At 50.5% G+C, this 142,305-nt stretch overlaps 2 protein-coding genes across 3 annotated transcripts; one reads left to right on the top strand and one right to left on the bottom strand.

Moving 5' to 3' along the window:
• Positions 1 to 8,568: 8,568 nt before the first annotated feature.
• Positions 8,569 to 9,684, top strand: KCNJ1 (potassium inwardly rectifying channel subfamily J member 1). The gene has a single exon (XM_036397528.1). It carries the CDS (start codon positions 8,569 to 8,571, stop codon positions 9,682 to 9,684), a length of 1,116 nt encoding a protein of 371 aa, XP_036253421.1.
• Positions 9,685 to 20,888: 11,204 nt separating this feature from the next.
• FLI1 (Fli-1 proto-oncogene, ETS transcription factor) lies at positions 20,889 to 112,151 on the bottom strand. Of its 2 annotated transcripts, XM_054517103.1 has the most exons (9): positions 111,751 to 112,151; positions 109,862 to 109,943; positions 63,041 to 63,249; positions 50,836 to 50,990; positions 47,253 to 47,456; positions 40,854 to 40,919; positions 26,016 to 26,078; positions 24,313 to 24,360; positions 20,889 to 23,321 (listed from the first exon to the last, which is right to left on the bottom strand). In XM_054517103.1, exons 2-9 carry the CDS (start codon positions 109,898 to 109,900, stop codon positions 22,792 to 22,794), a joined length of 1,314 nt encoding a protein of 437 aa, XP_054373078.1. In that variant the 5' UTR covers positions 109,901 to 109,943; positions 111,751 to 112,151; the 3' UTR covers positions 20,889 to 22,791. The 2 variants fall into 2 exon arrangements, with proteins under 2 accessions (XP_054373078.1, XP_036253507.1); XM_036397614.2 differs by lacking the exons at positions 109,862 to 109,943; positions 111,751 to 112,151 and adding an exon at positions 97,652 to 97,805.
• Positions 112,152 to 142,305: the final 30,154 nt, after the last annotated feature.

Raw genomic sequence — 142,305 nt, forward strand, 5'->3', positions numbered from 1 at the left:
AGTACTGTTATTTAAAGAAGGGGATGTGAGGTGCTAAGTCATGAGCACAGAACTCAGGCTGCAGTGCAGCCTTTAATCCCTGGCAGGTGAGACAGGCAGAGCTGGGAAATGCTTCACACACAGTGCAGTGCTGTAAATGATCCAAGGGAAGAGTTCCACACACACTTTGATCTTGAGAGAAAGCCTTCCTCACTTTGGTCTGTGTTTACATGAGGAAAGGGATAAAATGTGAAAGAACTGCCTTCTGTGGGAAACAAATCACAATCAATTCTATTTATAGCACAGCAGTGCTCCTGAAAGGTCCCAGAATCCCTGACAGCTTGCCCAGGGATCGCTGCAGTTACCACTGAAGCAGCTGTAGTACTCTAAAGGGCAGGCCTGAGGGTGCTGAGCACTAAAACAGCACCTGCTGAAACCCCAGCCTCAGCCCTAAAATAGCCTCACACTTGCATGTGAAGTAGAGAAATGATTCTGATTTCCTTTGCAGACAGGGACCAGGAGTTAGAGAGAGATGGAAACATCTGAGCACACAGAGTCAGGGCCCCAGCTCAGCAACTGCTGTTTCCAGGCCAGTGCATCCTCCCATGAACATCTCAGGGGCAGCTCCCACCCATCCCATCCTGCTGTACATCCCCAAGTCTTTCCTCTCCAACCCTGCTGTCTGGGAGGTGCTCGGGGGCTGTCAATCCCAATGGAAACCTGGCAAAGCAAGCTTTGAGTCTGGCTGATCCAGAGCAGTGTGACAGAGCTCTGTGCTCTGCTCGGGCTCATGGCACCCAGCCAGCCAGCACAGGGGGAGTTTGGAAACCAAAGTCACCTTGGTGAGCACCAAAGGCTGGAATTACAGCCTCAGGTGAGGACAGTGCTCTTCACATTCCATGGAAACATTCCCTGCCTGACTGGGGTTTTCCCTGGTGCTGTGAGCAGGGCAGAGATGGCAGCAGAGCAGTGACCCCAGGGTGGCACTCACACCACCAGGGCTACCAGCAGCTCTTTGTACCCCAAAACCCCAGAGCAGCCCTTCCTGCTGCAGTCCCACACAGGACTGGGCTTTCTTTGCATTTCTCTTGGCTTCCTCAGGCTCCCACACTAGGAGCCTCCCATCAAATCCTGCCCTGAGGATGCAGTGTGGTGTGGCAGGGCCAGCCAGGCCCTTGGGTGTGCTCTGAGTGCCCTTCCCATGTGCCTGCTCCAGAGCTGGAACTGCTCTCTGAGCTACCGTGGGGGGACTCTGTCACTCAGCATTTGCTGTCTGGTTTCTGTCTTTGTGCAGAGCCCAGACAGAGGGGCTGCAGTGCTCCCCTGGGGGAGCAGAACCCTTTCCCCACCCTCTGAGGTGACCCAGAGGGGCTGCAATGCTCCCCTGAGGGAGCAGAACCCTTTCCCCCCCCCTGAGGTGACCCAGAGGGGCTGCAATGCTCCCCTGGGGGAGCAGAACCCTTTCCCCACCCTCTGAGGTGATCCAGAGGGGCTGCAGTGCTCCCCTGAGGGAGCAGAACCCTTTCCCCACCCTCTGAGGTGACCAGTGCTGAGTTCTCTGCCCCCAGCCCAGAGCTGGGCCCTGGCTGGGGCAGCACCACAGCAGTATCTGATAAATCCACCAGCACTTTGGGAAGGAAGCCTGGATGGGGGCAGAGCTTTCATCTGCCAGGCAGTGCTGGTGCTGAGGGATCTGAGAGCAGAGCAGGGTTACACCTGTCCCTGTCCCTGCTCACAGGTGCTTCTGCCTTGGCAGAGTCTGTCCCTGCTGTGTCCCCAAGCCCAGCACCAGCTCCTCTGGGCTCTGCAGCAGCTGTGACTGACCCTTGACATTGCCAGCCTGGAGAAACACCACGGGAGTTAATGATTCAACCCTTAAATGCTCAGCAAAGAACACCAGCATGGGCAATGTGCAGAACTGGCTCACATGACTCTGCCCCTTTCCCCTGTGGCTTTTTGGGGGTGTTTATGCAGCATTTGCCTTCCAGCCTCGCTGCTGAGGGTTCACTGCATTCAGATCAATCCCACATGTCCAGGTGAGAACCCATTTCCATCTGCCCTTCTCACACATTCACAGGGCAGAGCCTTTGTCTGGCAACACAGAGCAGGAGCAGCCACACAAAACCTGACTTTCTCCATGAAACATTTCAGCTAAAAGCAAAAGCCTTTATGTTCAAGGCTCCTCAGCCCATCAAAATCAATTGTCCTTAAGTAGAACAGAAAGCTAGTGCAACACTGGGGGTGAGTTAAATCCCTTTTTTTTTTCTCATGCAACCACAACACGTCACATACAACTCTACTGCAATGAGAATTATTTGCGGGGATTTTTTGGCCAAATTAAAAATCCCAAAATGTAGAATTTGCTTGAGAAATTATTTCTCCTAGACAGCAACTTCCTACTAAAACCTGAATATTTTCAGTGGAAACCTATTTGTCTGAAAATAGAAATGAATTCTGAGAAATCCTGCTGGAAAGGCAGCTCAGCTTCCAGTTCTCTGTGTGCAGAGGCAACATCCCAGTGTGGCTGCACCTGAGCTGGTGCCTGGGAATTCCCTGTCCCAGCAGAAGGTGCAGCAGGAGGTTCAGGCCAGCCATGGAACTAACCTGGCACTGCAGAAATATCCAATTCTGATGTTTTCCCTGGTGAAGGGATTGTTGCTGAAAGCTGGCAGATGGTTTTGTGCAGCCAGAGATGTTTCCAAGGGCCAGGACAGGAGGAAATCCTGCTTCTGCTCCTCTCCCAAACCCTTCCCAGGTTTGTGTATGGGATGTGTCCTTTGCTCCCAGTCTGCTGGAGCCTTTAGCTCTCCCCCAGCAAATGCAGCCCTGGATTAATTTCTGTGCAGCACTAATTACAGAATTGTTAATTGCTAACAGTGACAGTAATGTCTTTATTGCTGTAAATCCTTTATTTATACATCTGAGGCAAATATTTTAACCTTTGAGGACCCCAAACACTCCTAAGCTTTCAGAAAACAAGATTTGCTTGAGTCCCCAGAGCTGCAGTGCCTGTTCTTTCATTTACTCACTGGCCTGTGTTCCCATGAGGGAATTATTTCTTCCCTTCAGATCTGGGGGGGAACTGCAGCCCCTCCTTTCAAACCATGTGTACAGGGCACAGCATGGGTGGAATTAATGACTGTTTGTTATCACAGAAATATGATGGAAGTGGCTCCAAGGGGCACCCAAGTCACACTGGGGCTGCTCAGCAGCAGCACATCAGCCCCAAACCCTACAGAACAGGTACCAGGCACAGTGAGAAGGTCTCATGTAAGGCAGAGGGGCAGAACCCCCCTGGCAGGGCAGGGCAGGGCAGGGCAGGGCAGCATTTCTGAGGTGGCTGAGTCCCTTGAGGAACCAACTGCTCCTGTGGATTCCCTGTGTCCCACAGATGTCAGAGCTGGCAGGGTTCTGCTCCACAAAGTCAGGACATGAGGAGAGGAAGGGCTGGGACAGTAGATGTCCTGGTGATGGCCCTGCTGGCCTGGCTGGGCCAGTCCTGCTTCCTGCAGCTCTGAGGCAGGAGGAGGAGACCTCTCCCTTCTCCCTGCTCTCACAGAGCTGTGTGCTCCCACAGAAATCTGGGCTGGGAGACGCCTCTTCCAAGGTTATTCCCTTTTCCCAGGGGATATTGTGGACTATGCCCCCAGGTCCCTCTGCCTGTCCTGATGGAAAAGGGCAGCCCAGAGAGCTCACAGTAATTCTGTTCAGCAGGAGAGAGGGCAAGGCAGGGGATAAGATCCTTTGGGGTATCCACTTGAAATTCCACTTGGGCTTTAGGCAAATGCAGTCACTTGGGCTGGAGCTGTGACAAGACTCCAGCTTAGCTCTGAGCCGGATGGAAGGATCACATTTCCCACATGGAGCTGGCATGTCAGGCGACACTCTGAGGCACAGCCACAGTGCTCAGAGCTCCAACTGCTGCCAAGGATAAATATTCCATGGTGGCATTGCCAGGGCCAAGAAGGAACCCTGCCAGTGCCAGCAGGTCTGGTCCCTTGGCAGATGTGTCCCTCAGGATGCTCAGAGGATGGTTCCAATCAGGTTCTCTACAGACAGACCCCAAGGCCAACTGGCTGCTGCAGGGACCTTAGATTTTCTTCCACTCCCAATTGATTCAGCTTTCTGTGGCAGTCCTTGATTCTGATTTTGATATAAGCAACAAGACAGAATGGTGAAACTGCTATCCCATCCCAACAGGCCCATTCCTTCTCTCCATCCCATCCCATCCCATCCCATCCCATCCCATCCCATCCCATCCCATCCCATCCCATCCCATCCCATCCCATCCCATCCCACCCTGTCCCATTCCTGCCCTGCCCAGGGCAGCTGGCAAAGGGCAGAGGAGCTCTCCTCCCCAAAGGGCTCAGCAGTGGAGCAGCCAGCAGATAATACACCATGAGAGTAAGTGTTAGAGTTTGCTATTCTAATAAAAACGGATTTGATAAGGTATTAGGAATTGGATATTTCACGTACTTTGTTTAGAGAAAGTTCAACAAAAAGAAAAACACAGAAAGGACTGAAAGAAGATCTGAGTTTTGCAAAGAACTGAACAGGACTGAAAAAAAAATAATCCTTTAACTCTGTATCCCCTTTCTTCTAGCTAAGCTGCTTAGAACTTCCCCTGAATCCCTAACACAGATGTGTTTCCAGGCAGGCTGCGGGCTTAGGAGCTGCTCTGTCTCCCCCTAATGATCCCTGGTGCCAGCCTGGCTCCCTCACCCTCTGCTGCCAGCAAGGGAAGGAGTCTGGAGCCACAGACACCAAACTGAGGGACAGAGCAGGAGATGGAACCTTGTTCTTATCAGGCCCCCATCAAACATTCAACACCTTTTCCTTCCTCCCCCCTCTGATCTCCTCAAGGGCTGCACGTGGCTGGGATTAAAGCCAATTCCCTGGACTAAAACTTACCCAAGGAACAACTGAATGTCATTATCCCCCACATCCAAACTTTTCAGAACAGACCAGCTGAAAGGAAGCAAGAGCAAAGAGAAGCACTCAGTAACATTCCTGGGGCAGCAGAGGAGCTCCAACTGCTCAGGACCTGCCAGGGTTGGTGTCACCCCCTTGCAGGGCTGCAGAGAGCAGGCAGAAATACAGGGAACAGCTCTCAGATATTTGGGGTGGAGGCACTGCTGGAGTCCTGGGAAAGCTGAGAATGGAAACATGGAACTTTTTCCTTCCTCTGGTGACCACTGGGAAACACAAGACTGGGCCAGGGAAGTGGAACCTGCTTGTTTCCACAGCTAACCTTGACAGGCTGTGTTTATTCATGGGGTTTTTATTGGTGAATGTGCCCTGTGCAGGAACTGAGCAGTGCACCCTCTGTAAACACTCCATGCCTGGGGACAGCAGCATTCCCCGAGTCCCACAACACAGAATTCCACACTCCACACAGACAGCAGTGCCCTGTTTACTTGGGCCCAACAGGAAACATATCCTGGTAAACATTAGCTAGGAGGTAGTCAGGCACCTTTGCTGATTTGAATTAACAGGCTTTTAATTGCTGTATTATATAACTTTATATAATCTTCTCCAGACAGTCAGTGATATGCTCACAGCATGCTTATCCAGGAGGGAATTTTTCTCCTGCTGAAGCAAATCAACACATTTCAGCTGTGTGTGGGGGCAAAGGATTTGTTGAAAGGAGAATTCCTTTGTCAACCTTCCTGAAGAGAGGTGTAATTCTTCTGCCTCTTTGATCTGCTCCAGGGTAGCTTAAGCAGGGCTTGTAAAGGAGCCTCAGAAGGGGCCATGGATAATTTAAAGAGGCAGGAGAAGAATGGTGGAGTTGGGGACTTGTTTTCAAGGATCCAGGCTGAGCATCTTGCTCTCAGCTCTTCTGTGGCTGTTATCTGTTCAGCTGCATGTCCAGATCCTCACCCAAGTTCCAGGAGGTTTCAGTGGAGGCTGGATCAGAACTGTGACAGTAATTTGTCATGAGCCCTGCTGTGAGGACATGGGCAGATCAGAAACCAGAATTTCTGCAGATTTCTCCCCTTCACACCCATTCCCTGAGGTCAGGAGCCCCTCTATGCCTGAGGAGTGCAAGTGCAGCTCACGATGTACAAGGTGAGACATCCCAAAATGTCACCCTGCCATTCTGGTAAAGCCAATGTTCACATTCCTGCAGAAAATGAGCACAAGGGCTAGCTGAAGTTGGGTGCTTTTGCACAGTAAGTCTAAACCCTGGAAAATTTGTTGGAATAATGTGTTGCACAGGAATATTTTATTTCTGTTCAAACTATGCATTAACATGGACATATTAAAAATGCATCAGGAAAATAAAACTTGAGAATTGCTCAGAAAAGTGTGACCTCATTCCCCTTTCCTTGAATACAGGCTTAAAGTTTAACCTCTGTCAGCTCCATATGCAACCAATAAATTCAACAGCAAAAGGGTGAAAAGGTACAGTACAAAGTGACCTTCATTTCTTTCTTTTATTGAGCAGGGGAGGAAGGTGATTCAGCCCAAGTGCAGAAAGAAGACAGCTGTAAGAGACATAGAAATGAGTTTATTCTTAGGGCTGCTGATACTAACAAGGACATTAAATAATAGAATTACTTCTGTCTGTACAAAATGCAATTATTTTGTACTTAGACTTTGTCCTTGATCATTTAATATTTTCTCTTTGCTCCTGATTGACCCCTGTGAAGGTGTTTTCTGGTGCCTGTAACTGGGTCCAGTGGGAGGATTTCTGCTTTAGCCAGCTGAGACATCAGGCAGCTTCTCTAAATTAATATTACAGGGTAAAGGGACCTTGCCAACCAGCAATTCTTGACTTCATAAAGCTGTTGTGGTGGCAAGGGGACCCTCAGAGGGGGCACTTGGTGCTCCCTGTGTCAGCTGTACAACTGGCACACAGTTTAAATGGCTGTAGTTAAATGAGAGAAATTTCACAAGAAACTCCCTCCAGTGTCTAACAGCTCACTTGGGATTATCCTCATTTGGGATATATGAAATTAGAGTTTAGGAGAGGTAAACAGCTCTTGCCACAAATACTTAAGCACGTGAAATCAAGCAAAATTTGGGCAGTCCACTTGCCACCAATTTGAGCCCAAGCATTTTGCTGCTGACCAAAAGGAAGCCTGGGTGGGCTGGTGATAGGAGGCAGGGTTTGAGATAAGGGTGTAGCATCTTTAGCTTGCTCTAAAAAAGTCATCCCTAAGGCTTGTTTTACTGTCCCTCCCTACTGGGAAGGTAAAGTAAGAACAGAAACACAAAACCCTCAACATCTCCTCGTTCCAGGTGCACTCACAGGTTCTCCCAAAGGAAGCATCCCCTGGCAGCTGCAGGAACCCAAACCCTCACTCTGTGTGGCTGGGGATTCTCCTCCTCAGACACCCAGCAGGCTCAGAACAACCCTGTGTGAGTCAGCGCTGGGAATATTTTCCCCTCAAGTTCTTTCTTTGTTTGGAAGCTGCAGCATTTTGCCCCAGGACACATGATCACAGCACACAGCTCATTCAGGCACTCAGAAGGATTTTGTTCAACAAAAGCAAGATAAAAAGGCACACATGGGTCCAGGGCAGGCTCACTGTGCACTAATCCAACATCCTCTCTGGCAACCAAACACATTTTATGCTTCAAGGGTGATAAACTCAGAAATCAATTATTTCTGAGAACACTCCTAAGTTTTGGGTCAAAATCAGGCTCCAGGATGGCCCAGGAACACCCCAGGCAGTGTCTGGCTCTGCAGTGCATCAGCCTCTCCCCACACCTGTGTGTCTGAGGACCTCCAAGACTGGAATTTTTCAGACGTAGGGTGATCCAAATTCCAGTCTGAACACATCTGTAGCATTTTCTCCATCAATGACTCTTATTCCCTGGGCCTCTTGTTAACATGGTTGGACATACAGGACAAAATAAGAGGGACAGAGAGATACAGTTTCCTTTAAAGGATGAGGTTCAGAAATGCATTCTTAGTCTTAGCATTACCTTTGTGATGATCAAACACCCAAATTCTCCTGCTGGAGTTTCATATTTTCTTTTGTTCTCACTTAATAATCCTATTTGAGATGCTTGTGTGATTCCAGGGTCTGAATTTCACACCTCCAAACCCATCTCTAACCATACTAAAAATAACTGTTTGTCTGCCTTAATTACGCCTTCTGCATCTGCTCCCCTTTGTGCCTAAATTTCCTATTCACATTTCATCCAGGGTCTCCTAATGTCAAGATACACAGAAAACTGCATCAACAGACCAGGATTCATCTCCTAAAAGGCAGAGAGGTCTCCAAACCCGTCAGTTTTCCCCACACATGCCCATGATGGAGTTATAGCTGCTCCAGGCTCCACTTACACAACTGAGCACGGGACAATATTAACACTTGACCGCTCAGAGTTTATTGAGCAAGCCTAAATGATTGGTTTTTGCTGGAATGCTCCTTAGGCAAGGAACTCTTGAGTTTCCTCCCCAGCTTACTGGAACTCTTCCCCACCAACTGCGGGAAAATATGCAAATTATATAACTTTGATCTAATCAAGCTCTTGGGCCTGTGTCAGAGTTTCCCCTGGCCTGCAGGCAGAGGTTAAACCCTCCTGGTGGTTGTTTCTCACCCTGCAGAGCCCTGTCAGCAGCTGTTGGGGATGTTCAGCTACCTCCGGGAGCGCTTCACCAGCCACCTCCGGGAGCGCAGCCGGCGCCGCGCCAGGCTCGTCTCCAAGGATGGCAGGTGCAACATCGAATTTGGCAACGTGGAGCAGTCCAGGTTTGTCTTCCTGATCGACATATGGACAACCATCCTGGACCTCAGGTGGAGGTACAAGATGACCATCTTCATCTCGGCCTTCCTGGGCAGCTGGTTCCTGTTTGGGCTGCTCTGGTACGTCGTGGCCTACATCCACAAAGACCTGCCCGAGTTCAACCCCTCCATCAACCACACCCCCTGCGTGGAGAACATCAACGGCCTCACCTCAGCCTTCCTCTTCTCCCTGGAGACCCAGGTGACCATTGGGTACGGCTTCAGGTGTGTCACGGAGCAGTGTGCCACTGCCATCTTCCTGCTCATCTTCCAGTCCATCCTGGGTGTCATCATCAACTCCTTCATGTGTGGGGCCATCCTGGCCAAGATCTCCAGGTCCAAAAACCGGGCCAAGACCATCACGTTCAGCAAGAACGCTGTCATCAGCAAGCGTGGGGGGAAGCTCTGCCTCCTGATCCGCGTGGCCAACCTCCGCAAGAGCCTGCTGATCGGGAGCCACATCTACGGGAAGCTGCTGAGGACCACCATCACCCCCGAGGGGGAGACCATCATCCTGGACCAGGTCAACATCGAATTCGTGGTGGATGCCGGCAACGAGAATCTCTTCTTCATCTCGCCCCTCACCATTTACCACATCATAGACAAGAACAGCCCTTTCTTCCACATGGCAGCAGAAACCCTCCTGCAGCAGGACTTTGAGCTGGTGGTGTTTTTGGATGGCACCGTGGAGGCCACCAGTGCCACCTGCCAGGTGAGGACGTCCTACATCCCCGAGGAGGTGCTCTGGGGGTACCGCTTCGCTCCCATCGTGTCCAAGACCAAAGAAGGGAAATACAGAGTGGACTTCCAGAACTTCAGCAAGACAGTGGCCATGGAGACCCCCCACTGTGCCTTCTGTCTCTACAATGAGAAGGAAGCCAAAGCCAAGGAGAAGAAAGGTTATGACAATCCTGGCTTTGTCTTGTCTGAAGTCAATGAAACCAGCGACACAAAAATGTAGTGCCAGGTATTCGTGGGGCAGAGTTTTCAGAGAGAATTCAGTCTTGAGAGAATTAATAAATAATCAGTAAAACAAAACAGAAAGACAGGTTTGGGTTTGCTCTAACCCAGCATTTGTTTTCTCAAAAGCCTCCAATCAAAGAGGAGCAGCATACCTGTGATCACTATTCAACTACACTATATATATTTCATAGAATTTATATTTTTATATCCATGGGACATTTAATGAAGCTGCTATGTTGGAATGTCCAACTCACTGAAGTTTTCAGGGGCATGCAAAGGTGTTAAAAAGCCTGAATAATGGAAAGAAATTTTAGGACATTAAAGATAAACAGCTGCTGGAAGGAGAACATGAAAAGATGAGACAGAAGGCAACCTAAAGGACTTAGGAGCCAAAATCTCAAAAAATGTTCTGGTTGCCAAAGTCCTCTATGAAAACAGAGTCTCTGGCCCTGGAACTTGAGCACCTTTGAATGTTCTGGAACAATTCCTTCCCTCTTTCTTTGGGACTGGTACAGCTGCAGGACAGAGCAGTAAGGGATGGGACAAGCCTAGGAAATAGAGAAGACAGAGCTTGGGCCAAGCTGCTGCATCTCCATCTCCAAAATGTGACTTCTCCCCTCTGAAAGCCTTTGACTCCTTTCCGGGAAAAAGAGCCAGATGGAAATGATAACTGAAAAACCAAGGAGAAGCAGAGACCCACTCTGGGACAAAAGGAATTTTGCAGCTTATTCCCAACTGTCCCAGCCTTCGGCTGCTCTTCACTGCCCCAAGAGCTGCCTGGATGGAGAATAGGGAACCATTTGAAGACAACTCTCCAGAACGGTGGGGAGATGGAGAACACATTCATTCCTTCACACCTGGCAGAAAGCACTCCACTGGGAGAAGAGAGGAAATTCCCAGCTCTGGATGTATCCTTCCAAAAAATCCCAAATACAAACAGAGATTATCTTCTCCTTTGAAGCACAAAGGTCTTGTTCAAACAAAAACAGAGCCCAGGAGCCTCCTGGGCTTCAGATTTGGTTCCAAACTGTTCATCTCCCCACAATCAAATGTGCATCCCTACAGGAAACAACTCCTGCTCAGTGGGAGCTGAGGAGTGCTGAACATTTTCTGGGGGTGATTTCTGACATAAATGCAACAAGAATCTTCAACACCTTTTTAGTGAATTTCTACTTCCTCACAGTCAGGCTTTTTTCCCTAATTCCTTCTGTTACTGAGAGTCCTAGTGGCAGACCAAAGAGTTTTTGGGAACTCTTCCCAGTGATGTAACTCAACTCATCAATTTTCAATGCTGTGGTAAAATGGAAATCCTGTTAAAAGCTGCTGGACTAAGTGGTTTTAAAAGAAGGGGAGAATTCAGCAGGTCAGATGATGACAAGATAAAGCTGTGCTGCAAATGAGCACAGTGTGAGTATGGAAATCAAACTCTGGGAACCAGGAGTGTTTGGGTCCCAGTCTCAGTGTGGTGTGAGCTCCTCTCTTGGGTCAGAACAAATCACTCTGCTCTGTATCTCCATTGCCATCTGTAACATGGGACATAAACACTGACATTGTACAGAGAGCAATGGTATGAACACTCACGTCACTAAAGCACTTTAAAAGCCAATTCTCATCTGTGTCAATCTTTCCTCTGTGCACCACTGTCACACCCTTCTCCACTCTGGATGGAAAGGTCAGCACACAAAGTTCTGCTCTCATCACACATCAGAGCTACCAACAGTGGCTGCACCAGGGCCAGAACTGACAATGGAGAACAGGAGTGAGACCTTTGAGGTAACTCACAGATATTGCCTGATATTTTAATTGTGCTGCATTGCAACTTTACAAATCAACAGTGTAAAAAATACTTTACAGTCCCAATCACCACAGCACCTCAGTGCCCCTCATATAATCAGCCTGGAAGGGCAGTTTTGATCCCCCAAAACAAACATCAAGAAATCAGTGGCCATGCACAGAAATCTCAGAGGGAGAAGGGAAGTGAAATGATGTGTCCAGAGTCCCAGAGTGGTCTGAACCAAAAGGCTGCTCCATCCTTCCAGAGCTGCTGCTGCATTTCCTCCCAGGGCTTCCTGTACAGTTCCCTGGGTGTAATGTCTCCAGAAAATGGGACTGTCAGGGCTCAAGGCTCACAAGCTGCCCCTCTTACCTCTGGGAGAGGAGATGCATCAAGATGCCTTTAATAGAAGCAGAAAAAGTGTCCCCACTGGACAAGAATAACAAATCCATTTGAAAGGTCAAACCCAGCTGTGCAATGAGGAGTCAGGGAAGGTTCCTGTTTAAGTACTGGTTTGGGTTGTTAGTGCTAGTGGGAAAAAGAAATCAGATGCTCTGCATGCCTGCCCAAGAGGTGGTGGACACCCTCCAAAGCCTGGAGGGTCCCTAAACAATGCACTTCCAGGTACTGCCCCTGGAAAGTCTCCTCAAAATCCTGAACCTCAATGTTCTTCTGACCCAGCGATGGATCCTTTTGCTCTGTCTCTGCAGTGTGAGCATGAGGAGGTGTTGCTCCATTTCTAGAAGCATGGAGTGCTCCCAGAGCTCAAAGAGAAAACACCTGATCTCCCTGTGGGGGTGGTTACCTGTGCTGAGATCTGATCCCCACCTGATCTCCCTGTGGGGGTGGCTGCCTCTGCTCCCTCGCTGGCAGCCCCACCGGCCCTGGAGCCTGCAGCAAAGGGAGCTGCCCCAGGGAAGGGGTGACTGTTCTTTTGTGCATTTAGGTGTTACTGGAAGGGATCCAGGAGCAGAGGAGATTCGAGGGGATGGATCCAAAGCTGACAGGGCCATGGCTGAGCTATCAGGCTCCCTTAGAGCGGGATCATGCTGGGCAATCCCAGAGCGAGCCTCCCGTGGTTGTCACCCCAGGAAGCCCTGGCAGCCCCACAGCAGCAGCAGGAGATAGAGCTGAGGCAGAGCCCAGCAGCAGCACAACAATGAGTGGAATTTCCTCTGGCTGTCCAGGGAGAGCAGTTTGTCACCCTGCAGATAAAGGCCCGGCCAGGAAGGAGGTTATCGGGGACAGGCCCCTTGGGACACGCTCCAGAGAAAAGCTATTTTGGGGGCTGTCACCCCTGCTGCCATTAAAAGAAAGTTCAGTTAAGAGGATGAAAATAAATTTAATCTTGCTGAGCAGAAGTGGCTGGAGGGAACAACAGAGCTGATACTGGAAGACAAAGGCCGGGCTCTTCACCCTGGCAGGGCTTCACTCCTCCAGCTCTGCTCAGGTCCCTGCTCCTTTGGGGTGCCCTCCTGCCTTTGGGGCTCCCCACTAACTGGGACACCCCATGGAGCTGCCAGCCTGCTCCATACCCTGCAAAGGCCTCAGGAGAAAGGCCTGCCCTTCAGGGGAACAAACCAGACCATTCCTGCTGGATTAAGGCCTAAAGGATTTCACTGGGAAAGCCAAGCAGCCAGGCTTGGGAATAATGTGTCTGCACTAAACTTAATTTATCTTCTCATTTCACAAACAACATGTTTCTTCTACTGTATTTATTTTAAACACTCATTCAAGCTGTGCATAATATTTCAATCATTTTGAAATAGATTTACCCTCCTGCTGGCAAATGAATAAGGCATCCTACTGACTGCTGGAGAAAGGGCCATGAATTAAAATTACTGCTTTTGGTAAACTGACATGTGCTGGTTTGCTGTCTGCACACATGCTCTGGGAGGAGCTGGTGAAAAGACACCCCTAAATAATAATAACAACAAAAATAATAACAAAAGCCCCTGGCACACTGTTCAGATGCTCCCACTGACTTGCACTGCTGGATTGTGGCAGACACTGCTCACAGACTGCCAGAGAATGCCTGGATAGCTCCTGCCTGGACACAATTCCCTGGAAACCCTGCTACTCACCACAAAGCAGTCAGCAGGGAGCAAAGACACCAGAGGTGGCAGCTGAGGTGTCCCTTCCCCTTCTCTCTCCCAGGCAAACCCTTGGGAATTCTGCTGGGAGCAGCCAGGATTTCCACCTCATTTCTTCCCCCTAAAATCACCCCTGCCTTGATCCATGGTTGTGGTGCTTGCCCAGCTCCTGCTCCCCACAGGAGCAGAGAGAAAACAGCACCAGGCCAGGAATGTGAGCAGAGAGAGGGAAGCAGAGAGGGAAAATGTGCAAGTTCCTAAATCCTCTGGTGAATTCTCCTGCTGCAGCCTGGGGAACCTCTGACAGCACCAGCAACAGCCCTAAATCACATTTAACCCTGTGACAGCATCACTGGAACAGGAGTGAGGAAGGCTGAAGCTCTCTCTATGGCTGCTCAAATAGACACAAAAGATAATTCCTGAGGCCAAGCTGACATTCCTGTGGTGGAAGCATCTGCCTGGGGACACTTTCACTTGAACAAACTCACTGCTGCACATAAATTCTGCCTGCTCAGGGGAGGTGGATGAGCGAGGGGAGGCTGGAGATGAGACAGACTCACTTGGTGTCTCCGTTTTTTACACTGCTGGCCAAATTTAAGCAAAAAAAGCATTAAGGCCTCGCTCTCCTGAGCAACCACATCACAACCAGCTGTGCAAAATCACCAGGTTCATTCATTGTGTCAGCCCAGCATGGAGACAGGTTGGGATGCTGGGGAGCACGGGGATGTTGGGGAGCACAGGGGATATTGGGGAGCAGAGGGATGCTGGGGAGCACAGGGATGATGGGAGCACAGGGGATGTCCCCCATGGGGACACTGGGGACCATCGAGGATCCTGGGGAACACAGGGATCCTGGGGAGCACAGGGGATATTGGGGAGCACAGGGGATATTGGGGAGCACAGGCATGTTGGGAGCACAGGGGTGCTGGGGAGCACAGGAGATGCTGGGGAACACGGGCATTCTGGGGAGCACAGGGATGATGGGGAGCACGGGGCGTTGGGGACCATGGGGGATGCCGGGACCACCGGGCATGCAGGGATGCAGCGATGGCCGCGGTGTTTTCTGTGCCGCCGCCACAGGATGGCAGCGCTCACCTGCGGATCGGCCGCTCCGCAGCCCCAAACTCCGCAGGGCGACAGCGGCAGCCTTGGAAAACACAGCAAGAATTTACTGGGACTGTTCCGTGTTTTATTACACGAAGTTCAGTGCATTAGTGGCTCGGTTTTGGCACGGGCCGTGCTAGCAGGATGTATTCAGCCCCTTCACAGAAGTGTTGGGAATTGTCGCCGGTGAATTCGGAGCTGGTGTCTGAGTGGAGGGCTGGGGGCTGTAAACATTGGCTGCTGCTGCACCCAACGCAGAGAGGGGGGATCAGGAATGGCAAGGTTGGGTCTGGAGAGACCCACACCCCATAGGGAACTGTGCTCTGGAACATTAGAGCAGACACGGCTCTCTGCTTTGTGCCTCATTTTCCCCAGCTGTTAAAACCCAACAGCACAGCGGTGCTGGGCTAATGCTTGGATTCCATGACCTCAGAGGGCTTTTCCAATCTCACTGATTCCATGATTCCACCACAGAGCACCCCGGGACAGCCCTGAGTCCTTGCTGGGTTAGTTTACAGCAGTGCCCAAGGCTCCTGCTCAGTTGAAGCTCCCCCTGCTCTGAAGTGCTCCTGGTGCATCAGGGAGCCACCCCCAAGGAGTCACTGTCACTGTGGCAGGGCCTGCAGAGCCATCACATCCCTTGGGGTGGTTCTGGAAGCCCAGGTCACATCCCTTCGTGCTGCTGTGCCTGGAGCTCCCCCAACTGCTATGCAACCAGCCCAGAGTCCCAGGAGGGTTTGGGCTGGAAGGGACCTTAAAGCTCATCTCCTTCCACCCTCCTGCCAGGCCCCCTGCTCCCCTCTATCCCTCATGGACAAGGATGCTGCTCCCCAAATTCCCACAGCAAGGTTGGGGTGCTGGTGCCCCTGGGTCTGCAGAGCTTGGAATGTGGTGCCTGAGGATTTTGGGGAGCTGCTCAGCTCCCTGTCAGTCTTGGGCCTCCAGAAATGGAGCATTAAGGGAAGTTTAAATCCTCCACAGAAACATCTGCCCCAAGCTGAATCCCCTTCTTAATTTTTTTTTACTGTAACACCACAGTAGACTCATATCAGATATGTGTATATACAAATGCAGACAAAATTATATCAAATATGTGTACACACACACACACAATTGTATCAAATGTGTCTATATATACACACAGACAATTGTATCAAATAGGTGTATACACACACACACAATTGTATCAAACATGTGTACATATACACACACAATTGTATCAAATAGGTGTACACACACACACACACACACACAATTGTATCAAATGTGTCTATATATACACACAGACAATTGTATCAAATAGGTGTATACACACACACACACAATTGTATGAAATATGTGTACATATACACACACAATTGTTGTGTACATATACACACAGACAATTGTATCAAATAGGTATATACACACTCACACAAAATTGTATCAAATGTGTCTATATATACACACAGACAATTGTATCATATGTGTATGTATATATATACTGTTCTATGAAATATACATAAATCTATATGGAATCACAGAGGGCTTTAGGTTGGAAGGGACATTAAAGCTCATCCCACCCCACCCCCTGCCATGGGCACTATTCCACATTGCTCCAAGCCCCATCCAGCCTGGCCTTGGACACTTCCAGGGGTGTGGTAAGTGTATATATATAGTAGATAGATAGATAGATAGATAGATAGATAGATAGATAGATAGATAGATAGATATAGATGAGAGAGTATGTATTATACATGGGTCCTGATGGAGACCCAGAGAAGGTGTTCAGGTTTCTACAGGTGCCCTCTGCCAGTGCTCCCAGCACAACCCCCTTCAGCCACTATTTGGGGACACCGGGAACGGACCCTGTGCCCCAGGGCTGGCCATGTCCCTGCCAGCCCGGGCTGGGGACACCGGGAACACCGGGAACACCGGGAATACCAGGAACACACACCCTGTGTCCCAGGGCTGGCCGGGCTGGCCATGCCCCTGCCAGCCCAGTAAGGGGACATTGGGGACACCGGTGTCCCAGGGCTGGCCATGCCCCTGCCAGCCCAGTATGGGGACATTGGGGACACCGGTGTCCCTGGGCTGGCCGTGTCCCAGCCAGCCCAGTATGGGGACATTGGGGACACTGGTGTCCCAGGGCTGGCCGTGTCCCTGCCAGCCCAGTATGGGGACACTGGGGACACTGGTGTCCCAGGGCTGGCCGTGCCCCTGCCAGCCCAGTAAGGGGGCATTGGGGACACTGGTGTCCCAGGGCTGGCCGTGTCCCTGCCAGCCCAGTATGGGGACACTGGGGACACTGGTGTCCCAGGGCTGGCCGTGCCCCTGCCAGCCCAGTACGGGGACATTGGGGACACCGGTGTCCCAGGGCTGGCCGTGTCCCTGCCAGCCCAGTATGGGGACATTGGGGACACTGGTGTCCCAGGGCTGGCCGTGCCCCTGCCAGCCGCGGGGGGACCGTGCCGGGCTGAGCGCGGCGCTCGCAGCAGCAGCAGCAGCCAGGGAGGTGCGCCCAGCCCTGGGCTCCACAGCTCGGGCAGACACAAACTCAGGCAGAAGCCAAAGCAAATAACGAGTTTGCAGCAGTTCCTGGAAAGGAAGGAGCCAGCTCTGGTGGTGAAATTGCCCTGAACTGCCAGAGCCCCAGGCTCCTCATCCTCCTCCACGGCTGTGGCTTCACATGAGAGCTCCAGGACGGAATCCTGTTGTGCTGGCCCGGGTTAGGAGCAGCACAGTCCCCTCACCTGGCACCTCCCCTGCCCAAAGCCCTTCCTGCTGCAGTCATTGTCCGGGTCGGGGTGGGTGCCCGGCTGCACACCCAGCCGTGCCCATCCCCTGCCCCACAGGGCAGACCCTGGGGCAGCTCTCCCCCCGTGTAGGGTGCAGGGCTGAGGGGCTCATTGCTGTCATGGCCTCAAAACTGCTCTTTCTCTGGTCTTCACATTCTGTGGGTTTGGTGTCGGGCTCTGTTTGCTGCTCCTGGAGCCTGAAGAGCTGATTTTTGCCAAGGATCTCTAATTCTATTCTGTTATAATAGAAGAATCTGAGCTCCATGTGCAGGGATTTCTACCTCTGTAGTGGAAAAAATCAGAACACACAAATTAAATTACATGTTGTCATTCTCCACACGACCTTAATCAGAGGTCTCTCAATTCTTTTCTGATTTGGCAGAAAGGTCTGAGCTTTATTTGCAGCAAGTTCTGATTTCACAGATGAAAATTGTCATGTGTGTGTTATGCTGGGTATTGTGCAAAAATATACAAATAAGGTCTTTGAAGTGAATTCATAAACGCCAGCCCCTGACGTGCCCCTGGACTGCAGCTCTAATTAACACCAAATGCAGCCACGCTCGGTTTGATGTGGAAGAACAGACTTGGGTAGGCAGCAGGCTGAAGTCTCACCAACTAATTTCACAGAAGTTATTAAAAATACTGGATCAGCACAGCAAAGCAGCCTGTAAAAACTCTATTATTGTAATAGGATAATGAAGTGAAGCTGGCTGTTTTCATGCAGCATTTACAGACTGATGGCTCTTTCCTTGTGACACAGAGGTGGGAAACAGCAGCTGGGTCCATCCCTCCTTTGAGCACAAAGCTTCAGGCCCAGGCATTCACTGCCATGGACATGGATGGAGCACTGCTGGGCAACTCCGGCCTCACATTAAATATTTACATCAACAGAAGTTATGGCAGATTTCCCTCATAATTAATGTCTCATTTGGACTGGAATGTACTTGTTGAGCATGAGTATGAGAAATCTGTCTTTGTCTTTACTAAGGGAAGGTCTTGGCACAGGGAAATCCCTCTCCCCTGTCCTGGCACAGGGAAATCCTTCTCCTTTGCTACAGTAATCTGTTAGAAATCTGTAGCTGTTTGGAAGTTCATCCTCAGGGCTAAAATACAATTTTTAGGTATATAAAGCAGGAAGGCACCAGTGTGCACAGGCCATGGGTTCTGGCATTCAGGGATTCTGGACAGGAGTGATCTCAGGGGTTCTGGACAGGAGTGATCTCAGGGGTTCTGGCTCTGGAAGGATTTCTTATCCCCTAGTTTAGAGCATCAAACAAGTGCTTAAGCTGGGAGCTCCTTCTTCCGGTGAGGTTTAAAAGCTTCAAAATCCAGTTCAAAGCAGGTTCTAAACCTGCTGGCTGTACTTAAGCAGAAGAATTCACACACACAGGGGCAGGACCAGCTCAAACAGAGAAAAGCAACACAGAGATCCAGCCAGGAGAGCCAGAGCTCTGAGCCTGTAAAGGCATTGCTGACTCTACTCCATGTACAGGCTGCACTCTCTATAGATGAGGAATGCAGAGTTAATTCCAGTTTGAAATGTCTGATTAGATCCCATTCAGGGTTTGAGGCTGGTGGAACAGAAATCCTGTAGAAATACCAGATCCCTGGAAATCAGCAGCAGAATTCACCCTGAGTGCAATGGGAGCTGGGTTTCCTGGGGAGCTCTGAGTCCTGAAGATCAATCCAGGGAAGGTTTTCTGCTGCCCCTCTGACTCCCAGCTCACAGCCAAGTGATCCCAACCATCTGCCTGGTAAACTTTCTGATTTAAGCCTGAAATACTTGAATTCAATCTGCCTTGTCCTCCTGGGAAAAGCAGAAAGTAGCTTTAGGGCTGTCAAATTCCTTGTTCACCTTGTCCCACTGTGCCCAGGAACTGGGGCTGGGAGGGCAGATCCCCCTTTCCCATCCCTGCAGCTTCCAACGTGGAAAAGCCAGGCTGATTCTGAGGGGTACAAATTACCAATCTCTGTCTTATTACTCTTTCTCTGGGTGAGGAATGTAAATTATTGAGATCCTGTGAAAATGCTCTAAAAGGTGCCTGGGAAGTGCCCCAGCAGTGTGAGGCTGTCTGGCACTCTGGGGGGAGATCTCCTTGCTCTAAGATCTCTGGATTCCTTGGGAATGTCCAGAGTAGGTGGCAATATCTGTCTAGAGCTAAATATTAGCAAATACTAGGAAAAAAATAATATCTAAAGGTAAATATTAGTGAATACTAATATTTAGAAAGGATTAATGCCAGCAATGCCCAAAGGGAAGGGCATTTCATTAATCCTCCTAATGAAAGGAGGCAGAGAAGACCTGAGCTGGGATGCTGCTGCTCACCTCCCATCTCAGGAGGGCTCCTTTAACACATGGGGCAGCCCAGAATCAGATGCTTCTTAAATCGTTGGTTATTTTCAAATTTCTTTTTTTTTCCCCCAAGGTTCATGCTGGCCAAATTTTGCTATGAGGGACATCTTTGCACTCTGATAACCTTCAGATTCTGCCTTTAGATGCCTTTGTGCAATCTCATCTTCTGATTTTCCTATTACTGGCAGGCGGGCAGGACATGGTATTCAAATAAAATACTTGATATTTCCACTGATGCTGCACAGCCAGAATTAATCTCGCTGGTGCTGCAGTGGAAAACAACGGAGATAAGCAACAAACCACTCGCTCTTGTGACTAAATTGAGCAACTCTGTTGGAATCCAGAGAGGGAGAAGCTCTGGGGTGCTGGAAGTGGCCCTTTTCCCGAGCCAATCAAGCTTTGTCCCGGTGCTCAGCAACAAAAGGTTGTGTGCAGGAAGGAAGTGCTGTGCTTGTGCAGCCCTGCCTTCCCAAGGCTTTATCAGGTCTGCAGGAGCTCCAGATATCTCCCAGGACCACCGTGCAAAAGTGCAGGAAGTGCCTCAGCCTGACCTTTATCCACAATCAGAAGATTCCTTGGCAGAGCTTGTTTTTGCAGCCTCCACCTCAGGAATGCTGTGGAGCACTGGCTCTCCCTGGGGTTTGGGGATAGGTGGGAAACAGGAGCAGGCTGGGCACACACTGACATTCCTGGGGGGCCCTGGGGCACCCCAAGAGCCACATTGACACCTCAGCTTCTGAGCTCTGGCTGCCCTCCCACTTTCTCTGTCTCTCCATGGACAAAAGCCAGAGCCTGGGTTCTAATCCCTTCAACAACCAAATCCAGTCTGACCATCTCTGGCAACAATTTTCTAGAATGAGCAGTCAATACTACAGGGATCAGGATGGGTTGCCACTACTGTGGAGCTGCTTTCTTTCCCTTTTTAGCTAAATTTAATTTCAAGTGCATGCAAGTGTGAGAGGGGAGGGAGAGAGTGGGACAATTTGATGCCTTAGAGAAGAAAACCACCATTTATTTTGTCACTTTTTTTTTACATCATCTTCTTCATACAACTGTTTCATTGTAACATTAATACATTTAAAAAAAAACAACCCACCAAGATAGCTTGCAAAATTATATATATTTTAATATCCAAAAAGTACATTGCATATATATAGTAGCAAAAGCCCCATTTCCATGGGTAGTTTCTTCATACTTAAATTTTGCGATTATTGCAGAAATGTTGCTTAAAAACACCCCAAAAGCACTAAGACCTAACTGAATTAGCTTGATCTTCTCTTCCCACTTTGTTAAATAATGGCATCAGTGCTTGTATTTAATGTTCTGAGCAGACTCCAATGCTCTGGTTTCAGACTCCCCTCCTGCAATGGGATGCACATGGACCAAATCCTGCCCCCACAGAGTCCCAGGGGTTGGTCTAGACTAGATAGTTGTGATCCTGTTAATTGGCTGCCACTTAATACAAGTCAGCTAATGGGTTGTACATGGAAATCTCACCCCCCAGACATCTGTTCCAAACCCCAAACGCTTGTGGTTTACCCTCTGTTTATGGCACCAAACCGCTGCTTGTGCAGTGTCACATTCACATCTGCAAAGCTGGGGATGGCTCAGAGTTCTGGAAGGGGTCGGATTTCCACAGAACCCCCCAGCAGAAGCCGTCAAAAAAAGGAATATTTGGTCGTTTTATCTATGAAGTGGTTAAGATCTTCCCAAAGTTCAGGATTTGGGTGAAAAGCGATCACAGAACATTGCAATGGTTGCCTTGAGATGTTGGGCCTGTTTTCAATCAGCCTCAATGCAAACATGGGAGTAAGTGGAGTTAATTTGCAGACAGCTACAACAGACTAATACAGAAAATCCTCTCCTCTAGACAAACCCAGGGCAATCTGGAGGGTTTCTGGCCACTTTGGGGGTCAGTCATGGATCCAATTGCAGGACTAAGCCTATCTCCAACAGATACATTACTCGTGTCTTATTTTTTATTTTTTTTTTAGCAAAAAGTACAAAGCTACAGCCCAAATGTACAGATTGAAAAGATGTACAAATTACATTAAAAAAATAAACAAAAAACAACTGAGCTGATAGTAAAAAACAAACCTGCATTTGTGACCGAGGTCAACTCGTTTTATTTACTCTTTCTTTTAAAACTGTGAGATATAGGGAAAAATAACTCTGCATAATTTATACAGTAATTTGCCTTCTGGTTTGTTGACCCATGGTTTGACGGTCTGACAAACGCACAGCGTTCGCGAATCGGTGCTTCCAGAGCCCGCGGCTCGGGCGGAGCCAGGGACCTGCTGTCGTTTATTCACTTCCCTTCTGTTCCCAGGAATGTCTGTGCTTGACTTTGCCTTATGCTTTGTTCAGGTTTCTGCTGCTTGCTGAGTTCACACACAGTCAAATGAAGTTGTACTTTAGAAAAGTTCCTTCAATGCCCTTTACTTCTTAAAATATACATGTACATATATATATATATGAATATATATATATATATATTTAATTTCCAGTTGGATGAAATTCCTCCTCTGCCTTAGAGCTAAGATTCCAGTTGTGGTCCCCTGCAGCCCAATGTCCTCCACTGAATGGTCAAATGGCCAGTGAGAAAAACCCCATTGTGGTCATCCTTTCCTACGACCCGCTGCTGGATCTATGCCTTGTCAAAAGCCTTTGAATCCTTAACAATTGCTCTCATCCAAAAGCTAGTAATCATTCCAGGGAATGGTGAACCATCTTCACTGTCACTTCCTACAGAGGACACAAGCCTTAAACCCCAAAGAAAATGCAGAGTACTGGCCCACAGGAGCTTCCATCTCTCAGTTCAAGACACAAGAGGCAAAGTTACAAAAGTAAAAGGTTTGGTCCAGGAATAACAGATATCCAGTTTTAATTCTTCCCCAGAAAGGCCACAATTATCCATTAAGGGTCCCCCCAAAAACCATACAAATCCCAGGAGTAAAGAAAAAGTCCGAACAGACTGCTCAAGGCCACTGGCAGATCAAAGCATTTAGTAATAGCTGCCCAAGTGCGGTGTGACGTGGGCGTTGGGGTGGCGGGGCACGTTGGGGTTGGGGTAAATGCTTCCTGCAGGGGAGGTCCAATAGGGGGAGGCCGCTCCAAAGAAACTGGATGATGTGACAGGCATGGAGGAGGGGTGTGGGGGAACAAAGTTCACCTTCTGCTGGTGGGCATGGTAGGACGGCATGTAGGACAGATCCGAGGGGTACTTGTACATGGAGGACTCGGTGGGGTGGGGCTGCAGGGCCTGGGCGATGCCGTGAAAGTCAAATTTGTAGGCGTAGCGCTTGCCGTGCACCTTGGTCATAATGTTCTTGTCGTAGTAGTAGCGCAGCGCCCGGCTCAGCTTGTCGTAATTCATGTTGGGTTTGCTCTTCCTCTCGCCCCAGCGCCGCGCCACCTCGTCGGGGTCCGTCATCTTGAACTCGCCGTTGGTGCCCTCCCAGGTGATGCAGCTGGCGTTGGAGCTGTCCGACAGCAGCTCCAGCAGGAACTGCCACAGCTGGATCTGCCCGCTCCCTGCAGACACAGCAGGGCAAAGGAAATGACTCGGGCCTTCCTGCTCAGGCACACACAAAGGCAGGAAACAGAAGGGCTATCTCGATCTCGACTGGGAACTGCTCCTCCGGGCCTTGGAAAGGCGGCCCTAGCAGGGGATATGCTGTTCCCAGCAAACAAGTTACTCAGCCCTTTGTTCTGGGCCTGGGCCTGAGGTCACACTACATTTCATAATGGTTGCCTTTGGCCTTAAAATCCTCAGGCTATTCATAAACAGTGCTTTCTGTGAGGACACTGCTCTGCAGAGTTTTCACTGACTGCCCAGCACAGCGTACTTCACCCCTGCACTGCTCCCTGTTTGCCATGGAGATTGTTTTGGATACCTCCAGCTCTCTTTCCAGGGGGTGATCTGAGTTACACGGGATGATTTGTTCCCCAGATGACTCCTGGTTTTACTCAGTGTAGTTGTACAAGTAGTTAAGGGTAAGTTAAGAGCCTAAGGAGGATGCTTCCTTACAGGCATCCCATGTGTACAAGTTTGGTTAGTTTGAGCAGGATTTGCTCCAGGCAAATTACTTACTCCCTAAAATCAGGGATTATTTACTGTAGATGATGTGCTAGGGACAGTTACACTGTCACTTTCAGAGATGTCTTCTGCCTTTCTTCCTGTAACCCACAGCAGGCAGTGAAAAAATTAATCTGTACTGCAAATCTGAGAGACCAGCACTTAACCCCCCTATAAAACTCTTCTCAGGAATTGCTGGGTTTGGATCAGAACATCCAGGATGGGGATTTTGTCCCAACAGAGATGTTGTTGCACCATTTTCCTCACTTTTCTGTAAGGATTTTGGCAAAAGCCCTTGTGAGGTCACAGCTGCTGAGTTCAGTGGCTCTCACAGGTCCCCCCAGGGGTGCAGGGGCAGCAGCTGCTCCCCCAGTGCAGGCTGGAGCAGCAGCTCCAAAGGAAAATTCCTCTTTGGTAAGGGGGGTCTGAAATGTAAAATGAACTCACCTGGATTGGCAAGACGGCTGCTGGTAGGCCCCAGGATTTGGTAGGGATCTAAAAAATAAAATAAAAAAAAATCACCCAAGAAAATTTAAAGTATGTTGAATCAAAAAGAAACTCCAGGTCATAATGTTTGTTCTAGAAACCAAACTTTCATTTTCTTTCTTTACTCCTTCTGTCCCTTCTCCCAGGGCCTGGAAGTGCTCCTTCTTTCTTTGTTAGCAAACAACCACCAGGTATTTCTGCCATCCAAAATGGCACAGCCACAGTTCCTGGCACTGCTCTCAGACCTGCCTGCTTTTGCAGTCTGGGATCATCTTGGACATACACTGCACTGTGCAGCAACCAGAGCACATCAAACGTGGAAAAAAACCTGTGTGACAGGAGAACAGCCACAAAGCAGAAGTAAAAGTATTTCTCCTAACAAAAAAAAAGCTCAATGAAAAAAGAGAGCAGATGAGATTTTCAGATTCACTGGTTAGCAGCTGAGCTTGCAGCCCTGGGAGGGCAGGAAATGTTCACCCAAGTCTCTCTTTGTGAAGCAAGCACAGCATTAGAGAGATGAGAGTAACAGGAGTTTGTGGCTGGCTCCACCAAGGCTGAGTGGTTCTTGAAAACCCCACAAAGCATTTATTAGGAATGAATTCCTTCCCTTTCTGTGGGGCCTCCTCAGCCCTAATCTCTACACTTGTGCTCTGCCTCTCTCTGGTTGTGGTGATTTGGATCTGCAGTTTGCTGGTGGATTGAACAGGTTCCAAGAGCACCAAGCCCGGAGCAGAGGAAGGGGATGGGGAGCAGCTGTGCCGGGCAGGGAGGGTGGGGAGGCAGCAGGAACACCCCTGCTCTGCCCAGGGGCTGCTCTGGGCAGGGAAAGCCCTGCTGGGATGGGACAGGCTGGGATGCTCCAAGGGGACCCTGCAGATCCTGGCCCAGGGTGGGCAGGGGCAGAGCGGGCACAGAGCCCTGCAGGAGTGACGGGGGTGGGACTGGAGGGACAGATGGACAGAGATGAGAGATCTCTGCAGCCAGGCCTTGGAACCTGGGGCTCATTGCAAAGGGCCTGGGTGCAGGGCCCTGCTGGGAGCTGCCAGGCACAGCTCAGAGCAGGCCCCAAACAGGGAGAGAGAGGGAAAGAGAGAGAAGGCAAGAGCGTGGTAAAGAGGATGGGAGAGTGAGAGAGAGTAAAAGAGAGAGTGGTTCCCATTACAATGCCATAAATCTTCTTCTGTGCTGAATACTCTGATTCTCACTAACCAATCTAGTACAAGATACAAATCCTATAGCATTTACATACAGCCTATAAGAATCATTACATTGCCATACTATGTTACATTTTAAACCCTAAAAACTCCTCTTTGGGCCCCTTCTGCCAAGCTGTAGTGTCTGCTCTGACCCTTGGAGCTGCCTGCAAGCAGAGGGTGTTGTTCCATCAAAAGGGGATCACCTTCAGCCAGCCACGCCATTGTTTTCCTGTTGTTCAGTAACTGAGGGATCTCAAAGCTTGCTTTCATTTCAATCTCACTTATAGTTCCTATATCCTCAAAATCTTTTGCCAGGCAATCATATTGATAAGGCTTTCCTGTTTCATCTTCCCCAACAGAGCCCCTTGGGGACAGCTGCTGGCACAGCCCAGCCCCTCCTGAGCCCTCCCCTGCCTGTCCCTGCCTGTCCCTGCTCCCCCAGCCCAAGGTCCCAGACCCCACTCTCACCTGGCTGGGGCCGCTGCTGCTCCGTTGTCTTATTCACATTTTGTGTCCCTGCGACAGGAGGGCCTGGAAAGAGAGAAGGGGTTTATAGGGACAGAGAACAGGTACAAAGTACAAACCACATCCCACAGGAATCACAGCAACTGCAAGGGAAAGGCTCAGACCAAGAGCTGATATTTTGGGGATTGCACTATAAAATAAAGAGATGTCCCTAGAAATTTAAAATTTCAGTATAAAATGAAGATGCACCAATAAGGAAAGCATTACATAGATATTTATAATTTGCCAAATAGTCAGTGAGACAAGGAAAATATGTAGATACTTCATTAATTTTCTGTCTTTTACTGCAACTGAACTTCCAATCTAGTTTGCATCCATGCTGTGAACAAAAAATTGGATTATTAAATGTACAAATGCCGACCTCCTTCCACACTGGAGCTTTTCTCACATTTTTTTAGACAAAAAAATATTAGGGTTTATCACACATTTAGTTGATAATATCATGGTGATTTGTACAAATCCCTTCAAGAGGAAGATTGCTCCTCCTCTTTGTATCATTTCTCACAACAGAAAATTGTGACTCGAAGAATTATTCTCACATTTGGGGTGAGCACAGCTCAGGAAGCTGCCGAGAGAGGGAGGGGACTCTGCCAGGTGCTGCCACATGGATTTAGAGCAGGAGAACCTTGCTGAGGGTCAGAAGCGCCCACCCTGCCCAGGTAGAAGCCCCAGCAGTGGCACAGGGGACAGGGGACAGTGGCCCAGAGCCAGCAGGGTGGGCCAGCTGCAGCACGGATTTTAGGGACAAAGAATTGGTCTGGGATGTCCAGAAATAAAAAATCAAAATTCAAATCAAATCAAACCAAAACCACTACACCTCCCTATTGGAATCCAAGGCACCCTAAACCCAGCAAGAACAAGAGCTGGGTGTGAGCAGGGCTGGAGCAGAGGGGCCCCACCTGCCTGCTGGACTTTGCCTTTCTGCAAAGTGGCCAGAAGCTCTCAGAATGTGCAGTTCTGTCCCTAAAACCATCACAGGCCCATGATTACCAGGGTGTCTATGCAGAGGATTTGCTCCTGGCCCCTTAACCAAACCCTACAATTTTAATCTGTCCATAACATCATTCTACTTCTTATCTGTCCCCAGTTCTACCTCTTATCTGTCCCTAAATCTTCTGCCCCTCTGACACAGGCCAGCTGTGCCCAAGTCTCATTTTAACCATCCATTGCACAGTTTGTGATTCCCACTGGGACAATTTACTTTTGGAGAGGCCAGAATTGCCATTACTGCCCCATCCTGCTCTCCTGACTGCATCTTAGGAAGGATCTAACAACAAAAGACAACAGGCACACAGGGCTTGAGAAGAACTTTTCCTAGCAAAAAAACTTGTAAGACTCTGGCTTTGCTTCATGGTCCCAGCTGGCTTGACTTCTGTAGGGCCGTGCTCTTTTCCTCTCCCACATCTCCAATGCTCCCCCAGCCCCTCACAGAAGTGTAAATAGGGCTGTAAATGCAGCAATGGGGCTCTTTGGGCAATTCCCAAGCCTGACACATTCTGATCATGAAGTGCTGTCCCTGCACTCAGTGGAATTCACTGTGACCCATCCCAGCCTATAGGAGACCCCTTTCTCTCATCCCAAGACCACAGGCAGAGGAGGAGGAGGAGGAGGAGAACCCTGTTCCTATTTCACAGAAATTAATTCAGATTTTAAACCTGGGGAGGCTGAGGATTTGAGGTGACAATAAGGAGTCTGTTTCAAGGAGATGCAAAAGGGGGAAAGCATCCCCCAGGGGCATCCTCCAGGGACATCCCAAGTGTCCCTCTGCCCAGCACCTCCTGCCTGTGGGGCTGTGCAGCTCCCTGAGGATCCATCCCAGGCACTGGCACATTCCTCCAGCACTGGGAAAGCCGCTGAGGCTTTGAAATTACAGCCTTGCAGTTATTGGCATGGAAAGGAAAACAGAGAGGGACGGGAGAGGGGAGGGGGGGTGCCAGAGGAGGAGGGAAGAGAGAGGAATGGGGAAAAACAGAGCTCATGTAATCTGCCTGTTTTTATTTTTATTTTACTTGTTTGTTTTTTTCCCTTTTTGCAGAAACCACAAACCCCACTGCAAATAGATCAGACTGGAAAACAAACCACTGTGGTTTCAGCTGGGACAAAGAGTGGGATGGGACAGCTCGGGAAGAGGGAGGTGACAGCTTCATCTACACTGTTCCAGCAGGGAGACCCAGTCCCAAAAAGGGATCCCTGTCCCCATTCCATATCCCTGTCCCCATTCAGGATCCCTGTCCCCATTCCATATCCCTGTCCCATTCTGGATCCCAGTCCCCATTCCTGATCCCTGCCCCATTCCAGATCCCAGTCCCCATTCAGAATCCCTGCCCCATTCCAGATCCCTGCCCCCTTCCAGATCCCTGTCCCCATTCAGGATCTCAGTCCCCATTAGGGATCCCTGTCCCATTAGGGATCCCTGTCCCCATTCAGGATCCCTGTCCCCATTCCAGATCCAAGTCCCCATTCCAGATCCCAGTCCCATCCCAGATGGCTGTCCCTGCTCCCATGGCCCCACAAGCAGCAGCAGGGCTGTCCCTGCCCTGGACAGTGCCCAGCAGCTGTCCCTGCTCCACACCAGGGGCTGTTTGCAGGGGGGGTTTCCTGGCTGCAATCCCAGTGGATCCCAGTGGGACAGAGCTCTCCCAGTGACCAAGGGCAAGGAGCAGGGAGGGCTCTGGGGCAGGTCCTGCCTTTCCCATCTCCTCCCTGCAGCCAGCTCTGACTCCCCTGCTCCCCTGGGACATCCCTCTGAGGTATTACAACACAGCTATCAGAGCCACGTTTGGGGAAATGCTTTGGAAAACCCAAGTTCTGCACTGAGAAAAGCAAAACCCTCAGCAATGTCCAGCAACTGAGATGTTAACAGACATTTTGGTTTGTTCAATCCATAAACAGTTCTATAATGTAACATTAATGGAAATGCCATATGATGATCTGTTAAAGGAAGGCAGAAATTCTTTTTCCAAAAGAAAAATCCTTTTCAAAATAGGGAAACATTTCCTTCCCAAAAAGTAGTGGAACTCACTGAAAATTTTCAGTTTTCTCTGATTTTTTGGGGGCCAGATCATTGACTCAAGGGAATCAACTGCTACAAGGGGTTGCTTGATCCAGAGCCATCAGCATGTTTTGGGTAAATAAATAGACCATGATTTGGAGAGATGATCTTCCTCCTTTTCCTTTTCCTCCTCCTCCTCAGGTTTAATTCAGGCTGACTGAGTCCCTCTGCCTCAGTTTTTCCTCTATAAATATGGATTATGGAGCAAAGTGTGGAGATGTATAGGGGCAGCCTTGTGTTGGAGGATGAGATTCAACCCTGAGTGTGACTTGGCCATAATAAGAAGGGTTAAATATGATAATTAACCCTGCTGTTGAAACACCGTGTGCACTCAGCTACTGTAAGTTTCCAACTCTTTCTATCCCCCACAAAAAAAAGAAAAAAAGAAAAAAAAGAAAAAAAGAAAAAAAGAAAAAAGAAAAAAAGAAAAAAAGAAAAAAAAAGAGAAAAAAGAAAAAAGAAAAACCCAAATGCAGGAAGCTATTTTTATTTCACAAAAATCTCTGCAACGTGAAAGAACCACAACAGCTCTCCTGGCTTCCAGGCCCAGGCTCGAAAGCTGAATGTGTTTAAAGCAAAATGGAAAAGGCAGAGCCAGGGAACCCCTCCAGACTTTTGCAGGTTCCTGCAAAAACAGGATCATTCCCAGGACCTGACGCCCAGTGGCTCGAAGAGATCCTACAGAACTGCAGCCAGCCAGTGACAGGAATAGTCTTATCTGTCATTTAAACCATTTGGATTTTACACCAAAACTTGCCATGGGATGGAAATTCAATTAAAAGACTTGGACTGGGGTTCTCTCCTGGTGTAAATCAGCAAATGGCTACAGTGAAGTGGGGCAAATTTATCCCAGAAAGGATCAGGTCCCTGAGTCTGGTTTAGACTTAAAAGGCCCTGTGGAACAAGAGCCCTATGACAAATGTGTGTTCAATACAAAATGGAATTAAAGAGCAGAAAATAAATCATAGATGCTTTCAAGAACTGTCATTCTGCAGCTGTCTGGTTTATGTCCAGAAATTCCCCAGCATGAATGCTCAGTCTATTAGGAGGAAGGTAAAGGATATTAATAATGCTTTGCACTTTCACAGCAGCTTTCAAGCGAGGATCTCACAGCTTTGCAAACATTCGCACTCACAGCGCGCCTGGCAAGAAGGTTAAATATCATTTTATTTATTCCCAGGCATAAATGCACTTTCTGCAGGCTTTAGCTGCCTTTTCCAGATGCACTGCCTTCCCCAGGATCAGGCTGTGGGGGGCAGGCTGCAGCCCTGCTCTCTGGGCCCTTTTAGCCTTGCTCTCTACTCTCTCACCCCAAATCTGCCTCGGCTGCTCCCCTGGCACTCTGTGCTCAGCTCTCCAGACAGCCCCTGTCTCCCCCGGAGCTGGGTCCCCTCCCAGCACCTCTGGGGCATATTTAGTCTGAACAGACTGATAGATATAGCTGGGGGCAGATGGACAGACACACAGACTCCCTTCCCAGGAAACCAGCCTGAAAACCCCCAGGTGGATTCCCACACCACCATCCCGAATCCCTGTCGGTGCTGTCAGCCTGAGTGCAGCCCAGTGAGCAAGGCCTCAGGGAGTCTGTGTTTGAGATATGATGTATTAGGGAGCAAACCTTCGCTGATAAACTTCAAAAAACCCCAAAAAACCCCAACCCTGGTGTTTTATAAATCTGAGAGTTTGGGACAGAGAGGAGGGGAGGGGGGTTCAGTGAACAATGGGCTCACAGTGCCTGAGCTTCCTGAGCTGCTGGGAAGTGCTGACAGCCCCTTCATCCTGCTCCCTCTGAGGAGCTTTCTCAGTCAGCCTGAGTCAGGCACCACTTTGTGCTACCAGCCTGATGAGGCTTTCCAGGAGAACAGCGAGCTTGGGGCCTGGAACAGCCACATTTCTTAGGCCTTTCTGTTTCTAGGATGGATTCAATGGGGCTGGGTCATTTATGGACTAAATGCTTTATGGGAACTACAGGGGAATCTTATTTGGAATGCCACCCATGCTGGCACTACAGGCAAGACTGGGAAGGGATGGAGAGCCCAGGAATCTCTGGAGCTGGCACCTCCAAGGAAATTCAGCAGCTGGAGGGTGGGAAGGGGCTTCTCCTAAGCCATGGAGACAGAGCCAGGAAGGGAGACAGGGGGAAGGCAGACCCAGGTGCCCTGGGGGATCCAGACTTGTGACGTGGCCAAGTGGTCACTTGGGGTCTATCTTGTGGCAACCACTTTATAGGGAGAGAGAGAAACGAGGCTCAGGTACCTGGAGAATTTTGTGGATCTCATGGCTCACTTCAGATTTGCAGCCTTCTCTTTCCCCTTCTCCTGATCTGCTTCACTGAAATCCCTAAGGCCAAGTCCTGCCTGGAAGTACCCATGCTCCAGTCCAGGTGAGTCAGGTCACCCCAGAACAGTTCCTGCTGCATGCCAGGTTTGGGCCATGGACTCTCCATGCACAACACAGGCTGGGTTTTGCAAGGAGTCCTCCTGCTTCAGGAGGAAGAAAGGTCCCTGGCCTGGTGGCTGGAATTTAAATTAGCTTCCCTAAATGGGGAAAGCAGAGCCAAGTGTCCTGGGGGTGCAGACCTGTCATTATTCCAAGTGGTCCCTTGGGGTCTATTTTGTGGCAGCCCCTTTATGGGGAGAGAGGGAGAGGAGGGCACAGAGCCCCAGGGCCTCTCCTGCCCAGGTGAGGCTGGGAGTGGTGGCACCTCCCTGGTGCCTTGGAAAGGTCCCAGCATGGGAACAAACCCTGCCCCCTCCCCTGCTGCCAGCCCAGCCTGCCAGCCAGGCCTGCCCAGGTGTGTGCCCAGCCCTCAGGTCGCCCCCGAGCCTCCTCCAGTGAGGAGCTGGGCTGGGTTCAAAGCCAGTGGAGAGCAGAAACCCAGGCTGCAGTTCCTGCAAGGACCAGGGGCCAAAACCACCCTCAGCTGCTCCTCGGAACAGCCAGGGCACTGCTGCACATGTGGTAGAAACACTGAACTGTGGGGCCCATACGGTCCCTCCCTGGCTCCAGGGACATGTTCTGAGTGCCCCACACACCCCCAGGGCACTTCTGACTGCCCCACACACAGAGAGGACATTTCTGACTGCCCCACACACAGAGAGGACATTTCTGACTGCCCCACACACACCCAGGACATTTCTGACTGCCCCACACACAGAGAGGACATTTCTGACTGCCCCACACACCCCCAGGGCACTTCTGACTGCCCCACACACAGAGAGGACATTTCTGACTGCCCCATACACACCCAGGACATTTCTGACTGCCCCATACACAGGGCACTTCTGACTGCCCCACACACAGGGCACTTCTGAATGCCTTACACACACCCCTAGGACATTTCTGAGTGCCCCTCACACCCAGGACATTTCTGACTGCTCCATACACACCCTCAGGACATTTCTGAGTGCCCCTCATACCCATGACATTTCTGAGGGCCCCTCACACCCTCAGGACATTTCTGAGTGCCCCTCACACCCAGGACATTTCTGAGGGCCCCTCACACCCAGGACATTTCTGAGTGCCCCTCACACCCTCAGGACATTTCTGAGGGCCCCTCACACCCAGGACATTTCTGAGTGCCCCTCACACCCTCAGGACATTTCTGAGGGCCCCTCACACCCTCAGGACATTTCTGAGGGCCCCTCACACCCTCAGGACATTTCTGAGTGCCCCTCACCCAGTGCAAACCTCCCAGGTCAGCAGAGGAGCTCCAGCTCCCCTCAGCACAAAGCTGGGCAGGCTCTGGGCTCTCACCTGTCTCCAGGTGTGGGCAGGGATGGTGGCACAGGGACTGGAGCAGGGCAGGGTCTGAGGACTCCTGTGGCCTTTTCCAAAGGCTCTCCCATGACATTTAGCCAGCTGCAGGGACATGTGTGTCACACTGAGCCTCAGAACCTCACAGCATCACTTGTCCTGCAAGGAACTGCTTGTCAACTTACTATCTCTGCTAATTAAAACAATTAATTAACACATGTGCTACATGTCTTTGTCATTCCTGGCCAGTGTTGCTGTGCCTGTTCCCATGGTTACATGAGACTTCCCAACCAAACTCTTTCTTTTCCCCTTCAAGACACAATGTGCTGTTCCTTGAGCAGAGGAACCACCACTCCCAGGGTCAGAGGAGGAAATCAATAATTCTAAATCTCTTCACTAAGAGGAAGCAACTCACTAAATGCAGAATGATTTCAAAATTACTTCTATTTTACATGATCAGGCAATTTGATTATTTCACAATTGAAAAATATTACCAAGCCATCTTTGGCATCCATCTGGGTGCACTGTTGGATGATCTCAGAGGCCTTTCAGCCTGAATGATTATGTGATTCTCTGATCTCTGCATTGCTGTTAACCTGTTTCACAGATCCCAAATCCAGGAACAACACTGGGTTTTGACCTGAAGTCAACTCAAACCAAGTGAGAGGGGACTGATTGCTGAATGTAGGTGAGAAATCTGCTGCAGAGATGGATGTGAAGGACAGATTTAGCTTGAGGAGTGTCTGAAAGTAGCTGAGAGCCTGGTTATGAATTGCTGCCTTTATAGAAACACAGATCAGAGAGATCAAACCTTTCTGATTGAACTGCTCCAAATCAGTGATGGATTAAAGCCCTGTGGCTGAAGGCCACTCATTTCCAGAGTCAGACAGGATCTGGATGGTGCAGGAATAGAGCTGGGATTCAGGATTGCTGTCCCTGGCAGTGTCCAAAGCCAGGCTGGACAGGGCTTGGAGCAATCTGGGACACTGGAAGGGGTGGGACAGTGGAAGGGCTGGCACTGGATGGGCTTTAAGGTCCTTCCAAGCCAACCCATCCCGGGACTGTGATTTCCAGAGGGGATTTCCAGAGGCAGGGTGTGCTCAGGACAGGTGGCTCTGTTTGAGCCCTGTGCCTGTCCCTGAGCAGGGGTGCAGGGAAGGAGCCCCCACAGGGCAGAGAGCCCAGCTCTGCTCCCCACTCAGCCCCAGAGTCTCTCCCTGCTGCCCCAGCCAGAGGTGACAGCCCCCAGTGGTGCCTGGGGCTGGAGAACATCCCCAGCCAGCAGCGCTGGCACTTCCTGAGCCACGTCTGCCTCAGCCCTGCTGGCCTCACAAAGACATTATGGAGAAAAGGAGGAAGTAATGAGAAGATTTTTTTTTTTCCTTGTTGTTGCGTTTTTAATATCAGCAGCAGAAATCCCAATGCACAGTGCACAGAGGCTGAAGAATGTGTCCTGAGAACCCTTCCCAGAGCCAGCCTGGAAAAGCAGATGCTCTCCAGCCAGCAGAGATGTTCCTGAGCCACGCAGGGCTGCAGGCACAGCCAAGGCACAGCTGCACATCTCCTGCACACCTACAGAACCGCCCAAACACAGCCAGGAGCAGGCAGCAATGTGCCCACAGCACTGTGTGGATGTTACCCCCAGCACAGGGTGTAAAACCAAACCATTGACAGGCTGCAGGTTGCTCTGGTTGAAAAACACACAAATGCAGAAGTAAAAAAGCCCCAAACCTCACACCCATGGAGAAAAAGGCCACGCACACATGAGAGAAAAGGGAAGACACACATGCATAGCCATGGCAGTTTTACAGCTTTTAAGTCATCATCAGGAAACAAATTAACTCTTGCTTTAGGAAACAGCCCAAGCACTTCCAAGGCTTTGGGAGGGAGAGCCTGGCACCCCAGCAAATGTGTGACCCCCCCAGCACAAAAACACTCCTTGCACTGCACTCCAGGCAAAATAATAATGGCTCTTTTGCTGGGGGAAAGGAAGGATAATGGTTACTTAGAAAGTGCTCCAGACAAGCTGTCAGGTTGAATTCAGAGAACTGGAGTCTACTCTGGGACAGCGCTGGCTCGGGGTGATCCCTTGTGAGTTGGGTTTCCTGCCTGCTACAGCTTAAAGACAACGATTCTTTGTTTCCAGTTTTTCTGGTGAAAAAACACACGCCTGCCTCCGAAGAGGGTCAGGGAGAAAGCAGACAAAACACTAACTCTGGAATTTCAAAGGAAAACAATTAAAAAAAAAAAAGAAAGTATAAAAAGCAAAATCCAAGCGCGCTGGCTACTGTCTCCCCTGAACTCATAAATCCCTGCTTGGCCACACAGCCAAAATGAAAGGAGACCTAAAAAAGCCTCCCCTTTTTCTGCTGCTGAGCTAAAAATGGGATATTTCATCACCAGGCACACAAATATCATAGAGAAATGTTTTAGCAAGTACAGACAATTAGGAGAGCACAAAGCTGCAGCTGCTTTTCCTCTGCCACAGCTGAACTGGGGAGTTTAAAACCTTTGCTGTGAAAAGGAACTGCACTGACACACTCAGAGGAGAGTTTATTTGACGTGGTCAATATTTTTCACTACAACCTTTTAGATCTGAAAAATCTTTCAGGAGAAGAGGTTTATGCAGGAATTTGAGAGGTTTTCCTGTGGGAACTGTGCTTATGCAACCACGTTCCCTGCAGTCTCTGCCCCCTTCTCCCCAGTCCCCCCAAATCTGAACCTGTTACCCCAAATTGTCACTCAGTTTGACAAGTTGGAGAGAAGAGTTTTGAGGAGTTCCTGCCAGTTTAAAGGGAACAGAGGCTGCAGCCCTGATGGGGAGAAAAGCAGCTGCACAGACCCATATTTTGTGAGGTACCAGGGAATTGGAGGGAAAGAGATTTTAATTGATGCTCCAACACCAGGAACTCTTTCTTAGGGCCTCACAACGAGCATTGGTACAAAGCCCCAGGAAATCACACTGGATTTCAGAGTTCACTGATTTATTTATCCTCTTAAATTTGCCAACAGCCCCACCAAACACACAAACACACACCTTGTACCCAAACATCCTCATTGTTCACACAACAACTTCTACAATCTGATCATAAATATGGGATAGTCACAGAATAAACCCTTAAAATTCCCCCCCTCCATCCCTGTTCATGTATTCACACAGAGATTTCTTCTCTCTTTGAAAGGTACCACATCCCTTTTCCCTGTGCTCTGCTGGAGTTTCGGTTGGATTGCTGAGACTTTGGGCTGGTTTGTCACTGTTCTCAGCCAAATCTGGAAGGCTCAAGAAGGATCAAATCCCTCTCTGCAGCTCCTTGCCAGGAGCCGGGGTGGGGGTTGGGGTTTCTCCCAGGAACAGCTACAGGACAGGAGGAATCGCCCTCAGGCTGTGGCTGTGCCAGGGGAGGCTCAGGCTGGAATTTCCTCATGGAAAGGGTTGTTAAACACTGGGAGGGGCTGCCCAGCAAGGTTTGGAGTCCCCATCCCTGGAGGTGTCCAAGGAACACCTGGAGGTGGCACTCAGTGCCCTGGGCTGGAGACAAGGTGGGGATTGTTCACAGGTTGGATTTGATGGTCTGGGAGGGCTTTTCCAATTTAAATGATTCTGGGATTCTGTTACCTTGGGCTGAGCACGGCGTGTGCAGAGCACAGACCTGTGTGAATGCACCTTTTGCACCAAGATCCTGAATGACCTGGAGACAAACAGCCCCAGGAACCTCTGTGGTTAATGTCACCTGTGATGCTGAGCCTCCCCTCAGCCCCTCTGCCACCTCCCTGCACAAACACCACTTCCCTGGGACCAGCAGTGTTGGAGCTGGGGGTGCTCAGCCTGGAGAAAAGGAGACTCAGGGGTCTCTCATCACTCTCTGCATGTCCCTCATCACTCTCTGCATCTCCTGAAAGGTGCCTGTGCTCAGCTGGGGCTGGGCTCTTTCTCCAGGAACTGACAGAACCAGAGCACACAGCCTCGAGCTGCACCAAGGGAAATACAGGTTGGATACCAGGAAAAAGTTTTTTACAGAAAGAGTGATAAAGTTCTGGAATGTTCTGCCCAGGGAGGTGGTGGAGTCCCCATCCCTGGGGGTGTTTAACAAAGCCTGGATGTGGCACTGGGTGCCAGGGTTGAGTTGAGCTGTTGGGGCTGGGTTCGACTCCATGATCTTGAAGCTCTCTTCCAACCCAGCGATTCTGTGAATTGGAAAGTACCACACATCCCAGCCCAGGCATTCCCACAGGCTGCATGGCCACAGGGAACTTCACACATCCACAGGGAACTTCACACATCCACACACCAGGATTCTGCCTTGCTGGGAGCCCCCAGCTCTGCCCTGGCCTCAGCTCCTGCACAGCATTCTGCTCGAGTCTTGAACACAAGAATTACACAGACCCCGACACACTAAAAACTTTAAAACTGTGCTGGAGCGAGGCCAGAGAGCTCAGAGCCCTTTGGGGACGTGGCCCTTTGGCCTCCCAATGTTGTTGTATGCGAATATTCTTTCCATTTCCCTGTGGAAAGCTGCTCAAATGACACCGTTCTGCAGGAGAGCAGTTTAAGGTCTCCCTGGACTGGGGCAGATCTGTGGGCTCAGATTCCTGTCCCTGTCTCCAGTACCCACAGCAGATCACTCATTTCTCCAAACAGTCCCAGAAAATGACCCAGACCATGTCTGCACTGGGAGGGGGACACAGCTCTTTCCATTCAGCCATGAGAGCAGCCTCATTTCATTTCCCAGAAAATTGCTCTCCAGCCAAAAACCACTGGTGATTTTCATTAGAGCCATTTACTCCTCTGAGGCAGCTGAAGACAATTTGTCCCAGTGACGCTCAGTCCCATCCTTTGGAGTGTTTATGAGGCTGGGAGGGAGAAGCTGAGGCAGCAGGAGCCTTGGAACAGGACAAGGATCTACCTGTCTGCTGTGAGAACACTCAGCTGCCCTGGGCCCCACCGTGGGACTTCAGGATCTGCTGTAAAGATTCCCAAAACTCCTGCTGCAGAGTTCTGCACTTGGGCTGCCCCAAAGCAGAGCTGCAGCTCCTGTTTGCAGAGCTGGCACTGCAGGGAGTGAGGGGGCAGAAAGCAGAAGGGAAAAAGGGAGTCAGATCTGCAGCTGCAGCCAGGGCACCAAAGCCAGCCCAGGGACAGCACTGGGACAGGGCCAGGCTCCCTGTGCTCCTGGGGACATCATCCTGGAGGAGGGAGCAGAGCCTGTGCTGCATCTGCAACATCTGCAGCTGTCTGTGCTGCAGCTGCACTTTTTTTTCTGACCTGTGGGTTCTTTTTTCCAGCCGTGGATGGAACATGTTGTGTAAAGCACAGTGTCAATGTATGCAAAGGGCTCCTGTCTCTCTCCCTGCAATCTGCACAAGCAGCTTATTTGCACTAGTTATGTAGAAAAGCTACAGGAGGAGTGAAGAAAATTGTATTTTTTTCCTATCTTTGTCATGGTTGGTACTATTTCATCACCTGCTTTTGAATCCTCAAGGGAAGGTGGTTAGAAAAACTCATCTGTTTTTATTCACAGACACAGAGAGGAGAAATGTTTACAGGATTGGTAGATTCCAGATGCACTGGCATGAAGAAAACTGTTTAATCTTTTGAGAAGTTAAAAAATCATTTAAAAAATAATAATTTTTAACATGAAATTCCTTTTCCAAAAGAATATCATCTTTTGGAGTGAGAATATCATCTTGAAGTGAGCCCATTAGAAAGGAAACAAGGAAAATCCTGTTTCCTAAAAAAAACAGCCTGAGGAATTCCAAGTCCAGTTTTATGAGTATCATGAGTCTCTGCTGTGCTATTGGATGAGCCACTTCACTCTGCTCTCCCAGTCCCTTATCTGCCAGCCTGTCCTGCTCTCCTGTCCCTTTTCCTTATCTCAGTAACCTCAGCCAGCTGCAGTGGCTTGGAGTGGGGCAGTTCGTGCTACACCCATACCCAGTGTGGAAGGAATGATGGAATTTATGCCCTATAGGGAGAAATGGGGGAGGAATAGATGGGATTTCAACATTTCTACGTAGTTCCTAACTTTTATTTGCCTCTCTTCTGGGCGTGCTTGGTCCTTTATTGACACATAATGAAAGTTCCATGTGAAGCTGAGGGCTCCACGCTGACAGCAGTGAACCCAGAGCTCTGTCAGCTGCACTACAGAGACACCCTTGAGGCCACTAAAAATGCAGGGGGAGGGACACTTTCCCCTCAAATTTCTTTCAGTCTGAGCGACTCAAGGCCCAAGTCACAAAGTGTTTAAAAATTCAGAGGAGTGCAGTCCTACACAGAGATTTTCTCTTGAAGAAAAAAAAAAAAAAATCAGACCTTTCTTGGCTTTATTTTTAGCAATTGCCTGGCCTGAGACAGAATGAGCAGAGGTTTGGGTGTAAGGGAAAATTGTGAAGGAGCACATGTCCCTCTTTTATTCCCTTTATTCCCACTATATCCCTACTACACAGTGCAAGCCCAGCTTGAATGAACTTTAAATAAATTATTATTAATGTCAAAGCAGCAGTCAGAGCACAGCCTGAGTGGCTCTGTCCCTATAATGACCCTGTTTTACCAACTGGTGCTGCCTCAGAGGGGAGAACAGTGCCAGGGAGCTGCAGTGGATTTACCTGCTGGACAGAGGGAGCTGCTGGAGGAGCAGCCCTGACCTCGTGCCCAGCTCCGAGGCAGATGTGAAATGCAGGGAGAGAGCAGGGCCCTGAGGGCAGCACAGAAAGGAGGCAGCCAGACCCTCCCTGCAGGAGCTGTTAAATGTGGGCTCTGTTTGCTGCAGCCCCTCAGTGCAATGGAGGTTTTGTCTCTCCTTCTGCCTTTCCCCACTGCTTTTAATCCAAACTTGTGGCTTGTCCATGCAGCCACGTTCTCCTCAAGAGCAGAGAAGCATTTGTGACAGTCAGGGAGCTGGCACAGGGACAGGCTGGCTCCAGGGGCTGGGCAGGAGTTTCACCCCTCCCCAGAAACTTCTCCAAGGAGGAGCTGAACAGAGCCCAGGGAACAAACCCAATGTTCCTGCAGCAGCACAATGGGAAAGGAAAACCCCATTAGAGCCTCCTGTCCCTACCCAGGAGTTACAGAGCACAGATTTTTGCTCCTTATCATCCTACTTGGGGGTGATAAATTCACCCAGATATTCACTATATCAATTCAACTTCTCTGTGTAGGTAAGGGATGTGCTTCATCCTGTCCCTGCCCATGGCCATGGACTGAACCAGATGATCCTTAAGGTCCCGTCCAACCATTCTGTAATTCTGTGATCACACCAATATTCACAACATTTTCCTGACTGAGAGTCCAGTTTGTCAATAAAAATAAGAACAAGGAACAGGGCTGGAGCTGCAGAGAAAAACCTAAAACACCTGACTGAAGGACCCACAAACAACTCCAAAGCCTGAAGGAGCCTCAAGAGGGCTATTAACGTTTAAACTCCAGGGTTTCTAAGTGATGGCTACATGTTCAGAATTTCGACTAGATTAAAAAAAAAAAAAAGGGTTATTTGAAACAAAACAGAAAATCAAACTATTCCAAAATGAAATTGTCAAAAAGATACATTTTGTCCTCCTTGCTGGTTGAAACAAGCTACAGATCTATGGATGGGTTTGGAATACCTGAGTGCCCTTTACAGTAGTGAAATTCATTGTGAGAAGATTTGATCCTTTCAACTGTGAACTTAGAGGAAAACAGAGTCTCAGGCCTTGCTGTGTGAGATTCCAAACTGTTCACATCAGGAACAGAAAATGTGCCAGCAGTTCACCAGCTCAGCAAAACACCCGTGTGACAGTGACACCTTTGAAGCCACGGTGCTGGCTGGACAAGCAGAGATGGCATTTCCAGCCTGGGTGGGGCTGCACAGTGAGAATTATTCCTTTTTAACTGTGCTGTGAATGCAGAGTGGAGCAGAACATTTTCTGCCAAGGATATTATTAACAAGGTCTAGTTTTAACCCAATCAAACCCAGGGCATTTATATGCAAGACACTGACCTTCTTTGGTGGCAAGACGTGAGGAGTCTGTGTGGGATGGAGTGTTGTAGACCAGCAGTGAGCTACCTGCAAGGCAAAGAAAGGGAGTTAGAGCCGTCTGGGCACAGGGAGCCATCAGGGCAGGTAGGAAATGCTGTTAAAGGCATGAAAAAAGAAGCTAATTTTGCTGTTAATTAGGCACACATTTTCTGTGAAACTCATCTAAAAGCTTGGTAGCTGCAGGGCACACGTGCTGCTGTTTCCTCACTTGACTCCTTCACTGAGTGCCTTGATGTCCCCCATTGAAAACTGTTCCTAAGGGGTGAGGTTGTACAGGTAGAGGATCTGTCCCAGAACAGCCTCCAGAAATGCCTGTGGCACAGTTTCTGTGACAGGATAAGGAAGAAACTTTTCTCTCTCTGGCTGTGATAGAGAAATTTTCTGTTTGAGGAACAGGCAGGAGAAAAGACACAAATTGCACTGTCAGGACCTTTTTGGCCATTTTTAGAGTGTCACATGCTTGGTTTGGGGTCAGCAGCTGCACAGCTCTCACTGGGATTCCAACATCTCCCTGCTCTGGGGAATTTGGGAGCAGCTCCCTTTCTTCAGAGAGGCCTTTCCATCCAGCCCCACGTGACACACAAGTGCAGCACAAAAGGAACCTGTTGGAAGGGTCTCTGTTTTGCACCGTCTGTGGGGGAAATGTTCCTTTCTAAGCATTTCCTTCTGGTTCTCCTGTAAACTCTCCTGGAAATGGAGGAGGAGATCCTGGGAGTCCAGGGAAGCCAGCATGAAATGCCCATTTCATGGCTGTCTGGTTAAGTGTGCTCACATCACCCCTGGGCTCACCCTCCTGCAGCTCTTGGAGCAGCAGCTGCTGGGGCAGTGACAGCCCTGACAGGGCACAGGGTCCTGTGTGTCCTGGGGCTGTGGCTGGAGCAGCACCAATGCTGCCCTGAGTGCTTTCACACTCTGAGATCCCCTCCATGAAGGGGATCCTGCCCTGAGCATCCCCAGCGCCCCAGCAGGGCAGGAACCCCTCTCAGCAGCTGAGCAGCCTTGGGGCTGAGCCCTGCACGTTCCTCTGGTGCACAGGGTCCCAGCTGCCCCTCAGTGCTCGCAGAGTGTCTGTCCTGTGAGAGCTGAGGTTTGGGCAGGTCCCTGACAGATTTGAGAGCCTTTGCAGGTGCTGGATGCTGCTGGCCTTGTGCTGCAGCGCATTTCTGTCCTGCCCAAGGCAAACAAAGCCGGAGGCTGCACAAGCCAGCAGCACACGCAGGCGGGAGGTGCTGGGAAACAAAGCTGCTCGCAGGGAGGGGAGGAGGGATGGTACCACATGCTGCAAGTCAGGGGATGCTTCCAGAGACCAGGATGGATGGTGAACGAGGAGGTAAAGAGTTCAGAGGGATCCCAAGGGCACCCTGGCTCTGAAAGCTGCCAGTGGCCAAAGGGATTGGCTGGAATATTTAGAGAGATTGGCTGCTGGAGGAATTGAAACAACTCTGTCCACGTAACTCATGTTTTCATCGGATGGTTTCTGGCTTTGGCATTTCTTTCTTGAATATCTGTGGGGAAACTCCTGTCCACCACTCTCTCCTTTTCAGGTTATTTAAAGCAATCCTGAGTGCAACGCCCAGCCCAGCTTCCCCCTGCCAGACAGGGAAGTGCTGGGGAATTCAGAAACGTGGTTTTCTATGACTAAATGGGCTGCAAATGAGTGGCTGGGGCGGTGGGGGTGGGGTGATGAATAGCACTGAGCGAGCAGGATCAACCTACAGCTACTTTAGGGTAAAAAATGCAGCCCAAGCCACTGGAAAGGACCGGCGCCTCCCCCGGTTTAATTGCTCAAAGTTCTCACCTTTGCCCGGCAGTCTGAGGTTTCTGGTGGGAACACCACAGAGAGGGAAATGTGTTTCCTATTAAGGGTTTCAATGGAGGAGGGAAAGGGAGAAAGGCAGAGACCCAGATCAGGACAGAGGGAAGCAGACAGACAGACAGACACAAGCCAGGCTGCTCCTCCCTCTCTCCTTCGAGGGCAGAGCTTTGGGTGATGAATTTTCATTTTTGTTCCATTCCCCTCCCTGGGTGAGGGACACGAAGGATGGATCAGGTCTCTGGTATGGTTAATGCAGTGAGGGCTGTTCTCCCATAATTAATGTTTAAACACGCTCTTATATGGCACCCCCCACTCTTCCCTTTCTTTTCTTTCCCTTGCATTCATTACAAAAAGATGGAGAAGGACTGAAAAGCAGGAGAGGTTTTTCCCATAAACCCTTCCCTCCCACGAGGCAGCTCATCCTTCAGAGGGACAGGAATATCTTGGTTCCACAGTCTCAGGTTTATTTAATTTGAGAGTCTTTTTTACCCTCGCCTTCCCCAGGCCCTGCATGGCTCCTGCTGGAATCCAGGTCCTGCTGCACTTGGCAGGATGGTTTTGCTGGGCATTAACACATGGCTCAAAAACCACTGAACAGTTTTCTACTTCTCACCACAGCCTCATTCTTTCCCTTTCAGGCTCTTCCCCTTTGTGCCACCAACAGGGAGGGAAAGGATGGAGGTGGCAGCTCAGCTTCTTTTGATCTTCACCCAAACACAGCATGGATGCATCCAAAACTCCCTTCCCCTGCCCAACAGCTGGCTGGAGAGGATTCACCAGGCAGAATGTGCTGCAGAAAGATCAGTCTGGAGCCCCAAAGTGTGTGGGGATGAGCAAAAGGAAGGCAAATCAAGGCATGGCTTGATTTTGGAGAGGGAACTAAAAGGAACATGCACAGAAAGATGATTGTTTGAGGGGGTGGGCAGGGAGTTCCCTGAAAGATCCACTGGGGTGTTTTGGGAAGCTCCAAAGGATGGAGAGTGCTGCAGGACTGGGCTCTGCACTCTGAAGTCTCCTGAGGATCACAGAGGCTCTGGAATGCCTGCCAGCTTCCATGGCTTGTGGCCACAGGAAACAACTGCACCATTCTGAGCCAGGCCTAAAGGTGCTGTGGGATGAGTTTGGGTTACTCTTGACTGCACTACACAGCTCACCTTGAACCTTCCACTGCTAAAACTGAGACTGAGCTTTTGTTGAGGTCATGCAGATGTTGCTGGTTTATTTTTTCAGTCTGGACTCAGATGTGCCAAAATAATGTATTTCATAGGCAGCTTTAAGGAAGGTTTCACCCTGATTAGGAGTGTAAAATGCTGAGAACCTTCTGGGAAAGCTCATTTTCAGGGGGTCTCCTTGTCGGGGGAGGAAACAACTCAGAAAGTTCAGATGATCTTTGTTTCTTGGAAAACAAACCCCAAAGCTGAGGTTTCATAAATCATCACATATCCAGCTTAACATCCCGAGACCACAAACACCTTTAGAGAGCCTGGGCAGAGGCAATCCAGCCTGTAGGTCTGCACTGCCCCCAAATCCTCCTGTGCTGGTGGCCATCACCTGTTCCCTACCCTAAGCAGGGAATGTCTGTGGGACAAACACCCTTCCAAAAGGAGAAAACTTGTGAAAATGAAAGCCCAAACCCCCATGGCACTGAGCTACAGGTTCAGCACTGAACATCCACTGGAAGCTGGTCTGGAAAAGCCATCAGCTCCTCTGGAAGGGGTTTCTGCATGAGGGAGACACTCAGCACTGCCCAGAGCAGCCTGTCCTCGGGCTGGGAGCAGCTGCAGGGAAGCAGGAATGCTCTGCCCAGCTCCAGCAGCCAGGAGCTGCTCTGAGGAGCACATCTGGGATCAGCACACACACATCCATCATCCTAAAGTGGCACGGACTGGCACTGAATTCCCTGTGAAACAGGAGTGAGCAGTCTGCCTGAGTCCAGCAAAGTTCCTCGAGTTTTGCAGTGGCTTAAAGCACAGAAATCACTGCAGGCACTGCCCTGGCAGGACAGGATGTTCTGATGATCATTATTGCAGCAGCACTTAAATATTGCAGCTGCAGCAGGGCTGCAGTGCTGGGCACAGCCAGCACTGTGAGGCACAACCCCTGCTCCACAGACACCATCCTGTGGTAGGTGAGGAATGCCATGGCTGACTCTCACAATTAAAAGGCAAATCTTAAGTAAGTATATGCTAAGAGAAGTTTTATAGATGTATAGTTATGTTTTACTCCCCTTGCCTTGTTACCAGGGGGTGGTCTGGGTTTGGGACATTTGGGAGGGTTGGCTTGTTAATATGGCAACAGCTGACCTCCAATGTGTAAGAAAGTGATCTCCTCAAGATGTCAGGAAGTGATCCCCACCACTGGACAGTGAAGAAGGAGTTGATGGACAAGATTTTGGGAGGGGCTAAAGGGTTAAAATGTGCACCATCCATTGTATGGATGAGCACATGGTGAAAAATCCTCTGCTCCTGGCACGGTAATATTTTCTCTATTCAGTCTTCTGTTGTATTTTTTATAAGATTTTAATAAACCTTCTAAACTTTTGGAAGTGAGTATCATTCCTCACAATCCCAATGGAGGGGCCCAGAGAGAAGGCAGGATGGCTGGTGCCACCTTACAGACAGCAAAACCTCCTCATTTCAGGTGTTTAAAGGCAAGGTGTGACCCAGGGACTGCTGTCCTGAATGTCAGCGTGCCCTGGTGCTGCCTTGCTGGCCATGAAGACCAGTGTGACCAGACCTCAGTGTCCAAGGGATCAAGCAGGAAGCTGCTCCTGAGCAAATGAGCAGCAGCAGATGGTAAAAGTGGCCACTGAACCCAGGCTTAGGGGCTCGTGCCATGAGATCAACCATGCAATTCCCCTGATGCTGCCTTTGGTCAGCCCAAACAACAGGACACAAGCACTGGGATGATCCTGGAGATGCCACCTGGAGAATTCCACTCCTCTGCCAAGCTTTCCAAATCCAGCCTGCTCGTATGCTTTGAACCCATCCAACTCCATCTCTCTGACAATTCTCAAACCTTATCAATAACACAACTCAAGTGTCCCACTTGGGTGTTTATCTTGTGGGAATTGAGAAGCGTTTTTGGTTCCAAAGTGCCCGATTTCCCCAGCCCCAGGCAGCAGGTTTGGCCTGCACAGAACTGCCTTCCCATTTCCCAGGAAACTGTCTAATTCCACAGGCAATCATTGAAAGCTTCCTGTGGACTGGCAGCTCTTTTCTGATGAAACAGAATTAAATTTGCCATTGATTTTGGATGGGAAATTATTTTATTGTCCAGTCACAAGGAACAACTGTTCAAATCCAACAGTTTGGTTTTTTTGTTGTGAATCATTTCCTTGGCTCGACTTCTCAAGAAAAATAAAGGTGGGGCTTCCAGAGGCACCCATCTGTGATCTAACTTCTGTGCCACTGGAATCTGTGAAACTCCCACTGATTTTGGGCAGGGAGAGATCAACTTTGAAGAAACATCCTAAATTCTGTATCTGCTTCACTGGCTAGAGGAGACATCTTCAGCTGCCTTTTCATCACGATTGGATTTTCTAGTGGAGAAAATATACTTTGGCCTTTCTCTCCCTTGCCCTTCCACCTTGATTTATGGCACCTTCTCCTGATTTTTGAGTGTTTGAATAATGATACCCCTATAAAAGCTGTTTCACTGGGAAAAACAGCAGAGCATGTGGGGCCCAGCTCCAGTTCTCTGCCTCATCAGAGCACCATTACCCTCAGCACAATTCTGTGAGGAAAGGAAATGCTTTTAGCTCCATTTACAAGTGAAGAGGAGACATCTGGAAGCTGTGGGTGTGATCATGATTGCACAGAAGTCTTGGAAAAGGTGAAATCTAAGACTCCCAGCATCAGGTGCATGTGCCATCCCTAAGGTGATCATTCCTGTTTGGGTGCTGGGATAACACTTCCAGACTGCTCACAGCTCCTGGGTTTGGGGCTTAATAGAGCAAAAAGGGGGATTGGATCCATCCCATACTCAAGTGTGGTGCAGAAAGGAGCAATAAAGAGCTTCCATAACCTTTTTCTCACAGTCCTGGGTCATTTGCACAACATCTGTGCCAGCACATTTACATATGGGAATCACTCTTGGGTTTTGAACTCTCTCCAACAAACCTGGGCCTGCAGGAGCACAGGAAAGCTCCAGCCCTGGCCAGTTGTGGGTCCTGTTCCTGGGGAGGGCAGGGCCCTCTGACTGCAGAGCTATGGAATTGTTTGCCTGAGACAAATCAGTTAATGTCAGGCTTAATCTCCATGGCAAATTTGTGCATTTTTATCACATAGCCACAGATGTTGTTATCGGTAAGACTTATCTAATCTCCTCCAGAGCCCTGCTCAGTTCTTCACCTCCCTGATAGCACCAGTAGCTCCATCTGTCTTCATCTTGTTCATCTGAACTTTCCAAGCCCATTTTACTCCCTGCTTCTCTGCTTGCTCTCTCTGCTTGCCTTGCTCTGCTCATCTCCCTGTCCCTTGCTGCAGGAGGAGCCCTGGAGTTCACGCCGGGGCAGGGGCTGGGATGGGCAGGGCAATACTCACTTTCCCTGAGGTAACTGAGGTGAGACAGCAGAACTTCTGTGTTGTAGGGGGAGGTGGTGCGCAGGAAGTCGTCCTTGTTCATTTTGCAGAGCTCCTTGCCGTCCATGTTCTGGAAGATGGTGGTGTCAATCTCCATCAAGCCGTACTCCTTGATTGCCCACTCCAGCCACTGGCGCACATGCTCCTGGGTCCAGAGGGTGGGATCTGCCAGGGGAGAACACAGGATGGGCACACACACACCTGCAGAGTCCCTGCAGCCCTGCCACAGCACCGGACACTGTTTCACAGGCAGAGATATTGAATTTACTGACCCCCTTTGCCAGGGTGAGCAGGCACCGTGCTGGAGCAGGGCTCAGCATGGACAGCCTGGCCTGGTCACTGCTGCCTTCCCCACCTGCCCAAAGCTCCCTCCTCTGCTTGGGAACAGCCCCAGTGACATTGGACTCTTCTCTGTCTGGAAAAAGCTTCCCGAAGGAAGCTGAGCTCTTTGAGAGGGAGTTCCTGTCCCAGTGTGTCTCTGCAAGGCTGGGCAGGGACATCAGGGCTGTGCGAGTCCCACCAGGGGTATTAGGGAGCCCACAGCTGGCAGGAGAAACCCTGAGCATGGGGTGTTCATGATCAGCAAAGGGACTCAGAAAGTAAAATAAAAATAAAAAGTTAAAATAAAATGAAATAAAATTTTAAAAAATAAAATGAAAACCAAAAATAAAATCAAATAATAAAAAACAAAAATAAAAAATAAAATGAAACCCAAAATAAATGAAATGAAATAAAATAAAATAAAAATAATAAAATAAAACCCAAAATTAAATTAAATAATTAAATTTTAAAAATAAAAAATGAAATAAAACCAAAATAAACTAAAATAATAAAATACAATAAAATAAAAAATAAAAAAATAAAATAAAATAAAACCTAAAATAAAATAAAATAAAATAAAATAAAATAAAATAAAATAAAATAAAATAGTGTGGCTAGAACAGAGCAGCTTGCCCTGGCTGTGAGTGGGAGTTGTTCACCCCAGGCAGGAGCACAGTCCTGCCTCCCTGTCCCTGTAAGGCAGCCAGCTGTGCGAGGGCCGGTGCATTTTGTGCTGTCTGGGCGGCCCCGAGTGCCAGCAGAGCTCCAGCTGTGGGATCCTTATTGCTGCTGCTGACGTAGGAGCTGCTCCAGCCCGGCTGGAGCTCAGCCCCGTGGAGATGAGTGGTTAAAAACAGCAATCGGCCTTTGAATTCTGCAAAGGGCATTAGATCAGAGGGCCCAGCAAGAGCTGGTGCCACAGTGCTTGACAGCCATTTTCAGAGCATATCAGCATTCTCAGATGTTTCCTGTGCTGCTGCTGCTCCCCACAGATCGGTTTCCAAGCTGGAGCTGCACACTCATGTTCTGCTGCAGCTGCACAGGATTGCAGAGGAGTTCAAACTCTGGAGATGTCTGATGTGTCATTAACAGCTGGCCCAGCTCTGGGACAGACCTCAGACACTCAGATCCCAGGGAGCTGAGAACATGGAACAGGAACATGCCCAGGGCTCTGGGGGTGCTCTGGGCAGAACAAGAAATGCCTGTGCCTGGATTTAGGGGGTGTGAAGCAACGCCTCAGCCCAGGGCTGGACACTGGGTGCCCAGAAAGGTCAGGAGGTGCCCACACCTGGCATTCCTGGGCACCTGAGCCCTGCAATAACAGCACCAAGCAGAGAACTGAGACCAAGGGAACTGAAATGTAACTGAGACCTTTCCCCACTGAATCCCCAGAAAACCTGGGCTGCTGAAAGTTGAATTCAGAACAAGGAATTTACAACCCCACACCTTTGCAAGTCTGCTCTAAGAGCGACAGATGGATTTCCTTCAGGTTTTGGCAATAGTTAATTGAAATTCTGCTTTCTAAGCACTGGCCAAATGCTACAAATTTTACAATGCAAGTATTCAAGGGAGCATTCTTTTTTTTTTTTTTTTTAATTGAAAGACTTATTTGTCTTGAGTTTTGAAAACAGCCTAACATCTAGAGGGCATAGTGAATTTGTGGCCTCCCTTTAAACACTGTAAAAGACATTGAATGGTGTCTGAAAATCTGCCTTCTTGAAACATGGCTTTGAGCTCATTATTACTACTATTGTAAGCCTAATGTGACATTATTCTTGCTTATCTTCGCCTTAATGCGCTATAAATCTCCATTCTGGATTAAATTAAAATATCCAAATGCCTTTCTTGGATGACTTGGCCTCCTCTCCTGCAGCCAGAGATCTGGGATGATGTTCATTATTGTCTTCCAAAGTCTGGTAAATCTCTGCTCTTTCACAAGGATCTCAAGGGTTTGATTTGTGAATGGTCATAAGGGGGGGGGGGAAAGTCCTTTTCTTCACTTTCCTTCAAAGAGGAGATTCCAAATTTTCTCTTCTACTGGGGGCACTGAAAGTAATTTCCCCTATTTCAACAATGCTAAACTTCAGCTCACCCTTGGTTTTTTTAAACATACAGGAAAAGTACTGCCCCTGGAACATCTTTAATTACACAGGGACTGGTTGTTGCCAGCTGCACCTTTCCAGGCAGGGTGACACTGGACACAACTGTGCTGATGTCCCCAAGCAGCTCAGCCAGTCCCTCAAACATCAGCCTGAATGGGATTTAGAGGTTTGCCATCAGTCTTTTATTGGCTTCTCCTCACTGCATTCAGTTCAAGCCTTTCCTTTTCATCCTAAATGGCAAACAAATGCTTGGGAACTGTCATCTGCTCGTGGTCAAGCCACGCTCAGAGAAAGGAGCTGAATTCCACGAGTGCATTTCCTCCTGCCAGCACTGTCTGCCTGCCCTCCTGCCCTGCTGAAAGCCTCAGAGCTGGGCCACTTCTGGGATGTCACTGGGCCAGCACTTGGCTCCTTTGCAGGAAAGTTCCTGGCCCTGGCTGTTTATAAACTTCACAGGGAAACTGCTCCTCACTCCAGGTTCAGGCTTCCCCCCACAGCAGCTCTCACCCCTGAGTGTCCAAATGCATCCAGAGCATCCTGCCAGCTCCAGGCAGCAGATGTGGATACCAAACACAAACAAAGCTGGACAGGAATGTTTCTGTGTGACAATTTTTGGAAGGATAACACAGTTCCTGCAAAATAGAATTTTTCTGGGTTTCTACATCTAACAAAAAAAAAATGGAAACAAAATAGCTCATTTTGAATCAATCAGTGTGACTTGAAAGTGCAGCTGGATCCTGAGAGCACCAGGGGAGTTATAACTTGGGCTCACTTCATTCCTCTTTGATCATCCCCTGTGTGTCCCAGGAAGCAGATTCTCCTCTAACACATGACAGGAGATGGATTTGGTTCAGCACACCAAAACAACACTTCATTCCGGGGAAAAAAAATTTTAAAAGAAAATAAAAAGAAAAGAAAAAGCACCAGAAAAGAAATGCTGCCTATCCTGATTCAGATCATGCACCAGGACATGGGAATTCTCTCTAGCCAGAAACTCTGATATTTTCCTTACTTTTTGCGTGGTTTGTAAGAGAGAAAATTCCTCAGGGAGCAGATAAACAAATCAAACAAAAATCTCCTGCAGGCAGAGCAGGGAGAGCTGCCCCAGTGGATGGCAGTACCTGCAGGGACGATGACCCTCCTCTCGTTGGTGGTCATGTTGGGGGGAGGCCCGTTCTTCTCATCCATGTAGGTGCTGTAGCTCATGGGGCTGGACTCGCTCCCTGCTCCCACCAGCTTGCCACACTTGCTCACGCTGCAGTCCACGGGGGACTCCCTGCAAGGCAAAGCAAAGCTGGGTCAGCATCAGAGCCCCTCCATCCCTGCACACAGGAGGGGCTGCCCACGGGGGGACACTCAGCTGTCCCTCTCCCTTATGGAGAGGCCATTCCTGACCTGTTACTGGGTGTCATAAGGGGGCTGTGGGGCACACAGGGATCTCTGATAATGCAGCTGGAGCCTCCAAGGGAATGACTCCAGGCAAGGCAATGTCTGCAGCGGCTCTGAAATACCAACACTCCCAAACCAGGTAAGGAGCCAGTGTCCAGGACAGCAGTCTGTGGGTTACACCCCACTCCCTCATGCCTGGATGCTCAGTGCACTCCAACAGTTCTCCAGGCAAGGCTGGCTGTTCCTGGGAGCCCTGTCGGGCTGTTCCGCCCTTTGTGGTGCTAAAACACCCTGGTGCTGCAGTGGAGCCTGGCAATGGCACACAGGTGCTCTGCCCACCTGCCCTGAGGTGTTTCTGCAGAGCCCACAGGGACACAGGAACAGCCCTTTCATTAACAAAGAACCCAGACCACCCACCCAAAGGGACAGGGCTGTCCCCAGAGAACACCCAATGGCAGCACAGTCTGATCGATCCAAGGACAGAGCTTGTCTGTTCTTGGAGCCTCCAGAGCTGCAGGAGCATTTGGATAACACTCAGGGACAGGGTGGGATTGCTGGGTGTCCTATGCAGGGACAGGAGTTGGACTCAGTGATCCTGTGGGTCCCTTCCAACACAGCCTGTTCAATTGTTCTATTGTTCAATTATTGTATTATTCTGTTATTCTATTATTCTCTGACTAATAGTGCCACAGTTCACTACCTGGTGAGGAAATCTGGGAATCTTGGATGCCCCAGGCATGAGTCAGGAACTTCAGGCCCCAGTATGGGTGTGAAAGGGCTCCAGTTTAACTCCTGAGGTCCTAGGGTGATGAAGAGGGGACATCCAGCAGCTCAGGTGGCACCGTGCCAAGGCCTGGCCTACTGCAGAGCCTTGGGAAGACTCTGGGAGAACTGACAGTCTCCAAAGCCCAAGAGGGAGCAGGGATTGTGCTTTTCTCCAGCTGCAGGAGCAGCTCCTGCCTTTCATCCCTTCAAAGCCCAGCCCCAAGCCTGCCAGGCACACACAGCACATCCCACCTCGAGGGGCTTCCAGGGAAGGGCACATTGTCCTCACCTTCCCAAGGGGGGAATTAGTGCACATCCTCTGCACAGAGCAAGCCCAGGCATTATCCCAGAGCCATTTCCAGGGCAGTTTAGGCCATGCTTTAATCCCAGAGCTGTCCTTCTCCTCTGGCAGAAGCCAAGAGCTTCTGGAGGGACCCATTCCCTGCAGGGTAAGCACGGTGACAATGCACAAATCCCACCCTCTGAGCTCAGCTGGCAAGAGGTCCAAGCAGGACACTAAACAAATTTGTCTCTTAACCTGAGCTGGGGGGGAGGGAGCAGTGCCTGAAATTCAGTTATCATGGCTGGGAGATAAATGCTCCACCGAGATATTCCAAGGCAGACGGTAATTTTTTCCTCATGTCCGATGAAGGGAATGTTGCTGGAAAATGGAAATAAGATGTATAACTTACACATGTTCGAATTTAGGGGTTTACTAGTTCGCCTACTGTTTTTCCAGGCAGGGAACCAAAATCCGCCTTCAGAGAGGCAACTGCTGAAGGCTCCATGTCCCCGGGGCAGCCAGGGAGGCTGAGGAGCTGCGAGGACATGAGGACACGAGGACACGGGGCTTTCACAGGGGAATCAGCAGCGCTGGTCCCTGGGCCACTGCCCCTGCCAGGTGGGCAAGTGGTGTCTGGCAGGGAACGGCCCCGGGGCCGCAGCGGGGAGCTGAGTGGGCACAGAGCTGAGTGGGCACAGAGCTGAGTGGGCACGGAGCTGAGTGGGCACAGAGCTGAGTGGGCACGGAGCTGAGTGGGCACAGAGCTGAGACCTGCTGGGCACAGAGCTGAGTGGGCACAGAGCTGAGTGGGCACGGAGCTGAGTGGGCACAGAGCTGAGTGGGCACAGAGCTGAGACCTGCTGGGCACAGAGCTGAGTGGGCACGGAGCTGAGTGGGCACAGAGCTGAGTGCTGAGTGCTGCTGGGCACAGAGCTGAGTGGGCACAGAGCTGAGTGGGCACAGAGCTGAGACCTGCTGGGCACAGAGCTGAGTGGGCACAGAGCTGAGTGCTGATGGGCACAGAGCTGAGTGGGCACAGAGCTGAGTGGGCACAGAGCTGAGTGCTGATGGGCACAGAGCTGAGTGCTTGGGCACAGAGCTGAGACCTGCTGGGTATGGAGCTGAGTCCTTGGGCACAAAGCTGAGTCCTTGGGCACAAAGCTGAGTCCTGCTGGGCACAGAGCTGAGACCTGCTGGGCACAGAGCTGAGTGCTTGGGCACAGAGCTGAGACCTGCTGGGCACAGAGCTGAGTGCTGAGTGCTGCTGGGCACAGAGCTGAGTGCTGCTGGGCATGGCCTGGGCTGGGGAGGCCCAGGGAGGTATCTGTGATCCAGGAGTGACAGCATGGTCTGGGTATGACAGAGTCATCCAGGTGTGACACTGCTCCAGGTGGGACACTGTGAGCCAGGTGTGACATGATGATCCAGGTGTGATGATCCAGGTGTGACACCATGCTCAGGGGTGTGACCCTGTGCTCCCGGGGCTCATACTGTCCTCCAGCGTGTCACATTGTCCTCCAGGGTGTGACAGCCTGATTCAGGAGTGACAGACTTATCTCGGAGTGACAGAGTTATCCAGGTGTGACAGAGTGGTCCAGGTGTGACAGAGTTATCCAGATGTGACAGAGTTATCCAGATGTGACAGAGTGATCCAGGAGTGACAGTGTGATCCGGGTGTGACAGTGTGATCCAGGTGTGACAGAGTGATCCAGGTGTGACAGAGTGATCCAGGAGTGACAGAGTTATCCAGGTGTGACAGTGTGATCCAGGAGTGACAGAGTGATCCAGGTGTGACAGAGTGATCCAGGAGTGACAGAGTTATCCAGGTGTGACAGTGTGATCCAGGTGTGACAGAGTTATCCAGGAGTGACAGTGATCCAGGTGTGACAGTGTGATCCAGGAGTGACAGTGATCCAGGAGTGACAGAGTCCTCCAGGTGTGACAGAGTTATCCAGGTGTGACAGTGTGATCCAGGTGTGACAGTGTGATCCGGGTGTGACAGTGTGATCCAGGAGTGACAGTGATCCAGGAGTGACAGAGTTATCCAGGTGTGACAGAGTTATCCAGGTGTGACAGTGTGATCCAGGTGTGACAGTGTGATCCGGGTGTGACAGTGTGATCCAGGTGTGACAGAGTGATCCAGGAGTGACAGTGATCCAGGAGTGACAGAGTTATCCAGGTGTGACAGTGTGATCCAGGAGTGACAGAGTGATCCAGGTGTGACAGAGTGATCCAGGAGTGACAGAGTTATCCAGGTGTGACAGTGTGATCCAGGAGTGACAGAGTGATCCAGGTGTGACAGAGTGATCCAGGAGTGACAGAGTTATCCAGGTGTGACAGTGTGATCCAGGTGTGACAGAGTTATCCAGGAGTGACAGTGATCCAGGTGTGACAGTGTGATCCAGGAGTGACAGTGATCCAGGAGTGACAGAGTGATCCAGGAGTGACAGTGTGATCCAGGAGTGACAGTGATCCAGGAGTGACAGTGTGATCCAGGAGTGACAGTGTGATCCAGGAGTGACAGTGATCCAGGTGTGACAGTGTCATCCAGGTGTGACAGAGTTATCCAGGTGTGACAGTGTGATCCGGGTGTGACAGTGTGATCCAGGAGTGACAGTGATCCAGGAGTGACAGTGTGATCCAGGTGTGACAGTGTGATCCAGGTGTGACAGAGTGATCCAGGAGTGACAGTGATCCAGGAGTGACAGTGATCCAGGAGTGACAGTGTGATCCAGGTGTGACAGTGTGATCCAGGAGTGACAGTGATCCAGGAGTGACAGTGATCCAGGAGTGACAGTGTGATCCAGATGTGACAGTGTGATCCGGGTGTGACAGAGTGATCCAGGAGTGACAGTGTGATCCAGATGTGACAGTGTGATCCAGGTGTGACAGAGTGATCCAGGAGTGAAAGTGATCCAGGTGTGACAGTGTGATCCAGGAGTGACAGTGTGATCCAGGAGTGACAGTGATCCAGGTGTGACCCTGTGCTCCAGCAGCTCCTACTGTCCTCCAGCATGTCACATTGTCCTCCAGGGTGTGACACTGTGCTCCAAGGAGTCATACCCTGCTCCAGGGTGTCAGACTGTGCTCAAGGGTGTCACATGATGCTCCAGGGTGTCACACAGTGTCCCAGGGTGTGACACTGTGCTCCAGAGTGTCAGATCCAGCTCCAGGCTGTCATACTGTACTCCAGGCTGTCACAGCATGCTCCAGAGTGTGACACTTGGAGTGCTCCATGGTCTCACACTCTGCTCCATGGTGTGACACTGTGCCCCAGAGTCACACATTGCTCTCCAGGGGCTCAGACTGTTGTGTTCATATGTCACTGTCCCTGGTGAGTGACCAACCTCCTCTCCTGCCCTGCCTGGGGTCCAGAGTTCTCTCTCCCATCCTGCTCTGGAGTAAAATTTCCCTGGAAAATGTCCCTGCAGATGGGACAGGCACTATTTATGATCAAATCATTCTGTGTATTTCAGTAATACAGCTCCATAGGGAACTGTTCCAGCACAGACCCCACCTGCAGTGCTGGGTCCAGCTGTGGGGCCCCCAACACAAGAAGGATGTGGAGCTGCTGGGGCAAATCCAGAGGAGAACATGGAGCTGCTGGAGCCCCTCTGCTCTGGAGCCAGGCTGGGAGAGCTGGGGGTGCTCACCTGGAGAGGAGAAGGCTCCAGGGAGAGCTCAGAGCCCCTGCCAGGGCCTGAAGGGGCTCCAGGAGAGCTGCAGAGGGACTGGGGACAAGGGATGGAGGGACAGGACACAGGGAATGGCTCCCAGTGCCAGAGGGCAGGGATGGATGGGATATTGGGAATTGGGAATTGTTCCCTGGCAGGGTGGGCAGGCCCTGGCACAGGGTGCCCAGAGCAGCTGGGGCTGCCCCTGGATCCCTGGCAGTGCCCAAGGCCAGGCTGGACATGGGGCTGGGAGCAGCCTGGGACAGGGGAAGGTGTCCCTGCCATGGCAGGGGTTTGGAATAGGATGGTGTCTAAGGTCCCTTCCAGCCCAAACCTCTCAGGTATTCTGTGACTCTGGGATATCCAGACTCTTGGATACCAACACCTTGTAAAGAGCCTCTCCATGTTTCTGCTGGCTTGAATGAGCACAGGGACAGAGCAGAGTCCTTGGCTGGCTGTGCTCCCTGCTCACACTGGGCACAGTGACCTCACAGTGAAGTAACCAAAATAACCCCAGGTCTGTGAGATCCCCTCAGGTTTTTGGGATAATTTTTCACATGACAGACTCTGCTCTCCAGTTCAGACCCTGCCCATCCTTGCTCCTCAGCAGCCCAACCTGGACAGCCAAGTCCCAGAAACCTCGGGCAGAAAGGTCTGAAGGGACTTTAAGGGACTGAGGTGCCCCTGCCGGGCACTGTGGGCAGAGGAGCCACTCCATGAATCCTGCAGGACACTGAATGTGCTCCAGGTGCCTGCAGGGTCCTGTCCCTGTGTCTGCAGAGCTGCCTCCCTTCCCTCTGGGGAAGTTTTGGGGATGGCTGCACCCAGAGCTGACCCTGTAGGACACACATAACTGGAAATAGCATCACCCAACTGAGCAGGACACTGAGCTGTCCCTGAGAAAGCACCATGGAATCTTCAGTGACAGCAAGGGAGAAGATCCTTAACTTTGTGTCCTCTGGAGCCCAGCATTTCCTACCAAACACAGCCTTTTCCTGGGAATTGAGAAGTTCTGCCAGCCTGAGCCCCCCTGCAGCCCCTGCCCTGCCCTGTCCCAGGTGAGGGATTTACCCCAGCAGGAGGAGGGTGTAGCTGTGGCCACACAGGGGAGGATTCACCTGGGGAACAATGACAGTGTCAGAGGAGGGCAGGGAGCTGTGAGCCATGGATGAATTCATGGACTATCACTCCTTCCTCAGCTCCTGCATCACACACGGGCAGGATGGGATTCATAGAAATAGTCCCTCATCATTGGAAAGGGTTTGTGGCAGGGCATTTCAGCTGCCAGATCAATCCCTGGCTTTTCCCAGAGGTTCCAGGGGCTGTCCATGCTGGATTTGCTCAGGCTGTGGATGCCCACAGGTAAAAGGCACAGGCTGGATTCACAAGTTCTCCAGAGCGCAGCCCCTGTGGCAGGGGCAGAGTCCAAGGCACAGCTCAACACAGCTCACTCCCACTGTCCAGAGGCTCCTGGTTCCAGCAGCTCTTTCTGGGGACGCCAAGAGTTTGCATCTTTTGTTTGGGACAGTTTTTCCTGGACTGGCCAAAATGGACAAGCAGCTCGACTGGCACTGACCAGTAAATCCTCTGTACAGCTCCAGCCTGGGCTCCAGAGGTGTGGAAATAAAACCATCACTGTCCCAGGTCTCTGTCTAGAGACTTTGACTTCTGCTTGAAAGAGCAAAATAATGGATTCCAGGAATTTCTGAACCTGACTCAGGGGAATATTTCTTCCTTTCTATCCCTCTTTTCCTATCCTTTCATTCCTCCTTTCTTCCACCCCTCTTTTCTTTTGAAATTTGCTGCTTTTTGGTGTAAAGCCCCATTTTAATTTGTTGTAGTTGAGTGAAGGAAGGAAGAACAGACACCAGGGTCCTGCCTGTGTGGTCCCCTCTTACAGAGAGAACAGCCAGCTCCTCCAAACTTGCATCTGCCTGTGCTTCAACCCTGCTCTCAGGGATGGCTCGGGAGGAGGGAAACTCCACTGAAAGAGGCTGCAGAACGGCCAGAAGGATGGCAAGGGTCGGGTGGTTTGTCCCAGCCAGGTAAAGGCAGACAGGAGGGAGATGCTGGCGCAGAAGGAGCCGGCAGATCCCACTAGAGGGCTCACACGGGGCTCCGCGGGGAGCTCCTCCCTGCAGGCACCAGAGCAGGTCCCTTGCCTTGGGCTGACACAGCAAACACCTGGGGGGCCACGAACCTTGGCGGTATTTTCATGTTCTGAGCAAAAGAAACATCAAATCACAGAACCCCAGAGGGGTTTGGACTAAAAGGACCCTTCAAGGCCATTCAATGCCAGCACTGCCATGGGCAGGAACACCTCCTGTTGTCCCAGGCTGCTCCAAGCCCCATCCAGCCTGGCCTTGACACTGCCAGGGATCCAGGGGCAGCCACAGCTGCTCTGGGATGTCTCTGCAGAACAGCTCCAAAGCATTCCCAAATTTCAATATTTCAGCTGGACAAAATCCGTGCCACAGCTGGGATTGCCCAGGGAAGTTTGCCCACATCCATCAGCACAGGAGAACTTTCTTTCACATTTGAAGATCAGACACATTTTGTAATATTTTTAAAAAATCACTCACTGAGTTTAGCTGCAAATGCACATTAGGGGAAACTCAGTAAATACAGTCAAGATCTGGAATTCATTTTGAATTTATGTAAAATATAAGGAAAATTTTATTAATAATATTGGTTGTAGATTGGGTTAAACTTTACCCAGCATTCATCTAAACAATCCTCCTCCCCCCTATTCAGTATAATTTCAAATGTGACTTTTGTTTATTTTGTTTTGTTTTTTAAATATGATTTTAACTGGGTTTTGCTCTGAGCAAGGTGCTGTCTGAGGGCAAGGGCAGATTTTGAGGCCATAACCTGCCTCAGGGTCTGATAACAGTAGAGGAGTTCATGACATTTCTACATATGAATGATGCAATAAAACAGAATTCCCATCTTCTCCCCTAAAATATTGATGCCTGCCTGGGCATCTCCTACAGGCAGTTAAGATGCACTTATCTGGAAAATTCTTTCTAGTTTGAGGCTAAACCAGGGGATCCTGGCATGAGTAGAGAGCTGGGTGGGCTTTCCATGTTGGTTAGCACTTGGAGAGGTCCTTCTGCCACCCTGCTGAGGACCAAACACCCCCAGATCACCCTCAGCCCTGCTCCTGGTCTGAGGAAAGACCAAAGCCAGGCAGTGTCCCTGCTGTCCCCTGGCACTGGCAGTCCCTGGAGCTGTCCCTGGCAGAGCACACAACCCAGCCCTGGTGACAGCACAGCCCAGGCTGGGCCTGCTGGGGGGCAGCTGCAGCTTGAGGAGAGGACACCTGAGAGCAAGGGAGCAGAGCCAGAGGGGCACTGGGTGCTGTACAGCCTGCAGCTGGAGTTAGGTGGGATTGGGGTCGGCATTGGCATTGGCATTGGCACAGGCATTGGGGTTGGGGTTGGCATTGGGGTTGGGATTGGGGTTGGGATTGTGCACTTGTACGTGTGTGGGGTTGGCCAGGCAGCTGATGGGCAGGGGAATGAGTGATTGGAGTGGCCCAGTCCATCCCCACAGACTGGGATGGACACGAAGGGCAGGGAGGAGGGGATGGAGGATGGAGGGAACGTTCTCCTGTCCTGGGTGCCCTGGAGCTCCCATGCTAAGGACTTATCCAGAGGCAGGCTGGGTGCCCTGGCAGTGCATGGCCCTGACATTCACAACAGCCTTTTCTTCTCTCCTGACAGGGGGTTACCTCTCTTTAGGGACACTGAGCACATATTTTATGTCCAAGAACCTTGGAGTCTTGAGCAAGTCGTTGATGAAGGATTTCCTGTTTGCCCAGAACCAACACACTCCAGGGGCCTTTTCCACAGCTCCCAGGGCTCCTAAGCTGTTCATGAATCAGTTTGTCCAGGCAGAGCTATTTCCCTTTTTTCTGAGCAGAGGAGGAAATGGCTACACAGGAATCACCACAGAAGGACAGCCAGGACGTTTCATTCCAGAGCAACACAGAGCACTCGAACAATTTGGGTGTACAAGTACAGGTACACTCAGGATGATACTGAGCCTGTGCTTACAGGACCTGCAGAGCCCTGACATGTGTGGCTTATGGCAGCTCAGGGGATGTGGAGGGCTCCTTTTCCCTGCCAGATTTCCCTGGGATAGAGGAGTGGAAAGGGAGGAACCCCTCTGTGTGCATGGGTCTGGCACTGGGGAGGTGAGCAACTGCAGCAACCACAGAATCCCAGGATGGTTTGGGTTGGGAGGGACCTTAAAGCTCATCCCATCCCATCCCATCCCATCCCATCCCATCCCATCCCATCCCATCCCATCCCATCCCATCCCATCCCATCCCCTGCCATGGGCAGGGACACCTCCACTGCCCCAGGCTGGTCCAAGCCCCAGCCTTAACTTGGGGAGCCTGGCAATGCTGCAAAGGATCCTTCCTCCTTTTCCTGAGAAAACCATCCTTGGTAGCCAAAGGTAAACCCCATGATTATCAAAACTCCAGGCACTTTCAAGATCCATCTTTCTCTCTGTGTTATGCTTTTTCAGGAATTAACTCCTTTTCCCACATTTCACCCCAGTTCTGAGATTGGGAACACAGTGCAAATGCCCACGAGGTTTTCATGGAGTCAAGAAATGCCACTGAGGTACAGGCAGGGTGAGATGGACTTCAGCCTGCAAAGGATCCCCACGAGAGAGCAACTGCCACAAAGGCTTTTATCTGAGGGCAAAATCAGCATCTACTGTACACTCATGAGGGAAAAACACCATGCTGCTGTTTGATGTCTTTAACATCATCATCTCTCTGTGAGGTGCAAGGCTGCTTTCTGTTTCCAACTCTGTGCTCTGCTGTGTTCTCAGAAACCAGGAAAATGTGCTGCTAAACTCACTCTAAAGTAGAAAAACCCTTGAGAGTTTCACCATGAAATACTACAAATGCAAAGATGTTTGTGACTTAAAAATTCAAATCACATTTAAAATTAACATGAACTCTAAAAGCTTTTGCTAAAAACCAAAAGTGTATCTATATTATACCTGTATTTAAAATTGAAAAATAAATGGAAATTTTTGCACTTAAAATTATGTTCAGGAAAGTGAAATTTGTTTCCAGGCTGTGGACTTGTAGTAATGTTTCAAAAGGGGCCACCTGGGCTGCTATAACAAAATGTTGGAACCCTGGATGCTGAGAACTTCAGACTTTCTGTGCTGACAGGCACTGACCCCCAGGAGAACACTGCATTGACCTGAGGCTGTGGAGAAGCTTCCAAAATGGAATGATAGCACTGGGATTGTGGGTGTGGGGTTTGGTTAGAAGTGTGTGATAGCACAGGGTGGAAAACTTAAGAGTTTAAGGTTTTAGAATATAGCAATATACATAAAGCAAGATGGAGGTTTTAGGACAGAAGCTGGTCCTTCTCCTTCTCCATGGGTTTGGGTGGTTTTGTGTAATTAGATAGAAAAGTCCACATTGCAGAGCACAGGTGATTAGTTATTGGGTTAAAAGTAAAAATAATTTAGGTGTCATTTCTTAATTGAACAGTTTATCCTTAAAAGACCTTGTAGAGAGGGATATGGGGCCATTTTTTACCTTGTTAGAGCGATGTGCTGTAGAACTCACAGTTTGTGAGACTGTAAGATAGATAAAAACTGATAAATATCTGAGTCCAAACAAGAAACACCATCTCGGATTTAATCCCAGCCTTAGCAGAAAAGAAGCAAAGAATCCATTAACAAAATGTTTTCAGGCCATTCCATTTCCCATTGACCAGGGAAAGGATTCACCTCTAGATACAAATGACAGGGGCTGGGCTGTGCTTTGGCTGTGAGCTGGGCAGGTTACAACATCCCCTGGCACCCTCTGGGGTTCACACAATGAACCTTCTCCAATGGCTCCTGAATTCCCTGTGTCACCCCTATCCACTCAGAAGGGGTGGGAACAATTCTTTTTATTTTTATTTTTATTTTTATTTTTATTTTTATTTTTATTTTTATTTTTATTTTTATTTTATTCTTTATTTTTATTATAAATAATTATTCAAACTCTGCAATGTGGACTTTTCTGTTTAATTATAAAATACTACTTAAACTTATGAAGAAGAAGGAAGAAGAAAGTGAGGAAGAATAACTTGTTTTTGTTTTAAAACTTTTATCTTGTTTTATATCTATTAGTATATTTTAAAACTAAGTTATTTACTTTGTGATATTATATACTTTTAATTAATGATACACTTGTAATTTTAGTGTTATCAATTAATTTTGGAAGGTTTTTTTATGGCTTCAGGTTAAATGCAGTGTTCTTCTGGGAGTCAGTCTGTTAGCACAGAAAGTCTAAAATTCTCAGCATCCAGAACTCCAACAGGCACAGGCCTTTGGTTTTGTTCCACTTCGCAGTCTCCCATAAAGGATCTCAGTCTCCTCCCTTCTCCACAGAATTCACAGAATCACAGAATGACCAGGTTGGAAGAGAGCTTCAAGATCATGGAGTCCAACCCAGCCCCAACACCTCAACTAAACCCTGGCACCCAGTGCCACATCCAGGCTTTGTTAAACACCCCCAGGGATGGGGATTCCACCACCTCCCTGGGCAGCAATTCCAGGACTTTATCACCCTTCTTGTAAAAAACTTTTTCCTGATATCCAACCTATATTTCCCTTGGTGCAGCTTGAGACATCAAAAAGCTTTCCATTTCCAGAAGTTTGCTTACGGCCTGGTAGAGCACAAATAAAAGGTGTCCTTCAGGGAAGCCCTGGCAGCCCAGCAGTGCAGCTTTCAGTGCTTCACTGGCAGAAACTCTGATTATTGCTGCATGTTCCCTCTGTGAGCCCCTGGAAACATGGCACATCCATGGGGTGCTGAAGTCAGAGGTGAAATGTGGGATTTGCAGCAGCATTTGCAGCACGAGCTCTGCCCTGGCAGTCTCATGCCCAGTCCGTGGGGTGTCCATGGAGACTGGGAGGGGCACATCCTGCAGGACTGCGCGAGCAGGGTGCTCAGGCTGTTAAAATGAGTCACAAAAGAAGGAATTGCAGGAGAGTGGGACATGGTCCTGCACAGAGATGTTGATGTGCAGGACAAAAGCACAAATGGACAGTGTGTGCTTTGCCTTCATTTGGGCTCAGGGTTTGGATTCAGGAGCTGGGTTCAATGATCCCTGTGGGTCCCTCCCAACCGGGACATTCTGGGACTCTGTGTTTAAGACTGTGAGTGTGGAAAGGGTCTGTCCTTACCTGGATCCGTTCATGTGGTCATACTCCCGTTTGACACTGACCCTCACAGGCTGGTTGATCCACTCCTGCTGGGGGGGCAGGGGGTTGATCTTGTGGGGCTGCCCGAAGTCGGGGCTGCCGGAGGCCGTCATGTCCTTGGGGAGCTGCGCGGCCGCGCCGTACGTGGGGTCAAACAGGGACTGGTCGTCGCTCACCACCGACAGAGCCTCCTGGGGAGAGACAGAACCAGCCCTCAGAGCTGTGACTAAAGCAGGAACTGCCCTCTGGTTCTCCCTCTGAGCTGGGAGCACCTGCAGGGCCCCACAGCTGCCCTGCACTGGCTGCCACCGCCACCTGCCCGAGGAGCAAGAGCCCGGGGTCCAGGAGCCCCTATGCAAACCAGGGCTTGCTCTGCTCTGCTTTGCTGCCATTTCCACCTGCCAGGGGCAATCAGAGCCTTTGGGGTCCAGGAGCCCCTATGCAAACCAGGTCTTGCTCTGCTCTGCTTTGCTGCCATTTCCACCTGCCAGGGGCAATCAGAGCCTTTGGGGTCCAGGAGCCCCTATGCAAACCAGGGCTTGCTCTGCTCTGCTTTGCTGGCTGCTGGCTTTGGGTGGGAGCAGCGTTCAGGTTCACTGGAGCTCTGCAAACAGCAGAGGAGCTGCTGGGGCTGTCACCTCACAGGGGCTGTGTCACCTCATAGGGGCTATGTCACCCCAATGCCCGCTGTGAGCAGTTCAGCCCCAGTCCCAGTGACCGACCTGCCCACCTGCTGCACTGCTGCTCCAAAGCCAACTGCTGTGTAGGGAAACACCTCTGGAGTGGCACGTGAAGTCTCTACGTCTCCTTTCAGAGGGTTTGTGTGCAGTTTGTGTTTTGAGGTTGCTGCTGAAGGAGAAGCAGCCAGAGCAGGTCACAGTTATGGGTGTTTGTGGCAGGGGAAAAAATGCATTACTTTACACTTTTTGTTTATTTGTGGGAAATGAAGGGCTGTGTGTTACCCAACTGTGCATTTCTAGAAATGCTTAAAAACAGGAAATTGTTATTCCTTTTTTTTTTTTTTTTAATTCCCCCCCCCCCTTGCTGAAACTCCAAATACTGACAAAAAGCTCTGGCTATCAATTTCCTTGTGTGGATGTGCTTGGGTTTTCCAAGCGAGGAGTGTCGGGCTCCTGATGGCTTTGGCACGGCCCTGCCTGACTCAAAGTGCATCTGGCAAGGGCTGCCTGCTCTGGAGGGAGCTCAGCTAACCACACACAACACAGCTGCCTTTATGAGTGGCAGGGCAGAAACCGAAGGAGGAACCTCCCGCACTGAAAGCAGCCCCCACTTTCATGTGAGCTGATGGAGCACACTCCAAAACAAAGCTACACTCACCTACTCTGGGCTCTTAGTGCTCAAAAGCCACCCAGCAGTGGTGTGTGGGCTGCAGAGGCTCACTGAACACACAGCTGAAACCTGGTGTGTGCTAACACCCATGCTCAACATTCACAGGGCACAGCCTCAACAGGGAGCTTCTAAAAATAAAAATTTATTGCTTTCTTCCCGCCCCCTTCCCCCAAGTAGTTGTTTCAGAGGTTTGTTTTGTAAATTCTTCCATAACCAAGGAGGGAAACAAATTTTGACAGCTTAGAGAAGTGCAGCTCCTGGAATGACACGAGAATCTAAGCACAAATCAGATACCACCAGGCTCACGATATTGTCACAAAAAATGTCAGTAATTCAGAGTTGCTGGGTAAACACAAAAATCTCCCTCAAGTTAGTCCACTTAAAGAGAGTCAGGCCTACAAAAACCAGCGCTTTTCTATCTCTGATCTCAGATCATGTAACAAACCCAAACAAGCCGAAGTGGCCTAGAATTGGAGTGGGCCTGGCTATGCTTGAATTCAGAGGAACCCTCAAACATCTGCATAAATCCTGCTGAAATTCCAGCACTTGCTGCACTTTGTGGCCAGTATCTCACACTGGTTAGAGCCACTAAACAGCAAAAAAGAATTTTACTCCACACTGCCCAGTGGTGGTTGGTGAAAGGAGCTCACGCTGTGTTCAACCTTTCCTGCAGCTTTTCCTTGGTGGATTCACAACCTTTCAAAAATACCCCTCCCTTTTTCAGCTTTAGAGTAAGGGAGGGAGTTTAAGGTGTCCCTGGGAAGGATTGGTGTGAATTGTGTCAGAAATCCCTCAAAGGGCAAGCTTTATCTCCAGGCTGCAAACTTTGCCTGTACAGGAAGGTACAAGAACAAGAGATGTTCAGTCTTAAAGGGGAGCAAAGCCTTCCCATCAGAGCTCAGGATTTGCTGCTCCTCTGAATCACTGAGGTCAGGATTCACTCCAGGCAGGGGTTCCCAAATGACACATTTTCTGCAGGCCTCTACTTCTCACAGTACAGAAAGTGTCAGGTTTCCCACCTGAGGTGGTGGGTGAACCCCACACTGGGCTGCAGAACTGGCTTAGGGACCCTCTAGACCCAGTCTCAGCTGGGCAGAGACAAGGGAAATGTGAGTACCACTGCAAAATCATCAGATAAATATTCTGCATGTTTGGGTTTGGAGATGTCCAAAATCATACTCTAAAGACATATAAAAATTGGTTTTTGTTTTAGGGAAACAATATCTGGGAAAATGACGATAATGAGAGTTATCCCACAAAATCAGTGTGAGAGGTCGCTCACAAGATTTTTACTGGCAATTCAGCAGGACCTATGCAGGGGTTGGAGGGTTCTTCTGAATTCAAGCTTAGTCAGGCACTCTTAATTCCAGGCTGCTTGCTCTGCAAGACATTTTCTTCTGAAGAAATTTTCTGGTGGTAAAAAAATTGGAAAGCAGGGATCTCTCTGGCTGTCCCCAAAACCCCCAAACTTATCAACACTCCACAGAATAACCCTGGACCAAGATCCTGGGGCTGCACAAAGTACAACTTTACGTATACAAGCAAGTACACACTGCTCTGTGGCACAGAGTATGTGGCAGAGAGCCTCCTCAGATAAGGATCTTCCTTGAAAGACAAAGTGGCTGCTCAGAGCTGCCTGCATGCAACTGGTGTTAACTGGGACAGCAATAACCTCACTGGGGCACTGGGACGGAGCTCTGCCTTGTGCTGCCTGAGCAGTTTCATCCTGAAAACAGGAGGAGAAATCCGAATGCTCCGCCTGCTCTTAGCAGCTCCTGGGCAGGAGTGGTTCGAGCTAAACCCGAGCTGGTGGCAGCACAAAGGCTCAGCCCCAGGGGAGCTGAGCCACCAGGCAGATGAGGAGAGATAGGGCTGGTGACACCTGCTCGGCTCCAGGGGCACAGCAGAGCAGTACTGGTGACATGCAAGGCAGGCCTGGTGGCACTGAGCCAGCCCCGCTGCCACCAGCTCAGCTCTGTGCCCACATCCAGCTCAGAAAAAACACAGGGGCAGGCAGCAGGCAGCAGGCAGCCTTGGCTGGTGGGGACCCTGGGCAGGGCCAGGGCTGCCTGGGGCTCGGGCCAGCGCTCCGGGAAGGGGCAGGGCCCGGCCCCAGCTGTGGGGATGTGCACCGCCCTCCCTGTGCTCGCTGAGGGCTCCGCGCCCCGGCAGAGCTGCCAGGCCCGGCCTGCTCAGGGGGGTCGCCTGAGGCACAGAGCAGGCAGCTCCCTGAAACACCGAGCTTCTCGTCCCTGGAATCGAGAGCTGCTCAGTGTTTGAGACTGGGAAAGCGCTCTGAGGTGTGCAGGTGCCAACACAGCCTGCCCAGACGGGCACAGCCTGCCAGGTCCCCCCACGGCGCTGCCTCGGCCTGTGGCCTTGGGCCGGCCAGCCTGAGGCCGAGACAGGGGCTGTGTGTGCTACTCTGGCATGTATGTTACCTTATAGTGCCTCTGGGAATAGGCTGGCCTCAGTTTTTCCAGGTTTTAATCACATTCCTGGCAAAAATGTTGCCGTGGCAGCTCGTCCAGCTCCCTGGGCAGCCCAGCCCCAGCCCCTGCAGGGCAGCCCACCAGTGGCTGCCCCAAAGGAGGAGCTGGCACACACTCCTGCATCCCTCAGGCGGGAATCTGTGGTGTGCCTCTTATTTATACAGCAGTTTCCAGTTATAAGAGAGATAATTATCAGGTTTGCCTTTATTTGGATGAGCCATCCTGACCCAGGTCCCAGGTGTGAGGGGGACACAGCAGGAGGCACAGTTTGGCCTTGGCTCTGAGGACAGGAACAGCTGGTCTGACATTCTGGGAGGGCTGGCAAGCCACCAGTGCTTCAACCAAGTTTTCCTGATCTCCTTGCAAAGGGAGATGACACACACTTTAGATAAGGTTTGATTTAATGAATTGAACAGGACATTTGAGACAGGAGAAAGCCCAGGGGAACAAGGGCTGGTGAGGAGAGTAGTCAGTGCTGTCACCCCAGGTGTCCCCAATAACTGATGTGTGCAATATGTGTGCAATGAGATTTCACTGAACATCAGCCTTTAGCTCTCTACAACACAATCATTTTTCTGGCCATAACCACATTTAAAAGGCATTACTAAAGATCAAAGCTTCATCCTCCTCCACAAAGGGTGCCTTAGAAGAGACAACAGTGCTGAGTACCTGAACCATTGTGCCATGGAGCGATGACTCCACTGCTAGAGAGGTGGCTATTTTCTTTCCTTTTTCCCCCTTCCCAAAATATCACCACTCCTTGTCCTGTGAGAAAATCACTCCTGAAACATTTTTGTAAAGAGAATGCTGCCAACACAGACCTGAAGAGCCCAGACCTAACGATGTAACCAAAATCCAAGGTCACCAGTGTCACACACGGCCCAGGGTTTGCTCCGAGGAGCAACCCTGGAGTAGAGATGACTTTGGCACTGCAGTGTTACAAGTCAGCATTTCTGCTGCCAACATCTCATACAAGCACAGAGATAACATCAGACTTACAAGAAAATGAGTCAAATAAGAAATTCAAAAGAGAGCAGGGTCTGTGCTGATTGTGGGGCAGCACATTAGGGAGGATCGGGCACTGGATTGGAAGACAGAGTGTTCTCATCCCTGCCCTTGATCTTTGGGAGCATTTCCCTCTCCCTGCCTTCCCCTCCTCTGTACTGTGCACACTGTGTGGCCCTGAGCCCTGGCCAGTGCTGTCTCTGGGACACACACAGGAATCCTTTGGGCACACTCTCAGATTTCCACTCTTCCCTTGCTCCCAATCAAACCAAGAATTCCCTCTGCAGCTTTTCCAGACCACTTTTCCTGAGGCTTGCTCCTGCTCTTCCACCTTCCTTAGAGGATGTGATTGGGGCAGAGACTCCCCAGAACTCCCCCTAGAGTACTGTAATCATGAACATTTGATTGCCAACAACCTCAATCCAATCTTGTACACTTCACAATCCACTGAAGTCCTGCTTGGGAGCATCTCCTGGCTGCAGCTGGAGATCCATCATCCCCCTGGTGAGTGCAGCAGGATGTCACTTGTCACTTCAAGGTGCCCTGTTCTTCCCTCTGGAACCCACCTGCAGCACTGCCCAGTGTCCCCCACTGTGCTGCTCACAGCATTTCCCCACTGCTGCTGCTGGGGCTGGGACATCCCAGTGGCTGGAATCCCTGCCCAGAGCTGGCCCTGTCCCAGGAGGGATGGGATGAGATGCAGGCTGCTGTCACAGAGTCATGGAATGGTTTGGCTTGGAAGGGACCTTAAAGCTCCTCCTGTTCCACCTCCTGCCAAGGGCAGGGACACCTTCCCCTATCCCATGCTGCTCCAAGCCGCCTTCCCTGCTGCAGCAGCACTCAGGGTTAAGATGGCAGTAAACCTTTAACACTGTGTCCAAGTCTCTGCAAATCTGAGGATTTCTGTGGTATAAAGGAGGGGTTTCATTCAATAATTTTAGGGCATCCCACACGGCAGGTTTTTGTCCCAGTCTGCACTGGAGACTTGCTCAGAGAGCAGGACAGTGACCTGCACAAAGAGCCACCCACTGGGCCCAGACTGCCTTTCCTTTTCCTTTTCCTTTTCCTTTTCCTTTTCCTTTTCCTTTTCCTTTTCCTTTTCCTTTTCCTTTTCCTTTTCCTTTTCCTTTTCCTTTTCCTTTTCCTTTCTCCTCCCCTTCCTTCTCTTTCCACCCAAGCTACTCCATCCAAGGGTAGCTTGGCAGCTTGGAACACACCATAATTCCTTCACAATTCAAATGAATGGGAAACCACAACATGGTAACTCATGTTAGGGGGAAACAACGCAGGAGTAAGAGCAGCAGAAACAGCAAAAACACTGAAAGCCACCAAAATCATGCTGAAATCAGCTCAAAATTGGGGCAAAATGATTTGGCAAAACTCCTCAGAAGGAAAAAACATCTTTATCTTTTGGGGGTTATTTTTATGCTCACTATTCCCATGAAATTTCGTATCAAGTAGGGTAAAAGAAGGCTGCTAAAATCAGTGCTCTATTATTTTCGTCTCAAGATCCCCAAAAGCAGACTCAAAAAGGACAAAAATATAAATCATTCTTCTGTACTTCACTTCTCAGAAAAGCACTTTACTTCAGGCACACTTTTATAGGATCTGGACCAAAGAACTTTTTTTCCTCTGTCTAGACTTCACATTAATGGTTTCAGGGCCTATTTTGGTTTGTTTCCAGCCAACTGGGAATAACCAGGTGACAGTTTCTCTTTCCCAGCAAGTTGCGGCATTAAGCATAACGATAAGGAGGCTTAAACCTGGCCTGGAACTGTGGGAAATCCCCAGGAAAAGGCTCTGTGAGGTCTCAGCACAGGCCCAGGAATGGAGGTAGAATTTAAAAAGAACCTGCCCAAATTATCTCTGTGGCCCCTTGACCTCTGGAAAGTAAATGTGGTGAAAAGCTGAGGCTGAAGGGACCATCCCATCACCCTGAAATCCTGGAGCGTGCTGCAGCTCTTCCCTTGGAACATGAGCAGCAGCAGCTGTGCCTGGAGCAGGAACAGCCCTGTCAGCCCCCAGCTGGCTCATCCCATCCCTGGGTGTGAACAGGGAGCTCCCCAAGCACTCTTGCCCTCCCCAGGGCTCCCCACCCTGCTGGGACTGACACTGAGATGAGGTGCGTGTCCACTGGGACAAAGCACAGCTTCTGGCTGCCCTTCCCAGAGAACTCCCTGGCTTCTGTTCCCTGCCTGGCTCTGCCAACCAGGACACACGAGACAATTCAGGATGAGGCCAGAGTGAAACCTGTCCTGAGTGCTGGAATCTTTACCTTTGGCATGGCTGGGGCCAGGCTTCTTATCTTGGCAGGTAATTTCACTGCATCACTGGAAATCTGGCATCTGATAAAAGCCAGGAAATGGCTCTAACTGGGATGGACAGTCCTAAACTGGAGATTTTCCCAGGAGCCTGAAGGGACACAGAACTCAAAGGGATTCACCTCTATGGATTAACCAGCCTGACCCTGCTCAGGCTGAGGACTGTTCATGATCTCACAAGATCTTTTCCAAGCCATGTCATGTTCCCAGAAAATCAATCAGCCTTTGCCAGGTGTTAACACTCCTCTCAGTCTTTCCTCTCACTTTCCTGTGCCTGTATCTCCACTCCTCCGTGCCCACAGCTTTTCTCCTCCAAAGCTGTATCCCCTTCTCACTGAGACTGATACTATTGGGTGATTACTTCCCAGGGCTGAGCACTCAAATCCACCCAGCTCTAGCTCACCTTCCTTTTCATTTCATTTCTCTGTCCCCTCACGCTTCTAAAATAATTGCCTTGCTCTGAGCAGATGTGTTTGTAAACAGAGACACATGGACCTAACTGGGAACATGCACCCTTCAGTAAATATTATTGTAGCATTTTTATGGTCTTCTCTGCTGAAGAAACAGGGAGGGAAACTGCAAGATGGTTTCAGAGTCTGGCTTGCTGACAAACCCCAAGAATCCCAGAGCACAAATGCAGAAATGCTGTGCTGACCTCAGCTCTGTCCTGGAGCACCCCGTGCCCAGCCTCTCGCCTTGATGTGCTGCCAGAGGCGCTTCCCAGGGGCCAGTATTCCATCAGGACTTTGCAGACTGACCCAGCACTGTGTCAGGAGAGCTGAGCTCACCCCGAGCTGCATCTGCCACTGCAGTGGTGTCACCTTGTCCCTCAAAGCTGAGCTTCTGGGGGGTATTTTTACCTGTGTCAGAAACTGAGACTGACAATCCTGCTGGTTTTGTTTCCAACATGCAGAGATAAATTGAAGCTTTTCAATATAAATTATTTGCCCTAGAAAGGAAAACAACAAATGGAAAAACCCCAAAATACTGGGGGTTTGTTATGAGAGAAGGTTTGTCCTATCTCTGGGCTTCCTCTCAGGCTGCCTTGGAAAAGGACAGAAAGCAGAGTCTTAAAAGCACGAAGGAATAGGTGCAAACCACAAAACCTCATCTTTTCTCTTTGGGTTCCTACTGCCAAAGCACTGGAAACTGTAAAAAGAGTGTTCTCCCAGGAATTCAAGAGGTGGGAGGGGGCAGCTTTTGGAGACACAAATATTTCAGGTTGTGACTCAAGGCTCCAGCAGTGCCCATTCATTATTTTTATTCCACTTTGATACCATTGTCCCCGGTACATTCACAAGCCCGTGCCGTATCCTGTTTTGTTCCCTGACACCGTTCCCTGCACAATCGCAGGAAGCCCATCAGGAAGCAGCCATCGGGGGCTGCTTTGTTTCCATCCACAGAGAACAAAACAAGCTCCTGCAGCCCGAGATGACTTATCCCAGACTGAGGAAAAACAACAGCATGAAAGGATCCCAGCAGCATCTCCAGGAGCGAGCACAGCCTGCACTGCTCCCTGGGCCAGGAGCCTGCAGCACCTCAGCAGCTCCCGAGGGAATGCTCAGCTAAAAGGAAGTATAAGGAATAATCCATCACTGACACCTACAGTGCATAGTGAAGGTCTGGACACTCTATGGGGGCAAACACAAGTCCAACACAATCCTGCAGCTGAATCCAAAAGGAGATGTGGCTTGGGTTTTCCAGTGTGAGGGCTTGAGTCTATTTGTGTCCTGAGCCCTGAGCCAGGTTTGGGTTAAATCTGAGCTCAGGCTCTGGGTGCCCAAGACATCCAGACCACAAACTTGGGGTTTGAGGCCAGAGCTGGGTTTGGGTTAAATATGAGCTCAGGCTCTGGGTGCCCAGGACATCCAGACCACAAACTTGGGGTTTGAGGCCAGAGCTGGGTTTGGGTTAAATATGAGCTCAGGCTCTGGGTGTCCAAGACATCCAGAGCACAAACTTGGAGTTTGAGCCCACAGCAGGTTCCTTGGGCTGGGTCAGGGCCTGCATCCCACAGAGCCCAGCGATAAGAGGAGAGGGGGAAGGAGGTCCAGGACTCACAGGAGCCTGTTTGTTCACAGGAGCACATGCATGCTCCTGATCCAGCACTGGGAGTCTGATCTCTGCCTCTGCAGCAGACAAATGGCTCTGACTGGGATGGACAGGTCCTGACAGAGAGATTCCCAAAGAGCCTGAAGTCACACAAATCACACTCCAGTTACAGGTGCTGGGAGCCACAGTGCCATAAATCCCTCTCAAATATCAGGTATAAATCTCCTGATTGGCCCAGATTTGCATTTCCCTGTCCCTGGGCACACTCGGGTGCCCCTGTGCAGCGCTGCAGCCTCTGCTTGCTCCTGACCCACACCCCAGCTGAGCCTGGCAGTGGAGCTGAGGGCTGCCACCCTGCTGGGATGGCAGGATCTGTGTTTTCCTTGTGCACTGAGCCCAGCCCCTGTGGCTCCAGTGAGGGGATTGTTTCTGCCTACGCCTATAGCAAAAGCAGAGATTTTGTGAACAAGCCTGCCCGTGGCATTCCAAGGAAAACAGCTCGGCAGCATTACACTGAGATATTTTCTTTGTCAATCTCCATCGAGATATTTGAACAGGAAAACCCAGTTTACACCAGTGGAAATTCCCAGGAGCTTTTGATTTCTTTACAAAGGAACACCAATGTTTTAACTTTGGTGCAAGAGGAAGGTCCTGGAAGGATTCAGGGATTGCCATCACACCCACCTCTTGGACAAAAAGGCTGAATCTCATCCTGGCATCTTAACTTTTGGCTGGAGCCCAAAGTTAACATTGCCATACAAAAAGGACTTGACAAGGTGCTGTTCCTCCTCCTGATATCAAACATGGCAGAGCAAAGACCACCCCACAACATGTCCAGGGAGCTGCAGCAGGGAAAGAGCCTCTGCTACATAAACATAGTGAGGCTCTTGCTGAGGACAAACATTCCTACTAAATAAACACATCCAAGGCCTTCTCTGGTGCTACAGCTACAAGAACCAGGCTTGAATCAGCAAGAATCTACAAGAACCAGGCAGTGAATACTGGCTCCTGGCTCACCCAACAGCAGATGTGAGAGTAAAACTGAAAAAAAGGGCTCTTTCACAGCTGTATTCATGTCCCCATGCCTCAGTTTCCCTGTCTGTGTGATGCTGCCCCCCAAAGAGCTCAGATTTTATAAATCCCTTGTCCTTGGAGAAGGAGGCCACAGAACAGCCAAGTGTTATCCCAGGGGCAGGATTGATAGACAAAGCAAAACTGACTTTCCTCTGAGACTGAGCAAAAAACCCTCTCCAAAATTTCTTATCGGTGACCATTAACAGAAAGGCTGTTGGCTTTATCAGTGTGGTACTGAGAAGGGCTTTGAGGCCTGGCTCAGATAAATGAGGTCCCTTGGCACCTCGAGAAGTCCAGAATCACAGAATGGTCCAAGTCTGTGCCCAGGGATAGTTTTCCACGCCTGGGAGATCCAATGTCTGGTGCAGCAGGATCCATGGGCGAGCCCCTGGCAGGGATTTTGGATGTTCTGCTGCAGGGGGGGCAGACAAGAGCTGCAGCAGAGGCTCCTGGTGGGTTTGGGAGGAGCTGGGAGCCAGGGCTGCCAGGAGGCAAATCCCAGCCTGGAGCCTGCTCAGTGCTGTGGCTTTGGCCAGGTCACTCAGCTCTGCATCCTTCTCCTCTTTCACCCTGTCCCCAAGGGCCAGTTTGGGGCTGATTCTGCAGGTTTCTGCCATCCCCAGGACCTCTGCTCAGACCTCTGTGGGATTCACATTATCCCTCAGCAGATCCCCACCTGTACAATCAATGTGATGGCTTTGTCCTGGTTTATTTTGCTGTATTTTAAATGAAAATCATTAGCTGTGAGTTGATAACTGTAGTAGGGGCTGTCAAGTTCTGTCACAGCAATGATCCCAAAAAACAAAGCCACCATCTCAGGGGTGCCCTGCAGACACAGATGAGGCTGTTCCAGTAATTCTGCAGCATGGGAACCAACACAAAGTACCCAAACACTGCTCCAGGTCATTGTGTCAGTGTAACTAAACCAAGACTAAACCCCATGTTGCCCCCAAAGTTCTCTCTCCTATAGAGCAGAGGATCTGCCTTTCCCCCTGCATTTTGGGGTGTTTTCTGAGCTGACTGCAGAGTGTCTTCCTTTTGCTGGAGAGTTTCTTATACTCAGCCTGGGCTCAGTAACACAAATAAGAAGCAGAACCCTCGGCACATCTCCATGTTCTCAGCAGAGCTGATAGTGCTGCTCTTATCTCCAGCAGGGCAAGTCCCCTGAGCTGTGTTGAAAAACCTTTTATCAGATGCAGTGTAAGGAGAGCTCTCTCTGAGATGTAGCTCTGCAGCTTTGGCAGCAAAGTGGGGCTTCTGAGTAAACCTCCTCTGGTTTTGTTTAGTGTTGGGGTGAGGGAGCAGGACAAGGTCCTGTTTGTGGGGCTGGCAAGAGAGGGCTGCTCCTTGGCCTTCCCGAAACAGCTCCCCACTCCCTGAGCCAGAGGAAAGCCCTGTCAGAAATGGCTTAACGATCTTCTAATATTTCCCTGCAATTAAAGGGCACATCTGTCTTGCAGACCCTGTCCTCCTCTGCTAAAGCACAGACATGAACTAAACAGTCTGTGGTGTCGGGCCAGGGTAACAAAGGGGCCCATTCATAACACAGCACTCGGCCACTTTGTGTGTGTGAAGTGAGGGAGAGTTTGCATTTGGAGAATAACCTGTGCTGGAGCACAGGAGACTTCTGCTCTCATAAATCAATCAGCTTTCCCTGCTAATAACCCAGGCTGCTCCCAGCCCTGCCTGCAGCAAGCAGCAGCCACCCTGCAGAGCCAGCTCTGTGGCAGGGCTCGGGCAGAGCTGCAGGCTGCCAAGGCTCCGACTGAACAGGGCTGGAACAATTGGCACCAACCGGGTTCCTCAAGGTGGGGGGACAAGGGGCCATCCCAGCCCAAGGAATTCAGGGGTGCCTCTGCAGCCTGAGCTGTGCCAGTCCTGGGCTGGCATTTCACACTGTCCCTGTGGCTGGGTCACTGCCAGGGGTGGCCCTGCTCTTGTCTTGGCAGGAGAATGGGAGCACTGCACAGCAAACCAAACCAAACCAGACCAGACCAGACCAGACCAAACCAAACCAAACCAAACCAAACCAAACCAAACCAAACCAAACCAAACCAAACCAGACCAGACCAAACCAAACCAAACCAAACCAGACCAAACCAAACCAGACCAGACCAAACCAAACCAAACCAAACCAGACCAGACCAAACCAAACCAGACCAAACCAAACCAAACCAAACCAAACCAAACCAGACCAAACCAGACCAAACCAAACCAAACCAAACCAAACCAGACCAGACCAAACCAAACCAGACCAGACCAAACCAAACCAAACCAGACCAGACCAAACCAAACCAGACCAAACCAAACCAAACCAAACCAAACCAAACCAAACCAAACCAGACCAAACCAATCCAAACCAAACCAAACCAGACCAGACCAAACCAAACCAAACCAGACCACACCAATCCAAACCAAACCAAACCAAACCAGACCAGACCAAACCAAACCAAACCAGACCAGACCAAACCAAACCAGACCAAACCAAACCAAACCAAACCAGATGAAACCAAACCAAATCAGATGAAACCAAACCAAACCAAATCAGATGAAACCAAACCAAACCAGACCAGACCAGACCAAACTGAACTGAACCGAACCAAACCAAACCAAACCAAACCAAACCAAACCAAACCAAACCAAACCAAATCAAACCAAACCAAACCAAACCAAACCAAACCAAACCAAACCAGACCAAACCAGACCAGACCAGACCAGACCAAACCAAACCAAACCAAACCAAATGAAACCAAACTGAACCAAACCAGACCAAACCAAACCAAACCAAATCAGACCAGATCAGACCAGACCGAACCAAACCAAACCAAACCAAACCAAACCAAACCAAACCAAACCAAACCAAACTGAACCAAACCAAACCAAACCAAATGAGACCAAACTGAACCAAACCAGACCAAACTGAGCCAAACCAAACCAGACTGAACCAAACTGAACCAGACCAAACCAAACCAGACCAAACTGAACTGAACCAAGCCAGACCGACCCAAACCAGACCAAACAAATAACCATCACCCCTCAAAGACCCATTCCTGATTTTAGTGAAACTGAGGGCTTAAACCCAAAGAAAATCAATTGGGGCACACCTTGGCAGAGTCCTAAGCCAAGGCCAGGTTCTGCCCTGGCTGGGAGTGTCAGGCAGTCCCTGCAGCCTAATCCAGGTGCAGTGTTTAACATTCATTTGTAAATGCTTTGGGAATGGACTCTTAGGGTTTTTTTCTCTTTTCTGAGCCCAGCACCTTGGTCATGGGTTGTATCTCTGTCTCTTAGAGCTCTCCCCATACAAACAAACATAGTTCACACCTCAGCATACCTCATTTCCTCAGCTTTCAAGCAAGCAGGAAATGGCCAGGAAGTGGCCACAAGATGGTCCTGTGGTTTCAGTACTACAGTGACATTTGGGAAATGGGGGCTCATTTACCATCTCGGCAGCAAAGTTGTTTGTTCAGCTCTAGCCAAAGATTTTGTGTAAAATGAGGGGTAAAAATGGTGTCAAGGCCATGGGGTAAGGGATAGAAAAGTCTGGAATGTGGTGGGAGATCCTTGTCATATCCTGAGAAAATTCTGGAGGCTGGGGGAAAATTTTCAGTCCTAATGTTGGACAGAAGGTCAAAACAATTATCCAGAGAATTCCACCTTAAATTAACCAAAGTTTGCTTTGGATGTTCTGAGTGTTCCATTGCAGTTTTAACCTTTTTAGTTTCCTTAAAATATTGCAATTGATTTCCAACTAAAGTGGAGTTTCAAAGGAAGCCTTGAAAAACCTGAGAAAGCACCAGGTAGGGCAGCCTGTCAGAACTCAGCCTTTCCAGGGAACAGGAGGGCTTGGATCCATTTGCATCTTTCTGAGGAAAAGACACCACATTGGAAAAAGTCAGACTGTATCTCACAGGACTCTCCTGTGTCTGTCCTTGGTACAAACACAGTGAATTCTGTCACAGCCTTTGGGGACAAGGCCAAATTAAGGCTCCCCATGCCAGCACAGCCACTGAGAGCTCTGTCTTTGCCGTTGGGGTGATGTGTGACCCAACCTTCCCTGCAACTCTTTGTGTATTTGTGTGCTTTGTGTGAATGCAAGAATGATTCCAACTCACACAGGATCTGTCCTGGACAACTTCCAATAGCCAAGCAGTTGGAATCTGTAGACTTTTAATTATATTTTTAATACTTTATACAAACACTAAAGAAGCAATTGGATGCTTAGAAATATTTTAAGAAAGTCTGTTTTGTTTTTGGCTCTGGTTGATGCCATTTGACTGCACAAGTACCTCAATATCACTAACATTTGGCATTTTGATATAATGGTGACTCAAACTACATCAGATTCTTATCCTGGCAGGACTCTGGAGGTCTCAGAGAGACCAAGGAAAAGTGGATCCTCCTGGGGTACCTGGCACAGAATGGTCTGAGCAGCTCTTGCAACCTGAGCTGAGTTTTCAGGGGGTCTGATTTTCCTCAGCACTCAGGGAGCTCAGTGGGGCCCCTTTGAAGACACAGGCTCTCCCTGGCTGGGAAGGTCCCACAGGAACATCCAAGGGAGGAAGCAGGAGTGCCTCATGGCAGGTCTTACAGTCACCTTCCTCATCAGCATCCTCTGGGAGTGAGATCTCAGCAATTCACAGTGCCTCCCTGCGGGCTGCCCTGCCTCTTCCTGGGGGTCTCAGGTGAGGGTAATGATGGAATTTCTCTTCCATGGGGGCAACAAAGAGATCCCAAACATTGCTTCAGATGATGTTTATAGGATTGTCAGTTAAAAAAAAAAAAATTAAAAAACAATCAGTCTCTCACAAAGAACAAAGGACCTGGGGCCTGGCTGGGGACTTGCTTACAAAAACCTGATGGAGCTACTACAAAATAGGGGGAAGAGGGAAAATGGGTAAAGCACTTCAAAATTAGAATTGCAGAGTCACAGCAGGGCTTGGGCTGGAATGTCCTTAAAGCCCATCCAGTCCCACCCCTGCCATGGGCAGGGACACATTCCACTGTCCCAGGGTGCCCCAGCCCTGCCCAACCTGGCCTTGGGCACTGCCAGGGATGTGGGGAGGAATAGGTTGGAAATAGGAGTCAGCTCCCAGGAGAAGCTGGAGGGACAAAACCTTCCATTGGCCACATCCTAAGGACACAGATAAATGCAGGTTTGGGGGAGCACAGGCTGTGGAGGTCATGGCCAGATCATTTTACCTATCTTACACTGGTGTAATCAATGCTGTTTTACTGTCCCCTCTGCCTCCATGGCACCCCAGACAGAACATGTTTGGGAATGCCAGGGGACCTCAGGGTTAACCAGGGAGACAACTTTTACAGTGTCATCAAGGAAAAATGTTGGTGGGGATTGTTAAACATGTCAAAATATTGCCTGCCTCTCTCTCACACACTCAAGGTCACCCTTAAGGGCAGATTTCATGCTGCTTTTCTCATCTCTGAACAACTTTTCTGTAACACAGTCACAGGAGGCCCAAGGACATCACTCTCTGGGGGTCACACAGCACAACTGCAGCGAAATTGGGCTGAGAGCACAAGGATTTGGGTTCCCAGGGCACTGCCTCAGGTGCTGAGCCACAGTGGGATGTACAAACAAGGGTTTTCCTCAGGGGCATCTTTGAAAGGGAAAATCTGAATCAGGCAAGCAAATACATTTTATCCTTCATTTAAACCTTCTCAGATCCTACTCTGTGCCTTCACTCAGCCCATATAAAATACACAGAGGTAAAGCCTCAACCAGCCAGAGCAGGGACAGAACATTCTGTCTCTGTTTCATTCATTAGGCCTTTTCTCCCCAGCCTTGCCTGCAATTCCCATTTCCTTGCTTGCCTCTCACAGCAAACAGCTCCATTGCACACACCCACTCTGCCTCACTGCCTTCCAGTCACAGGGAAACTGGTTTACAGTGAGCTTTTAAAAGAATATTCTGCTTCTGAGCATTCCTGCCTGATTTTGTGGGTAGGAGCAAAGGGATCAGTGAGGCCCTGGTTGCTTCCCTAGTGGGGCAGTTCCAGTCTGTCCATGATCTGAAAAATTCTCTTCCCGTTTTCTCATATACACTGAGGGAACAATTTCTAATTTCTGGAGTTTCATAAAGATGGGATTGACTCTCTGATTAGAACCAACCACAAAGACAGATCCAAGCTCAGTAAGTCTGGGCAATGTAAATCTGGGTTTGTTTTTCACTTTGGGAAGGAACTTTTAAAGACTCAAACAGCACAGTATCTTCCTTGGATATGCCCAAATTATATTTAATGTATGACCTGAAGTTTTTAGCTCTATTTGGGTAGAAATCCTAAGCCAAGTATTTATAACCCAGGCTTTCAGTTCATTCCGTTTAGCAAAAAGGACATTGCCAACACTATTAAAAAAAAAATTAAAAAATAAATTTTGGTTTGAATGAAACTGCTGAGCTAAAAATTCTGTAGTTGCAGGAACTTTCAGTCTGGTTCTCTAAAGACTTAATTCATACATGAGGATCCAGGGCCCTCCCCTCAATTTGTTTCCTTTCTCCTTGAGGTATTTCTGTGATTAACAAGCAGATGGGAGTGTGACTTTTGCTTCCATTTTCACTGAAATAACAAATCCACTTAAACCACAAAATTCAGTAAATATGAGGCATAAAACAAGCCAGGAGGAGTTTGCATTTCTGCTTCTCTCAGTTCAGGTTTTAATGAGCTTGATTTCCTTTGACGGTCAAAATTAAGAATGGGTATAAATTGAAATAGCCTGGGATAGAAATGTGGATGAATGTGACAAACCATGGCATAGGATCCCTGAATGTTTGAGTTTGGAGACCTTAAAAATCATCTTGTTCTGCCCCATGGGCAGGGACACCTTCCACTATCCCAGGTTACTCCAAGCCCCATCCAACCTGGCCTGGGACACTTCCAGGGATGGGGAGTGTATATTAAAGTGTAAATAAGTAATGAAGTGTCATTAATTTAACTGTAATTAAGTGCATGTGGACATTCAAGTCAACTCATCTGAATAGCAGGAGATTTTACCATTTTGCTGCCCTGAATTCCTTCCATAAAGAATATTCCTGGTTCATTGAGGATGAACGTTCAGCTCAGTGGCACAAACCCCAGAGTGGCTGATTTTAAGCAGAAGAAGCCATTTTCAGTGGAGCACAGAGCAGGGGACATGTGTGTGACTGTGTGGACTCAGTCACACCCTCAGCCAGACACAAACCCTATGCAAGCTGCAGAAAGAACAACAGGAAATGGCCGGGGGTATTTATAGCAGGATTGTGTTTATCCTGAAGTGATGTTTGCACAGATTATGATGAAGCTTTTCGTGGGAGAGGACGCAGCTTGTGTCAGCTGGAGGTTTGCATGCACTTCACCCCATGTGCTCCTGCCAGACTCCCTTATCCCCTCAGCTTTCCTTGGCCTTTTCCAGCTTTGCTGAGCACCAGGAGTCCCCCCCATCCCCCTCTCCCAGTGAGCCATGGTACCACCGGGGTTGCCCAAAACTTGGCTTCTGCAGGCTTCTGCAAATCCCCCCTGAGATGGCACGAGAGGAAAACAACCTCTCACACATCAGTGCCCTGAGTCACTGAGAAATGCAGGCCCTGCTGCAGCCACACAAAGTTCTTCTCACATTTTGGGTCCTATTAACAAAGAAACTGATGGCACAAAATGCCTTTTATCAGAGCTCAGGTCTGCAGCACAGACTCCTCCTTTCCTGCAATTCTCTTGGGGGATAACTTCTGTGTCCTTTATTTTCAGATGGGGTATTGAAACACCTCCCCATTTATCCCTTCTTCGAGGGAAGGCATCCAACAAGAAGTAATAATTTTCATGGATGGATCATCTCCATATCCCCAGCCTCACCTTTGCCATCTCTCTCTGATTTGAACATGTAAATAGACTTTTTCTAATTCATCTAAATTCCCCTGAAGAGGCAAAAAAACCCCCTCCAAATATGGGAGGTGAAGTAGATAGGGCAGCAACTTAATATCTCTGTGGGGTAAAGAGCCCTCCACCCTCCCACACAGCCTTGCAAGCACACGTCCATCCCTGCTGAGCAGTTTATCTCAGCCACAGATATGGAATGGGGAACGCTAAAATAATAGTGATAAAAAGTGGAACTCGAGCAGCAAAGAACCTGCTATTACTTCATTGTCAGAACAGTTCTTCCTTATCAGAGTCACATCTCCTGAGGTTTGTTCAACTCATGAGCGCTCAGCTCATTTCTCTGTTTACACCCTATGATATCTGAAAACCTTGATTAAAAGCAATCAGAAAAATCCATCATATGACACTGAGACCGTTTGCAGCCTGTGACAGTTATTAGCAAATGTTAACCTTTCCTTTGAGAAAACAGAAGGAAATCCTGCTTTAATTTAGGCTTTCAAAGATCACCCCCCTCTATCTCTGCAGTAAATCAGAGCATCTCCACGAGGCCATTGTTTGCAAATATAATGAGTCCCGAGTTTGTGTGTTTAAAACCAAACAGCGAGAGCAAAGCATCAGGAAGTGCCCGTGAATGGGAGCTGCGGCTCGGGACGGGCGTATTAATTACTGCAATTGAGCCAATGCCCCGTGAATGCCGTGCGAGGCATTATCAGTGCTATTAGAGCTTCATTAGGGCTGCAGGAGCGCGGGCAGCTCCCCGGGCTCATTTGCATCCTGTTCTGACAGGTGCTGGTCCAGGTGTCCTATTGTCATCCCGAATTAATAAACATGCTCCGAGCCCTGCTCCTTTCATCGTCTGTGGGAGAGAGGCAAGAATAGAGCCCGACACGGGCTGTCGGGGGGGCAGAACAACCTGACGTCATCTCCCAAAAAGCCTTTTGCTGGGGCTTTGCCAGGTTTAATTTGGAAGTGATGAGCTCGTACCTGTCAGAGCTCCCATCCTTGCCGCAGTGCCGGCTGAGGCAGGGCTGACACCGGCCGTGCTCTGCCCCAGGGCTTCTTCCTCCACCCTACACATCAGTGGGGCTTGAGGCTCCCCCAGGTGTGTCTGCTTTGGGTCCTCTCAGATCTCCTTTATAAACTCATCCTTGTCCATCCCTGACCCTCCAAGTTCTACCTGACCCTCCCTTGCCAGTTCATCACTCACAGACTAACACTGGACTCCTAAAGCCATCCTGCTGTAGGTTTTTACACTTTTATTCATGGCAGGTGCTGATGAGTCTTAGGAGGATGCACACAGCAAGCCATGAGGGGCTTTGATTTCCAGTCCCATGCTTTAATTGAACATAACCTTAATTGAACATGGAATTGTATTTAAAACTGGTTTTTCAAACTTTTTAGGATATAATTTCAAGCTGTTCCCTGCAATCTCAAGAAATTCAGTCCTATTAAATAAAAGGTGATATTCTTATGCAGTTGGAGCAGAATTCAGGCTTTCCAGATGAAAACCAAATCCCACAAGAGCTGGCAGCAGCAGTGCCATGTCACCCAGCATCCCTCTTTCCATCCTTCTGCAGCAGCCTGTTGGCCCCACACTGTCCCCTCTCTGGTTTTTCTGTGTTCCCTGATTTCCCAGAGCCTCTGTGGCCATGTGGTGTCCAGATCCCATCACACCTGGGCTTTGTGCTGGGCCAGCTGGGTGCCAGTGGAGCAGTGGCTGAAGGAGCCTTGGTGGCTGCTGTCACCTGCCTGATGGCTCCCACCAGCTCCTCATGCTCCTCAAGCTCTTCTGGCAAACAGGGAATGCACTCCAGCCTCATCCCAGGGCCCTCTGTGCCTTTGGGGGGTGCAGAAGCTTCATTGAATCTGCAATATTGCTGTCCATAAAAAACCACAAACTCCAGGCTGTCCTCATTGCCTTCACTAAGGTAACAATTGAAGTTCCTGCTGTTTATGTGCAAAGGATATTCCTGAATGTCCTAATATTCCAGAAACTCATCCCACCCTGCCTCACTGCACTGAGGTACAACCAGAGGGAGGAAGCCTGGGCTTCAGGGCACCTTTCTCAGCTCCTGCACTAACAAATGTGCTTGACCTAGTGAGATAATAAGCACTTTTCTAAACCACACTAATTCATGCCCAGAAGAGCAGGTGAGTGACCTTATCAGGGGACCAGGTCCTCCATGCTTCAGGTTGCCTTCCTGGCTCACTTTTTTATTTAACTTGGGCATTTTTTATACAACTTGGGCATCTTTTAATTCACCTTGTTCATCTTTTTATTTAGGGTCTGCATCTTTCTGTTTAGCTTATGCATCTTTTTGTATAACTTGTGTATCTTTTTATATAACTTCAGCACCTTTTCATTTGCCTTCTGCATCTTTTTGTTTAGCCTGTGCATCCTTTCTCTTTGAGTGATGAAGCAACAGCCTCCCCCACCTGCACTCATTCTTGCACTGCCCCCGTACCCAGCCAGGGCTCTGAGCTTGCTCAAAAACCAAAACTCATTTCAAGTGCCTCTTTTTCACCCCTTTGTCTTTTAAGAATCAGCTCGTCACAAATGGCACTTGCTAAATGACTGTCCAGGCAGACACAAAGGTGCAGCAGAGGAGGAAAGGCCCCGTCAGGTGCTGCAGAAGAGCCCCCGGTTCTATGGAGCATTGAGAGACAAGAGCTGTTCCTTGTTGTTGCAGCCTCTTGGGAACATTTGCCTGCCATGTACCCGGGTGTGATCTGGAAGCAGATTTGCACCTGTCCCAGCAGTCCAAAATCAAACAATGACAACACTGACAGAGCCAAGGCACGGCCAGGGGAGCTGTGCTCCTCTGCTGCTCTCGGGTTCTGGCACCACATCACCAGAGCACAGGTTTCTGTGCTCCCAGACACCCCCACACCTCTCTGCCCCAAAGAGCAGCCCCTGGCGATTGTGGCCTTGGCCTCTCTGATTGTCAGGGCTGGAAGGAGAGAAGTATCCTGGGAGGACAGAGCAGGCCATGCAGCTCCATCCCAGGGGCTCTGGGCTCTCTGGGGTGCATCCCCCATCCCTGCTGGGGCTGAGGGCTCGGGCTGCACAAACCCAGCACAAGGTGTCCCACGAGGCCCCTGTGAATGCATCGCTTTAGGCCGCAGGGCTGCAGAGCACAGACTGTTTCTCTCTGTGTTTCACAAGCACCAGAACACTTCATCTCCTATAAATAGTTCTTTCCTAGTTTCAAAAGCTGCAACTCTTGCATCCAGCTGCTTTGAACTGGATTTCAGAGAGATTTTCTGCTGACATTTCAGGCACCTGCACGTTCTTTATCTAGGGCTTACAAAACTCTTAGTGGAGATTTGTCACTTCTCAACTTTACCTCAGAAGAGCATTTCCCATTATTATTTTACAATTAGGAAAATCAAGGCACAGAAACCTCTGATGATTTTCTCTGGGTTTCTGGGTAAGGAGGAGGAATAAAGCCAAGGAGACTCCACTTGGTTTGATTCTGCCCAAAGTTGAGAGTTTCTAAAGAGGGCCATGTGAGCTGATTGTTATCTGCTGAGCAGAGCAGATACCAGCTGAGAGATCTCTCCTCCTTATCTTCTCACTAAATAATAGATGTTTGATTAGGATCTCATATGCTAAGAAAACTTTGTCACAGATAATGGCAGGTTTCTGAACATGTTTCTCTTCTAGAAGTACCCTTATCTCCATAACCCTTTAACTGAGTCAGAACAGAAGGTGAATATCCAAGGGCAGGTCTTGGATATAATTCCTGGGGAAATTCTCACCTCCCAGCCCAGGATGAGCAACCCTCAAGTTGTCCCTGTGCTTGTGCTGGGCAAATACACCTTGGGGTTGGCTCCTATTCCAAGCAGCTCAAGGATGGGCAGGCAGGGATAAACAGGGAATGACAGGCCTGCCTGAGAGTTCAGCGGCTTCTCCAGGCTGCACAAAAAGTGCCAGGGATGAATGTCAAGTGTCCTGGACCATAAATTTGTATTTTGAGACCTTGGCACAGATTGCCCAGAGAAGCTGTGGCTGCCCCATCCCTGGAAGGGTCCAAGGCCAGGACAACCTGGTCTAGGGGAAGGTGTCCCTGCTCATAGCAGGGGGTGGAACAAGGGGGTTTTTAAGGTCTCTCCCAACCCACCCCATGCAGTGATTCTGTGATATATGAAATCAGCATCAGCTGAGACTGAGCCATTTTACAGCTGTTTGCTTAACTCCACCACTTTACCCTGCTGTTTGTACAGGGTGAGAGCACATCCCTTTAATCCCTGAGCTGATGACACTCCAGAGCCCTTTGTTTACTCAGGGCATTGCCCATCCTTTGAGCCCTGTGTGCACAAACCCTGCACGTGCCCACCTGTCTCCCCCACTGCTGCACTTGTGGGCACCCCAAACACCCAGGCAGGGGGAGAGGAGCCTGGGATGAGGCACTGATGGAAATGTGAGGGGACCACAGAATGGTTCTTGTGTGCTATGAGAGGCTGTGAAAGCAGCACACACCTTGTGGAGGCTCAGATCAACCAGAATGGAGCCCTCAGGACCTGAAAACAGCTGAGGTCATGATCCGGGTGAGGAGAGACCTTGGTGGCACTGGGGACAATGGTCTGTCAGGACTTGGAGGGATTTCTCTGCACAGCCAGCTCCCTCTCTGCTCCTCTGCTCCCCTGTTCCATCCACATTTCCCCTCTCTGCTGAGTGCCCACACCTTCCACATCCCACATTTGCAAGGTTTGCCCGGCCAGCTGAGCTCCCCAGCCTGGCACAGAGCTGCACGTGGTGAGCACAGGGCTGCTCACAAGGTGGAGTTTCTGTGGCTTAGGGTTATGTTAATTCATTAATTCTTTTTTATTTTTGGAAGCCTGCAGCTGTTAGTTTTGAAACAACAGAACCTCACACTGCAATAGGGTAAGAAACGGATGGATGAAAGAGAGAAGCAGAGCCTGAGCCTGTGCTGGCTGCTGGCTTTTAAACACATCAAGTTTGGCTTATGCAAGGAGCCAGCTGGCATTTGGGCCCTGCTGAAACGCTGGCAGTGCTGTGTGTGTGGATCCATGGAGCAGCTCCACAGGCACACACATGGACTCTGCTGCCTCCTCCACTCCTCCAGGGCACTTGCTGCAAACCCCTGGAAAACCTGGAGGCCTTCACGCCCAGCCTCCTCTGGAGTGGCCTTTGGTCTGTGGGAAAGCATTCCTGCCATTCTCCAAAGCCATGTTGCAAATACATGCAGGACCCCAAAGGCTGGGAGCTACAAGCACCTCTCAGGACAGGCAGAGGGTTGTGGGATGTTAATGAAGGACAAGGATAGGAACAACCACTGATCTGTCTGTCCATGCCATGGCACTGCAGGACAGGCCTGCACTGAGATCTCTGCTGCTCCTGAGCAGAGCCAAAGTCATTCCCAACTTGGGACAGCATTGCTGCAGCTGGAGCAGAGGAGGCAGGGAGGGAACAGAGGATTTGCTGAGGTACAGAGAGGTGAAGTGCCTGAGATGCCACAGTGGCACCACAGCTGACTGAGCCAGGCTGAGCACTGCTGACACAAAGGCTGGAGTCAATTAACAGCACAGATTTTTCTGATTCACCAGAACCTAAAAAAGCCAAAGCATCCCAATCCCAGGATTGCATCAGGAGGGCATTTCCAGCCAACCCCTGGGAACAGCCTGTGCCGCTTTTTTGAGAAAAGGCAAATCCAGATGGGATCAGGTGCAGCTGCAGGCTAAGGAATAACAAGAGAAGGAAGGTGTGAAGGGATCATAAGGGCTTTGTTTGTCCCAGCAAATGCCAGAGGGACGTACAGCAGTGGTCTGTAAATGCCCCACAGAAGTCCTGGGAAGGGAAAGTGCTGCAGTGGTGCTGGCATGAGAAAGGCATGAATCAGACATGAGCAAATGCCAGCCCCAAGTCAGAAGAAAGTGTCCAAACCTCAGAAGGAAGAAGTTACGGAAGTCCTGCTCAATGGGGAGCAGTGGGGGTGGAAAGAAAATCCTTTACAGAAACCTTGGAGATTTTGGGAAAGGAATGACAGAACCTGGTCCTGTGGCAGCAGAGCAGAGCCCTAGAACTGCTCCCACTCTGGAGTTCAAATTAAGTGCCTTAACTTTTCTTCACTGTTCAGGAATTTTGAGGAGGACTCTCCTGTTACACACAGCAGAGACCACACTGGTCTCCAGGCACTGCTGCAGCACAAATAATTCCTCACACTAACGACCAACCATAATTACATCCTTCCTGCAGCAGACATGACATAGGAGAATACCAAAACTGAGGAGCAAGGAGCAAACTGCAAGTTTATTCCATCCATTACTGAGCAGGCTGTGTCCTGTGAGGATGAGAGCACGTCTGCTCTCACATGCCATGGTGCAAATCCAGAGGACTTATCACAAGCCAGCTTGAACTTGAGGGCATTGCTTTCCCTTTCTGCAGGGGATGAACTCTGTCCCTTTGTTGAAACCTTTGCCTGCTGCTCTGGGAAAGCCTTCCTGTAGCTGTGGAGCTGGGTTTGGGGTGCCCTGTGGAAAGCAGCAAAGGGAGAGACACAACTTCAACGCTGACAGACAGAAAATGTTGTCCCTGGCAGGAATGAGTTTGGGTTTGGAGTTAAGATTGGATTCACACTTTTCCTGCCACAAAAAGGATCCTTAGGGGCTGCATGTGAGTAAGGTTTTACCCAGCCTTGTATACTCTGCTCACACTCCAGAGGATCCAGTCTCACTGCCAAGAGCAGCACAGAGGAAAGGCCTGAGAGGTGCCAGGGCAAAGTCCTGTCCTGCATCTTCTCTGTCCAGTTCCTGTGTGGGTAAGAACACTTTCCATCCTGGACCTGGCCATGCTCCTGCTCCCCTTTCTGCAGCCCAGACTGCAGGACAAAACCATGTCCTGGGCTGGGCCCAGAGGCTGGATCAGGGTGGGCAGGGCAGGAGCTGGAGCCATCGTGTCCCTCCCTTTGCTTCTGGAGACACCTCGGATCTCCAGCACAATCCCAGTGTCCTGGGGGAATTCACCATCACTGGGGTAAAGTGTGACACACATTAACTTGCACACACACTTGGCTGGCAGAAAAAGAGATTCAGGAGAAATGTGTGCAAGGTCCCAGACCCTGATCAGGGACCTGTGCTCATCAGGGCTCATTCCTTCCCCTGTCACTGGAGCTGTTGAAGACAATTTTGGAAATATTTGCAGGATGATACTGAGACTTCTCGCCTAACAAATCACTCCAGCGAGTGCTTATTTTAAAGCTTGGTTGGTTCTAGGAAAGTCAGATGTATGAGTTTAGAAATATCTGCTAAATATAAATATTTGTGCTGTGCAAAGATATACATGGGCATATTAGATCTAATTAAGGAAGGCTGTTACAGCTTGTGTCATGTGAATTCTGCTTCGGGTTGGGAGTGTCATGGGCACAAAAATTGTCCCTGATGCAGCAAAGTGGCCCCAAAGGATCTCTGGTCTGGATCCTCAGTGGCCTTGGAGACACCCCCAGCAGCTGCTCAAAACAGGTCTCAGGCTTTTGGGACCAGTGTTGAAGGGATCTGTCCCCTTTTCAGCCTGTACTGTATCAATCATTGCTGCCTCTGGTGATTTTTCTCTTGTAAAACCATGGAAGGTGTTTAAAATTCACCAGTCCCTGGGCAATTTTGACGCCAGGAACTTGTGAACAGAATCTTTGCATCTCTGCTGGTGCCTTGCTGAGTGACCAGATGCTTCCTCCATTTCATCTCCTGGTTGTTTTTCCTTTCTCCCTTTGCCTGCTTGGATTTTGGGCTCTTATTCCTTCTATGTGCCAGGGTTCTCCTTGATGGGAACCTCTGGGAACAACTCCCATAATACAGGGAATTAATCATAGAGCCACAACTTCTGGTTCTAATCAGGAGCCAGTCCTAAAGGCTGAGCTGCAGCACAACCCTCACAGACAAATCCTCAGAATTTAATAGGGATTAAATCAATGGAGTTTTTATGAAAATTGAATTATACTGTATAGAAATTGTTCCATAAACAGAACATAGCAGAAAAGACAAAGCTTCCTTGATTTTCCCCTGGATTAGGCTATAATTTTCTGATGCCTTTAGCTGGGCAGTCCAAAGTGATTTGATTAAAAGTGACATTTCTGACTGTAAAGGTGCATGAGAACACCTCAAAGCAGTGCACAGAAATGTACAGAAAGGCAGTTCTGTAGGGGGGAAAATGATGTTAATTCTTTTCCTGGATCAAAGTAATGCAGCTCTTACTGCTTCCTCAGTCTTGGGTGAGCAGGGTTCCCTGGAAACTCTGCCTGAATCCTCTGCTGCCTCAGCCTGGTGTAACCAGGGCCCTGCTCTGGCCACCCTTCCACACCACAGACACGTTCAGGCATACCAGGAAACAGCCAAGTCCAGAATCTCCAATCCTGTTCCATCTTCTGCCATTCCTGAGTGCTGATGGTTTGAATAAATGAGCCTTGGATTTCAGCTGCCTGCTCTGGGCAGGCTGAGTTGGCAAATTCCCTTTGCTCCACACCCACCTGGGTGGCCAAGGGGCTGCACAGCCCAATTTGCCTTCTCCTTTCTAATCAGAATTCACAGAAATCCTGCTGAGCTCCTGGGTCTGGATGAAGGCATAAAACCTCAGCACGAACTCCTTACACTGATTTCAGTAGGAATTTGCAGCTATCCCATGTCTATTCCTCAGAATCAGGCCCAGCTTTGCTCTGAACTCTGCACTAACATCAACTCTGCACTTGTCCAGTGGATTCTGGTTGTGTTTCAAGGATTTTTTTTGGCATCTACTCAGTCCTGCTCTGAGCTTGTGTTCTTCTGTATGAACAGGAAAAGAAGGGATCCTTGTCAGTTGAGCAAGAACTTGGGATTTTTGTGCAGAAGAAGCCTCAGCTCTGAGATATGGGGTTATAAAGGATGGAGCATCTCAGCAGAACAGCTGGGTAAAAAGGGCTTTCCCAAGGAAAAGATCCTCCCTGCAGAGCAGGATTTGAATTTTGCAGCCATAGGCTGTTCCTTGTGTGAATGGCAGGACTGAGGGAAGCTGCAGCCCCTCACAGCTGAGGGAAAACCAGAGGGTAATTGCCCTTCAGGGGGTGGTTTGAAAATAATCCAAATTAAAATACAACATACAGGGCTGCCAGTTCCCTATGTGCCAGGGCAGTGACTGTGCATGTGTGACCTTTTTGGGAGCATTTCCACCAGTGGCCCACACATTTCAGGACATAAATTCCCAGGTTCAAGTATCAAAGTTCACAACATCAGCCTGAGCACATCACTGAGACCTCAACACCTGATACTTGCCTCAGCAGGACATTAAAAATCCCATATCTGCAGTGTCACACTGAGCCTTTGGGTGAAGAGTTTCCCTTTCTGCTTTACTGCATTTTGGCTACTAAAAGCTGCTAGTGGCACTGGTTTCTTTTCAATAGCATCGAGTTCTTGCCCCCCTGCAGCTGGCAGAGATGAAGAGGGCACTGGAGCTCCAGGCAGAGAAAAGACAAGGCAGAGAGGTTGGATGGTGAGAGTGTGTGCAGTCCCATGGAGATTGGGAACAGGAGCAGCAGAGGAGTTACAGTTTCCTTTGTTCTGTTAAAAGGAAAAAGGAAACACATCAGGAAACCAGACTGCGGAGCACAGGAAGTCTCACTCTGGCTGATAAAAAGGAACTGATGTGAGGTTGGTTCAATGCAGTTATAAGTCAATCAAGCTTGGAACAACAAGAAGAGATATTCAGAAGAAACCAGAGAACCAAATTCTGCATTTAGCTGTAAAAAGAGTATTTTAACCGCTTCTAATCTTTTCCTTATCTTCTTTTTTTTTTTTTTTTTTTTTTTTTTTAAGAAAGCTGCTATAAAAGCCATTCAAATGAGTATTTTCTCATCATACAGAAGTCGGTTTCCTGAACTCACCACACCTTCCCCTGACCCTACCATACCTTACTCCAGTTTCTTTCTTTCACTCATCAACCAACTTAAAAAACTGTATTCTTGCTGATTTATCTCTTCCCCTCAGATCAAAACCAGCAGTATTAAGAAGGGCAGTTTTTGCTGAATGAGGAATCAGCAGATGAGTAATGAGAAGCTCTGCTGCCCGCTGGGTTATTTTTCACTGCCTCTGGATGACTGACAGGGATTGTAACGTTCAGTTCCTGGGTGTGCAGCTTTGGCAGGCTGGGCTTAAGGCTTTCTAATTTATTTTAATTGTTTCTGACTCCTTCACAGCCCTGGTGGAGTCCTAGGTTGGTCTATGCTGGAAGAACAAGAAGGAAATAAATACAAATAGAGCAGCAAGCTTATCCATAACACTTCCTCTCCTGGGCTGTGCTTCTTACTGGATTTTAGTCAAAAATCAGGAAAAGAAAGAATACTGAACACACATGAAGAGTTATTTTCTGTACAGCATCCTGGAGAGAAGCAGAGGCTGGAATTTTGCACAACCCCTGGGTGACTGAAGCTTCTTCCTCTATTTCCCCTGGTCCTTGCCAGGGTATTTTTCCCAAATTTTGCCTTTGGTGCTGTTTGGAGAAGCAAGAGGTTTGTCAGGAGAGCCTGAACCTCCTGCTGCACATCCCTTTGCTTTGGGGCTCTGCCTCGGGCTGGAGGAGAGCTTCAGGAGGGGGAGGAGGCAGGAGGGAGGCACCGTTTGTGGTAAGCTCAGAGCCAGGCTTCCAGGTGGGTGTTACCGGCGGGGGAGATACACATCAGTAATTATGTGGCCTGGTAATGAGAGGGAGGAAGAAAACAAGCAGAAAATGCATCAACATCTTAAAGGCTTTGATACCTGGAACTCAGCAGAGCAGGCACTGTCCTGGCACACACATTGTTGTGCATACAGCTTGAAGGGTGGTAATGGCACCCCCTGCCTGCCCAGGGCACCCCTGCCTGCCCAGGGCACCCCCTCACTGCCTGCCAGGGCACCCCCTCACTGCCTGCCCACGTGTCTGAGGTGACAACAGCACCCACGACTCAGCTCCACCTCAGACAAATGATTCCCAAGGGAGGCAAAAAGCCCCATTTGGGGGGGATATTTTAGGCTGTATTTCAAACCCAGCTATAAATATGTAGGCACACTCTTCTCTGAAAATACATACTGGCTCAGAAAGTGTCCTTGGCCCTTGCCCAGGGCTGTGTGACAGGCCCCTGTCACTGAGGTGCCCTCAGGCAGCTCCTTTAGATGCCAGAGCTTCATGGGGCACCCGTGTTCAGGTGTGCACCAGGGCACAGGGGAGGCACAGGCAGGGAAACAGACCTGCTGTCCAATTCAGGTGAGAGATCTGAAGAGAATTTCACATTTCTGGTGCAAATTGGCTTCAAACCAAGTTGTAGAACTCAACTGGATGTGTTAGACCTGCTTTTTCCAGGGGCGCATCCATGTACACCAGGCTTCTGCAGCTTTAGGGGTTCAGTAAACCCACAAATACCTGAAACCCTGAAGTTTAATGCTGTCTTGGCTCCTTTAATGCTCCTGCTGGTGCATGTTTGCTCTGAGGTGGGACACAGGGACTCTCTGTAAGTGCTCAGGTCAACTCGGGCACAAGGAGACATTTCTGTTTTCAAGGGCAGCTGATGAGGGGCTGTAAAGGACCCTCAAACACTGATGGGCTGTGAGGGAAAAAGGCAGGGAGGTGCTCTCTGCTGAGGCTGTACATTCATGTGTTCCAGACCTGACCCTTCAGAGCAGATGGGAGCTGAACTCAAGAGGAAAATGCTCCTGTAAGTCCAGGAAGGGCAGACCTGAAGGAAATAAACTCTGCTGCCTGCAAACCTTGCTCCAAGTGCCCTTCCCCCAGCACATCTCACCTCTCAGGGTGAGATCTGAGAGCTCACTCTGAGCTGCAGCCTCCCCTGTGCTGCTCCTGAGGGTGACCCTGCAAGGAACAGCATCCTGCACCCCACAGAGCGCCAGGGCAAGAAATGCTGTGAGCAGGGACACAGGCTGTTCCTTTCCCCATCTCACAGAAGGAATAGCCCAGAATTAAAATCAATAACTCAAATAAAAGCATGAAATCCTCAAGACACGCATTGCTACTCCTTTGAGTGACCACATCCTGTGGAGGTGAAGAGAAACTACACCAGGCTCTCAGCACCTCCTCAAAGCCTCACAGCAAAACCCCGAGGGCTTCAAATCCAAGCACTTGCGTTGTTTTGTTGGGTAAAGGTTTTCTTCAGAGAAATCGTCCTTTTTTTGAGGAGGAAAAAGTACACTACAGGCTCAGAAAAGGCTTTCCCAGTGTTTGCAGCCAACTGGGAGTCAGCACTGAACGCTCTGAGCTGGCAGCACCCAGCAGGACACCAAGGCTGGAGGTTCATGCTAAGGCAGGAGATGTCCTTTGCACACAGATCTCGAGGGGAAAATTCAAAATATCCCCACCAAAAAATATCCCCATCATAAAATCTTTCTAAATGGTTTTGATGTTAGAAAGTTATTATGCAATATAAGTATCTTTGAATGAGGATTAGGGAAGGAGGGAACATTGCTGTTCATGCCCTGGAAATTCCAGATGGTTTTGTTCCAAATTGCTTTTGAGGGACAGCAACATGGAAAGTTGTTGTCCCTCAAATCTTTGCGATTTATTTATTATTTTTCCAGTGTGGAGATTAGGAGCCTTGCCCCAGGAGTCAACACCCTCTAGCCAGGAAAGGCCATCCCTCTGGGGCCAAAGCTGGGGTGATTAAAAAGAGCCAAACAGACACGAAAATTGCTCAAAAAGGAAACATTTTCTTAGTCTGCGATCCCCACGGCCAAGTTTGAGAGCGAGAGCAAACGCCTCCGGCTCACAAACGACAGTGATTGCTCCAAAACCCGGCCCCACCCTTTGCTATGGCAACGCCAACACACCCGTCCTGCATTCAAGGACCCTGCAGTCCTCCACTTCAATAATGCAAAATCCTCGCTGAATGTCCCTCAGAGGGACTCTCTGATGGCCACAACATCAGGGTAATTTTGTTTTCCTGGAATGAAGGCAAGAGCCACACAAAATGTGCTTTTTCATGAACAGGCAGGCTCTGGCCAGTCTATTTGCTTTAATTATTCTCCACACATAAAGTGGAACTGAAACAATTAAAGCAGCTCGAAACCACACCAGTTGTTATTGTGAGGAAGGCCATGCATGAGCATCTTGCTGGTGTTGAAATGTGCCCTCTTCTGATTTATTGTGAGGCCATGAAACCCAAGTCCCCCAAACACAATGCAAGTCAGTCAAAGTGGGGTGTTAACCCAAAGAAGATGGGATTTGAATGTCTAGGGGCACAATAAAAATGTTGGTGACTATTTACAGTTAGTGCAAACACAAGAGTCAGGAGTTTCACTGGCTCCAATCATCATCTGCCAGTGCTATTGGCAGAATATGAACAGAAGGTGGAAATAACTCAGATTTTCTGCACTTCTTCCTCCACAGAGCTCTTTGAGCAAGGGACACTTCCCAAGCCAGTTCTGCTCACAGCAGGTATTACATGGATTATTTAGAGAATGAAGCAAAAACCACCACCAACCTCCTCAGCAGGTGATCTGATTCTCCTCAAGATAAATAATCCTTTGAGAATAAATACAAATGTGTTCATTTTTATGGGGCATTGGCTCAGCACTGTCACATGTGATGTCGGTCAGTGCATGGGGGGGAATGGTGACTTAAAATCCTGAGCTGATCCTGTGATTTATGTTTATATCCATGGAATTCCCTGCTTGAGGACAACTCAATTCACACTTGCACTCAATGTCTACATGGGATCCATATCCACAAGGATCATCCCAACCACATTTATTCTCTGCCCATGCCTTGTTTCCCAGCATGGTTCTGAGCCCTTGGGACAGCTCAAGGCTCCATTGGATTCATCCGTTCACCTGCAGCTGGGCAGGTGTGCAGGTAAATTACTCTAGGGAGGTAAAACAGCAGTCAGAGAGTCATCAAGACCCTTTCCAATAAAAAGATGAAGAGTAAAAGTACAAGCCTGTCTTGGTAATGCAACCTGAGACAAAGCCAAATGCTGGAGATTGCAGGCAAGGGAGAGATTTGCAAAGTAGGCTGGACCCAAACCCCTGCATCTGCCAGTCTGCAGTAAAAGGCTTCAGCTCAATTAAAACAATTAGTCTGTGCAATAGCAATGCATAGGCTTAAAAAAACAGCCACTTGTCAAATTTAAATTGCTCAAGAAGAAAATCATCTGGAGGGCACAGCCCTGTCCCAAATCCAGCAGTAGTCCTCTCCAAGGACAGGAATATTTCTGAGTTTGGGGTGGGAAGTGCCTTTCCCCACGCCGGAACTCAGATTTCATCTGGGACCGCCCCGTGTTCTTGCTGTAGATGATGAAAGAACCTTTCTCAGTGTTTTTCTTGCTCTCCAGTCACTCATGTGCATCTTTCTGCCATATTTCTCCCAACACAAATGCAGAGCTCTGAGATAAATCAATGCCTGCATTGGGCACCATTGCTGTTAACTTGCTTTGCTCTGGATGTGCCCTCAGAGTCACACCCACCCTGCAGCACGGGTTAAAGACAGAGCTCAGCACACCAAAAGCATTGCAGCATCTCCAGCCACATCCTCTCATGCTGTCCTGCACCTGGGAGAAGCCAGGCAAGGAGATCTCACCCTTCCCTGCAGCCACTCTCTCCGTGGGGAGGCTGGCACTGCCTCCAACCCACAGTGTTCTGCCCAGCATGAGAATTTACAAGAAGTCTCAGCTAATCCTTTGGGCAGGACAGGAGCACAGGAAGAGGGTACATTGGCAGAGGGGACAAACAGGGCACAGGGACCGGCTGAGCCTGGAACAGCTTGGTAAAGGAGCCCAGGAGGAGATCCTGTGTCTCGATCTCATCTCTGGATCCTGCCTCTGGATCCTGGGTCCTGGTTCTGGATCCTGGTTCTCCCAGCCCCAGGAGTGCCAGATGGGCAGCAGGGTGGCAGGGCAGTGGCAGAGGCTGCAGAGCAGCCCCAGGGCAGGCCCAGCCCCAGGCAGTGACCCGGGCTGTGGCCGAGTTCCTCCTTTGGCCGCAGCCTCAGCGTGACTGAGCCCAGCTCGGAGCGCTGCAGTTCCTCATCCCCAAACCACAGCTGGGGGAGCTCAGGGCAGCGGGGACAGGAGCAGCTCCCGGGGGCTCCAGGGGAGAGGGGGAAAGGGGCACAGCCCAGCTCTGCTCAGGGATGGGGCAGGGGCTCCTGGCCTCTGCAGAAAAGCGAGTCCACGTGTCCACCACAGCAAAGGCACAGATGGGGAATTTCTGCACTTTCACTGCACAATATTTAGGGCTCCACAAATCAAAGAAAGTTGTGGTGCATTAAATGTATCCTGAATGAGGCCCAGGTTACTTTTGCTACAGATCTGAAGAGGTGGAGGGGAAAACCTGTCTTATTCCAACCATACCTCCCAAATATTGTGCTTTCAACACTCCTGCTTTCTCCCTTCCTTTCTGACATTCACCCTTTCATTCCCTCTTTCTTTCCTCTTTCCATTTTCTCTTCCTGTCCATCTCCTTCCCTCCCCCTTCTCTTGAGACCTTTCCAAACCGTGCACTTGTCACAAGCTGCAATCTAAGGGAGACAGTTTCAGTTCCTGCCCGTTTGCAGCTTTGTTCTACCCAGGTCAGCAAAATAAAATTAAAAAAAAAAAAAAAAGGAAAAAAAAAATTAAAAAAAGAAAAAAAAGAAAAAAAAAAAGGCACTTTTAAGCGAGCTCGACACCCCACCCAGGCAGGCGATAGGCATCTTTCGAAATCCTCCAACCCAAACACACCCACAGCGTCTCTCGCTTCAAGGCTCCTCTGTTCGAGCGGCTTCTGTTCCGCAGCGCTCCCCAGGAAGAGCCCGTCACAATCACACAAGGGTCCCCCAAAGGCAGCCCGGTGCTGCCTCGGCTTGGAGAAGCACTCGGGGAGCTCGGAAGGGCTCGGTTCATCCCTGCAGGGGCTGAAGGAGCGGCCGGGGGGCAGGAGGGGGAACTGCTCACAGCCCCAGCAGCGTCCCTGGTTGCTCAAGGCCACCAGAGGTTGGTTAGGTTGGTGGTTTATTTGCCTCACTCTGCTTCCCTTTCCCCCAAGCCAGGGCGATGTTTCTCCTCCAGCCCGGGGCTTTTTCCCCGCCAAAAAACCCGAAAAAGCTGCCGGAGGAACACGGGCGACCACCAGAGCCAGAGCGCCTGGGCCAGGGCCGGGCGAGGGAGCCGGGCCAGGGACAGACGGACAGCGGGGGCAGCTCCGAGGCGCGCCGGGAACAGGAGCTGCCGCTGGCACTGCCCCGAGCCGGGCACTGCCCAGCCCTCCTCGGGCCCTGGCCCAGGGTACGAACCGGCTGCGAACCCCCGAGCACCGGGGAGGCCACGGGAGAGCCCCGGGACGCGGCGGCGGCCAAAGAGGAGGAGGAGAAGGAGGAGGAGGAGGAGGAGGAGGAGGAGGAGGAGGGAGCCCGGCCGGAGCCGGCCCCCAGCCCCGCGCCCCTTCCCAGAGCCCCCCAGCCCGAGGGGACCCCCAGCCCCTCCTGCCCCTTACCTTAATAGTGCCGTCCATCGGGAATAACTTCCAGCCGGGACCAGCAATATTCCACACATTGACCCGGTTTAGCCTGCGACTGACGCCTCCTGAAGTTTTTTATCCTTCTCTCTCTTTTCGCTCTTCTCGCTGCCCTTCCAGCGGTTTTGTTGCTCTCTCCGTACCCCCTCTCCCCCTCTCTCTCCCTCCCTCCCTCTCTCTCGGTCTCTCTCTTTTTTTAACTTTCCTTCTTGCAGCAGAGCGAAAAAGAGACAGTTAACCGGATGAAACGTTTTTTTCTGCTAATTTTGGGAAGTGAAGTCACTCGAGGAGGAAACCTTCGTCTCTACGCTGGTCCTGCCTTCTTGGTGAAAATATATATATTTTACATACAGGATATTTGCTCCATTTAGATAAGAAGGGGCAGAACAATAGCCACCTCTGTCACAGCTCCTGTTTGTCGCTGGGACAGCCCGGCCAGCGCAGAGCCTGCCTCGCACCCCAGCCCGTGTTAGGCAGCCTGTGTCATCTCACGGCTTCGTTTAACGTGGGGTTTTGCCTTTTTTTTTTTTTTTTTCTTTTGGCTGGAGCAGCTTTAGCCTGACTCACTGAATTTCCGTCTCTTCCCACAGATTTTTTTATTAATGCGTTTTCCAGTCAACGGGAAAAATTAAGGGGAGAAAACCGTAAATGCAATTCGGTGACGGCAGGCGGAGGGAGAAGAGAAAAAGTCTGGCGATTAAAACGTATTTAAAACATATTTCGAGCCCTCTTCTTCACGCCTCCCAGCACGGAGCGTGAGCCGGGGGTGCAGCCGCTGCCAGGAGCGAGCGCTGAGTGCAATAATGCAGGACAGACAGACGGATTCAACACAGAGTGCAATAATGCAGGACAGACAGACGGATTCAACACGGGCTGCAGGCAAGCCGAGGCTCTCGGCCACTCTCGCCCCTTCCCTCAGTCCCGCTCGTCTGGCGGGTGGGATGTGGGGCTGGGAAGGGAAGGCACTGCCATGGATGGTTTCTGTCCTTCCTTTCAGGTGCCGGGAGCCCTTTCCCAGCCTCCTGTCCCAGTGCGAGCTCCTCGCGGAGATGTGAAACCCCCTCAGAGCGGGGGGGACACCCCCACTTGATAAACATGTCAGAACCTCACAATCAGTACCGGAACAGCCGAATGTGCCGCTCGGGTGCCGTGTCCTGACGGGCACAGCAAACAAACCCCTCAGCCTCTAAACCTCGCTCCAGAGCTGGCGAGCCCCCGACAAATCAACAAATCCTCCCTCACTCAAACCGCAGCGAGCGGCACAGCAGAACGCGCGTTTTCCTCTTTCCGGGAAAAGCCGAACCTTTCCAAAGGGCCGGGGAAATGAGACAATACCCGCCTGTGCTGCTGCCCCGCTCCCCGCCCGGGCCAGAAGAACCACGGCGGACACATCATGCAACAGCCGGGCCGCCCTCCTGCCCCACTTCCACAAACCGGAGCCAGACAGCGAGGGAAGGAGGGTGAAGGCAAGAGAGGAGAGTGCCAGGGCAGCAGGACTCCCTGCCCGTCGGTGGAGAGCGTTACCTTGTCCAGTGCCAGTCGCGTCCAGGCTTTTTGTTCCCCCCTGTCTTTAGTCCAGCCACGGGGAAGGGGATGAAGGGAAGCAAAATTATATCCAAAGTTATCCTGCCCCTGCTCCTTCCAAAAGGGAAATGCAATAATGCCACCAGTGTTTCTCCCCGGCTGCGGCAGGGATGCTTTATTAATACTTTATTTCTCCGAGACCGAAGCTGGCAGGAGAGCCGCAGATCCCCCTTGCCCCTCCCTCCCCTCCCTCCCCCTCCTCTGAAATTAGCCTCATCAATTCAGCTACAATTTTTCAGTTCGGATGCAGACACGGGGCTGAACGTGACCAGACCTGGAGTTTTTTGGCTCGCTGCTCGCCAGCGATTGAGGCCGCCTGCAGCGGGAGGTGCGGGGGGAGCGCAGGGCCAGCCCGACCCCCGGCCCCTCCTGTCTGCCCCGCGCTCCGGGGCTGCGCCGGGGTCCCCCGAGAGCAGCACATCTGGATGCTGCTAGCGGGGTCAGGTCCCCCCTTGCCTAGGGCCACAAAACTGGAGTTCAATTAAAAGAAATCACCGTTAACCCTTTGCTTTCCTCATTCCTCTTGCTTTTCCGTGCCCACTGTCCTGCCCCTGCCCCCCCCGGCAGCGCTCCGGTCCCGGGTCCCCCCTGGGCGCTCCCACATGGCAGGAGGCTGCAGCGACCAGAAAAGCGAGAGGTTAAAGGGAAGAGTGAAACGCATCCTTTCAAAACCCGAATGGTTTCCTCTCCAGACAACGCTCCCCACCAGCCCCGACAAACAACGCGGGTGGGGGGTGAGGGAGAGGACAGGTTGAGGATCTCAACTGCGAAAGGAAAGGGAAAAATCCCCTGGAAGGAGCCTCTGTCACCCACCGACCTCATAGGGCACTTCGAGTCGGGGCTGCGGGACCGACAGCGGGGGAGCTGAGGATCCGGGAGAGGCGGGGGGAACCACCTGAAAACAGGCCCGGCTCCCGGGAGAGGAGCGCGACCCCCTCAAAGCCCTGAGCCCGACTCCTCAAACCCCTGAGCCCGACCCCTCAAAGCCCTGAGCCCGACCCCTCAAAGCCCTGAGCCCGACCCCTCAAACCCCTGAGCCCGACCCTCTCAAAGCCCTGAGCGCGACTCCTCAAAGCCCTGAGCCCGACCCTTCAAACCCCTGTACCCGACTCCTCAAAGCCCTGAGCCCGACCCCTCAAAGCCCTGAGCCCGACCCCCTCAAAGCCCTGAGCCCGACCCCTCAAACCCCTGAGCCCGACCCCTCAAAGCCCTGAGCGCGACTCCTCAAAGCCCTGAGCCCGACCCCTCAAACCCCTGAGCCCGACCCCTCAAAGCCCTGAGCGCGACTCCTCAAAGCCCTGAGCCCGACCCCTCAAAGCCCTGAGCGCGACTCCTCAAAGCCCTGAGCCCGACCCCTCAAACCCCTGTACCCGACACCTCAAACCCCTGAGCCCGACCCCTCAAACCCCTGAGCCCGACCCCTCAAAGCCCTGAGCCCGACCCTCTCAAAGCCCTGAGCCCGATCCCCTCAAAGCCCTGAGCGCGACTCCTCAAACCCCTGTACCCGACCCCTCAAAGCCCTGAGCGCGACTCCTCAAACCCCTGTACCCGACACCTCAAACCCCTGTACCCGACACCTCAAACCCCTGAGCCCGACCCCCTCAAAGCCCTGAGCCCGACCCCTCAAAGCCCTGAGCCCGACCCCTCAAAGCCCCTTTGCCCAGCTCCGGGCTGAAGGGACAAACAAATCCGGCCCCGCCGCGCATCCCCGGCGCTCCCCAAGACGGGCGGTTGCCAAACAGACCCCCCGCCATCCCACCGGGAGATATTTTTGGAACCCAGCTCTGCATTTTATGGCCAGACGGGCACCGTGACCCGCAGGGGTTTATTTTGCATGTCCGGGGATGACCGGAGCGGAGCCTGCTCAGGTCACCCGTGATACCGGCTCTGGCAGGGATGCTCCGCTCTTCTCCTCCTGGGTTTGGTCTAAAGCAACATTTGTGAGAATCCAAGAGATAAGGGAATGAGCGGAGGTGTTACAGACTCCAAAGAGAAGCCGAACAATCTGCTCTTTTCCGCCCAAATAACGAAAAATAGAAGCTTTGCATTATTTTTTCTTTCTGTTTTTGTTTTAATCCCCCACCTTCCATCCCACTCCCCCCCAAAAAAAATTTAAAAACAACCCAAAAAACAAATACCCCCTAAAAACCTCAAAACCAAACCCAAAGCCACCTTTGAAGTTATGCCATGCTTTTTGGAAAAGGCTAAAATATTCATAACCTCCGGACGCCAAGCTCTGAATCATCCTAGGTGGTTGTGCCGTGACTCTGGGTATTTAATTGTTATTTAACTGAGTATTTGACTGAGCTTTTAACTGGTATTTCACTATTTAACTGTTACCTAACTGGATTTTTAACTGTTATTGCATTTAACCGAGAAGGAGAGAGCCGAGACAGGCGGGGGAAAGGCGGGCACGGGGCTGAGCAGGATCTGTTGCCACTCTGGATCTGTCGCTCGCCCTTCGGATGCTCATGTACGTACAGCAAAGGAATTGGGATCCGTTTCATGTGGTCACCGCCAGACAGCTGGAAAATCATTTGATCTTGGCAACCACGGAAGATTTCAAATGCTTACATCGGGACGGGCTGGTAGAAATCAGTTACTCCTCCTCTATTATTATTATTATTATTATTATTATTATTATTATTATTATTATTATTATTATTATTATTATTATTATTATTCTATTTCACTCCGTTAACGAATGGAACGGAATTGTCGAGCGGCGTTGTTAATTAGCTCAATATCGATCTCGGGCGCCTGGCACGTCCCCACCTCCTGTCCCCGTCCTTGGGGCTGCTCCCAGCCCCACACGGAGAAGGTGAAAACGCCGCGCTCGGGGCGATCCGAAAGGAATGAGGAGCCACTGGGGGGATGTGGCCTGGAGCTGTTTCGTGTCCAGACCCAAAGGAGTTAACCCTCGGTGTAGTTCGGTGCCAATCCCTCGCAGAACCCCAAAGATTTGGATTTTCTGTCTGTTACCCACGCGGGATTAGCGGGCATCACTTCATAATTAAAACCGTCCGGTTATTCCCTAGAACAAACACAATGAAAACCTTCCCCAGCCCCATTGCAGGTTGGGAATCTGATTTTCCGAGGAGGGGAGAGGGGATTGGCTTCTGTCACCTTCTCTGACCCCAACAGCATCAGATGAGCTCTCGTTGAGCGCAGCCCGGAGCTGTGGCTGTGAACTAACGCGGGGATAGAGGAGGGGAGCTCAAAAAACCCCGACATCCACGCCCTGGCTTTGTGGCTAGAAAGAGCCTCATTTCCCACTAAACGTGACAAAGTGGCCCCTTTGTAAAACGAGCTTTCCACACTCGTGTACTTCCACAGCCCGCGCGGGTGCACTGGGGGTGTTATACATCTAATAATGCCGCTTTTCAGATAACCTGCCACAGGTTCTATTCCCTCTGAACGTGTGCACAATTCCGTCATTCTGGACTTGCAGGGGGCCGGAGTTTATCCCGCTCCAGCCTTCCCTGGAGGGAAACTCTCCCCCTGCTCCAGGGAAGGTTTAAATCGCCGGCTCTGACTTTCCTCTGGCACTGAAAGAAAAACGCGACGTGTTTGTTTCTTTTCTAACCCCACATTCTTACAAGCAAAAAGCCCAAACTGCAGCCCTGGGATTTGATCCTCCGAAACGAATCCCAATTTTAGACCCAATGAATTGGGCAAACCTCCGCTTTTCAGCTGCAGCAATAAAAGGGAATCGGGAGAGGAAATCAGACCTGGAGGATCGGGTCCCTCCTCCCGACAGGAACAGCCCAGGAGATCTGGGAGCTGAAAGTGGGAAGTTATTCCCCGCTAATCGCTACTAAGTAAAACATAATGTCTGAAAAGCGGGGTGGAGAAGATGCGGGAGCTTTGAAGCTGCATCGCAATGAGGGGCGAGCGGGGCGAGCCAGGGGTGTCCTGGATGCTTTTATTTGAGTTCCATGTCCCAATAAAACTGCCCCCGCCCGCCCTCCCTCCCCCATCCCGCAGTTATTGAAAAGCTGAGGCACAAAACCCAAAAATACTGAAGGCCAAAAAAACAGACTGCAGTGCACTAGCTCCGAACGTCTGGCCCCTCGCTTGAGGCCATAATTAATTTGAGATTTATTTTTATTGGAGAACCCAGTCTCGTCTGACCTTAGCCAAACAAGACTTCAGCGAGACCCTTGATGCGCTTGAATGGAACAGAATATTTCTCTCTAACTTCTCTTCAGGCGGCCGTGCCTGCTTTGAATTTGTTCCTCAGACTTCATATATTTGGAGATTTACAGGAAAGATTTAAAGCATTTTTCCCCTTAGCATTCACTCTCTCTTTTCTTCCCTTTTCGCTCCCCTTTCCCTCCACACCTCCTCTCCTTCTAACCACGGGGCTAGGAGAGCATAGGGAGGGCTGGAATACAAAATTCCCCGGATCCAGCATATTGGGAGGGGGCGGTTTTCCTGTAAATTGGGAAAGAATGGAGCCATTAAAAGGTTGCAGAGCTGGGGACAGGGTTGGTTGCTGCTGCCTGAAGACGGAGGTCACTGGAAAAGCTCGTCCCCTGTGCCCGATTTATTTTAGAAAGTTCCAACGTGCCACAATTCCAGGAGAAAAACAACTTTTCTCCCACCTCGACTTAAATTCAAGGCGTGTCTTGAAGGGAGAGCGGGAAGGAGCAATGCCAGCCCTTCCCGATGCTCAGCTTCCAATGCTCAGCGCGGGGCTGAGCACGGGAAAGAGGCACGGGGACAAGGAGAGGGATTTTTCTCTTTAAAGCAGAGAGATCGGTGCAAACAAGACCTAAATCCTTAAGCTCCAAGTTGTCATAAGGCGTTAATCAACGACTTGCTAAAAGTCCGACAATTTAGCAGCGTTTGTACCCCGAGAAATGGGTGTCGAAAATGGGAAGAAAGAGAAAGAATTGGGTATAAACGTAATTAGTGACGGCGAAAGGTGAGTGAGAAGGAGTTCAAGCAGCTCCTGTCCCCGAGGCTACCGCAGTGCCCACCCTGGAGGTGCCTGTCCCCTCCTCCGAGCCCGGGGGAGCAGGACTGGAACCCTCCGGGGTGCCAGGAATGGGGAAAATGGGGAATAAAAAAAAAGAAATAGAAAAAGCAGAAAAGGACAAAGCGCTGGAGGATGCACTCAGTGGGAACATCAGCACCCGGAGCGGGGAAAAGCCAGCCCAGGGAGGCTTTGGTTCTTGGGTTTTGCCTTTCCTGCCGGGCTCAGGCTCTCAGCAGCTCCTGGAGCACGGGCGGGTTTGTGCCCGCTCCAGCCGCATCCCTGAGCACCTGCGGGCTGACCCCGCACGGCTCTCCTGGCACCAATCCCGCTGCAAAGCAAACGAAATCCCGGGATATTCTCTCCTGGCCACCTGTCCTCTGCTCCTGTCCGCCGGGACAGGGACGTGTCCGTGCCAGGCTTTGGCAGCGCCCGCTCCAAAGAAACCTCCACTGTTTTGTCCTTAAAATAAGAGTTTACTCCCTCTCTCTTTAGGGCTTCTGTAAACTTTCCAGCGCAGGCAGAGCAAGAACAAACCCAATATTGTTCCCAGCCACGCAGCCCCTTTTCCCTGCATGAATATCCTTCTTTGTGCTGCACCACAAACCTTGGGGCTGCCTTAAACCCGGGCTTAAAGCGGGAACCCCGCGCTTGCCCTGAGGTTCCTTCCCGAGCAGAATCCATCTCCGTGCCCTGCGCAGGGCTGGGGCAGCAGGACCGCGGGGGTCCCTGCAGGGGGACAGGAAACGCGGGGGTGACACCGGGACAGCCGCTCCTCTGCCCCCGGGGCTCCCCTCCTGCTCCAGGGGACCTCCCGGAGGGGTCTGGCCTCGAGGAGCAGGAAAGGAGCTCCAGGAAAAGCAAAGTGGCTCCAGGAGCAGGGAAGGGGCTCCAGATAAAGAAAAGGAACTCCAGGAGAAGGAAAAGGGCTCCAGGAGCTGGAAAGGAGCTCCAGGAGATGGAAAGGGGCTCCAGGAGAAGGAAAAGAGTTCCAGAAGCAAGAAAAGGAGCTCCAGGAGGAGGAAAGTGGCTCCAGGTGTAGGAAAAGAGTTCCAGGAGCAGGAAAGTGGCTCCAGGAGTAGGGAAGGAGCTCCAGGAGGAGTAAGGGGCTCCAGGAGCAGGATAAAGGGCTCCAGGAACAAGAAGGAGCTCCAGGAGCAGGAAAGGAGCTCCAGGAACAAGAAGGAGCTCCAGGAGCAGGAAAGGAGCTCCAGGAACAAGAAGGAGCTCCAGGAGCAGGAAAGGAGCTCCAGGAGCAGGAAAAGGGCTCCAGGAGCAGGAAAAGAGCTCCAGGAGCAGGAAAAGGGCTCCAGGGGCTGGGAAGGGAGAGAGGCTCAGCCGGCCCCGGGCTGTCTCGGGGAGGGCAGGGCACGGGAAGCGAAAGCAGAAGCGCTGAGTGTGCGAGGAGGAGGCGATAAAGGGGAATGAAGCGTTTGGATGTTGCCCAAGGGCAGAGAAAAGCGCAGGGTAACAATGAAGCCCCAAATGATCCTTGTGCCTTTACACACATGTGAAAGCTCAGGGTAGGAGGGGAGTGAGGGCTGCTGTGACCTGGAGGTGCTGTCACAATGGTAATAATTAAAAAAATCAGAATTCAGAGGTCATGTTGCTTTGCTTCTGGCTCTAATTCTTTCCATATCCCTCCAGTCAGGATTCCAGTGCTGTCTTCTTTTAAAATTTAATTTCCCAATTACATTCTGTGTTTCATTCTCTAAAGTCAAGTCCTCGTGTTTGGATGAGATTAGCACCCTCTGATCCACTGTGAATTATTAAATATTCGCAGATCAGCCAGTCCCTAATGGTCTGAGGAATAGAAATTCTTCAACAGTTATGCAGAATAAGCCATGAAGGATCAAAAATTTTTTTTTTCTAAAAATTCCCAGCCCTCCATTGAATTAAGGCCCTTACAAGAAGTGAGTGTGAGAGAAAAGCTTGGGTTCCCTGTCAGGAGTTCTGTGGGATTGGGTTCCTCTGTCAACAGTTCCATGGGATTTGGTTCCTCTGTCAGGAGCTCTGTGGGATTGGAGTTCCTTGGGATTGTGTTCCTCTGTCAGGAGTTCCATGGGATTGGGTTCCTGTGTCAGTTTTATGGGATCGGGTTTCCCTGTCAGTTCTGTGGGATTGGGATCCCCTGTCAGGAGTTCCATGGGATTGGAGTTCTGTGGGATCAGGTTCCCCTGTCAGGAGTTCTGTGGGATTGGGTTCCTGTGTCAGGAGCTCTGTGGGATTGGAGTTCCATGGGATTGGGATCCCCTGTCAGTTCTCTGGGATTGGGTTCCTGTGTCAGTTTTATGGGATTGGGTTCCCCTGTCAGGAGTTCCATGGGATTGTGTTCGCTGTTGTGTGGGATCTGTTTTGAATGCTCTCAATGACCCCTCTGTGCTGAGATGGAAATCGAGGTTCCAGCTCTGAGCTCCAATCCGAGTGACTCCACACAAAAATCTTTGTTAGAACGAAGCATTTTCAATGAAATCCTCCTCTGCCTCCTGCAGCTCCCTCACCTCAGCCTCAGCCTGCTTTTGGAGAGCCATGACAAGAACCCCGCGGCCTGAAGGTGTCCCAGGATATTTGGTGAATTTGTTCCTCCTGGGATTCCTGTGGGACACCCTGTAGGGTGTGGGAGACACCCTGCAGCTGCCCCCTTTGGGCCCCAGCCTGGTGGGAGGAGGCATTTTCTGTCCAAGGCACAGAGGAAACCTGAAGTGAATGCACACTGTCCATCTGTTGGGGAGGATTCGTAGAAAAGATCAATCCCCATCTCTCTTTTTCTGGTGGGGGTGGTGTACACATCCCACAAAAATAATAAAGAAAATACTTCTCCCTTCCATAAGGCAGCAAATAAGGCTTGGTAGAGAAAGAATGACATTAATAATAAGAAGGAAGAAGGAGACGCAAGAAGGAGACGCAAGAAGGAGACGCAAGAAGGAAAATGGACACACAAAGAGAGAAGGATTGGGACTCAATCATCTCTCAATCTTTTCCTTTTCCATCTCTGTGCTCCCCAGAGCTTGGGAAGCCCTCCCAGGTGAGGGTGGGGCAGCAGGGAGGGAAGGAAGGCAGGGGGGTCTCAGTGGGACCTGGTTCAGCTGCACCCACCCTCAAGGATGGGGAGAGGCAGCAGCAGAGGCTGGGGGTGCCCTGCCCAGGAGCACAGAGCTCCCTGCACCAGGGAGGGGATCCACATCCACATTTCCACTGCCTGGAACATTCATCATCCCAGCAATTCTGTGAGCAGGCACTGGCAGAGCCTCTCTGCTGCCTCTGGGTGCATTTGGGTCACTGGGAGTGCCACCAAACCCAGAGGAGCAGGGACTGACCTCACCCATGTGCTGAGGGTTCAAACTTCCCTGAATTCCACCACACTCCCACCTTTATGAACAGCTCTGGATGAGCTGCCCAGGCACCTTTTGGTCCCTCTGGGACAGAGCTGCCCAACTCAAACCACCCAGAGCCAGTGGCAGACCTTTCCTTTGTCTCCAGAGGATTTCGGGTCAGACTCGATGGAAATCCTGTTAATTTTTTAAGCACAGCTACAAATAATTTACCCTGTGCCATTAGTGTGTGAGAAGCTCTGCAGACAAACAAGCAGAGACAGAATCCTTGCCCAAAATACCCTCAGCTGAGCAGGAAGGGCTGTGTCAGAGGCAGAGTCCAGCAGCCACAGCTCAGGCCTCCCTCCACACTGTGAGTCCCGCCTGGGGAGCTCTCCCTGCTGGATACAGCACAAACTCCTGGGAGGAGAACCCTGGCCCAGCCTTTTCCTGCAGCCCTGCCCTGCCTGAGGCTGGCACAGCCAGGGACAGGCTCCCCAGTCCTGCTGCCATGGTCACTTTTTCAGGCCTGGGGCTCACTTCCACCATTCCAAAGGAATTTTGCTCCCAGCAGGAGCAGCCCTGGATCTGCTCCCAGCCCGAGGCAGTGACACCACTGCAGAGGATGGCACAGGGCCTTCCTCTCCTCATTGCAGCCAGAGCATCCCAGGGCATTCCCTGCATCCCCACAGCCAGGCACACACTGGGGAACCTTTCTGTGCTTGAGCTCCAAGGAATTTACCTTTCCCAGACTGGAATTCCAGCTGTTTTCCACAATTTCTGTTCCAGAATCTGATCCAGAGCTATGCAAACTTACTGAGCAAAATTACCCCAAGATTCCCTGCAACACCAAGGTGGGAGTGGGATTTGGGGGATATCAGCCCATGAGGAACCCTGCCCATTCCTGGCTGGATTTGTTGCAGTGATGTGGAGCAGCTGCACAAGCTCAGCCAGTGCCACACGACCTGGGATCATCCCAAACTTGCATTCCCACTGCTGATTGTCCCACAAGTGCCCAAACTGAGCCATGACCTCGGGATTATTCACAGGAATTATTCAGTGGATCATCCCCAGGAATCCTGGGGCTCAGATCATTGAGAGAGGGAAAGGGGGGAAAAAAAGAGAGACCAAATTCCTGTAATAAATTATTCATTACAAATTATCCACCCAGCTGTAGTTAACACCCTCCTGTGTTTCTTCAGGGACAGGAGAGGCTTGTGGTTTAGATTTTCCCTAAGTGCTGCTGCATGCAGGGCTTGCCTCAAACGTGTAACCCAGATGTCCCAGGCTTGGTTTATTTACATTCTTGGGAGCTGTTGTGAAAAAAACCCTATATGATGTCAAATATAATAGAGAGCTCAACTGAGGTATAAAGGGACAAGGCTGTGCCAACCCTGCTTGGGTTTTTGTTTTAATCTTTAGAAAAGAAAGAAGCAGAAGTGGTTTATCGGAATATATTGTAAGATCCTTTTTTTTAACTATAAATAAATAAATATATAAATGCAAACAAGTATTTAAAGTGCAAGATCTGGTAATATTGGTTAAAACCAAAACAAGGTAATACCAGTTAAAAACCAAAACAAGGTAATATCAGTTAAAAACCAAAACAAGGTAATTTTCCCACTAAATTACATGGAAACATTCGAGCACAGAAACTTCAGGAGCAGAGAAAGTAATCCCAGTGTCACACAGCACTGCCTGGTGTGACAATCCACTGCTCCAGCAGCTGAGGGAGATGTTTGCCTTTAACTCATTCAATATTTCCCCCTCTAAGTCCATTCTGAAATGGACCTTGCAGGAACCACCCAACTGCACAGATCATCTTGCACAGGGAGCTCAGGAGCTGGCACGGCAGAGAAGAGAAAGGAAATTCAGCCCTGGCTGAGGACTAAGGGGGGCTGGGGCAGCAGAAAGCTGGGAGGAAATGGAAGAAGCACGGTGACAGCTCTGGGATAGAGCCCGGGAGCACAGCCCCATGTGTGAGCTGGTTCCAGAGCAGCAGAGCAGGAGCACACGGGAGCTTAACACAGCCTGAGCACAAATAACCCAGCAGCAACGAGGGGTAAAAGACAAACCCACTTGAATTCATTGTCTGTCCCCGATGATACAACTTCTGCCTCAGCCCTGCACGTTTCCAAAACAATAAATTTGATATTTCAGTCTCTGACCCCTCTTCCACTGAAGATCAAGGGATTTTTTTTCCTGCTAAATTCAGTAAGAAAGGGAATGAGATTTTCAACCAATACAAACGACTGAATTTGGGAGGATTGTAACTTTTGACATTACCTGTTTAAAGATGCTGTCATGTCTTACCTTGACGTAAGACGAAGTGTCTGGTACAGTCTGAAACATCCTTACTTGTTTATTAGATATATTTAAAGGTCCTAAATTTGACCTGAAATAAATCACAAAAATACTCCCAGTCATATATTTGCATATAGAAAAATAAAGGAATAAAGCCTGATCTGAATAATAAGATTGGTAATAAAATATAGAGGGGAATGATCAAGCATTTAAATGTTACTTTTAAAGGACAGAGAACCACATCAACACAGTAACTAAAATCAAGTAAGATGCTCACAAAGCAGGGGTTTATTTCTCTTTTTTAACACCAGTTTGGTTTTTCCTTTGGATTCTCCCTCCTCCTCAGGAAAGGAGCCTTCTCCACGTTAGACCAGAGCAGAGGGAAATGTTTGACATTTGATTAACTGAATTTCTTAGCCAACAATTAAAAGCCAGCTGAAATACTCATGTTTTCATGTCGAGCCTAGTTAACCCCATTGACTCGTACCCCGAGGTTTCCCCGGGCTGAGTGAGGGGCAGTTGCCTCTCCTGGCTCATTGAAACCATCCCGAGCCATTGACCCACCGGCCCCGACTGATTTAAGGAACCTTCCCCACCAACAATAATTAAACCATAAATTAAAAAATACTCCAAAAGGAAGCATCGCTGCAAATATTAAAAGAACTCTCGGGGTTGTCAATCCCGTTTTCATCTGGGGTCCTGCTCAGGCTCCGTCTCAGACTCAGGGCACCCCATCTGTTTTCCTGCACTCCCCAGATTTGATGAGCCCCTGGTGAACCGGGAGTTTTCTGCCTCCAACCCCAAATCGTCCCTGCAGAGATTGACAGCGATGGTGCAGAACGCGATGCTGTGCGGGGAAACAAACCCGCAGCCACCAAAACATCCCACAAACCGATTTCATTTGTCCTCCCTGATCCTCTCGGGGTCCTCAGCCCTTGTGGAACGCGCCAGAAACAATTAGCAAAGTGTCATTAGCGAAGCGTAAGTGGTGAATCATTAAGGATCACCCTCACACACATCCCCGCCTGCCGCTCTGTGCTGGAGGGAAGAGTCCGAGATGGAGCCGGGAATTACCGCAGGGAAGGGACCCGGCGGGACGGGAGGGATGCGCAGGAGCCGCGCAGGAGCCGCGCAGGAGCCGCGCAGGAGCCGCGCAGCCCCGGGGGCTGGGCTGGGATTTTCTCCAAGCTCCTGAGGAAAAGCTGTGGGGTCCTGACGGCTTGTCCCGGTCTGATCCGAGCCAGCCCCGGGTTAATTACAGCCCCGCGCTAATGAAGCTGAGACCCCGCAGACACCCCTGGAGCCGCGGAACCTTCCGCGGAGTTCAGGGAAAGGAAAAAAGAAATAAAAAACAAGAAAAAACCCCACAGCTCAACAACTGCAAAATAAAATCTCGCTATCTGCACGTAACCCCCCTTTAATTGATTTTTAAAGTATTTATTGCCCGTCCAGCTGGCACGGGAGGGCAAGCGGCTCTAAGGCGGACAATGTGTTTCTGATAAGTACAATTCCTTTTTTTCCTGTCGTCCTCCCTCCTAACACATTCCAGTTTCTTTTGCTTCTGAACTTGCGACGGGGGGTGGGGGCAGGCAGAGCGGAGGGACAAGGTAATTTTGCCTCGCCAGTAAATTTTCTGGGGTCAAGGATTCCCATATTGGTTTTCCCCGCTCTCCTCTTTACCCCTGATTAGCGTCCCCCTCCCGCCTCCTCTACCTCCCTGTTGTAATTACGCCTGTGCATGTAAATAAATACATCTGCATATGTTGGAGCGGCTCTCAGGAGCCTGCAGCGCATTATTTATCAATCGGCTCTCCCTGCCAGCGTCAGCCGCGGTGGAAAAAGGCCTCTTAAACTACTTTTAGAATCCTTATTCTTATTGCTATGGTTGAAGGACTCACCTTTTAGAGCCTTTCCCCTCAGCCAGTGGCAGAGCAGTTTGTAAAGATCCAGGTTGAGACCAAGCCCAGCTCCCCCCCGGCTGTGGAGCGCTGCCCTCGCCGCTGCAGTTGTGCGGGGAGAAGAGAGAATTCAACTTGTTGGATCCAAAGCAGCGCCGAAGTTAAAATTCCCAGCCCATCCAGACAGGCTGCATCAAGCAGGCATTTCCTCAGGGGGCTTCTGTGCTGCTCGCAGCTCCAGGACGTGCTTTGCTTTCCTTTCCCTTGCTTCTCTGCCCTCTACTTTTCATTTGATTTCCGTTTTCCCCCCTTATCAATATTCCAGCTGTTCCCTCAGATTATTCGTGGCCATGGGACATCCTCGCCCCGTGAGCCCTCCTGGTGCTATGAGCGACTTTAAACAACACTCCAAAAACAGAAAAAGAGAAAAAAGGAAAAAAAAGGAAAAAAAATTCCCAACTTTAAAAAAAATATATTGCTGAGGAGTCAAGCCGAAAAGAGACGCTGAGTGGAGCTCAAGTGCTACTTTAAATCCCCTTTTTAAAATAAGGAAGTTTCAAATATCCGTTTTTAAATCATCGGTCCTTATTTTGAGGTTTTCTTTCCTGACTCTTACCTAGAAAAGAGTTAACCCGAAGCATGACGGAGCACGCTGCAGATGCACAGGCTGGGAGAGCGCGATGGAATCGGCTCCAAACGATTCTTTTGGTTAAAGAATTCCGCATTTCTCCCCGCAAGCCGAAACCTCCAGCTCTTTTTAGCTATTTCACAAGAGCCTATCAAACAGTAACGTGTTCAGGAGGGAAAGGAAACACATCTTCAATCCAGGGATGGTTTTTCCCCACCGGAGTCAAGTTCCTGGTGCATTTTGTCATCTCAGAAACCTTCACAGACAATATTTTGTTCTAACCTGGGCAAAAACTTCCAGGGATTTTAGTACAACATCAATTTTAAATGCAACCCTCAGAAGGGTTACCAAAACTATTTGGAAAATGTTCTTCCATTCTCTATTCTCTTTCTCTCCTTCCCGGCTTTGCCCCAAATTCCAACATATTGAAACATTTTTCTCCTTAATAAGAGGAACATATAAAGTGAAGGGGTGAAAGGGCAACCTGGGAGCCGTGCCTTGAGCTCCGCACACAATTTACTCCCTGGTAGACGAGGCGTTTAGCATTCCTCCCAATTTCCAAGGAAAACAGACTCAGACCCGGACCCGGCAACCAGGGACCTCGCCACTTTTTAATATAGAAATTCTTCGGATTCTTTGTTGTTATTGTAATTGTTGTTGTTTGTGGTGAGAGAAAGCCTTTCCCAAGGTGAGGGGACGGGGTTTTAGGGAGAAGCTTCCTTGGGATGGAAGGGAAAGCAAAGCGACAGGAGGAACACGCAGGAGGGAAGGGATCGGGGCAACAATCAGGACAGAAAGGGAACAGGGGAAAAAAACCCTCTAAAATAAAAGCAGGGTTGTCATCATTAAAGGCTTTTTTAAAATCGCGTGCAGGGGTTAAAAATGCTCTTTGCAAGCCTTAATCTCATTATTCTGCGAGGATGGGAACAACGCTGTGCCCAGCCGGGACCGCACGGGCTCACGTTTCAAAGCCATCGCTCATTCTTTTCTCACGTTTCCACGTGTGAATTACACAGAACACGGCTCGGGAGAACCCGGGCTCCGCTCTCGTGGCCACCGACGCCTCCTCCCTTTCCCTGGCAGGGCAGGGAACCCGCGGGTGCATCCCTGCCCCGATCTCATTTTCCTCTCGTTTTCCTGCACTTTAAAGCAATCCCAGCCTGGCCCCGGCTGGGAGCCCTGAGCACACCACAACCTGCCATGAAAAATCCTTTAAAGGTTGGCGTTAACGGGAGTTTGGGATGTAAAGCACTCCCAAGTCCAGGGGAAACGCCAGCCCCGAATCCCGAGCTGGGTTTGCTCCCCTTGTAACCAAACCCCAGAGCCGAGGGAGAGCCCATGTGGCCAGTTCCAGCCATCCTGGGAGCTTTACTAGCCCAAAAGAAAATTGCTGGCAAATTGGAAACAGCTGTAGCGTCGGAGACTGAAAACCCCCAAGCACCATCCCCCTGCTCCTGGGCAGGGAAAGGCGCAGGAGTTTTGTTTCCTCGAACATCTCGGGGGCACAGCCCCATTGCAGCTGCTCCTGCCCAACCCGTGGGTGAGATGCTCACAGGCGACACTGCAGCCTCCGTGGGCTTTTAAAGATGCCAATGAAATCTTCCCTGGCCTCCTGTCCCTGTCCCTTTAACGGGGTGTGAGCGGCACAAACCCAGCGGGTTCCACCCCACAAAGGGATTTATCCGGGCACTGCCAAGTGCAGACAATTGCTGCCGCCAACGGAACGGTGCAAAAGCTCCGAGCCCTGCAAAATGTGCTCTTTTCATGTTTTCTATTTATTAGCTACGCTAAGAGAAAACAGACTCATATGAGTCCCAAATGGAGGCAGGGTATTAAAAGAGGCATGTGAATGCTCCAGCAATTACAGCTGAATTTGATTAAAAACGTCATGAGGGCTGCAAAAGCAGGAGTTACCTGATACACTCACCCCGAGGTTGCTTTAGGATGAATTATAACACAATTCATTTTATTTTAATAGGTCACTATAAGATTAACTGTTTAAGGATGGAGCTGTGCTATAAATGTTTACATCAAACCGGAGAGAAGCAAGCTTTCCTTTCGGGTTGTTTAGAAATAATGTTTATTACATTTTAAAATTCCTCAACATGTTAATTAGGAATAAGGGGAAAGTCTGGGAAGGCAGATGGAGCTCCAGTGCTTGACATGGAACCACACACATGCTGCTGTGCTTCAGTTTCTCCTTCCTGGCAGGGAAATGTGGGGTTTTCAACTGTTCACAGTTCAAATAATGACAATTTGTTGGCCTCTGCTCCTCTGCCAGGCTTGGCCCACAATTTAATGGCGCCTCAAAAGCTGCCGAGGAGAGCAGCCACAGGGGAGGTGCCACTGCCTCATTGGCCACCACAGCACCCAGATCTGGGTGTTTGGGGGGAAATGGGAGGGTCCAGCAGTGACCAAGGGCAGAACCTCCCCGGGGTTCTGAAGGATCCCAAACACCTTCCACCCCCTGCCCCCACTGCAGGCACCTCCACTTTGTGCTTTAGGGGCACAGGGGTCACATCCCACAGGTGAGTCCAGGAGCTGGGGTAAAACCAGGCTCCTGAATCCCTGGATTTGGGAAGAAATGGTGACATAACATCCAGGGAGAGATGTCCAGCTGGGTTTGCATCTGCTGTGCTGCTGGGGGGCTTGGGGACAAGATAAAAACCCTCTGTGGCTGCAGTTTGTGCTATCTTAAAGCAGCATCTGATATAAAGGTACTTTTGCATAGCTGGAGCTGCAAGGAGCAGTTAAATTGAATTAAAATGAGCCATATTCCTGAAATTAAGTTATTAGTCTGAGAGAAAAATCCTCTCCGTTAAAGTTTATTTTCATTTTCCATCGTTAAAAAGGACAAATTTAGAATTTTAGCATGAAAGATATTTTCTGTCATAAATTACCAATGCAAAAAGGTTTAATTCAGAAAGCCCAGAAAGCTCTGAAATCCCCATTTCAGCATGGATCTGCTCCTTCATTTCCACTAATTAATTTAATCATTAAAGGCACTTTGATGAAGTCCACTGAAAATCTGCAAAGCCACTGTAAGGGTATATCTGTAATAAAATGTGTATCTGTAAATATTTTTGGGACAAATATTTCAGCTTTGCTAAATCACTGTCCAACGGGAAAACCACCTTTGAAATAGAATATGCTTCACCCTAATATTAGTGATGGATGTGATCAGTGTATTCAAATAAATAATCATAAATTAGTGATAAAATCATTATCACAACACAGGGAAAGCTTTAGTTCCAGAGATAAAATGAGGGCATAGAAAAAAGGGATTGCTGTCATTGTTGGATGTTATATTATTCCTGAAAAAGGAATGTTAGGTGAAGGTTCATGAGTGCCCCAGGAATTTTAATTTCCTTGTTCCCTGTCTGTTGGATGGGAATGAGAACCTTTCTCTTTTCACTGTCTGGATTTGAGGACATGTTTGGAGTATTTATTTCGAGGAGTGTTTATTGTGGAGTTACAAAAAGTGAGAGTTTGGTGTTGGTAAAGTCCTGATCATTTACAGAACATGGGAGTTTCCACTCCTTTTGTTTATAAACATCCAAGGAAATGATTTAGTGTCTGTGGGATGTCATAGAACTGCCCTTAAACCAGTTTGGGTCGGGGACTGGTGTGAGCCTCAGTTCCTGTGGGTTTTTACCAGCCCCTGGAGAGATCCCCCTGAGGCTGTGGGGGGTGGGACAGGAGGGTGACATTTCCTGGACAAAGAAAGCCTCAGGGACCAAAGGCAGGAAGGAAAGTTCAGGGATGGGGTGATAAGAACTCAGACCCCAAGGCAGTGGGGTGGGCAGAGGTGGGACAGGAATCCTGGGGCAGAGGGGGGACAGGAATTCCTGTGGGAGAGGGAATTAATCCTGTAGTGGCTGAGGTGGAACAGGAATTTCATCCCTGTAGCAGAGGGATCTAATCCCTGTGGCAGAGGCAAGACAGGAATTCCTGTGCCAGAGGAATCTAATCTAATAGTGGGATCTATTAGATCTAATATGGGATCAATATGGGATCTAATCCCATAGTGGCAAAGTGGGACAGGAAACCCTTTGGCAAAGGAATTTAATCCCTATGGCAGGGGAGAAACAGGAATTTCAGTGGCAGAGGGATCTAATCCCATAGTGGCAAAGGTGGAACAGGAATTTCATCTCTGTGGCAGAGGGATTTAATCCCTGAGTGACAGAGGTGGGGCAGGATTCCTGTGGCAGAGGGATTTAATCCTGTAGTGGCAAAGGTGGAACAGGAATTTCATCCCTGTAGAGAGGGATTTAATCCCTGAGTGGCAGAGGCAAAACAGGAATTTCTGTGGCAGAGGGATCTAATCCTGTAGTGACAAAGGTGGAACAGGAATTTCATCCCTGTGCCAAAGGGGTTTAATCCCTGTAGCAGAGGGATTTAATCCTGTAGTGGTAAAGGTGGAACAGGAATTTCATCCCTGTAGAGAGGGGTTTAATCCCTGAGTGGCAGAGGTGGGACAGAAAACCCTTTGGCAAAGGGATCTAATCCCTGTGGCAGAGGCAGGACAGGAATTCCTATGGCAGAGAGAGGAGAGGAATCCTTGTGGCAGAGGGATCTAATCCCATAGTGGCAAAGGTGGAACAGGAATTTCATCCCTGCAGCAGAGGGATTTAATCCTGTAGTGGTAAAGGTGGAACGGGAATTTCATCCCTGTGCCAAAGGGGTTTAATCCCTGTAGCAGAGGGATCTAATCCCATAGTGGCAAAGATGGGACAGGAATTCCTGTGGCAGAGGGATTTAATCCTGTAGTGGTAAAGGTGGAACAGGAATTTCATCTCTCTGGCAGAGGGATTTACTCCCTGTGGCAGAGGCAGGACAGGAATCCCACACAGCCTCAGCCCACACCAGCTGTGCCCCTCCTGAGCAGTCCCCAGCAGGAGCCCCCACTCTCCTCTCCCTGCTGGACACGTGGCCCTGGACACTCCTCCTTTAGCCCAGGATTTTGGTGTTCAGCCCCTTCAGCATCCCTTCAGTGACAGGACACCCCTGGGCCATGATGTCACCTCGCAGTGGCACCTGCAGAGGCTCACCTGGTGGCCCTGGTGACAGCACTGCCACCCCTCCGAGGTCCCTGCCCCACAGAGATCCCTGGCCAGATGATGCTGACTAGAAAAATAGAAGAAAAGAAGGAAAATAAATGAAAAAGAAACCTCTTCCTCCAGAGGAGTTTTGCCTCTTCAGAAAAGAGAAGTGGCCCCAGTGAGCCCAGGCTCCCTGCAGGATTTGCTGTTGCTTTGCTTTTCAGTAAATTTTACATGAAGCACCTCTTCTAGAAGAGATAAAAATCTTCGTTTTTGGGATATAAAATTTGAGGTTGCCTTTGCCTTTGGCAAAGCTTCCCCTCCTTGTACAGCGTAGCTCCACAGTTTGAGGTCTTTATTCACTCTGGGATTGCTTCTTTCCTCTTTCTTTTTTTTTAATGCAAAACCCTAAATGCTTGTCCTGATTCTCCCTTGGAGCTTTCCTGGCCAACCTGGACTTGAGCTCTCCAGCTCAAGAGAGACCAGGCAGCCCCTGAGGACCTTTCTGGAGCTCCAAAGGGGCTCCACCTGCTCTGATCTCCACAGAAAAACAACCAGCCAAGCAAACACATCCATTATTTCTTCCCAGGGATCAATTCCTTGAAGATATCTCACCTTGTGAGAGCCACTGTGGATGGTGCAGGAGAGCAGGAGGGAAGGGAGGGAGAAGAAAGGCAGCCAAAACAAAAACAGCCATCAAAACCATAAACAGGCAGAGGAATGAAAAGGATTAAAACAACCCCAACCCCAAGGTGAATGAACGGAAAATAAATGAGTAAAGCAGCAGCTTGATGCCATTCCAAGGCTTTGACATGGAAGTGTGTTTCCCATTCCACTCTTTCACAGAGAAGGTTTCTCTCTGAATCAGATGAACCATAAAATAAAGAGGAAATTTAGAACAACCCAGAAGAAAGTGTTTTAGCTCTTCCCACTCAGGGCTTTCTCTTGAGGAGCTCTGGTACCTCACCCTTGTCTCCACAGTGTCCCAGCAGCTCAGGGCTCCAGGCAGGTTAAAGGGCTCCTGGAGCAGCCTCTCCGTGGGAAGGTTTGGGGGAATCACTGCTCCCAGCTGGAGGAGCCAGTCTGGGAAATGCCAATTGGCCAATGCTGTGAGTGAGAGTTTGCTGCAGCACGAGATGGCTCTGCCAGGGCTCTGCCATGCACTGCCAGGGCATCCCGGGCATCCTGAGCAGGACAGGGACAGCAGGAGCGGCTGAGCCCAGCCCTGACCAACTCTGGGCCAAAGAATCTGCCTGGGACAAGGGAGAGCTGCTCCCTGTTGGAGCTCTGAATGCTGAGAATTTCAGACTTTCTGTGCTGCCAGGCACTGACCCCCAGGAGAACACTGCATTGACCTGAGGCCGTGGAGAAGCTTCCAAAATGGAATGATAGCACTGGGATTGTGGGTGTGGGGTTTGGATAGAAGTGTGTGATAGCACAGGGTGGGAAACTTAGAGTTTAAGGGTTTAGAATACAGTGATATATGTAGAGCAAGAAGGAGGTTACGGGGTGGAGGCTGGTCCTTCTCCTTCTTCTCCCTCTTCTCCTTCTCCCTCTTCTCCTTCTCCTTCTCCCTCTTCTCCTTCTCCTTCTCCTTCTCCTTCTCCTTCTCCTTCTCCTTCTCCTTCTCCTTCTCCTTCTCCTTCTCCTTCTCCTTCTCCTTCTCCTTCTCCTCCTCCTCCTTCACCTTCTTCTTCTCCTCCTTCACCTTCTTCTCCATGGATTTGGGTGGTTTTGTGTAATTGGACAGAAAAGTCGACATTAGGGGCCAGAAAAGTCCACATTAGGGGCCTTGTTAAAAGTGAAAATAATTTAGGTGTCATTTCTTAATTGGACAGTTTAGCCTTAAAAGGCCTTGTAGAGAAAGATAGTGAGCCATTGTGTGCCTTGTTAGTGAAGAACTGCAGAGCTCACTGCTGTGAGACTGTGACATTGGTGAGAAATAACAACACCTGAGTCTGAACAGGAAATATTTTCTTGAGCACTTTCAATCTCAACCTTGACAGAAAAAAGAAGCCAGGATGCAGCAGTTCCCTGTGCAAGGAGAGGAGATGGCAGAAATGCAGATTTCACAGAAAGGTTTGGGTTGGAAGGGAACTTGAAGATCACCTCATTCCAAGCCCTGCTGTGGGCAGGGAATCTTCCACCAGCCTCAGACAGCAAAATCTGGAAGAGACGAAACCTGGATTCAAACCATTCACAGGGAAAGGTGTGGGGTGAAAGAGGAATCTGTAGGAAGGGGGAGGGAAGGCCTGGTTTCCTCTGTGCCAGCACTGGAAAGCACCTGAGGAATATCCTGGCATCCACAGCAGGGAAGGAACTGGGTGAGCTTTGGTCCCTCCAACCCAAACCAATCTGGGGTTCTGTGAATGCCCTCAGAGGTGCCTGGAGCAGGGACAGTGCCTGGGGCAGGGACGGTGCCAGGGACAGGGACAGTGCCTGGGGCAGGGACAGTGTCTGGGGCAGGGACGGTGCTAAGGACAGAGACAGAGCCTGGGACAGGGACAGTGTCTGGGGCAGGGACAGTGCCTGGGGAAGGGACAGTGCCTGGGGCAGGGACGGTGCCAGGGACAGGGACAGTGCCTGGGGCAGGGACAGTGCCAAGGACAGAGACAGAGCCTGGGACAGTGCCAGTGCCTGGGGCAGGGACAGTGTCTGGGGAAGGGACAGTGCCTGGAGCAGGGACAGAGCCTGGAGTAGGGACAGAGTCTGGGACAGGGACTGTGCCTGGGAAAGGGACACAGTCTGGGACAGGGACAGAGCCTGGGACAGGAATAGAGTCTGGGGAAAGGACAGTGCCAGGCACAGGGACAGTGCCAGGGACAGGGACAGAGTCTGGGACAGGGACAGTGCCAGGGACAGGGACAGTGCCTGGATCAGGGACAGTGTCTGGGGCAGGACAGTGCCAGGGACAGGGACAGAGTCTGGGACAGGGACACAGCCTGGGACAGGGACACAGCCTGGATCTCTGTTCAGTCCAGCACACCAGTCCTGGGGCCTTGGGGCTCACAGCTGGAGCAGGGACACTGCCAGGACTGTGGCAGCAATGTGGGGCTCACAGCTGGAGCAGGGACACTGCCAGGGCTGTGGCAGCAGAATGGAACCTGCTGGAGCGAGGGGAGGCCAGAACAGCAGCATCCAAAGCAGGGCTGGACAGTGCACAGGGAAAAGCCCATCTGCAAGTGGATGAAAATGCTGTGAACTCAGGGAGTTCAGCCAGTAAAAGCTGACCAGGACAGAGCTGGGGTGGGCCAGGGCCCTGCAGCTGGAGGCTGTTGGACGTCAGTGGCACTCTGCTCTCTGCCTGTCCTCTCAGTAGCTCAGATATGAAGGCTCTGTCATAAATTACAGAGTTTAAGGTAAAACCAGAGCAGCTGCCCCAAAGAAGAGTTTGCAGAAGTTTTCCTGCTTAGAAACAGCCATCAGAGCATGAAAGCTTCCTTCAGTTGGTTTCCAAAGGAAAGCAGACAGCCTCACTTTTCCATCCCACAGCCATGCTTACAACAGTTTTTGGGCTGCCAGAACAATGTGAGCTGCTGTTCTTGGATATAATTAGCCCAGATATTTTTGTGTTTGAAATACATTACAGACGAAGCCCACAGGCTTTTCCAGTTACCACCAAAGCCCTTGTGCACATGGGGATAACAGGTGATTATAAAAATAACATGGTGGCTATAAAAATCTCCTGGTGCCCATGTGAGCAGCTCCTGCCTCGTGCTGTGGGTTCTGAGCCACACTGGTGGCACATGGACAAAGACCAGGAGATCCTTTGGGGCCCAGGGAGCTTCCAGATTTACACAGCACATTTTAAAGCCCGGGTGGGATCCACTGAGCTGGGAGGTGCTGCTGGGCCCAGCTCGTGCTCCCAGTCCTGCAAAACCACGAAGGTTATTTCAGGGGCCTGCTTATGGGCTGAGGAGCTTCAGTTTGGGCTCTTCACTGGTAAACATTCCAGGGGTGTGAAGAGATCAGGATGTCTCTGCTCTCCATGGCAGGCAGGGACACTGCAGGCGAATCCTCTCTGCAGTCGTGACAGAGTCGTGACACTGAGCCACACCCCGGCACTCCTGAGGTGTCGGCTTGCTCGTGACAGAGTCGTGACATGGAGTCACACCCCGGCACTCCTGAGGTGTCCGGTTGCTCTCTCAGCTTTGTTGACTCTCTCCAGCCACCAGCCCCATTTCCTGGACTTATCTGGCCCAGCAGATTTCCCCTGCTCTCCCTCCTCCCGTGGCCATAAACACTGAACCTCCTGCAGGCCCAATCTGGGCTCGCAGCTTGTCGGGGCAGATAGCAGCAGATAAGGGCCAGGCCACATTGTCTTTCTGCAGCCTGCACCCGGAGCTCACTTTTAAATCTGAAAATGTTTGCTTAAGGAAAAGGAAATGTGCCTGTGTGTGCTGGGGGGCAGTGGGAGGGAGGGGGAAGAGGAAGGGAGCTGGTCCAGAGACCAAACGGGGGCACACGAGAGGGAGGATTGATGGAGATGGATGGAGATGGATGAGGAGAGCTCAGCACAGGCCCTTGGAGCCCCTGTGCTCCTGTTGTCCTGCCCTGGGCCCAAACTTTGGGCCATTCCCAAAGGAGGGCAGTGCACAGCCCTGGGGTGAGCAGCTCCCCCAGGCTCCCCAAGGCCGAGTTTGGCTGGAGTGACACACAGCTCCTCACACCTGGGAGGGACACCCATGAGAGGAGCTCTGCCAAGCCCCATGGTGGGACTTGATCCCTAAACCAGCCAAATTTATACCCAGTGCTCAAACTGGGATAGTAGGAAACCTCTATCCCTGCAATCTGCCCTCCTGCATGGATGAAAAGTGCTCTGTATTCCATGTCCCTGCAGAGCTGGGTGGCACCTTGTCACTTGTTCTCATCAGCAGAACAGACATTTCATTTCCCAGGTCCTGAGCAGGCCAGGACTCACTGCAGGATTTGGGAAGCTCAGGAGGGGCTCAGGACTCACTGCAGGATTTAGGGAGCTCAGGGGGAGCTCAGGACTCACTGCAGGATTTGGGAAGCTCAGGAGGGGCTCAGGACTCACTGCAGGATTTAGGGAGCTCAGGGGGAGCTCAGGACTCAATGCAGGTTTTGGGGAGCTCAGGGGGAGCTCAGGACTCACTGCAGGTTTTGGGGAGCTCAGGGGGAGCTCAGGACTGGACTCACTGCAGGGTTTGGGAAAGTCAGGAGGGGCTCAGGACTCACTGCAGGATATGGGAAGCTCAGGGGGAGTTCAGGACTCACTGCAGGTTTTGGGAAGCTCAGGAGGGGCTCAGGACTCATTGCTCTGGGGCTCTGGGGGTGTGGGAATGCTCCTGTGCTGGCAGAATGCTCAGGGTGGAGGGAAACTGGGGAGCTCTGTGGCTATAAATCCTTTATCCAGTGGCCCTGTGTAAGGCAGGGATGGTCCCTTCAGCTGTGTCACTGCAGCCCACGAGCAGAGATTTCCAGCACAGGTTTGGGCACAGTGACAATTGGTCACAGTGTCTGGGCACAGTGACAAAGCTCCCACGGAAGAGAAGGTCAGGGGGAGCACATCCAGCAGCCCAGGATGTTTCCCTCTGAGCGTGCAAAGCTTCCTTTTGATCTCTGAGGTCTCGAGATAGCCCGGGTTCCCTGGATCAGGCAATGGCTCAGGGCCCGAGGCAGCCCAGGACTGAAGGGAACAATAAAGGGAGTTCCTGAGCTGGCATTGCTGTGTTAATTTATGGATTGATTCCTGGTGCTGCTGAAGTCAACAAACCCAACAAACCCCACTGCTGTCTCCACTGGGGGCATGAATTTGGAGATTCAGATATGCATTCCCTGGGAAGCTGGGATCCAGCAGGGATGCAGCCAGCACAGGGACACCTGAGGGGCTGATCCTCCTCTCAGGACACACTTTAGATCCAGGCAGCTCTGAGGTGCAGGAAACAGCCACATTTTTACACAGCTTTGGCAACAAACACATTGGAAACAACCAGAAGCAGAAGGAAATTATCGTGGAATCCCAGAATGCTTTGGGTTGGAGGAGTCCTTAAAGCCCATCTCATTCCAAGCCTGTGGGCAGGGACACCTTCCTCACCTCATCCATTACGGGGCCTAAGAAAGCAAAGGACAAATTGGGCTGTTGGGCTGGCCATTGATGCCTCTTTATCGATGAGCCAGGCACGGCTCATTTGGAAAACTCATTTCCTGGGATCAGAGAGAGCTCCAGGAGCTGGGAGGGGAACGGGAGCTGCTGACTGAGCTGGGGACCAGGCAGCAGCTCCTTGAGCTGCAGCAAGATGTGTGCAAGGAAAAATCTGAACCTGTGGTAGTAAAGGGGTCCTGGTGGGACTGGCAGAACCCTCTGGGCCCAGGGGATGGCTGAGGGGATGGGTGGATGTGGGGATGGATGGATGGATGGATGGATGGATGGATGGATGGATGGATGGATGGATGGATGGATGGATGGATGGATGGATGGATGGATGGATGGATGGATGGATGGATGGATGTGGGGATGGCTATTTTATTTGCCAGGATCCCTGACAAAGGCAGGAATGATGAATCTGACTCCATGTTCTCAGAAGGTTAATTTACTATTTTAAGATACTATATTCTATTAAAGAATACTGAACTAAACTATACTAAAGAATACAGAAAGGATCCTTACTGAATGCTAAAAAGATCATAATGAAAACTCCTGACTCTCTCAAGAGTCCCGACACAGCTTGGCCCTGATTGGCCAAAGAGTGAAAACAACTCCCAGCAGAATCCAATGGAACAATCACCTGGGGGTAAACAATCTCCAAACACATTCCAGATGTGAGCACAACACAGGAGAAGCAAATGAGATCAGAATTGTTTTCCTTTTCTCTGAGGCTTCTCAGCTTCCCAGGAGAAAAATCCTGGGTGAAGGGACTTTTTCCAGAGAATGTGAATGTGACAGATGGATGTGGGGATGGCACATTCACTGATGTGCTTTGCTCCCAGCAGTGTTTGCAATCTGCTCCTCAGGCCTGTCCTGCAGCCTGGAGATGGGAGCAGGGTTCCGTTCCTCAATCCCTGAGGGATAACTGTGCCCAGTGCCATGGCAGCCACGGCTGGGTGCTGCTGGGAGTGCTGAGGGCAGAGCTGGCAAAGGACAGAGCCAGCAGCAGAGCATCCCTGGCCCAGGCTTTCCCAGGGACACCAGTGCAGGTCTCACACAGGGAGTTCCTGGGGCACCACATGGGGTTATTTAGGAAGGAAGAACAGCTCAATCCATGGGGATTCTCTACTCCATCACCTCCCCACACCATCTCTGGCTTCCCCCAGGAAAATCCTTCACCTGCTCATGTTTCCACAGTGCCACTGAAGGAGGAGGGCAATGAGAACAGAGGGCAGCTGCCAACTCCCAGCTTTTATGGCTGAGCCATCAAAAAATGGCCTCAAAAGTTCAAAGGTGGGATTCTGAAGGGTGGGGAGCTGCTCAAATACCACCCTGAGTGCCTGGGTGAGGGCAGATGAGGCCTGTGAGGGTTTCCCTGGCTGAGCCCCCATGGCAGAGTGGTTCCAGCTCCCGTTCCCATCCCGTTTCCTGCTCCCACCCTTTGATTCCCAGTGCCCGGCCACCCGTGACCACCCAGGGAAATGGGGCTGGCCCAGGCAGCCAGGGCCCTCGGTGGTGCCCCCAGGGGGAGGAACAGAGGCCATGATAACATCACCTCATTTCAGCCAGAGCCCATTTGTCACTGCCCATTCCCAGTGATCCCCCGGCAGGAGCTGCCACTGTCCCCAGCACGACCAGCACCCAAACTGGGGGCAAAGGTGACTCAGAGCCACCTTCCCTTAGCTGGGCTTCCAGACTCTTCCTGGGGTTCAGGACATTCAGCTCTGCCACACAAGGAGTGGCCCTGTGCCTCAGTTTCCCCACCCTGTTCATTGAGACCTTGGGGATTGTTGGGAAGGATGCAAGTTTGACAAGAAAGTCTCACAGATATGTGTGCTTAGCAGAAAGATTTTTAAATGTAGAGTCTGAAGAAGGAATAGAGATGGAAGCAAGTTTTGATGTAGAAGAAAAGAATTCCTGAGCCAGTCTCACTGGCTAACCAAGGAGGCAAAGGGTGTGTTAGTTAGAAGGGGTTTGTATGGCTTAGAGCAAAGGATAAACCCACCCCAAACAAGAGGTTGTTTGTACCAAGCAGAAAGAGAGCACAGGCAAACAAGCCTGCCGATGTGGCGAGTGGAAAAAAGGTCTCAGAATTTTCCACTGCAAGAAAACTGAAAAACAACTTCAAGCTTAAACTGTAATGTACTGACTTTGAGTGATTGGAGAATAGCAACATGAATATGGTAATTACAGTAGTTATGATAGGCTATAGATAATAGTTAAGGTATAGATTGGTTCTACTGTATTAAGATGCTCAGCAAAGTATAGAATGCATTGTAGCCAAAAGAAAAGTCTATAATGCATTGTAACCAAAACCAAAGGGCTCCAGACCTGCCTGCAGCTCACAGCTGTAGGCACAGCTCTGTCACCCACAACCCTGGACTGCTGTAACCTCTTGGATGGAATAAACTGCATTTTGTATACAATAAACTGCATTTTGGATATAATAAACTGCATTTTGGAGAGCCGCCTGGAGTCCTGCAACCCTCATTTCGGCTCTTACAGGGGATACAAAACCACCAGGAACTTCCAGGGGCCTGAGGAGCCCTGGGGAGAGCTCCTCTTCAGCCTGGGAGCAGACAGGCTCTCTCCCATTCCCATCCCATTTTCCTCCTCATCAAACAAGCTGTCCCCAGGCCCATTTCCCAGTGTTTGGGTTTGGTTTGCTACTGGAATCCTCAGCCATGAGCAGCAGCCAGATGGCAAAGGCAGCCTGAGCCAGCTTTCCAAGGAGTTTTCCAAGGAGCTCTCCAAGTTCCTGGCTAAGACAAAGACACACTCGAGGACAAATAAACAGAAACAGAGGAGCAGAACATCAGTGAGAGCAGAGCCCCAGGAGGGGGAGCAGCCTGGACTTGGGATCTGTCGGGGCCCAGGACATTGCTCTGGCTCCCTTGAGTGACTCCAGACCCTGGCAGGGGACTCAGAGACCACGGAGTCAAAAACACCTGTGCCTTCAATTTTAGCTCATGGAAACAATTCCCAACTTTGTGTGAAGAGTTACAAGCCACAAGAGTTTGAGTAGAATGATAGTGAATTAATCACAGGGTGAAAAAGTAGAATTTGGGGTTTTAGAATGGGAGTACAGGAGGCAAGATGGAGGAATCTGGGCGTGTCCTGTTCTCCTTCTTCTTGTCCTCCATCTTCTGCTGTGATGGTGCCACTTCTGGATTGGTTTAGAGTAGAGACAGACTGTCTAACATAGGTGATAGGTATTGGAAAATTACTGTAAATAAAGTACAGGTAGTTTTTAGTATAAAAAGCCAACACCACCCCAAGGGCAGGGACTGTGCCACAACCCGACCTGCTGGACAGATCTCAGCAGGTCAGAGAGAGAATGGAACAGATAAGAGAAAAAAAACAACCTTGAAAAGCAGAACCGAGGAATCTCGACTTCTTTGGTCACAGGGCTGGGAAAAAAGAGACTTTCTAATACCTGGGGTCATCTCAAACACAGAAACCTGAGAGGGATCAGAGAGGGGAGGCTGCAGCCTTGGCCTGGCCCTTGCCCACCCCAGCTCCCAGCAAAGGTACCAGGAGTGTCCTGGAGAAGGATGAACAGCACTGCATGGCCACTGCTCCTTGAATCCTTTCTCAGATACAGATCTCCTGTGGACAGCAGAATGAAACCAGCCTGTTCTTCTGTGGGATCAGAGTGAAACCAGCCTGTTCTCCTGTGGGATCAGAGTGAAACCAGTCTGTTCTGTGGGATCAGAGTGAAACCAGCGTGTTCTCCTGTGGGATCAGAGTGAAACCAGTCTGTTCTGTGGGATCCAGAGTGAAACCAGTCTGTTCTGTGGGATCAGAGTGAAACCAGCCTGTTCTCCTGTGGGATCCAGAGTGAAACCAGCCTGTTCTCCTGTGGGATCAGAGTGAAACCAGCCTGTTCTCCTGTGGACAGCAGAATGAAACCAGCCTGTTCTCTTGTGGGATCAGAGTGAAACCAGCCTGTTCTGTGGGATCCAGAGTGAAACCAGCCTGTTCTGTGGGATCAGAGTGAAACCAGTCTGTCCTGTGGGATCCAGAGTGAAACCAGCCTGTTCTCCTGTGGGATCCAGAGTGAAACCAGCCTGTTCTCCTGTGGGATCCAGAGTGAAACCAGCCTGTTCTCCTGTGGGATCCAGAATGAAACCAGCCTGTTCTGTGGGATCCAGAGTGAAACCAGCCTGTTCTCCTGTGGGATCAGAGTGAAACCAGCCTGTTCTCCTGTGGGATCCAGAATGAAACCAGCCTGTTCTGTGGGATCCAGAGTGAAACCAGCCTGTTCTCCTGTGGGATCCAGAGTGAAACCAGCCTGTTCTCCTGTGGGATCCAGGATGAAACCAGCCTGTTCTCCTGTGGGATCCAGAATGAAACCAGCCTGTTCTGTGGGATCCAGGATGAAACCAGCCTGTTCTGTGGGATCAGAGTGAAACCAGCCTGTTCTGTGGGATCCAGAGTGAAACCAGCCTGTTCTGTGGGATCCAGAGTGAAACCAGCCTGTTCTCCTGTGGGATCCAGAGTGAAACCAGCCTGTTCTGTGGGATCCAGAGTGAAACCAGCCTGTTCTTCTGTGGGATCCAGAGTGAAACCAGCCTGTTCTCCTGTGGGATCCAGAATGAAACCAGCCTGTTCTCCTGTGGGATCCAGAATGAAACCAGCCTGTTCTCCTGTGGGATCAGAGTGAAACCAGCCTGTTCTCCTGTAGGACCCCATTCCTGCTCATCCCCATCCTCCCACTGTGTCCTCTCCCACCACCCCAGGCTGGGCTGGCCCTGCTGAGCTGAGCAGAAAGTGTCACACCAGGGCCCTGCCTGGCTCTCCCCTCCAGCTGATTTTTATAAAATCTGTAGAAATTTAATTATGACTGGGACATCCATGCTTCAGGGAGAGGAGAGGAGAGGAGAGGAGAGGAGAGGGAGAGGGAGAGGGAGAGGGAGTTAAATTAGAGGGATGAGCAGGAACATTGCTCCAGGTTCCACTGTCAGGAGCCCAGCTCAGCTTCCCTGCAGCTCTGAAATGCCTCACAAATGTCTCTCAGTTTCAGAATTTCTTCCCAGTGTTTTCAAACTTGAGGTATCCTGGTTTGGTAGCTGTCAAATGCTTTTTTATTTGCACCCTGAGAACCATTTGGTTTAAAAAACCCTTTAATTCTACATCAAACAGCACAACAGCTCAGGATTTAGGTGGTTTGATTCTGTCAAAAATAAATATTTCATTATTAAAAAATAAACAAAAAATAAAATAAAATAATGAAAACTAAATAAATATTTTCATGATTCCTTCCCCCTTTCTTATTTTTCTTTAATTGTTTTAATGTCTGGTTATTTATTAGTCAAATATATTTAATATATTAAATATTAATATATTAATATAATCTAGTGTGTTATAATATGAATACATATTAATATAATATAATATAATATAATATAATATAATATAATATAATATAATATAATATAATATAATATAATATATGTTTATATGATGATATACATTTTAATGATAAAATAATATAAATATAATGACTATATTAATATAAGTATATATTTATATTTATTTAATATATTTAATATCTGGAAATTTTATTATTTTAAAATCTGGTTATTTAATAGTCAAAGCTTCAAAATCACTGACGAATCAGGAAGTGCATTTCTCACCCTGCTGGGTGGAATGGCCTTTCCTGGGGTGCTTGGCCCATGGCTGTTCCTGTCCTGCTCCCCCTGGGACCATGGCACCCCCAGGTGTGAGGGTGGAGAGCCCTGAGTTTGGGGCTGGGAGCTCAGGGCTGGTGACATTTCTGCTGTGGACACCACGATGGTGACACTGCTGCCATGAATGCCAAGAGTTACCAGAGGTGCTTTGCTCCTGGGCACCCTCAGTGCCAGAGGGATCAGCCAGGGCTGGGCTGAGGGGAGAGGATGGGCTGGCTGATCCCATGGCTCTGTCTGCCTGGGAATTCTGCAATTCAGCCCTGATGTCACCCAGGCTGGAGATTTGTGTCCATCAGAGGAGATTTCTCCTGGCAGCACCACAGGGACCATCCCAGGCCGGCAGGTCTGTGAGGGAAACCATCATCTCCCACCCCACACCTCTCTCTTTCCATCATCTCCCACCCCACACCTCTCTCTTTCCATCCCCTCCTTGAGAACTCCTTGTGCTACTGTAAAAATTGGTAACAACGATGTGATTTTGTCTAGTAGGAATCATTCTAATGTTTGTATTTGTAATTTTGTTAAGATTAGCTGGTGTGATTTTTCACACTTGGCCCCAGTGACCCTGTGGTGGTGTTCACAGGGGTCCCAGGATGAGGGAAGAGATGAGAATGTTGACTCCATGTTTCAGAAGGCTGATTTATTATTTCATGATGTATATTATATTAAAAGAAAAAGATATATTAAAACTATACTAAAAGAATAGAAGAAAGGATTTCATCAGAAGGCTAGCTATGAATAGAAGGGAATGTAATGCTAATAAAATCTTGTGACTGACCAGAGAGTCCGAGCCAGCTGACTGTGATTGGCCATTAATTAGAAACAACCACATGAGCCCAATCCCAGATGCACCTGTTGCATTCCACAGCAGCAGATAACCATTGGGTACAGTTTGTTCCTGAGGCCTCTCAGCTTCTCAGGAGAAAAGATCCTAAGGAAAGGATTTTTCAGAAAACATGTCTGTGACATGACATCCCACCAGTTAATTAACACCAATTACACAGCGTATGACAGACTATCACCTACTCCTGGAGCAGGACCACGCTCCAGGTTTGGTCCTGGAATGAGCCCAGATGCTCTGGGGGTTTGCTGTGGTGCTCATGGAAGCTTCCAGGCTGCTCTGGGTGTCTCCAGAAGCCCTGAGGAAGGAGCTCTCCATCCCCAAGAGCTCCGGGCCCCTTCCGTGGGCAAACAGCCCCTGCCAAGCCCTGGGCAGGGTGAATCATTCCTGGAGCCTTTCCTGCTCTGGAGGGCACAGCCAGGCCCTGCCTGCTGGGGGAGGCCTGGCAGGGGCTGGGGCTGGGGCAGGAGCCAGCCCTGCCATGGCACAGCCCTGCCCGCCATGGCTGTGTCTGTGTGTCTGTCCCGGGGCTGCTGACACCCTGTGGCACCTGTGACACCTGTGGCACCTGTGGCACCTGTGACACCTGTGGCACCTGTGGCACCTGTGGCACCCTGTGACACCTGTGACACCTGTGACACCCTGTGACACCTGTGATACCTGTGACACCTGTGACACCTGTGACACCTGTGACACGTATGACACCCTGTGGCACCCTGTGACACTCTGTGACACCTGTGACACGTATGACACCCTGTGACACCTGTGACACCCTGTGGCACCCAGTGACACCTGTGACACCTGTGACACCTGTGACACCTGTGGCACCTGTGACACCTGTGATACCTGTGGCACCCTGTGACACCCTGTGACACCCTGTGACACCTGTGACACCTGTGGCACCTGTGACACCTGTGACACCCCTGGCACCCTGTGACACCCTGTGACACCCTGTGACACCTGTGACACCTGTGACACGTATGACACCCTGTGACACCCTGTGGCACCTGTGACACCTGTGACACCCTGTGCACTCTGTGACACCTGTGACACCTGTGGCACCCTGTGACACCCTGTGACACCCTGTGACACTCTGTGGCACCCTGTGGCACTCTGTGACACCCTGTGACACCTGTGACACCCTGTGGCACCTGTGACACCTGTGACACCTGTGAAACCCTGTGACACCCTGTGACACCTGTGGCACCCTGTGACACCCTGTGACACGTATGACACCCTGTGGCACCCTGTGGCACCCTGTGACACCCTGTGACACCTGTGGCACCCTGTGACACTTTGTGACACCTGTGACACCCTGTGACACCTGTGACACCCTGTGACACCCAGTGACACCTGTGACACCCTGTGACACCTGTGACACCCTGTGACACTTTGTGACACCTGTGACACCCTGTGACACCTGTGGCACCCTGTGACACCTGTGACACTCTGTGACACTCTGTGACACCCTGTGACACCCAGTGACACCTGTGACACCTGTGGCACTCTGTGACACCCTGTGACACCTGTGACACTCTGTGACACCTGTGACACCCTGTGACACGTATGACACCCAGTGACACCTGTGACACCCTGTGACACCTGTGACACTCTGTGACACCTGTGACACCCTGTGTCCCGTACTGTGCCTGCTGGCCCCCGGGGAAGGGATCATTGCAGAGCCTGGGTGGCCTCACTGCCCGTCTGCTCCAGGAAAACAGCGCAGCTTCCAGCCGGGCTGCACCCTGGAACAGCAGGGAAAGTGTGAGCCCTCCCCTCCTGGGCTGCCTCCAACATATCAAAATCCAGATTTCCCAGCATGCCTGGGGTCACAGCTCTTCTCAATTTCCCCACCTGTTGCAGCAAGGTAGAAAAATCACAAAGAAAATCTTCATAAAATCCAGCCTGCTCTCCTGGAATCAGTGCTGGCCTTGTCAAAGCCAGCACTTTGCAAATTCCCACCTGCAAACAGTCCTGGTGTGAGCAGTTCATTAACAGAACCATCAGTTCCTGGGTAAAAACCAACCAGCACCTGTAGAAAGTGTTTTTGCACTGTCAGACAGAAAAATGAAAACTATCTCACAAACAACTTTTCCTGCACATACACACCGAGGGTTTGAGTGACCAATGAATAGAGAATAAAAATTGTTACTAATAATAAAGTCATTGGCAAAAAACTATCAACCAATTGGAGTCACCCACAAGGTCTGTAAAGCTGTATAAAAATGAGTTCTGTGAATAAAGAAGGGGCTGGTTCCAGCATGGAGAAAATGGAGTCTGTGTGATTTATTCCCACAGCCTCCCATTCATGCACTCTAAGCTCAGATCCTCTGCTGAGGTGATGAAGATGGTCCCAGCTCCAGAGATGTTCCTGTCCCTGCACAGGGGCACAGCCAGCTCCTCTAGAATCAGATTTTTCTTCATTTTTATGGAAATTCACAGTCACTGAGCAGGATTCTGCTCTCGGTGATGTGTGGGCTGGGGTTGGATGTCCTGGGACCTGTCACTGACTGGTGAAGTCAGGCTGGGGAAAAGAGGGGAGTTTCCCATGGATTTACACCTGGAGAGCTCTGGGGCTGAGCTCAAATCAATGCAGGGGTGCAGGGAGAAGATGAGAACAGCCCCATTTCAGCAGGGCTGAGCTCACCCGGGACAGAGCAGCAGCCCAGAGTGTACCCAGGGGGGAGGAAACTGGATCAGGATCTCCCAAAGGGGAGGACACCAGCCCAGAGTGTCCCCACAGGGGAGGACACCAGTCTAGGGTGTCCCCAAAGGGGAGGACACCAGCCCAGGGTGTCCCACAGGGGAGGACACCTGCTCAAGATGTCCCCATGGGGGAAGATACCAGCCCAGGTGTCCATACAGAGGAGGACATCAGCCCAGGGTGTCCCTGCAGGGGAAGACACCAGCCCAGGGTGTCCCTCAGGGGAGGACACCAGCTCAGGGTGTCCCCACAGGGGAGGACACCAGTCTAGGGTGTCCCCACAGGGGAGGACACCAGCCCAGGATGTCCATACAGATGAGGACACCAGCCCAGGATGTCCCCATGGGGAAGGACACCAGTCCAGGGTGTCCATACAGATGAGGACACCAGCTCAGGGTGTCCCCACAGGGGAGGACACCAGCCCAGGATGTCCCCACAGGGGAGGACACCAGCTCAGGATGTCCCCACAGGGGAGGACACCAGCCCAGGGTGTCCATACAGATGAGGACACCAGCCCAGGATGTCCCCACAGGGGAGGACACCAGCCCAGGATGTCCCCATGGGGGATTGCCCCAGCTCTGGTGGAACCCAGCTCGTTTCCCTTTCTGGGGCTGTGCCCTCCTGCCTCTGGGATGGGGGTGTTGTTTTTGGGGCAGTGTTTCTGGGCAGGCTCAGGGACACCCATGGTGCTGTGCTGTGCTCAGAGCATCCAGGATGACCCCAGCAGGACCCAGGGCTTGGCTGGACACTCCTGGCTGTCGCATCGTGGGTGATCCTGGCTGAGGTTTGGGCAGGAGCCACCAAGGCCCTGCCGTTCCCTGCTCCCTTTGGCTCCCAGCTGGCATTTCCCTGGAGCATGGGGCCTGTGTGCACCTTGGGATCAGTCTGCAGGAGGGGATGAGGACCCTCCTCACCTTCAGGGACACTGTCAGCCCTCACCCTGTGATGTCATGAGCGGGAAGGGGCCCTGAGCGCCCATCTGAGGCTCTGGGGCAGTGGCAGGGCTGCAGATCCCCATGGAGCCCCCTTTGCAGTGTCCCAGTAACCCCCTGGGTGCCATGGCCTGCTCAGGGCTGGGAATGCCCTCCCTGGGGGCAGGGCTGTCACTCCCAGCTGAGCTGTCCCTGTGCCACAGCCTCTCCTGGGGACCCCTCACATCAGCCAGAGCCTGCACCCTGCAGCATCCATGGCTGCTCCTCCTTTCCCTTTCCTTTCAGTTGTTTTTGCTGTTGTTTTTGCTTGGTTGCTCTGAGCAGATGTTGGACACATCTGGCCACAGCATGTTGGCCCTGCAGGCTGCTCTGTGCTGCCCTGGTGACAGCAGCAGGGGGATGGCCCTGCCACATCTGCACAGTCCAGAGGTTTTGGTGCCTTTGCTGCTGCCCAGGGCACGCTGGGGCTGGGGGGGCCTCAGAGGTCCCAGTTAAACTGGGCAGAGGTCCCAGTTAAACTGGGCTCCCAGTGCCAGGCAGGCTGAGACTGGGGTGCGGGGCCAGGGCTGAGCTTTGCTCACTGACCTGGGAAAGTCTTTCCAGCTTGCCACATCCAAAAATCTGGTGGGAAATGTTCCCTGAGGAAAGGTGATGGTGAAATGCTCCTTTATTTTCTGAGTGCAAATCCTGCACAGCCTCAACTGCACAATGGAAATATTATCAGGAAACTACAAATCAATAATTTTTGGTTGCTTAAAGAAGGAGATAAGTTGCTCTCTAACAAAAATCACTTAGGAACATACTGTAAAACGTTTGATTTTCCACTCTGGAGCAGAGAAGTCCAATTTATGTGAATGTGTATGGAAAAAAGAGATCAATTTCTGAACATCCCTGTGTGCCACAGGCCAGCCCACGCTGTCAGCTCCAGCTGAGGGTTTGAACTGCCAGCCTGTGGTGAGCAGGACAGGAATTATGGCACAGCCCCATTTCCCAGCTCTTTTATGGAGACAGCATTGTCTGGAAGCAGTGTCTGCCTCCCTAAATATTCCCTGATAAAGCTGTGGCTCACTGCTGCAGGAGTGAAACAGGAAATTTATCCAACACCTCTGTGGAGCCATGGAAAGCAGTGCTGGAAGACTGGCAAGTGTAAAAATCATGGCAAGGTACAAAAAGTCCTTGGCCTGGGCTCCAGGCTGTGAAAACTGAGTTCTTTGCTGACATCAATCCTGAATTGCTGCAGTGAGGGGAGGAATTTTGTGATTGCAAAGACAAATTCCCAAGGAAAATTGTCCTCCCGTGCTGTGGTCTGGGTAATAATGCTCCAAACCAGCTGGCTACCCCCAAAGCAAACAGGGATTTGGGTTTCTAGTACATTATCCATCATTTCCAATCATCTGCCTTGTCCCTCAGGGTGGGAAGGGAGATCCATGAAGCAAGAAAAAAGGGAAAGGAATACATTTAATTACACAAACAAATATTTATAAAAACATGGCTGTTGATTCTCCCATCTCCCCATCTCTGGAGGAATGGACAGAAAAGGGGCTGGGGGCTGCTGGATCTTACTGAGAGCTTTGGGGGGTGCCAAGGGGTGTCCTCCAGCCCTCTGCCACCGTGCATGTGCTGTACAGGGGCAAAGAGGAGCCCCGAGGGGTTCAGGTGCCGTGGGCAGTTCTGCACCCCTGTCCCTCATCCCCTGCAGAAGGGAGGCACTGGGAGGGCCCACGTGGGGTTTGGGATCTTTGGAGGATTAGGGGAATTACCCAAGGCTTGCTGGCAAACAAGGGGGGTCAGCAGGTTATCAGTGGGAGGGAGGAGCTGGATTTCTTCCATGTCTTTCCACAGGAGCCAAAATGCTTGAGTTGGAAAAGCTGCTCCTTCTAAGTGGCTCTCTCAGGTTTAGGGACATCCCAGTGACTCCTGAAGGAGAGCTGGGCCCACAGAGCCCTTCTCCCCTGCTGGGACCTGCTGGAGGGCTGAGGGTGGAGCAGGTGGGGCAGAAACAGAACTGAAAGAGAGCTGGGAGCTCCCCAGGGCTGCCAGGGATAACTGATAGGAGCAAATGGGGAACTGCTTCGTTTGGCTCTCTCTGTTTGGGGAAGTGAGAGGGAAAACTGCTACTGCAAGTGCCTGGGGATGCTGAGGGAGGATTCACAGAAGCACGTGCACAGTGCAGGAGGAGGAGGAGGAGGAGGAGGTTTCCTTTGAGCATGGAAAGAGGCAGCCTCAGCCCAGGCTCAGGGTCTGTGGCCCTCCCAGGCTCAGGGATGTGCTCAGGGATGTGCTGGGCACCACAGGGAGCTGCAGAGCTGCTCTGCTGCAGCCCAGACAGCCACAGCTCCACTCCCAGGAAGGGGCTCTCCTCCATCTGCCATGGAAGTGCTCTCCTCTGTTTCCCAGGAAGATATTTTCCTCCATTCCCCCAGCAGATGCTTTGGTCCATCTCCCTGGGAAGATGAGTTCCCTCACCTGCTATGGAGATGTTTTCCTGTATCTCCCAGAGATCCTTCCCTCACCTGGCATGGAGACACTTTTCTCACCTCCCACAGAAATGCTTTTCCTCCCCTCCAGTGCAGATCCTTCCCTCAGCTCCCATGCAGACGCTTTCCCCCACCTTGCCCACGCTCGTGCCCTGTCCATGAGGGCACAGAGGGGCTCGGGGACATCCCGGGGACAGCCGAGGGGCTGAGCCCCGAGCTGCTCTGCCTCCGCCCGGCTCCCCGCTCAGAACTCTCTGAAATGCTGGCATCTTGTGGCAGCTCGGGAAAACAGCATTTCTACCGAGGCCAAAGCTGCTGCTTTGAGGAACCCCTGGCTGTTTCAGATCCCGAGGATGGGGATGGGATTCTGGTAAGCAAAGAGAGAAATTGGGCACATTTGTTCGGGGGGAAGAGGGGATATGGAAGTCCTGCTCCTCCCACCCCAGCCCTGTCCCTTTCAGAGGATGTGGTTATCAAACCATGAACTTCCAGATGGATTTGCATCCCCATTCTTCCTCCATGCCATGTTTTGCCCTGCCTGTGGTCCCTGGGCTGGGAGGTTGTGTCAATCAGCCGAGGAGCTGAGACCACATGAGACATTTTCCCTCATCCTGGAAATCTCTGCCGTCTGAGTTTGGAAGATCTGAGGGAGCTGAGATTTGATGGCGGCTCTGTCCCCTGCAGCCAGTGCCAGAGAGGAGTAAAAAATCTCCATGGCTTTGGCTCAGACCTTCTCTAGCTCCTTTTGCAGGTGAACTCAGCTGCAGTGCTGGGAATCCTCACCCAGCAGGGGAAGGGTTCAATGCATTGGAACAAGGGAGTTCCCACAGCTGCAGTTTCAGGTGGACTCACCCAGGCGCTCAGTGTGTGCCAAATTCGCTCCCTCAGAGCCCTCCTGGATGCACAAGTTCCCATCTCAGAGCATTAAATCACCAGGAGCAGCTCCCACCTCCCTCCCTCCCTCCTGCTCTGTGCCAGGGACAGACTCTGCGATGCTCCAGGAGCTCCTGTGGCCCTTGCTGCTCTGAAAAATGACCTGGGGACCTGGAGTCCTTTAATAAAGCAGGAAACATCAAATATTCCAGGGATATAAATAACCCAGGAGAACATCTGGTTCTGCACACTCCATGTGGCCTGAGGGACAGGAGCTGGAGAGATCCCAGTTCTGCCAGCAGGGCCCTGGGTGTCAGCAGGGCCCTCTGAGCCTGCTGAATTTCAGCCCCTCTGGAATTCTCAGCCTGCTGGAGTCCTGCATGATGAGAATTTCAGACTTTCTGTGCTGACAGGCACTGACCCCCAGGAGAACACTGCATTTGAGCTGAGGCTGTGGAGAAGCTTCCAAAATGGAATGATAGCACTGGGATTGTGGGTGTGGGGTTTGGATAGAAATGTGTGATTGTGGCCAGGTGGGGCTGGGCTCTTTCTCCAGCAGCACTGACACAACCAGAGCACACAGCCTTGAGCTGCACCAAGGGAAATACAGGCTGGATAGCAGGAAAAAGTTTTTCACAGAAAGAGTGATAAAGTTCTGGAATGTTCTGCCCAGGGAGGTGGGGGAGTCCCCATCCCTGGGTGTGTTTAACAAAGCCTGGATGTGGCACTGGGTGCCAGGGTTGAGTTGAGGTGTTGGGGCTGGGTTGGACTCCATGATCTTGAAGCTCTCTTCCAACCTGGTCATTCTGTGAATTGAATTCTGTGAATATCACGTGGTGGAAAACTTAGATTTTGGGGTTTTAGAATATAGCAATATATATGGGACATCTCTTCACCTTCTCCTCCATGGGTTTGGGTGGCTTTGTGTAACTGGACAGAAAAGTCCACATTTCAGGCACAGGTGGTTGGTTATTGGGTTAAAAGTGAAAATAATTTAGGTGTCATTTCTTAATTGGACAGTTTAGCCTTAAAAGACCTTGTAGAGAAAGATAGTGAGCCATTGTGTAGCTTGTTAGTAGAATGCTGTAGAACCCATGACTTGTAATATACTCATGACTTGTAATATAGGTAAGAAATAATAAACATCTAAACCTGAACATGAAATTCCATCTCGAGAGCTTCAATCCTGACCTTGACAGAGGCAGAAAAAGAAGCTGAAAACTGCAGAATGAGTTCCCTGTCAGCTCCAATGGGAATGAGTCCAAGGCAGGAGCACAGGGAGGGGACACAGGTCCCACCCCCAAGGCACGTCCCAGTTGTGAGCAGCTCTCCCAAACCCTGTCCCTGCTCCCTGTGCCCTGTCCAGGTGAGCTGAGCCCTGCCTGGGGCTGTCCCGGTGCTGAGGGATGGGAGCTCAGAAACCTGGAAAGGAGGAGGCAGCCCCAGGTGTCCGTGTCTGTCTGTCCTGATAGCCCAGCAGGGCTGGGACCAGTGGGCTCTTCCCTGCTCCTCCAGGAGGAGGGGAGAGAGGCTGGAGGAGCCATGGATTAATAGGGACTGGGGAGTTCTGGGGGTGTTTTCTGCAGAACTTCTGCTGGTCTGGCAGCCCGTGGGGGCTGGAAGGAGCAGGGTGGCTGAAGGCTCCCAGGGAGGATTTCTTGTGTGCATTGGTAAAACATGCTGGGAGTTTTTCAGGGAAAAAGAACCAACTTCTGGGGAATGTGCTGAGGGAATGTTTTCACAGCCACAATGGGCTTCAGAAGATGATGCTCACAGAGAAAAGACCAACTTAAGGTTCATCGACTGCAACATTGGAGAGAACAGACACACCTGGGGGCAAATCCTTCTTCTGTGCTTTGCTTGAGGGGGGAGGCAGCCTGGGAGCCATCCTTTACCCAGAGAGGCTCCTGACATGCAAGCCCAGCTCTAAATCACTTCCTCCTTTATTAGCAATAACCATTGGCACAAGCTGCCACGGGAAGTGATGGATTCTCCATCTCTTGAAGTCTTTAAATCAAGACCGGATGGCATTTTGGAGGAGAAGTGGAGGCAGCAGGGGCTGGGAGCAGGGTGAGGGGCTGCCTCATCTGGCCTGAGTTAGATGGGAAGTCAGCCTGGATAATCGATGGTCCTCTCTGGCTCCCAGGGCTGTGCAGGTTCAGATCTGCAGCCAAAGTGGGAGGCTCCTCCCGTGCCTCTGCCAGAGCAGCACCCTGGGGTGTGGGAAAGCCTCTGAGCTGCCTGCAAAGCTCCCGGTGCTGCAGATTTCCCCTCACTGGCACCTGAGGCAGTGTCACTCCCCAGGAAATGATCTCTGCTCTGGGCTTGGTTCACTCTACCCCCAAAGCCCTCCAAATGTTCCAGCTTCCTGCTCCCAGCTTGGGCACTCCATGATTGCCAAAGGTTCTCCACCATCCCTCCCCTTCCCAGCTCTTCAGCACCTGGAGGTGCCTCTCCTCCACCCTCTCATCCTAAGCAAACTCTTAATAATTAAACTTGAGCTAATTACCACAGCAGGGGAAGCTGGAGCGAACTCCCCAGCCCTGCAATACAGTGGCCAAAAGGAGATGAGCTTGGATAACTTATTTTTGGCTCTTTCCAGCACTTAGGAGATGGATGTGGAAAACAAGCCAGGAAAGCCAGGAGGGAGGGGATCCACTGAGATCAGGATGAAGATGAAAATCTCAATCCAGCAACTGTTACCAGACACTTTGTGCTCCAGGTCTTGCACAGGTGAAGCCAAAAGCACAGAGACCAAAGTTTGGGAGTTTGGGAGATTTAATCCTTGGACATGTTTGACATGATTTAATAGGAAAAGAGCATCTCACTTGTGACTTCTGCCTCCCTGGAGGAGAAAAGAGTGGAGAAAAGGAGCCTTTCTTCAGCCCTGAGACTGTCTGCACCTGCCAGATCTCGTGATGGAAAGTGTTTGTGCTGCCCCTGGCTGGGCGGGCTCATCCCTCCCTTCCCGGGGAGGGGGGGGCTCCAGCCCCATTCCTTCCCTTCCTGGGAAACCGGGGGCTCCAGCCCCATCCCTGCCCTTCCTGGGAAACCGGGGGCTCCATCCCAATCCCTCCCTTCCCCCGGAGCAGGGGTTTCCAGCCCCATCCCTCCCTTCCCGGGAAGTCGGGGGGCTCCAGCCCCATCCCCATCTCCCTCTTCCCTGGGAGCGGGGGCTCCATGCCCATCCCCTTTCCTATCCCTCCCTTCCCAGGGGCTCCATCCCCATTCTCATCCCTCCCTTCCTCGGGAGCGGGGGATTCCAGCCCCATCCCTCCCTTTCCTGGGAGTGGGGGGGCTCCATCCCCATCCCTCCCTTCCCGGGGAGCGGGGGACTCCAGCCCCATCCCCATCCCTGCCTTTCCCTGGAAGTCGGGGGGCTCCAGCTCCAGCCCCAGCCCCATCCTGCCCTTTCCGAGAGGTCGGGGGACTCCAGCCCCATCCCCATCCCTGTCCCCATCCATCCCCATCGCTCCCTTCCCGGGGTCGGGGGGCTCCATCTCCATCCCCATCCCCGTCCCTCCGTTCCCGGGCTCGGCTCCAGCCTCATCCCCATCCCCATCCCCATCCCCATCCCCATCCCCATCCCCATCCCCATCCCCATCCCCATCCCCATCCCTCCCTTCCCGGGGCCGGGGGGCTCCATCTCCATCCCCGTCCCCATCCCCGTCCCCATTCCCATCCCCATCCCCATCCCCGTCCCCATCCCCATCCCCATCCCCATCCCCATCCCCATACCCATACCCATACCCATCCCCATCCCTCCCTTCCCGGGGTCGGGGGGCTCCATCTCCATCCCCATCCCCATCCCCATCCCCATCCCCATCCCCATACCCATCCCCATCCCCATACCCATCCCCATCCCTCCCTTCCCGGGGTCGGGGGGCTCCATCCCCATCCCCATCCCCATCCCCATCCCCATCCCCATCCCCATCCCCATCCCCATCCCCATCCCCATCCCCATCCCCATCCCCGTCCCTCCGTTCCCGGGCTCGGCTCCAGCCCTGCCTCGCAGCGCGGCCGGACGGGGGCAGGCGGCTCCCAGGGACGCTGCAGGCTGTAAAAAACCCCACAACAGCGGAGCGGAGAGCGTCACTTCAGAGAAAAGCAAAATGTAACGTCTGTGCATACATTTAGCCCTAGAAAAAAGGAAAATACAGCAAAAAATAACGAGAGATGCCAGGAAAGGCTGCAAGTGATGAGACGCACCAGGAGCGCTCCCGGCTTTGCTGCGGCTCGAGGTTTTTCATGTAGGATTAAAGCTTTAAAGTGAAGTTGACAGTTTAAAACTGCCTTAAAGAGCTCAGATCCACCTGAACCCTCCGAACAAGCAGCTCCATCAGCGGGGAAATGCCTCTACATTCCCTCCTCTTTTTCCTTTAATTGAAACAAAACCATAACGTTGTAAGCCAAGAGCCTGTGCTGATGGATGAGAGCTTGGAGGTGGCACTGATGGAATACTGAGAGCAAGGGGAAGGGAGAGGGGTAAAATGTGTTATTGCATTACCCCCAGGGCAGAGACAGAGAGAAAGGGAGAGAAAAAGAGAGAGAAAAAAAGAGAGAGTGAAAGAAAGAATGAAAAAAAGAGAAAGAGAGAAAAAAGGGGGGAAAAGAGAGAGAGAAGAAGGAGAGAAAAAAGGGGGGAAAAGAGAGAGAGAAGAAGGAGAGAAAAAAGGAGGGAAAAGAGAGAGAAGAAAGAAAGAAAGAAGAGAAAGAAAGAGAAAGAGAGAAAAAAGGGGGGGAAGAGAGAGAAGAAGGAGAGAAAAAAGGGGGTAAAAGAGAGAGAAGAGAAAGAGAGAAAAAAAGGGGTAAAAGAGAGAGAAGAGAAAGAGAGAAAAAAGAGGGTAAAAGAGAGAAGAAGGAGAGAAAAAAGGAGGGAAAAGAGAGAGAATAAAGAGAGAGAGAAGAAAGAAAGAAAAAAGAGAGAGATAGAAGAAAGAGAGAAAAGGGGGGAAAGAGAGAGAGAAAGAGAAAGAGAGAGAGAAAGAAAGAAAGATTCTGATTTTAGGTGTAGGAATGGAGGGGCTTTGCTGTAACACGGGTGGTGATTTTATTTGCTCTTGCTTTGAGTTGGAAAATGAGCTTTTAGCACAATTTAAATAAATGCCAGTGGTGAGTGGTGGAGGGGCAGCACTGGCAGCATCCTGCACTGAGCCTGAGGGGTTTGTGGAGATCAGGGGACTCAGCAGCGACTCTGCCAAGCAAAGGGTGACAGTGGGCAGATCCCTTTCCTTGTGCTCCAGTTGCAGCTGAATA

The sequence above is a fragment of the Molothrus ater genome, chromosome 22, assembly GCF_012460135.2.
Source record: "Molothrus ater isolate BHLD 08-10-18 breed brown headed cowbird chromosome 22, BPBGC_Mater_1.1, whole genome shotgun sequence".
In the NCBI taxonomy this organism is placed as follows: Eukaryota; Metazoa; Chordata; class Aves; order Passeriformes; family Icteridae; genus Molothrus; species Molothrus ater.

Excerpts from the sequence above, each read along its gene's own strand:
- KCNJ1 (XM_036397528.1), top strand. The coding sequence starts at position 8,569 with ATGTTCAGCTACCTCCGGGAGCGCTTCACCAGCCACCTCCGGGAGCGC.
- FLI1 (XM_054517103.1), bottom strand. The coding sequence starts at position 109,900 with ATGTTTCAGACTGTACCAGACACTTCGTCTTACGTCAAG. Across the intron at positions 63,250-109,861 it reads ACACTTCGTCTTACGTCAAG|GAGGCTCTGTCGGTGGTGAG; the intron begins GTAAGACATGAC and ends GTCTCTCCCCAG. Across the intron at positions 40,920-47,252 it reads CCTCAGTTACCTCAGGGAAA|GTAGCTCACTGCTGGTCTAC; the intron begins GTGAGTATTGCC and ends TTTGCCTTGCAG.